This window comes from Papio anubis, chromosome 1 (genome assembly GCF_008728515.1).
Source record: "Papio anubis isolate 15944 chromosome 1, Panubis1.0, whole genome shotgun sequence".
Taxonomy (NCBI): Eukaryota; Metazoa; Chordata; class Mammalia; order Primates; family Cercopithecidae; genus Papio; species Papio anubis.
This window is the reverse complement of record NC_044976.1, coordinates 101,790,257-101,934,435: the sequence shown is the minus strand read 5'-3', so window position 1 is coordinate 101,934,435 and position 144,179 is coordinate 101,790,257. Positions and strand designations below refer to the sequence as shown.

The 144,179-nt window shown below is 35.1% G+C and overlaps 1 long non-coding RNA gene across 1 annotated transcript; it reads left to right on the top strand.

The window, feature by feature from the left end:
• The first annotated feature begins 67,712 nt into the window (after positions 1-67,712).
• LOC110740556 lies at positions 67,713-134,008 on the top strand. Its single transcript, XR_002515318.2, has 3 exons — positions 67,713-67,909; positions 117,058-117,175; positions 132,703-134,008. It is a non-coding gene; the product is annotated as an uncharacterized LOC110740556 (long non-coding RNA).
• The last annotated feature ends 10,171 nt before the right edge of the window (positions 134,009-144,179 follow it).

Genomic DNA, 144,179 nt, shown 5'->3' with positions numbered 1-144,179 from the left:
CTGTATTTTTTATTTGCTTATATATACAATTTACTCTCCAAACTGCACTTTGCTCTGTCACTTCATAAATTAGTTTTCACCCTGTATACCTGTATACTTGCACCCCTTCCGCCAAATTCTATGCTCAAAGTCTGACCAAGAGTTTATTTAGTGTTTTCTCCTCTTCCACTCTCAATTTTGTGTTTCTTATGTGGCAGTAAAAATTTTGGACACAATTTTACTTCTAGTTTCATGACTGTCTGAGACTGAGCATCAAGTTCCACTTTATTTATGTATCACTGCATTCTCCATCCCAATTCCTGATACTGGATTCTAGGCTGCACCTTAGTCTGTGCATTCAGTTAACAAACATTTTTTTGCTTGTTTTCGCTCTGCCAGGCAATGTGACAATCACTAAAGACTGTCACAGATAAAATAACCCCTGATATCCATTGATATAGCTGTAAATCTTGCATTCACCTGGTATGGCTTTACTAGCCAATAAAGTTCCCCTTTTACTTAAACCAATGTCTTAGTCTATCTGGGCTTCTATAATAAAATGTCACAGACTAGGTAGCTTATAAGCAGCTCAAGTCTATTTCTTACAAATCTGGAGACTGGAAAGTCCAAGATTAAGGTGCCAACAAATTCAGTGTCTGGTGAGAGCCTGTTTTCTGGTTTATATGTGACACCTTCTAGCTGTGTCCTCATGTACTGTAAGGATCAACACACCTCCCTGGGGACTACTGGTATCTTTGGATCTTTGTCCTCTCCAAATCTCATGTTGAAATGTGACTCCCAATTTAGGAAATGGGGCCTAATGAGGTGTTGGATTATGAGGGCATATTCTTCTTGAATGGCTTGGTGTTGTCCCCTTGGTAATGAGTGAATTCTCACTCTATTAGTTCATGAGAGAGAGGTTGTTTAAAAAAGCCTGGCACCTCCTTTCTCTCTTGCTCTCTCATAACACCTCTGCTTCCTATTTGCCTTCTACCTGGTTGAAAGCTTCCTGAGGCCCTCACCAGAAACAGCAGCCAGCACTGTGTTTCTTGTACAGTTTACAGAAACATGAGCCAAAATAAATCCTTTTTCTTTATAAATTACCCAGCATCATGTGTTCCTTTGTAGCAATGCAAAATGGACTAAAATAGTCACTAATCCCATTTATGAGGGCCCCACCCTTATGACTTACTCACCTCTCAATGGCCTCAACTCCTAACACCATCACATTGGTGATTAAGTTTCAACATAAGAATTTAGGGGCCGACTGGATGGGACACAAACATTAAAACCATAGCAACTAGTTTGAGTTGTGTTTCTTTCACTTATAACCCTAAATGTCCTGAGTAGTATGAGACCATTTCATCATATACTAAATCCTCATGTGCTCTAGAGTCTTATTCTGTATGATCTATTCTACTGTATTGATTTATTAATTTGTACCAGTCCTTGGACTTGAATTGCATTGTTTTATTATAGTAGCTTTTCAATATATTGTAATGTATTACTGGAAGAGTCTTTACTAATCACACATTCACATTTTGGAGGTAGTATTTTATATGGTGATTTTTCCAAGTGACTTTTAGATTTATTTTGTCTTATTTTATTTATAAAGCATAGAAAAGAAACAAGAACTCAGAGGTATATGTAGGTGTTTTTACTTAGAATACAGTAATTTTATGTGTTAATTTTGAAGGATTGAATCTATACAATATTGAATTTGACAATACAAGAGAACAGTGTATTTTTCATTTATTCAAATCATTTACAATACTTAAGTGAATTTTAATGTTTACTTCCATACAGTTATATTGATTTCTAGATTGATTTACTCAGAAATAAGAAAATTATTTTTTATACTTTCTTTTCTTTTCTTTTCTTTTCTTTTCTTTTTTTTTTTTCTGAGACAGAGACTCGCTCTGTTGCCAGGCTGGATTGCAGTAGCATGGTCACTGTGACCTCCGCCTCCTGGGTTCAAGCAATTCTCCTGCTTCAGCCTCCCGAGTAGCTGAGACTACAGGCGCATGCCAGCATGCCCAGCTAATTTTTGTATTTTTAGTAGAGATGGGGTTTCACCATGTTGGCCAGAATGGTCTTGATCTCTTGACCTTGTGATCTGCCCTCTTCGGCCTCCCAGAGTACTGGGATTACAGGCGTGTGCCACCGTGCCTGGCCCCTTTTGTTATACTTTCTAAATTGTTATTATTTGTGTAAATGAAGGATTTTTATTTTTATAATATGCTATCTTCAGGTATTCTCATTTTAATTTCAATTGTTTTTGTTTCCAAGTATTCAAACTATCACTGCACATAATAAAAAGTTTGCTTCTCACTTAATTTTCTTGTTTAATTACATTGATGTACCTTTCAAACAATTTAAAATAAAGCGGTAACAATTGCCTTACTCTTGACTTTACTAAGAATGCTTATTACACAATTAGGCATAAGGTTTCTGCCTCAAAAAATTATATACGGTTGTTTAACTTTTAAAATGCCTTCTTTGTATTATATGAAGATCTTTATTTGACCGAATTTTATATGATTTTTAATTGATATGAAACCTTTTTTTTTTTTTTTTTTTTTTGCGTTTCTAGAATAAATCTTTTTTGGCTTTGCTATGCTCTTTTAACCTTTATTTGCATTGAAAATAATGAGAAAGAATCACATGTTGTCTCATGCTAGATGTTTTTGAAACTTTTTTTTACCCCTATCTGTAGAATAATTTAAATTACGGAAAAATAACTGTTTTTTCAAATAAATGTACTTTTTGAGAATACCAACAAGAGCTTGTCACCATTCTTTTAGAAAAAATGTACCTACATTACACAGAAAGCCTAAGATCCCAACTAATTTCCTAAAGTATAACTGAAAAATATGAACATTTGTAAGAGTAACAAACTATTTGTTTAGGATTTAATTTGATTAAAACATAACTTCTAATCTCAAAGCAATTGACATGGTTTTTAACAATTACATTCTTTGTATGCAGAAAAACCTTTTCTTCTATTTAAGTCAGTTTTTTCACTTAAATTGCTTTAATTCTCTAAAATTTCCTCCAGTATTTTTCTTAAAAAAATGTGGATACTAATTGCACAGCACTAGTCAAAAAGAAGATCATGCTGAAAGAATGGTAGAGGATAAGACATAATGGTACAGTTGCCTTGTGTATGACACTGTGATGTACTGATCATCAGCCATATCTATGCCTGACTCTGCCAGCCTATCAAGTGCATTTTTATTGCAACTTGAATATTTTCATGCACACCATTTTCATGAAAATGTTTTACAAAGTTTAGGGGATTTAAATGTAATTTTTTCCTATATTACCATTGGCCAAAGCTTTGTACTGAGAAATAAATATATTCTCAGAAATTTGGGTATTGAAAAGCAAGAGGCTTTCTATCAAGAAAAGTTTCCATTTTAAAAACATAGAAATATTTTCTATTCTTGCAAAAACCTATGTGTAATCTTCAAATCTTTTAAAAGTTCACATTCCAAAACAAGTTTTGAAATATTTGTTGCTAGAGTTTCATCTTTCCTAGAGAATTTTCATGTCTACTACTACCACAGATAAATTTTGGAGCACTTATTATTAAGATAAACTTGATAAGACAATTTTTACTTGTTCATGTATTGAAATTGTACAATTTCAAATATACTAGATGTGTCCTCCAAGTTATTTATAACTGGAAAAAATTCAACTTCATATTTAAATATTAAGAAATACTTAAATGCAAGTAATAGAAGGGCAATGACAGTAATAGAATCTTTACTTCTGAGGTAGTTTTAGTCAAAAGTAACAGATGCCAAGAACAAAATGGAACTTATTGAGATAATATTGATGCCTAATGAGATCAGAGACCTTAGGAAAGGTTGACACTAGGACAGTTCCAGAAAACTTTCCAGTAGAGACACTGGGACTTCTTTTTGGAGCCAGAACTTTAATGTGACCCATCTCAAAATAATTCTGTCTCTTTCTCTTTCCATTAAAAACTTTAAGTTCCTGGATAAATAATCTGGATTAGAAGTATCAATTGTCCACTGTTGCTTTGATATTTGATGGCCACTGTGAGATGGTCATCAGATGCAAGTATGGTCACCCTGGACCTATTCCTGTATATCAATGACAATAAGTACAGTAAAGGGCATTTTTAGCTATATTGATGTTTTTCAAAACTATCATATTGCAATTCTAATCTTTCTGGAATTATTCACTATGTTCACTATTCCCAGTAGTGAGCAAAATAATTTTTACCATTTATATTTAATTGTGAGTTGTTTAATTCTATCCTGATCATGGGTGTTTCAGGACAAATATCCTACTTGGGAATTCCTTATATCTTAAGCAGATGAATGAGAAGAATGGAAAATTGGCTGCTGTTTTTTAAATACAAAAATATCTACAAATAATAGAATTAATAACTATAAGTTAAAATTGAATTTTTAAGTCTGCATCTAATATTAAAATGCTATTTTTTGAAGCTATGTGCAAAGTTTCAGTTTGTAGGATTGCATCCTGAGACTGCATCATCCCCATCAACCGAAATCTTTACTTCTAGGAGTTAAAGAGTGTATGTTCTTTATATTGATAATTTACTTTATATTAATAAGTAAGAAAGGCTTAATGACTTGGTAATGGTTACATAATCTGACATGCCTTATATAAGTATCTACATACAAACCTCTTGGAGGTGTCAGACAAAGAAGATCTTGAATCTTTTTTTTTTTTTTGAGACGGAGTCTCACTCTGTCACCCAGGCTGGAGTACAGTGGCCGGATCTCAGCTCACTGCAAGCTCCGCCTCCTGGGTTTATGCCATTCTCCTGTCTCAGCCTCCCAAGTAGCTGGGACTATAGGCGCCCGCCACCTCGCCGGGCTAGCTTTTTGTATTTTTTTTAGTAGAGACGGGGCTTCACCGTGTTAGCCAGGATGGTCTTGATCTCCTGACCTCGTGATCCGCCGTCTCGGCCTCCCAAAGTGCTGGGATTACAGGCTTCAGCCACCGTGCCCGGCCTAGATCTTGAATCTTTACTGATCGCAGTTGAAAGTGAGTTTCTATTTTGTGTGGCATGTATTTAAGATAGTGAACACAGGAGCAATTTGTTGCTGCATAATTATGTTAAACTTTTAAAATTTGACTAGTGTATTTTAATGATAAATTTCTAATAAAATTAAATAACTTTATAGAATTTCAAATTTATTTCTACATTGCAGAAGTTCATTCTATGATGGTTATATTTTAACTTTGAAACATTGACTCTGGTTGAATGTTGATTTTAATTCTCAGGCATTCGACAGTTCACCGAAAAATCTTCCCAGTATACCTCTGTTATAGATAAAATTCTCTTTAAACAGTGATTGTAATAAGGGAATATGGTGACTTGCGTGCTTTTTGGAAAATAGCCATCTTTTATTAGGAGAAGTCTTCCCTTGACTCAGGAGCAGTTTCAGGATACGCATATATAGAGTAACGAGGAAAGGAGAGGATATATTATCTATTCACTAATTCTGGCAATTTGGGATGCTTGAGGTAGATACTAAATTTACTTCTTATTTTTTTGGATTATGGTAGACCTTCGGAATCTACATTCAACATTTGATACTGTGTGTGACTCCTGATGAACACGCTGAAGATACATGATGTCCAGTAATTTTTACTGGGGATAATACCTACAACATACATAAGATGATGTTATTAAAGTACATTTAAAATTACACAAGACATTTTAAAATTATTTAAGATAATGTATATAAAGAGTTTAACACAAATTTCAATTACCTTGGCTTAAGATGATTTAACTGTTTTGTAAGTTAACCAAGACCTACCATTTACTTCCTATTTAGTCTATGGCTGAATTTGGCATTTTTGAAAATCTTTTGATATCCTCTGAGAACTTATTATTATTTGTACTAATTTACTTCCTAATGAAAGCTATTAATAAGATTTACTTTAGGAAGTTTATCTCAGACAGGTTTATGTCCTTATGGAGCTTACAGTGTTAATTTCAAAGATGAAAAGGAAAGTTGTGTGTGAAACAGCACAGAGTACTTTGCAGCTTGTCCCAGGAGTTACAGGGAGTAGCATGGACTGTGGAAACTCACATAAAGTTCTTCAAAATTTACTGTTTCTTTTGCTTCCTGAAAATTGTAATCAGTTCCTCTTTTCCTACTTAACATGAAAAATGAGTCCAATGGAATAGTCCATTCATTAATAAAGTTCTATTATTTTTTCTTCGTGAAATGAATAATTTAACAAATTAAATCCTTCATTTATTAAGGTTTGTCTATTACTTATTTTTCCTCTATTCATTTCTGTACAAACCACAGAGATTTATCTTTAAATTTTCTTAGCACTATCAATGTACCTATTTAAGGATAATTTATAGCACATCTGTTGTATTAGTTGGGATATTTTAAATTAAATTCACAGAACTTTATATTAAGTAGAAATACCAATTTCAGAGAAGGACTCTTAATGTCTTTATTTAGACTATGATATGGTTTGGCTCTGCATCCCCACCCAAATCTCATCACATATTGTAATCCCCACCTGTCGAGGGAGGGACCAGGCGGGATATGATTGGATCGTGAGGGTGGTTTCCCCCATGCTGCCCTCAGGATACTGAGTAACTCAGCAGAGCTGATGGTTTTAAAGTGTGACGCTTCATTCTTGCACTTCTCTCTCCTGCCACTATGTGAAGAAGGTCCTTGCTTTCTCTTTGCCTTCCACTATGATTGTAAGCTTTTTGAATCCTCCCCAGCCATGAGGAACTATGAGCCAGTTAAACCTCTTTCTTTTATAAATGACTCAGTCTTGGTATTTATTTATAACAGTGTGAACATGGACTAATATAGACCATATACATAATGCTTAACAAATTATTGCCAGAAGAATGTGGCATATACCATGATGGGTCTAGATTGGGCTGTTTGCCTGGAGAAGAGGTGCTGGAGGTAGAAGTTGAAGATGTGTGTATAAGACAAAGGAGAAAACTGCTAACAAAGTCTGACATGTAGTTTCCTTAAGAATAAAACTTTGTATTTTATTAATTTTTTTTTTTTTTTTACTGTTCTTGGAAGATAATCTGGTTCAAAACTAATGCTCAGAAAATCATTGTTGAATAAATGAATGAATGGGCAATACTGTTTCCTAACACAGTACATTACACTTCTGAGGAAGTCTGCTAGTTTCTAGGACTGCAATGATTATCTATCCTTAGGTCAACGGTATAATAAAACATTATTAAATATTGTGACTCAGATTTGCATAATACAAATTACTATAATATGAATGAATCCATAATTCTTCAGTATATGGTGGTTTTTCTAACTGCATTGGAAATCCTTTGAGAACAAAGATAACAGGATCTACTTTTTGGTGTCCCAATATAGCAAGTAAATGTTCACGTAGTTAAATTGTGTTTGAATGAAGAGGGTTAAAAATGAGAGTTACTAACCAAATAGAGGATTAATTTGGTAGAATCAGCTCTAGTCTTGGTAAAGCTATATTTTTGTAGAATCTGATATATTCAGTTCTGTTAGTTAAATTAGCTACTTAATTATATTTGTTTATTTTACTTTGTGAGTTATGTCTTCTGTAAAGTCTGAAGATAAGAGAGTGAATTATTATAATATACATCCAAAAATTACATAACACTTACATAAAACTTCTATATCATAGGTGATTCATTTACGTGTGATTAGATATTTAGAAGATTGCAGCATGTAATTTAAAGATAAGGAATTCAAAGTTTTTCATCCACATTTATGTTCTTTGAGAATGAACAACTGTAGACTGTGAGACATGAGTTCCTTTTTCTATACCTTTCTATACTTTGAATGAGTACTCAAATAATTATCTGATTTCTATTTGTGATGTAACCATGAATTAATTACACACGGAGATTCTGTTTTGAATGAATTTTGTTATTCGACATTTTTGTGCCTCCGTAATGTTTTTTTTTTTTCTATTCATACTTTAATATTCTACTTTTTGGAATATATTGCAGTAGTGAAACAAGACATTTATTATTGCTAATTAATGGTCATGTTATATGGTACAGAGATATAATTTTAAATACTTATTTTTATTTAAACTATGGAGTGCTTTGATTAAAAATATTTTTCTAATATTATAAATATTTGATCCTTGAAAAAATTGAAAACCATGTTTATAAATGGAAATCAGAATCTTTGGGCGGGAGGTCTTTGGCAAGGCAACTATTTTACACAAACAACTGAATCTGTTGGAGGGGACCACACGAAGCCTGCATCCCCTTTTGAACCCTCAGTAGCATCCTCCAGGGAAAGTCACTGTGTGAAGATTGTTTAAATGGCAGCAGTAGGGTGCATAGTAACACTGCTCCTCAAAGGAAGCATCACCTTATCTGACCCAGTCTTGGAGTTAATCAGGCGCCTGCTTCAGGCAGTTGACAATAATGTCTCCAACCATTTCCATTTTTTAGCATTCAGGAGCCATCTGAGGACATATTTTGTTTGTATAATAGATCTTCACAGGATATGTTTTGTCAAAACTTAGGATGAACTTGGTCTTTTGCTGGATTTTAACTTCTAACAATATATAAATGTAAGGATTTCTCAAGTTCTACGATGGCATTGATTAAGCATCCTAACAATGATATCAAACAACATGCTCTTACCTACGTGAGCCATTTGGTAGAATAAAAGGTAACATCTTTTGGATTTGCAATAAGTATTTGAAGGGTTGCCCTTTTCATTTAACCTTTTCTGAGACATTAAGTATATGGTTTTCTTCCCCTATAATGAGCTTCTTAATTTAAAGAAGTATAAAGTTCTGTTTGTGAAAAAAGCTATTATGCAGCTTGAAATGTAGGCAGCAGTTACCTTGTTCAGTTTGTGGGAAATGATCCTCTTGGCAAAGCACTTCAAATGTAAAGAGCTGTGGAGAACACAGAGTTGGTTTGATTAATACAGCATGTTCAGTTATGATTCTGTCTATCATAGTCTTGATTAATACAGCATGTTCAATTATGATTCTGTCTATCTCTTCACTGCTTCAGTGGTTAAGCATATGCCGTTAGCTGCCAGAGTCAACACTCATATTTTTCTTTCCATTCTGTGAGAAGAACTTCAAATGTTATTATTCGTAAAGTCCTTTACTGCAGCCTGTTGGTCTGGACTAAGAACACACATTATTCCATGTCATGTTAAGAATTCCAACCTAGAAAGGTCAACTGTTAGGTTTATCACAGTGTTTATGGAGGTGCCGATTATTTACTTACAACTGCAGAGTATTTGAGATATTTTTTAAATTTATAAATTAGAATGAAATATTGCTACAGTAATTAGCAATGTAGCATCATTATAATTTTTCTACTACAGCATTTTTTTTTTCATTATTTGTCACTCCTACTTCTGTACATACAAGCAAACCAGTGATTGTAAAAAACAACAATTAAGTATAAGTTGATAAATGACAGTATTCATTTCCCACTTTTTTTTATTATTATACTTTAAGTTCTAGGGTACATGTGCACAATGTGCAGGTTTGTTACATATGTATACATGTGCCATGTTGGTGTGCTGCACCCATTATTATTATTATTATTATTATTTTGAGACAGAGTTCTACTCATGTTGCCCAGGCTAGAGTGCAATAGTGCAATCTCGGCTCACTGCAACCTCCGCCTCCTGGATTCAAGCAACTCTCCTGTCTCAGCCTCCAGAGTAGCTGAGATTACAGAAATCTGCCACCATGCCTGGCTAATTTTTTGTATTTTTAGTACAGATGGGATTTCACCATATTGGCCAGACTGGTCTTGAACTCCTGACCTCAGGTAATCCACCTGCTTAGGCCTCCAAAAGTGCTGGGTTTGCTGGTGTGAGCCACCGCACCCAGTCCATTTCCCACTTGTTTTTTTCACCTTTGTTTCAAAACATTTGTTTGTGTCATACCGAAAGCAGCTTTCTAGCCAATCAATCAACATTTTAAAAAGAAAGGAAAATGAAAAAACTGATTATTAATCATGAAATTCCTACAATGTCTTATCTAGACTTACCAAAAAAAAGTAATATGGAAGGAAATTGATAATATAAGGTACAGTATGATTTGGAAATACTTGCTTTTTACTTTTGTAAGACAAAAATATTATATCTTTCTTTTCTTTTTATCCAGTAATAAATGAATTTTAAAAGGATAGAGACCCAGGGTAGAGTAATATGCTGTCATAGTATTCAGTGCTAGCCAACCTAGAAAGTCTGAGGGACACAAGGCTTCTGCTTGTGTGATATCAGTTGCAAGGTCAGGACATTGAAAAACCATCTTGTTTGATAATTCACTGGAAATATCCGCAGAGCTTATGGCTACATTTATTACAGAGAAAAGATACAGAAAATCAGCCAAGGGAAGAAATAGTCAAGGCAGACTCTGGGAGAGATCCAAATATGGAGCTTCTGTTTATTCTCTTCCCATGAATTCATGAATGGTGTTATCTCCTCCTTGCCACAGAGTGTAACAATATCTACAAAATATTGCCAGTCAGGGAGGCTCACCTGAACCTAATCACCTTGGAAATAACAAAAAGAACAAGAGAAGACAAATGAAAAAAAGGACTGTGATATCAAGACCGTTGGGCTATAAAATCCTATCTTTATGTTTGTAATGGAATCATTTAAATAAATAAGAGAAATGTGCAATGCTATATTACTGGCCAAAAAAATACATCACACTCAAAAGGAATTAGCATTAGGAAACCTAAGTTGAAGAATGCTTTACCAAAATGTATTAGAGTTAGGAAACCTGAGCTCTTGTTCCAGTCTTATAAAAATATCTACGTAATTATAAGATGTAATTTATAATATATATAATTATAAGATATCCATGTAATTTGTAAGAATATCTATGCAATTTATAAGATTTTCTATGTATTCAAGCTACTCCGAATCCCAGTGATTTTAGGAGGAAAATAAGATAATTTAATTTACTCTTTTGGGATCACAGAGACATTCGTTGATACTCAGTGATGAAGCCATGCACCCTCTCTCTAAGAAAATGGACAAATGCTCTTAATAGTCACAATTGTCATAAATTTTCTGTGCGTTCAAGACATTTGATCCACATCCCTAAACCTAGTTTACGGAAACTCTAAAATTTGGTGACTTCTAAATAATCTCTCAGATTTAAAATTGTAGATTGATTTATAGCATAACATCAAAATCATATGTGAAATTCTATTTTTAAGTGAAATAGACACATATAGCATAAAAAGTGCAATTGTTTTCTAGAATGTCTAATGAAAGTCAGTTGTTCTTTTATTGTTTCCATATTATTCAAGTTTTACTATTGTGTGTATAGTGAGAAATATGTGGGTGTATATTTATATATGTACATGTATATATGTGTATGTACATACACACAGACACACATACACACACATGTTGTTTTGTTTCTCTGGCAAAGCCTAACTAATACAACAGAAAATAATTTGTCATTAGAATTTTAAAAGTATTTCCTCATTCTCCTTCTTAATCCACTGTCATTATTAAGTCCAATGCTTTTCTTGCTCCAGATCCCTTGTATGTCACCTATTTTTGCTCTTTGTAAACTTTCAGATCTTATTTTTTACCCATTTCAAACATTCTAAATTTCATGCTAAACTACTATGATTTGGAAAATTTTTAATCGTATTTGCTGGGTGAAATCAATTTGAAAGTTCATGTACTTTGGTTCTAGAAAATGTCATCACATCATTTGGTAAAAATTTTTTTTCTAATTTTTCTAATCTTTCTGAGACTTCTATTATTGAATACTAAATTTATGAATGGAGCTTTCTAGTTTACATATTTTGGTCTTTATTCAAATTATGGAGTGATTTCATCGGAAAGAAAATAAGATATCTCTTTATTAAAGTTGTTTATGCTAAAAAGTGATACTTTAGTTTCTAAGAGTGCCTTTTCCTCTAAATTTTTCTTTATTAAGGAAAAATTTTTTAGTGCATGAATACCAAATCTTCTATTTTTCTGGATATCAATTTTAGTTGTGCTCAAATTTTATTCTTACCCTTCACTGTTTTAATTTTCTCTAAATTCCTTTATTTTCTTGAAACGTTGATCTCTGTTTAAGCTTCTGTCTTAGCAGCTATCAGTCCATATTTGTGAATAGAGCACCAAAAAACTTATTGATAACTCGTGTGTGTATGTGTGTGTGAGAGAGAGAGAGAAAGAGAGAGAGAGAGAGAGATTTCAGAATGGAATTTATTGAGTGGTAAGCTTTAACGTAAAATGAATGATTGGGAAGGCACTCATCTCTTTCTTTTAGAATGACTATATGTCATTGTTTGAAGATATTTTCTCTTTGGCCAATTTTCCCAGAAAGGAATCTTTCCATGTGCTAGTGTGGCAGTGGGGGCCACATAGAGAGGAGAGCCTGGGGGCTGACTGTCCAATGGCAAACTTTCACCGAGTCCTGCTAGTTTTAGTAGAGGTCCCCAGTATTCATTGAGCCTATTATCTCAGGTTTAAATTACCTCTAGTTCAAACTTACCAGAGAATAAACAACAGGTCTTCTGAAAGGCAGGAGCTTATCCACAGTTATGTGAAGATATAAAGGGAGAGGAGTATTCACATGGCTGTGTAGGACAGGATAGCTGGTTGAGAGTTCTGGCGACATTTTATACAGACTTTTTGCCTATCAGCCTCTTTGTTCTGTTAGAACTGGACCCTGCCTTCAGAACCATCTAGTAATTATCTTCCTGAAATGTTCTTTGCTCTCAACATCAGACTGTGCTTCAACCCCTTCCCTAACCCCCATCCTTAGAGGCAGATAAGTAGCTTCTGGCTTCATCCAGTCCACTCATATGACAACTATTCGTTCCTGAATTTTCTAATTTATAAAACATTGTGATTTCTTGTGTTCTTTCCTATTTTAGTTCAGGTCCTGTGTTTACTTGTCAAATTTTACCAACATTGAATCTATTCTCAAAAGTCAAAATGACCATCATTAGCTCAGATATCATAGAAATATAGTCTGTTTTCTAAATACCAGTAACAATTGAACAACAATGGATGTTAAGTGGAGACTGAATATTTTAGTATTGGTTAGTATGTGTTTTCAAGTGAGCTATGTAATGGAGAAAATAATATAGTTATGGGGCATAAAAGTTTACTCATTTTTATTTAATACTTTAAAAAATAAAATTGAATTGAAACACAGTGACGAAGACTTGGAAGAAAAAGAGACATTACATTATAATCCTTTAAAAGTTAATTAGGCATTGTCTTCCCATAAAACCAAGTGTGCATTTAATAAAATCTGTCATAGCAAAAATAAATCTTATCTTCTAATTTTATGCTTTTCTTATAACTAGATATTTTACTTTTTTATCATTCTTATTCTCCTAGTTTTTTGTTGGAAAAAAATATAGTTTCTAAATTTAACAATGCATATTTTTCACTCCATTTAAAATCTCAGCTACAAGAGGATATCCCTGTAAATTCTGAATTCTCCATAAATTTTTACATATTTAAAGTCTGTTTTATTTAAATTTTTAATTTAAAAAATTCTTTCTTAGATACTGCATGTAATTCTATGCTTTCTTAGAATTGCACCTATATCACTGGCACCCAATCACTACGAAATATTAAGAAATAATTATTTAGCAAACACAGGATATATTTAGGAAACCAAAGTTTTTTGTCTGCATGTTATTAAAATTGATTGCTGAAACTATGATGTAGACACATGAAACATTTTATTAGTATAATACTTTTTAAATTATCAGGAGTATTTTAAGATAAATAACTCATTTTTAATTTTAAATAAGCCAATGTAACAGACTGAGTGGGACATTTATTTACTTTTAGAGTCACTGAAATGGTTCCTACTGGACCTATTGCCATACAACAGTCTGAAGACATGAAATCTTCTGTAATAAATTACAGATAAAGTTATAATGACACTAGTCATTGCATTGAAGATACTAGCACTGACAAACATACCAGCTGAAATTGAAAACATATTTTGCCGTGTTTAAAACCAAATATATCTATGAACAGATTTAGTGTTCTGCTGGTTCAATTTATTGCCAGTTAATAGAAAATTTCTGTTTTTAAAATAGAGTGCTTTGATGTCTGGTGCATATTGTTCTTTCAAAAAGCACATTAAATATTAAAATACTTTTTATAGATGTGATTAAAACTTTTTAATGATCAGGAATAAATATAGAACTCCACGTTGCTAAAATAAAATGGAAGTGGATAACAGCCCAGTGTTTAAAAAAATACAGGATTAGCATGATGTATTTATTATTATTGAATTGCAGCCAGTCTGGTAAAACTTAATTAGAATTTAAAATATATATATATCTCAAAGGTTTTCTGATATTGCTCTGCCAATTTCATTTACCACTGATAAGAAAAGATAAAAGAAAAGACAAAAGATGTTTTTGTCTTTATTTACAGAGGATTTCAGTTATTTTGTGCTAGAGAGGCATTTCATATTGAACTATATTTTTTCTATAAATATAACCAACTTTCTCTAGACAAGAGTTAATTTAAGGGTTAGCTGAAATTCACCAAAATTTGATATATTTTCAAGTTAAGTTATTGATAGAAATAAGAACATTTAACTTTTATTATGTGAGAAAAAAAGGATAGTTATATTTTTCATACTTAGGGTTCAAGTTAATGCATATCATAGTTAGGGTTCAAGTTAGTGCATAAGAATTATAAAAAGCAGCATTAGTAGGTCTAAAGAGCATCAACAACAAAAACCCTGTCTTAAGAAAATTTGATTTATGCTATGCATTTTCATTGATATTTAGCCCAGAGTGGACAACTCTCACCAGATGGCATTAAATTATAGGAAAGAGCTGGACAGACCTGGTTTGAAGAGTCAGACTGCAGGATCTCCAACAGGTTCGCCCTGGTATTTTCACTGCTATACTGCAAGCCATAATATTTTTAAGTTGAATTTTCAGACTTCACTAATGGTGTTATGACAGATTTACATTATACTTTGTTTACAGTTTTTGCCTCTATGTTCATGGATGAAATTACCTTATGATTTTTCTTACCATACTATTGTTTTCATTTACTGGTATTAAGATTTTTCTATGATAATAATGATGGGAAACACTTACAAAGTGTTTAATATATGCCAGACTCTCTTTAAAGCACATTACAAGCACTAAGTTATTTAATCCTCATAATCACTTAATGAGGTGAGTAGTATTATTAATCCTACTTTATAGTTGAGAATACTGACAGGTAAGTAATTTACCCAGACAAGGATAGAAAACAGCAGAGCCTGGAAACGTTTGTGAAAAATGGCAGTTTTATGTTCCTTTTACATTTGGCAGGGTTCAGTTCTAGGGGTTTCTTTCTTTGTGAACAGATTTACTACATAGTCAATAAATATACTGGCCATAGAACTACTCAGGATTTCTATTTATTTTTGAGCAATTTTCTAAAAATCATTTCAATTTTTTGAATATTTTTATTTACACAATTTTATAGTCTTTTCAATTTCCATTTCACCTCTAGTTTTATGCTTCCTTTGTTTTTAATGAGCTTAACTGTAGCATCTCCTTTCTTGATGAAGTTAGATATGTAGCCTAGTTGTTAAGTTTTCCTTTGACACATGAGTTTTATTGAAATATGCTTATTGATTTCCAAATATATTTTTGTTTATTTGTTTTTGTAGTTTTCAGCTCTACCTTGCAAACATATATTGTGAATCTTTTAAAGTATGTTGAAAGTATCTTCTTTGCCAGATTGTTATCAAGTTTTGTAATTTGATTGGTTAAAAACAGAGCTTTGCCTAACTGTTGGGCGCAGGATTCTACATATGTCCACTATTTCAAACTTATTATGTTTTGTTTTTATCTTTTCTATTCTTTTTTTCTATAGAATATACAAGTTATGAAAAGAGATATTTTAACATTTTTCACTTTGACATTGAGTTCAACTATTTCTCCTTATAGTTAGTTCTGTTAAGTTTTGTCCTTATGCATTTCGTGTATATTTTATCTGGTATACATATTCAAGTTTGTAATGTTTGTTTCTACCTGACACATTGAAAACTTCATTGTTATGAAGTTTCCTTTTACATCCATACCAATGCTTTTTACTTTGATGCTCATTTGCCTAATGTTATTAGGTTGATGCAAAAGTAATTGTGGTTTTTGCCATTAAAATTAAAATTAATGGCAAAAACTACAATTAGTTTTGTACCAGCCTAACAGCATAGCTGCACCAGGTTCACTTTTATTAGTATATACCTGGTATATCTTTTTATTGGTTTATCGGTTCTTTACTTTTAAATTTTCAATGTGCTTATGTTTTAGATGTGACTTTCATAAATAGCATATACATGGATTTCGTTTTTTAATTAAATGTGACAAAATTTGACTTTTATTGATAACATCCATTGTGCAGTTTCCATAATCACTGATATTTTTAAATTTATTTCTAGGATTTTGTTTTCTTTTTCAACTATCTCTTTTTTTTGTTGTTCACTGTCCTTCAATATTTCTTGTGAATTGATTAGCTTTTCTCTTTCCACATTGTTTGTTTGCGTGAATAAATGGTCATAGGGTTTTTTTCGGAATGCACTGTGGGAATCATTACTATATATTTACAGGTATTTAAGGATTCCTCCTCACAAGTGCCTGGCTTCTCCTACATTAATGGGATTCTGGGCCTGAGGAAATGGCTCATTTCAGAAGCTGGTATGGGCAAGGTATGATCATTTTACTAGAAACGTTTCCACAGGCTCATGATCATCCATCTGTATTTTCGTCTGCTTGTATAAACGTAGCAGTATCTTTGTTGGCTGCCCATCTACATATCTTGTCTCTAAGAACATCTGTTTACATTCAAACTTTCCTGCTCTTTATAATGAATATGCTTATCATGCTTCTAAATCTTAGTCAATACCACCTGGACTCTACTTTTTCAGGATTCTGTCATTTCTATTGATAACAGGATTCCAAACATTTAACAAGCCTGGCTGTAGATAACAGCTACCACTGAGCTTTGCACTTTCATCATTTTAGTAATTCCAACCACATGCATTTTATTGACTATCACATGCCCACTTCTCCTGGCTTTTTGATCCCTTCTTTTACAATCTACCACAGTAGTTCCAGCATTTCTACATCACTTTTAGTGTGGACTATCACTTTCTCCAGGCTTCCAAGGGTCATGTGAGCAGCGGTTCCCAACATTTTTGGCACCAGGAGCTGGTTTTGGGGAAGACAATTTTTTCACGGACGGAGTGGGGGATGGTTTCGGGATGGAACTATTTCACCTGAGATAATGATGCATTAGTTAGATTCTCTAAGGAGTGCCCAAGAGAGATCCCTCACATATCCAGTTGACAATAGGGTTCACACTCCTATGAGAATTTAATGCCTCCGCTGATGTGACAGGAGGTGGAGCTCAGGTAGTAATGCTCATTTGCCTGCTGCTCACCTTCTACTGTGTGTCTCTGTTCCTAATAGGCCAGGGACTGGTACAAGTCCATGGCCCAGGAGGTTGGGCACCCCTGATCTAAGCAGTGTTTAGCACAGTTCCTGCCAGGGTGATTATCATGTGTCACAGAAAATTGTTCCTATTTTAATAAGCTATGTTTTATTCAACTTTCTATTGTCCTTGATCCAGTACCTTTGGATTCACTGTATACATTGGTTTATTCTCTCCTACCCTTAGCAAGTGCAGCACTTTCTCAGCTGTCTGTCTTAGCCAAAATTTTTGATCTGGTGGGTGAAAGGGAAGTTGAGGACACATGCTCCTGTGTTTCTATATCATCTTTAATAAGGATGACACTAGCCTTTAGCTTAAAGGAGTGGACTACTTCTGCAGGAAGTTTCAAAAGAATCTGGAGACTCAATGTATTCAACAGTATCAACCCAGTTGGTTCAGTCAAGTCTCAGTATTCCACTTTGTCCAGTCAGGGACCTGAACATAGTGTAACGCCCTAGCCATGCAAACTTCTCTTCAACTTTACCATCTTTATAATTAAAATCTAAGCCTCACTCACAATATTTGTCTGCATTCCAACTATAGGAAATAAGAGACTATTTATGTGATGCCAAGAAGACCCTCAATTCTACTGGTGATTAATCACTTTTAGCTTTTCATTGTCTTTCACTAATGCATCAATGTCACTTAGAAATACCAATCTGAATCTGTAGTCCTAGTAGTGACTATTACATCTGCATCTCTCAAACACTCAAGACACTGTATGTGCCAGTGTGTTCCCTTCCTCTGGTATTTCATCCCAATTCACCTATAGTTGAGGTTTCATCAATGGCAGTGACATAGCATAACAGGAGTCATTAATTTTCCATGTAACAACCATTAATGATGTCGTCATTGCTAACTTGCCAATAGTGACACAGGTACAAACCCATTTTTGGGTCTACTTCCCAGAATTACTCCTTATATTGATTCTCTTACAAATTGTCATATCAATTAACTTATTAAAATTCAGGCTCTGAAATGTAGATTAAGTGTGAGAAATGCAGTTTGAGTTATCTATTGCTGCATAACAAAAGATGTGGGCTTAAAAAATTGCTTTATTATATCTCACAATCATGTAGGTCAGAATATAGGTACGGCTTGGCTAAGCGATTATTTTATTCCATATGTAGTTGACTGCCGTCACACGGAGTTATATTCTCTTGGCAGAGGACTGACCTGCAGATCATTCACACATCTGATGTGTTGGGAGAGCTTGCTAGAAAGTCACACTCAGCTGGACTCCTCTCTCTTTCCATATAATTCCAGGACTTCCTAAGGTTCTAACTCCTCTTAAAGATTAAGTCTAAACTGTTATACTGTTCCTTCCACTTCAGTCTGCTTATCAAAGTAGTCATAAGTTAGCCCAAGTTAAAGGGGAAGAAACTTAGATCCGACCCCTGGGTCGGAGGAGTGTCAAAGAATGTGTGGCTATCTTTAATCTGTCACAAGTACCCTCAGGAGCAACACATATTAGGTAATGAGGGAAGTAGGGTGGGGAGAGGGAGAAGTTAAACTGCAGCAGGGACCTAGGGCAATCCCATGGGGTGTTCTGGGATTGGAGTAACTGTTATTGTCTTGAATTATGGCAGGGAGGTCAGGCTTGTGTGTGGCTCCCATAGGCCAGTCATTTAATATGATCTGTCCCAGTGGAGAGATGGCATGAAACTTTGGTTGAGGAAACTCCTTTTCACCCAGGGCAATCCTCAGACAAAAATTAAGCTGTGAGCCACTAGCAGCTAACACTTATGGTAGATTAGCATCTCTGTGTGTGTGGTGCACCACAGCATCCATTATACATCAGACAATAAATTGAGCCTGCAAACACATTATTATTGCCCAAATACATGCATTAAAAATAGCAATACATAGAAATCGGTAACAATAAAAATTAAAATACTGATATGAAAGAAAGAGTTGAGATCAATGCAGTACATGCAACTTAAAAAGGTAAAGATCTCGAAAAGAGATAAACCTGTAAAATATAATCAGTGTCTCTGAAGGGAGAATCCAATCAGTGGAACAAAAGATGATTTATAAGATATATATCAGGAAGAAATTAGGGAGGAAACTACTCTGGAAATGAAAGGAGCACATGGTATGCAAGGAAATTATGTAATTGGCTGCTGAACATAAAGCTAGATTATTTTGAAACTATTGCCTTTCAAAGGTAAAAATAGAATTATTCACTTTTAGTAAATGTTTTCCATTTTCCTTGTAGATGCGTTATAGAAACAATGAGGCAAGTTAAAAAAAAAAAACAAAAAAAACAAAAACACTGCTTCCCTTTCTATTAAAACTAGAAATCAGATATATCCCATGGATTTTCAAAATGTAAACGCTGCTAAAAGCAAATAAAATTGGCACAAAAAAATGAACTAATTGAAAGGTAGTATATGTTTTTGTTGTGTCCCTACCCAAATCTCATCTTGATTTACAATTCCCACAAATCCCACATGTCGTAGGAGGGACCCACTGGGAAGTAACTGAATCAGGGGGGCTGGTCTTTCTTATGCTGTCCTCATGATAGTGAGTAAGTCTCACCCAATCTGATGGTTTTAAAAAGAGGAGTTCCCCTGCACAAGCTCTCTCTTTTTGCCTGCCACCATTCATGTAAGACATGACTTGCTCCTCTTTGCCTCTGACATGATTGTGAGGCCTCCCCAGCCATGTGGGACTGTAAGTCCATTAAACTTTTTCTTCCCAGTCTCAAATATGTCTTTATCAGCAGTGTGAAAACGGACTAATACAGCAAATTGTTGCCAGTAGAGTGGGGTGTTGCTGAAAAAATACCCAAAAATGTGGAAGCAACTTTGGAACTGTGTAACAGACAGAGGTTGGAACAGTTTGGAGGATTCAAAAGTAGACAGAAAATGTAAGAAAGTTTGGAACTTCTTAGAGAATCATTGAATGGCTTTGACCAAAATGCTAACAGTGATAAGAACAATAAGGTCCAGGCTAAGTGGTCTCAGATGGCGTTGAGGAACTTGTTGGGAACTGGAACAAAGATGACGCTTGTTATATTTTAGCAAAGAGAATGGCAGCATTTTACCTCTGCCCCAGAAATTTGTGGAACTTTAAACTTGAGAGAGATGATTTAGGGTATCTCATGGAAGACACTTAAGCAGCAAAGTATTCAAGATGTGACTTGGGTGCTGTGAAAGGCATTCAGTTTTAAAAGGAAAACGGAACATGAAACTATGGAAAATTTGCAGCCTGACAATGTGATAAAAAAGAAAATCGCATTGTCAGAGGAGAAATTCAAGCCAGCTGCAGAAATTTGCATAAGTAACAATGAGTCGAATGACAATCCCCAAGACAATGGGGAAAATATCTCCAGAGAATGTCACAGGTCATTATGGCAGCCTCTCCCATTACAGGCCCAGAGGCCTAGGAGAAAAAAAATAGTTTCATGGGCTGGGTCGAGGGTCCCCATGCTGTGTGCAGTCTGGGGACTTCGTACCCTGCATCTCAGCCTGTGCCCCCATTGTATCTAGGAAATAACTAACTGTTTTTAAGTTTTACAGGCTTATCAGTAGAAGGGACTTGCCTTTTCTCAGATGAGACTTTGCTGTGGACTTCTGGGTTAATACTGAAATGAGTTAAGGCTTTGGGGGACTATTGGAAAGGCGTGATTGGTTTTGAAATGTGAGGACATGAGATTTGGGAAAGGCCAGGAGTGGAATGATATGGATTAGCTGTGCCCCCACCCAAATCTTATCTTGAATTGCAATTCCCACAATTCTTATGAGTCATGGTAGTGACCCAGTGGGAAGTAATGGAATCATTTGATCATGACAGTGGGCGGTTCTTGTGCTTTTCTCATGGTAGTGAATAAATCTCATGAGATCTGATTGTTTTAAAAAGAGGAATTTCCCTGCACAAACTCTCTTTTTGCCTGCTGCTATCCATGTAAGATGTGACTTGCTCCTCATTGCCTTCTGCCATGATTGTGAGGCCTCCCAGTCATGTGGAACTGTAAGTTCATTAAACATCTTTTTCTTCCAAGACTTTGGTCTATCTTTATCAGAAGCATGAAAATGGACTAATGCAATAAGCCACACAGAAGTGAAAGAGCAAAGTGACCCAGGAGCAGCAGATCTCAGGAAAGGCCAATATGAATCAGGGACCATGGGATCTGGAGAGGACAAAACAGAACCTGAAATGACAAATCGGGTAAAATGAATAAAAGAAATGTACAGAGGAGAAAAATTGATGAATGGTGATATATCTTAGAAAACATCAGTGAAACTGCATTTCATAAAGGAAACTCTTACAATATCTAGACAAGAAAAATCTATTTTATTCCATATTAGAAAGCAAAATAAGAGTTAGCCTAACATTAACACAAAAAATACTATAAGAAGTATAATGGGAAAGACTTCCTCAAAGAACAACTCACAAAATGAAAAGGGACAGGAGAATTTTCTAATCAAAAATTTAATCACAAACTAAAAAGTTAGAAAAATCAAATAATAAAATAATCACTTCTATGAGGAAAGACCTAAAAATGGAAACACAAGATTTTAGGGAAAATATGGTAAGGAAACAGGAGATAATGAAATGTATGTTGACAGGACACAGGAAAAAGTAGAAGAAACAAAAAATATCACAGAAATGAAGAAAAAATTGGAATAAGCACAAGGCAACATATACATTGAGAATAACAGAGGAAGAGATCTGGAGTTCAGAATGAGAAAAGTTACCAAAATAAAATGAAAATACAGAGGAGTTGAAAAAATGTAAAGGGAATGGTTAGATACTGAAGAAAGGCAAAGGAAATAAAATAAACATAATTGGAGTTAAGCAAGAAGCAAGCCAAAATAACAGAACAGAGTATAGAAACATATAATTAAAGCAAACAGTTGTGAAATAAAAGAAGGCTTGGATTTCCATTATTGAAAAGGCACATCAGATGCCAGGGCAACTTAAACCGCAATGGTCAATACTGAGGTACATCTTAATAAAGTTATCAATCCTTAAAAATAAAAAAAAGAATGCTTTTCAAAGGTAGGCCTAATATCAAGTCAGTTAGAATAAAACAAATTGATCCATCCTTATGTTTTTCTTGAGCAGTATTCAGCACCACAGGACAATACAGCAATACCTATATGATAGCAGGGTGAAATGTGTAAGCCAATAATTATCTGTTCAGCTAAGTTATACTTCAAGTGAAAATTCAACAGATAAATTGTTTTGAATATATAATTTATTCAGGAGTTATTGCTCCTGTAAGTACTTATTGAGGAAACTGCTGGCTGATGAACCTTAATCAAACAAGGGAAAATCAGAAAAACAATGTAAAAGTTATGAACTTTGAACATATTGTTGCAACTTTTGCACTCCTCTTGTTGTTTGGTGAGAGGGAGGGTTACAGCTCTTTTACTCCCACCACCAGCGAGCACTGGCTTCTTGTCCCACAGTCAAGAAGAATAAGGCATATGAACATAGGAGAGTGGGCAGAGTCAGATTTATTAAGTGACAGAAAAGGTCTCAGCAAAGAGAGGGGACCTGTCCAGGGGACCAGCTGGCTGCAGGGCTAAGTATGGGATATTTGTGGACTGGGAAGGGGAGGAATGTGCTGACGGGTCTGTGGGCCCTCTTGGAGAAAGCACCACTCAGAAAGAGACACAATAATGAAAGAACCAATTGGAGGCAGAGGTGAAGGCTCGACCCCCACATTTTATGCAAATGAAGACCCAGCTGTGGCCAATGACAGAAAGACAGGTATACATAAAATAGGTAAAGGTAAGGACCAGTTGGGAGGAAGCACGTGAAACGAGACAAAGGTGCACAGGAAAAGGAAATGTGTCCAAAACAGGAGTGGGATTTGTTCATCTAGGTTCAGAGAGTAGGCATTTCCATTCAAGGATGCAGGCTCTTTCCTATCTGGAGCTTGCAGGTTGATTTTTAGGCTGTTCTTGCTTTGCAAGAATTTTACTAAGGACTCACCCTAACTGCCTGCCTGACTGGCTTATTCCTTCCTTCTCTCAGTATCTTATTAAGAACCAAGACTAGAGGGAATGTGGAGATGAGGATGACAAACCAAATATAAATTTAATATGCCCTAACAATGGGAAAATATCAACCACTTACAAAGTAGGAAAGGAATAGAGAAAGAACATGGAAAGTAGAGTAAGTTTGTTGATTGCCATATTTGACATATCTGTGAGTCAAAGAATGTCATTCTAAAATTTTAATTATGTAGTATATAAATAAGCATATTAAGTCACACAAAGGAATACTGAATTATCTATTGTCAAACTGATATTACTGCTACTGTCTAAGTCTTGAAACTTTTTTCCAGATTCCTCTTCATTCTGTGGTACCTTGTTAGAAGTGATCAAAGGCAGGAATTCCTGCAAGGTCTAGAGGGCAGAAGGGAAGCCAAGGACATTTCTTTTGGAAGACCATGGAGGTCAGACATGATAATGGTGAAATGCATCTTACCTGGTAGACCTCAGCTATTCTCTGAGTCAAACTATCTCCTGAACACCTGACCTGCTGACCAACACAGACTTAGTGTTCACCACCAGGGCCATGGTTGTGCACAGGCAGAGGCTGCCGTGCCCACACAGGAGGCCATTTTCTCTAATCACTCCATAAATATCCCCAGTGCAGACCACGTTTGTAGACAGATGTGTATGGCTTCTTGGATATTCTGACAAATTCAGACATCACACCCATGCCTGTACTTTAGGCAGTGTAGTAGATGCCTATTTCTCTGAGCCTCCGATTTCCCATTTCCAGAACTTCACTTTTCTAGTTCCTCTCATATTTGTGTAATTTCTAATTAATTTCTAAATTAAGCTTCTTACTGCTATGGTACTTATAGTGGCTTTGGTTTATGACTGACACAAAAAGGGAATGTTAAGCAGGATAATTTTAGTGACTAACAGAAATAAATGATGAAAATACACATTTAAAATAAAAAATAGGAGTGGTGATCTTAATATCAAACAAATAAAATTCAGACCCCAAAGTGTTAAACCAGATGAAGGGAAATTTCTTTTACTAAAGGCTTCTATTTATAATTAAAACATAAATTTATGAATATATATGCACAAAATATCACAATTACACCATTAGCTAAAGACATTGTCACTGAGATCTTGAGTTACTTTTTGTTTTAGTGGCATTGCTTTTAGTATTTTCCTATTAAGCATGATGCTAGATTTGGATGAAAAATATACAATTCTTATGTTAAGGAAGTATTTATCTATGACTAATTATTGTGTAATTTAAAAATCCAAAAGATTGTTGAATTTTATCAAATGCTACATTAGCATCTATGGAGGTAGCCATCATAGGGTATTTTTTTCTTGTAGTTATCACCATGATCAATATTGATTCATCTCTGTATTTCTGAAATAAATCCCACTAGGTTATAATTCTCTTAATATGATGCTGGGGCTTTTAAAAATATTTCAGGAAGAGTGGGCCACCATCTTTCCTGTTTGGAAAACTTAGCCATTTCAGCCTGTTGGCTTAGGAGAGTCCAAACCAGCTGGGGATGGAAGTGGTATGGGAAAGACTGCTTCCTTAAGCAGTTCCCTAATCTATTCCTCCTCACTGGGCTGTACTTCTGAACCAAGGCCTCCAGCCACTCCCATTGATGTTCTTTGGCTAATAGAAATTTGAAAACTTTCTGGGACAGAGTTACTAAAGGGAGAGGTGGACTGCCATCTTTGCTGTTTTGGCAACTTAGTGGTTCCAGCCTCCAGGCTTTGGAAAGCCCAAACCAATGGTGGGTAGAAACAGCACCTCAGCACAGCACAGCTCAGCTGTTCTACAAAAGCAGGGCTGGTCTGCTTATTTAAGTATGTACTTGATTCTGTTCCACCCAGCTGGGTGAGACATCCCAACTGGGCTCTCTGGCCTCCTCCCTCCTGTAGGGGCATTCAGGCTAGCAACAGCTCTGTATTCACCTGGAATGGAACTCCCAGAGGAAGGGTCAAGCTGTCATCTTTGCTGTTTCACAGCTTTTACTGATGACATCTTCAGGCACTAGAAAATCTGAGGTGACTAGGGACTCAAGAGGAACTGCAACAGCACTACAGAAAAGTGGCCAGACTGAAAAAACAAACAAACAAACAAACACCTCAATCTAAAAGTCAGCAACCTCAAAGACTGAAGGTAGATAAGCCCACAAAAATGAGAAAGAATCAGTCCAAAGAACATGAGAAACTCAAAAAGCCAGAATTCCCTCTCTCCACCAAATGACCAAATCCTTCTCCAGCAAGGGTTTGGAATGAGGCTAAGGCTGACATGGCTGAAATAACAGTAGATCTCAGAATATGGATAAAGATGATCTTCACTGAGCTACAGGAGGAAATTCTAACTCAATGCAAGGAAGATAAAAATCATGATAAAACATTGCTGAAGCTGACAAACAAAAGAGTCAGGATAGAGAAGAACATAACCAACCTGATAGAGCTGCAAAACACAATACAAGAATTTAATAATGCAATCACAAGTATTAATAGCAGAATAGACCAAACAGTGGAATCTCAGAGCATGAAGACTGTCTTTCTGAAGTAAGACAGGCAGACAAGAATAGAGAAAAAAGAATAAAAAGGAATGAACAAAACCTCCAAGACATATGGGATCATGTAAAATACCAAATTTACAACTGATTGATGTACCTGAAAGAGCTGAGAAGAGAACCAATTTGGAAAACATATTTCAGGATATTACCTAGTAGAACTTTCCCAACCTTGATAGGCTAACATTCAAACTCAGAATATGCAGAGAACCCCAGTAAGATACTCCATGAGAAGATCATCCCCAAGACACATAATCTTCAGATTCTCCAAAGTTGAATGAAAGAAAAAGTGTTAACAGCATCCAGGGAGAAAGGCCAGGTCACCTAAAAAAGAAGCTCATCACACTAACAACAGACCTCTCAGTGGAAATGCTAAAAGCCAGAAAACATTGGGGGCAAATATTTAACATTCTTAAAGAAAAGCAATTCCAACTCAGAATTTCATATCCAGCCAAACTAAGCTTCGCATGTGAAGGAGAAACAAAATTATCTTCAAATAAGCAAACACTGAGGGAATTTGTTACCACCAGACCTGCCTTACAAGAACTCCTGAAGGAAGAACTAAATATAGAAAGGAAAAGCTACTACCGTTCACTTCAAAAAGACACTGACCATTGACACTATAAAGCAACCACATAAACAAGTCAAAAAATAATTAGGTAGCATCACAAAGACACGATCAAATCCATACATAACAATACTAACCTTAAATGGAAACAGACTAAATGCCCCAATTAAAAGATGCGGAGTGACAAGCTGGATAAAGAACCAAGACTCACTGGTATGCTGTCTTCAAAAGACCCATCTCACATGCAAAGACACACACAGACTCAAAATAAAGGGATGGAGGAAAATTTACCAAGTAAATAGAAGACAGAAAAAAGCATGGGTTGGAATCCTAGTTTCCAACAAAACAGCCTTTAAACCAACAAAGATCAAAAATGACAAAGAAGGGCATTACATAATCATACTAAAATAACATAATGATACAAAAACAACAGAATATACATTTTTCTCACTGCCACATGACACTCTAAAATCGATCACATAATCAGAATTAAAACACTCCTAGGCAAATGCAAAAGAACTGAAATCATAACAAACAGCCTCTCAGACCACAGTGTGATCAAGTTAGAACTCAAGACTAAGAAATTCCCCCAACACCATACAATTATGTGAAAATTGAATAACCTGCTCCTGAATGACTTTTGGGTAAATAATGAAATTAAGGCAGAAACCAAGAAGTTCTCTGAAACTAATAAGAACAGTGATAAAATGCACCAGAATATCTGGGACACAGCTAAGGCAGTGTTTAGGGGGAACTTTATATCACTAAAGGTCCACATGAAAAAGCTAGAAAGAAGTCAAGTTAAAAACCTAACATCACATCTAAAAGAACTAGACAACCAAGAGCAAACAAATTCCAAAGCTAGCAAAAAACAAGAAATAACCAAACTTAGTGCTGAACTGAAGATAGAGATGTGGAAAAACCATTCAAAAGATTACTGAATCTAGGAAGGTTTTTGTTTGTTTGTTTGTTTGTTTTTTTAAAAAAAACTTAATGAAGTAGAACACTAGCTAGACTAGTAAAGAAGAAAACGTAGAATATTCAAATAAACAAAATCAGAAATAATAATGGATATATATCCATAGACCCTACAGAAATACCAACAACCATCAGAGAATATTGTAAACACTTCTATGCACATAAGCTAAAAAATGTGGAAGAAGTGGATAGATTCCTGGATATAAACACCCTGGATACATACAGGACTGAACCAGGAAAATTTGAATCCCTAAGCAGACCAACAATGATCTCTGAAATTGAAGCAGTAATAAATAGCCTACCAACTAAAAAAAGCCCAGGACCAGAAGGATTCACAACTGAATTCTACCAGATGTACAAAGAAGAGCTGGTACCATTCCTACTGAAATAATTTCAGAAATTGAAAAGGTGGGACTCCTTCATAACTCATTCTTTGAGGCAAACATCATCCTAATAACAAAACTTGGCAGAGAGATGACAAAAAAAGAAAACTTCAGGCCAATATCCTTGACAAACACAAATGCAAAAATCCTCAACAAAATACTGGCAAACCAAATCCCACAGTGTATCCAAAAGCTTATCCACCATGATCAAGTAGGCTTCATCTCTGGGATGCACGTTTGGTTCATAGGCAAATCAAAAAATGTGATTCATCACATAAACAGAACTAAAGACAAGGTCAGAGATGGTAGTTTATGCCTGTAATCCCAGCACCCTGGGAGGCTGTGGCTGGCAGATCACATGAGGCTAGGAGTTTGAGACCAGCCCGGCCAACATGGTGAAACCTCATCTCTGCTAAAAGTACAAAAATTAGCCAGATGTTATGGAACACACCTGTAATCCAAGCTACTCGGGTAGCTGAGGCATGAGAATCACTTGTACATGAGAGGTGGAGGTTGCAGTGAGCCAAGATTATGCCACTGCACTCCAGGCTGGGCAATGGAGCAAGGCTCTGTTTCAAAAAAAAAAAAAAAAAGGTACATGATTATCTCAATAGCTGCAGAAAAGGCTTCTGATAAAACACAGAATCCCTTCATGTTAAAAACTCTTAATAAACTAGGTATTTAAGGAACATATCTGAAAATAATGAGCCATATCTGACAAACACACAGCCAGCATCATACTGAACGGGCAAAAGCTGGAAATATTCCTCTTGAAAACTGGCACAACACAAGAATATCTGTTTTCACCACTCCTATTCAATATAACATTGGAAGTTCCGGCCAGAGCAATCAGGCAAGAAAAAGAAATAAAGGACATTCAAATAGTAAGAGAGGAAGTCAAACTATCCCTGTTTGTAGATTACATGATCTAGGACTACAAACCCCATCATCTTACCCCCAAAAGCTTCTTAAGCTGAAAAACAACTTTGGAAAAGTCCCAGGATACAAAATTAATGTGCCAACTAACATTCTTATACACCAACAATTGTCAAGCCAAGAGCTACATCATAAATAAACTCCCATTCACAACTGACACAAAAAGAATAAAATGCCTAGGAATACAGCTAACAAGGGCAGTGAATGATCTCTGTGAAGAGAACTATAAACCATAGCTAAAAGAAATCAGAGCTGACACAAACAAACGGAAAACACTCTATGCTTATGCATAGAGAGAATCAATCTCATGTAAATGGCCATATTGCCCAAAGCAATTTATAGACTCAATGTCATTCCCATTAAACTACCACTGACATTTGTGCAGAACTAGGAAAATCTATTTAAAACTTATATAGAACCTAAAATATGCCCAAATAACCAAGGCAATCCTAAGCAAATAGAACAAAGTTGGAGGAATCACGCTACCTCACTTCAAACTATATTACAGGGCCATAGTAACCAAAACAGCATGATACTGGTATGAGAACAGATACATAGACTAATGGAACATAATAGAGAACCCAGAAATAAGACCATACACCTACAACTATCTGATCTTTGACAAACCTGAAAAAAACAAGCAATAGGGAAAGGATTCCCTATTTAATAAATGGTGCTAGGAGAACTGGCTAGCCATATGCAGAAAACTGAAATTGGAACTCTTCCTTACACCATCTACAAAAATTAACTCTAGATGGATTAAAGACTTAAATTTAAAACTCTAAACTATGAAAACCCTGGAAGACAGTCTAGGCAATACCATTCAGGACACAGGCACAGGCAAAGATTTTATGATGACACCCAAAGCAGTTGCAGCAAAAGCAAAAATTGAAAAATGGGATCTAATTAAACTAAATAGCTTCTGCATAGCAAAAGAAACTATCAACAGAGTAAAGAGACAACCTACTGAATGGTAGAAAATTTTTGCACACTATGAATCTGAAAAAAAGTCTAATATCCAGCATCTATAAGGAACTTAAACAAATTTACAAGAAAAAAATAAACAACCCCATTACAAAGCGGGCTAAAGAACATATTTGTTGTTCTTTGTTTGTTAAGGTGGGAGAGACAGCACATTTGCAGATTGTAAGAAAGGAATTAGATGAGGGAAAATATTTAATGACATAAAAACAATTAGTATTGATGGAGACCACAGGAATAAAGACTGATCTTAGAAAGGAACAGGGCAACCTGCTTTGAGATAGAATTAAGAGTAGAGATGGATGCAATTAAATCTGGTTGTAGAGTATCAGGAAAATTGATGAAATTTTGGAAAAGTGATCTTATTTTCTTTTACAAATTGGGAAATGTAGACATTTGCCAGAGGGAAGAAGTTGGTGCTATAGGCAGTTTGAGAATAATGAAGTTTGAATTGGATTGCAATGAAAATGGGAGTGAGGAAGGTACTTCTCATTTTCCAGTTTGGTACTTCTCAGTTTGGAGATATTAAACTTTTTTTATCGCAAAAATATAGATGTACAATTTTTCTGTAGTGTTGTGTATACAATCAGATAGAGTGTACATTAGTCAAGGATTTGGAGTTTTTAATTAGTGTAAGCAGTGGATTGAAAGACTGGTGGAAACAATACATTATTTTGTCTATATTATATTGGGAGGAAAGAACATCATAGAGCCTGATAGGTTGAGATGAAAATAAGTGGTACAGAAAAAAAGATGTTTCAGTGAAATTGTAAAAGACAACTTAAATAAGAGAGACACAAAGAAAGAAGGTATGATTTTTTTGTAAATAGCCTATTAAGTCTCAAGATTTTAGAGGCTGATCCTTATAGAAGACAAAAGGTTTTCTGGAGTATGAGATTGAAATTGAATGAAAGTGAAGATCACTGAAACTGAGGTTAACAAACTGAAGCTAAAACCAGCGTTGTGTACAAGGTCCCAAATACTGACATCTGCCTCCTGTGTCTGCATTCCTGTCTGGAAAATGTAAGATGAACTAGCATTCTATGAAGGAATTGGAAATCTAGTGGAGAATGTTTAGGGTAGAACGGAATTCTAAAAAGAAAAAGTATAGAGGACTATGAGGAAAGGGTGCAGTGGGATCATGGGTAAGGAGAGAGGAAACATACAGCAATACGAAGTTGAAAATATGTGGAAAGAGAAAACCAGAAGACTTACCAATTGAATAATAGCAAGGGTGATAGGTATGAGCTTACAGCCTAGTGCAGTGTACTCAATGGTCAGATTCCAAATGAAAACTAAAGTAAAAATTGTTTACATGTTGGTGATGGCTGATTCTTTTCCCGGTGATAGAAACTTGGGGATACTAGGACATGATCATGCCACGTATAAGTGATTGAGTCTGAGGATATAGATGTGTTATATACTTTTTCATTTTTAGAGAAATATTAAAATAATTAAATATAAACAAGTAAAATTACATTTCAAATGAAAATATGAATTTCTCAAATGTAAGTTTTATTTAATGACAATCATCTCAAAAGAAAAAAAAACAGAAACAGTATAGAAACTTGCATTTTTGATAGAGTAAAATATTTTCCTGATGTTTAAATTTGCCAGCTCTACTTCGCATAGAATTGGATCTACATTTAAAATCATTGATCATTCCAAAATCTTGGGTATATAAAAGTTACATTTTAATGCTAGAATAATATTTGAGTGAGAAAGTAAATAATTCAAACATTAAAATATGTGCATTTTAGATAGTATTTAAGACTTTTATTTGAAATGCAACCCAAGGCTGACAGATTTTCTTTGTCAGCCTTGAACAACATGTAGGTAGCATGCTGAATGAGACTCATAAACACACTGGAGGCTTGCCCTTTGCTTGCCTGCTGCGTGGGAGGGAGTCTTGATGACTGGCAGCTCCACAGGCATCAGACTGGAAACAATAGACCATCATCTGGATGCGATAGTCACTTATTAAAATCTCAGCTGTTTGCATTCTTCTTAAAAATACCATATTTAAGATATTCATTAGTAATTGAAACAAAGGTTTTTTAAACTTTCCAGAATGATATAAATAAACCTTAGTAATGATTAAATGGTTCGTTTGAAAATTACTTTGTAACTAAGTGGTGACATAAATAAAATAGAATATAGTGTTATTTGTAATAATTTATAAAATATGAATTTAGTACAGTAGTAGAAATTTCAAATGTTAATACTACTGAGTAATATAGCTCCTTAAATTCCACAGATTAGTGTTTACTGACTTCAAAATTGGAAGTTTTTTTTTTTTTTGGTCTAAGGCAGCAAGTATTTGATTTAGGTTTCATTTAAATTGGCATTTTCTGGGCTCACAGGAGCCACCTCATCTTGCACATATTACTGTTCTTTATTGCCACAGTGGAGAACAAAGAGAACCAGGTCCAAGCACAAAGTGACTTGATATTTGGCTCAAAAACAGCAACTCCCAAACACTTACAAAACTTTCCTTAGGCCTTTTCAGAAGGTGTAAGACTATTTGGTCCGTACAATGAGCATTTAGCCAACAAGGGATCATTTCCTCCGTTTATAGAGATCCTAGGACTTTTTCCCAGTAACATAACGCATCTCATAAAGGTCGACAAAGCAGTGGTGATTATCTTGTCAGGAACAAATGAGTATATCCAAAAGAAGGGAAAAAGATCACACCATGGGAAGAAAGAATCATTTAGTTCAGCATTTAATTTGTTTTCATTGTATGGCACATCTAAGAAATTTCCAGAACTCTTTGCAAATATTTCAGATTAAGAAAGAAAGAAGGGATTGTTCCCTTTGGTCGTTTAGCTTTTCTTTAGTCAAATAATTAGTAATACACTCGGACACCTATCCATACCACACCACACGATGTATGTGTCAGCATTATGTGTCTTTCCTTACTGTGGTTCACTCTAACTTTATATTCCACGTGTTGGTTCAAAATGTAACATAGAGGACCAAAGATCCCATGATTCCAAAGATTTCACAAAAGATTTTCAGATGTATTTTCAAATATACATTTCACCAGGACATAGGGCACTATAATCTCTCATTGGGGTATGGCAATAGCTTCCTAATTTGCCTCTCTACTTCCATTCTTTCTCTCCTGTAGTTTGACAGCAGCCAGAGTAAGCTTCTAAAATGTCATCTCGTGTCCCAAAATTCTCAAAATAATTCTCATTTAACTCACAATTCAAGCTCAAATTCTTAAACAGCCTGTAAAGCTCCACACACAGTCTGCCCTCATCTCCTACCTCTTCTCCCTTACTTGCCCTGCTCCGGGCACACTGGCATCCTTGATGTCTTTGGAGGCATTTGCTGCTCCTTTTCTCAGGGACATTTCTTTGCCCTAATGCCTCATATGTGTGCATGGCTTGCTCCCTTATCTCTTCCAGATCTTCACTCTGATCACACCTTTGTAATGAGTTGTTTTCTGAGCACCTTATTTAAAATTACACCTATCACTCTGGAATTATTACCCTATTAAACTTTTCTTCATATTAAGCATCTTCAAACAAGCATCCGGTTGATCTTTTTTTTTTTTTTTTTTAATTATCTGCCTCTTATCTCTGGAAAAAAAGCTTCAACAGGAAAAATGTTTTGTTGTCTGTTCACTGCTGTATCCTCAACATCTAGAACAGTGCTTGGCACATAGATTGTGTCAAAAAACATTTGGGACAGTTGTTGGAATTCAGAGTCCCATTTTCAGGATTATAGATATGAGGAATTTCTCAGATACCAGAAAAATGTTTAGGGATATAGTAAGCAATTTCTGCTTGTTTACATTTTTATATTTTCTACAAAATCAAGATTATTTTAAGAATAATAATGAGATTTAGGTTAGTTTCATAGGAATAGCATTAACCCTATAAAGTAGACTTTAGGTAGTATGGCCATTTTAATAATGTTGATCCCTTCTAGCCATAAGCTTGGGATGTTTTTTCATTAGTTTGTCATTTGTTTGTGTCTTCTCTGGTTTCTTTAAGCAGTGTATTTTAATTCTTATTATAGAGATCTTTCACCTCCCTGGTTGGTGGTATTATTAAGTATTCTATCCTTTTTGTGGCAATCGTAATTGTAATTGTAATTGGGATAGCCTTCCTGATTTGGCTCTTTGGCTTGACTCTTGGTGTATTGGAATGTCAGTGAATTTTGAACATTTATTTTGTATCCTGAAACTGCTGAAATTGTTGATAAGCTGAATGAGATTTGGGGCCGAGACTACAGGGTTTTCTAGATATAGAATCATGTCATCTGCAAACAGGAATAGTTTGACTTTCTCTCTTCCTATTTGGATGCCCTTTATTTCTTTCTTTTGCCTGATTGTTCTGGCTAGGACTTTCAATACTATATTGACTCAAACTATCAATGATAATCTTCACAGAATTAGAAAAAAATCAATTTTAAAATTCATATGGAACCAATAACAGCCTAAATGGCCAAGGCAATCCTAAGAAATAAGAATAGAGCTGGAAGAATCATGTTACTTGACTTCAACCTGTACTTCAGGGCTACAATAACCAAAACAGCATGCCACTGGTACAGGACAGACCTGTAGACCAGTAGAACAGAATAGAGAACCAGAAATAAGTCCACACATATATGACCATCTGATCTTCAACAAAGCTTCCAAAAAAAAAAAAAGAAAAAAGAAAAGAAAAGAAAAGGGGAAAGGATTCCCTTTTAAGTGATGATGAGATAACTGGTTAGCCCACATGCAAAATATTGAAGTTGGACCTCTTCTTTATATCATATACAAAAATCAACTCAAGATAGATTAAAGACTTAAATATAAAACCCCAAACTATAAAAACTCTGGAAGACAACCTAAGCAATACCATCTTGGACATAGAAATGGGCAAAGATTTCATGGCAAAAAATTGCAAAAGCAATATGCAACAAAAGCAAAAATTGGCAGATGGGATCGAATTAAACTAAAGAGCTTCTGCCCAAAGAAACTATCAACAGAGTAAACAGACAACCTAAAGAATGGGAGAAAATATTTACAAACTATGCATCTGAAAAAGGCCTAATATACAGCATCTATAAAGAACTGAAACAAATCTACAACAGAAAAACAATCCTATAAAAATGTGGGCAACAGACATGAACAGACACTTTTCAAAAAAAATTCATGCACTCAACAAGCATATGGAAAAAAAAACTCAATATCATTGGTTATTAGAGAAATGTAAATCACAACCGCAATGAGATACAATCTCACACCAGTCAGAATGTCTATTATTAAAAAGCCCAAAAGTAACAGGTACTGGTGAGGTTGCAGAGAAAATTGAACACTTATACACTGTTGGTGGGACTGTAAATTAGTTCAATATTGTGGAAAGCAGTATGACACTTTCTCAAAGAGCTAAAAGTAGCACTACCATTCAACCCAGCAATCCCATTATTGGGTATGTACCCAGAGGAATATAAAACATTTTATCATAAAGACACACCCATGAAAATATTCATTGCAGCACTATTCACAATAGGAAAGATGTGGAATCAACCTAAATGCCCACCAATGACAGATTGGATTTTTAAAAAGTACATATACAAGATGGAATACCATGTAAAAAAGGAACAAGATCGTGTTCTTTGCAGGGACATGGATGGCCATTATCCTCAGCAAATTACCACAGGAACAGAAAGTCAAGTACAACACATTCACATTTATAAGTGTGAGCTAAATGATGAGAACTCATGAACACAAAGAAGGGAACAACAGATACTGGGATCTACTTGAGGACGGAAGGTTGTAGGAGGGAGAGGAGCAGAAAACGTAACTCTTGGGTTCTGGGCTTAATACTTGGGTGATGAAATAATATGTACCACAGACCTTTACACGTACCCCCATACTTATATGAAAAGTTGGAAAAAAAAAAAAAAGAAGAAAAATAGCAGGGAAAGATAAAACTTTAAAAAAAACACGATATTTTGGTTAGACATGAGGTTATGCATTTGTGTTAACTTTAATTTTAAAAATTTGAATGAGATATTTCAATTATATAGAAAAAGACAAACATATAAAAAGTGCCTGTGGGCTAAATATTAAATTTTATCAGATCCTTAAAATTTTGTAATATTTGTTTCTCACAATTTGGTAGAAAAAAATAAAATAAAATGTTAGAGATACAATTGAAACTTCTTGAAATTTCTATGGATTCCATTTTCCTCTTACCACATCCCTTCATTATGTATTATATTAAAGTTGGTATCTGGCTTTCCCATGAATTTGTATACATAACAATGTATGAGTGTATTCACATACAATATATAATATTATTTTATATGATTTCAAGCTTTATATATGTGATGCTGTAATTTGTTTTATTCTTCACATGCTTTCTCCCTTACTATGATTATGTTGATAGGACATTTATCTACTAATATTTTCAGCTCTAATTAACTAACTGTAATTACTATATAATATTAAATGATACGATAATACTAAAATGTATTGATTCATTCTCTATTGATGAACATTGATGATTGAGCTGTTTCAAATTATTGCTATTGTACATTGTTGTGCTTAGTGTTTTGTACACCTTTTGTGAACATGTGCAAGAGTATCTCTAAGAAGTGTATCTAAAAATAGAATTTTTAAATGAAAGATTATACACATAAGCTTCATCCATGTCCCTACAAAGGACATGAACTCATCCTTTTTTATGGCTGCATAATATTCCATAGTGTATATGTGCCACATTTTCTTAATCCAGTCTATCATTGATGGGCATTTGGGTTGGTTGCAAGTCTTTGCTATTGTGAGTAGTGCTGCAATAAACATATGCGTGCATGTGTCTTTATAGCAGCATGATTTATAATCCTTTGGGTATATCCCCAGTAATGAGATGTCTGGGTCAAATGGTATTTCTAGATCTAGATTCTTGAGGAATCACCACACTGTCTTCCACAATGGCTGAACTAGTAAACCAAATACCACATGTTCTCACTCATAGGTGGGAATTGAACAATGAGAACACTTGGACACAGGGTGGGGAACATCACACACTGGGACCTATCATGGGGGAGGGGAAGGGGAGAGGGATAACATTAGGAGAAATGCCTAATGTAAATGATGAGTTAATGGGTGCAGCACACCAACATGGCACATGTATACATATGTAACAAACCTGCACATCGTGCACATGTACCCTAGAACTTCAAGTATATTTAAAAAAAATAATATGGAAGGCCAGTCGTATCAAACAGATTTGCAAAATTTATCATACTATAGTCATGGCACACTATTTTAAAAAATACCAATAAAACAAATAAAATGTAAAAACAACAGAGATTATACACATTAGATAACAGAATTATCCTTGGAATTGGTTATACCCATGTATACACATAAAAGCAAGGTTGAACTTTTGTTTCTTCAGAATATCTTCAGCATTTGCTATTGTCAGATTTTTTTTTTCCTATTTTAATTGTGTGAAATGGTGTTTAACAGTTAACTGTATTTGCATATCCCTGATTTCTGAGGAGACTGAGTATTTTTTTGTTGTTGATTAGCTGTATATATTTTCTCTTCAATGAATTCTTTGTTCAGTAGTCACTAACCATTATCCTCTAGCATAATTAGTCCTTTTTTGTAGACTTTAAAATATTCTTTATAAAATGTGTACATTAAACTTTAGAAAGTCTTATTTAAGGTGACCATAATCATTTATTTAAACCAAAACATTTTTAAGAATGAAAGGGTACATCCTTAATAACTACGTCCAGATATGAGAAGAAAACTAGAACTACACTGGGCAAACCAAATTGTATAGTTTCCTTAGTTATAAGCGTTGATATCTGAGTTAAACTTTGTTTCCAGTATCTTTTACTAAACAGATTATTTCAATTCTAATGTATTCACATCTAACAATGTATAATGCCACTCACAAAAGAAAAATGCTGTGTGGTTCAATTTATATGAAGTACCTATAGTAATCAAATTCATAGAGAAAGAAAGTAGAATGATGGTTTCCAGGGGCTGGGAGAAGAGGAATGGGGAGTTACTGTTAATAGGTACAGAATTTTAGTTTTCTAAGATGAAATGTGTTCTGGAGATGGATGGTGGTGATAGTCGTCCTACAATGTGAACATACTTAATGCCACAGAAGATTACACCTAAAAATGGTCAAAATGGTGAATTTTATGTATATTTTATTACAATAAAAATATAAAATTATTTGAAAATGCTAGTAGTTCATTGCATTTGGCAAATATCATTCATTTCTTTTTTTAGTGAGTATCTAAAGGTTTTAGAAAACTGTAGTTTTCATTTGTTTGTTTATTGGGAATCTTCATTTTGCCCACACATTTCATGGTTGTTTTTAGCTGGATACAGAATGCTTAGAAGGGCCAGGTGTGGTGACTCATGCCTGTAATCCCAGCACTTTGGGAGGCTGAGGTGGAAGGACTGATTGAGCCCAGGAGTCTGAGACCAGACTGGGCAACATAACAAGACCCTATCTCTACAAAAAATAGAAAATAAATTAGATAGGCATGGTGGCCCACACCTGCAGTCCTAGAAACTTCAGAGTCTGAGTTGGGAGGATCCCTTGACCTCAGGAGTTCAGAGCTGCAGGAAGCTACGATTATGCCACTGCACTCCAGTCAGAGCAACAAAGCAGAGACCCTGCCTCTAAAATTAAAATACAAAATAAATAAAATAAAATAAAATAAGATACTTGGTGGCTTATGTTTTTTCTGGATATTTTGTGTTCAGCATAATAGTTATTTGTGGGAAACACATTTTCTCTTTGATAAACTTATATCTTCCCTTTCATGTTGATTGCAGTTTTATGAACCATTCATTAGTTTATATTCAGCATAATTTAATGTTTTTAGTGATAAAATTTTATTGCAATCTGAGGACTTGGGTATTTTTTGGTTGTGGAAAATATTCTGTCATTATTTCTTTAAAATACAATTGTTTCTCTGTCAAATTTTAATTAAATTTATATTACATAATTTATTTTTTCTTAATCCATCTTACAATTCCCATAGTTGCTCTTTATTTCTCTATGTTGAAAACATGGGTAAATATTTTTAGATTAATTCTTAAATTAAATTTTACCTTGATTATATAAAATTTATTCTAACTATTGAGCTTTTTTCCGAAAATATATTTCATTTTCAATATTTTTGTTGGTTCTTTTTTATATTCACTATTTTGTTTTATATGTACTGCTTATTAAATTGTTTTTAGTATATGTTATTTCTTTACTTCTCTGACCAACCTAGACATGCTTTTGAGAAGTTTCCTTTGGAGTGTTAACCCAGATTCTTTTAATCTGGAATGGGTTTATACTTTGCTAACTTTCTTGGTTACCTTTCTTGGCATTTAATTTTTATACTTCATGAAAATGTTATATTTAGGTTTGGTAATCCATGGGAAATGAAGGGTTTTTAGTTTCATATTTGCTTTCCTTTAACTTTCCTCTATTTCTGTCCATATAGAATTTGAGAGTTTTGTGTTTTCCTCTACTTGTCTCTGTGACCTTACTGAAGTATCAGCTTGTGCAACATTGGTTTGAGTCTCCTGTCTTGTTAAAACATAGAGGAACCCCAAGAAATGGTCATATAAATAGTGAGTAGTTGATTCAGTTCCTGAGTCATGAGTGTGAGTCTTTTTTTGCTCACTACCCTAGGTACAAATATTCCCTTGAAAATCTAGCCCAAGGCAGTGTTTCAGTAGCTTTTTAAAGTCGTGTATGACTGAGAATTCTCATAGTAACTCTTGCCTCAAGCAGTGATTTTTACTCTTGCCTTCCATTTCATATGGAGAATTTAAATCTTAATTACCACATAGTTATCAAATTATTGGGCAACACTGCCTGTTTCCAGCCTTGAAGGCTGTTAGGCCTGTAATTTTCTTTCAGGTTACCATTTCGTGCTTTTACTTCAGATCCATGTTTTATTGCTCTTGCTATGTATTTGGAGTAGAATTAGTATATCTAACCATGCACATAATAGTTTGGCCATAATCATCCATTAAATATAATTGAAAATGAGAAACATGACATTATAGAAAGGACTGGAGATAAAAATTGTTATCTTATTTCTCAAGGCTTAAAAGCTACTATGGAATAGTTTAAGAACAAAATAAGCTTCATGTGAAGATAATCTTTGACACTTTGTCTTGAATTTCCATTATTCTTACCCTTATAGAGTTTTTTTGATAGCCCTATTTTTCTTTCTGAAGCCTTTAATTAAAGTGGGTATTAGGTGATGAGGCTTTAAGAAAGATAGAACTGTCAGTGGACATTTATAAAAAAAAAATTTTGTTCAGCCGGGAATGGTGACTCATGTCTGTAATCCCAGCACTTTGGGAGGTCAAGGCAAGTGGAACACCTGCGGTCATGAGTTCAAGACCAGCCTGGCCAACATGGCAAAACCCCGTCTCTACTAAAAATATAAAAATTAGTTGGGTGTAATGGTACACACCTGTAATCCCAGCTACTCAGGAGGTTGAGGCAGGGAAATTGCTTGAACCTGGGAGGTAGAGATTGCAGTGAGCCAAGATTGTCCCACTGTACTCTAGCTTAGGTAACAGAGTGAGACTCTGTCTCAAAAAATAAATAAATAAATAAATAAATTTAATTTATTGAGATGGCTTTAAGTGTTAGGCCAGATGTTATGTGACTTCTCAAAATACAATGCATTCTGTTTGTACAAAGCTGTCTGAGATATATATTGATTTTGAAACAAAATATTTGTTCATTCCTAAGAGACATTCCAAAATTCCCACAAGATTTAGCTCTTAGGAAATCAAACCACTGTGACAATGAGCCATTCTATTGTTGCTTCGACTGACCCAGTTTTCCTGTGGAAACATGGCTTCATCAGATGGTAAAAATAGATAATGCTGCTTGTCAGTTAAATACAAATTTTAGTAAAATAATGTGAAATATAAAATGGAAAACTGCATAGTCAAAATTTGAAAGGTCACCTGTGAGGCTCTAGTGATCCAATCTTTTTTTTTTTTTTTGAGACAGAGTCTCGCTCTGTCACTCCAGGCTGGAGTGCAGTGGCCGAGCTCACTGCAAGCCTCGGCCCTGGCTTACGCCATTCTCCTGCCTCAGCCTCCTGAGTAGCTGGGACTACAGGCGCCTGCCACCTCGCCTGGCTAGTTTTTGTATTTTAGTAGAGACGGGGTTTCACTGTTAGTTGTGATGGTCTCGATCTCCTGATCTCGTGATCCGCCCGTCTCGGCCTCCCAAAGTGCTGGGATTACAGGATCCAATCTTTTTTAAGTGAATAATAAAATTTTTGGGGCACAGACTGATTGAGAAGTCTGGTATAAGAAATAAGTGACTTCAATTCATAAAGGAGATTAAAGGATAAGTATTTCTAAAGTTGTAATAGTCCACTGACTGCCCAATAGCTTGCAATATTATATAATTCTAGAATAGCTAACATATTAAGTATTTAATAGTAGGCACTGGTAATGCTGTTCATGTCTTATCTTACTTAATCTTCCAAACAATTCAATAAGGTAGGCATGGTATTTATCCATATTTTAGAGTCTGATAGTTAGAGTGGATAGATTACTTATCCATGACTGTGAAGTTAGTGTATTATAGATTCAGCCTTCAACTCAGGCTATTCTAAGCTTAGCAATTATTCTAATTTGTGTCTCAATAGTTTAATAAATTTCAAATAGACAAAAAAATGTGGTGATATGAATTTTTGTAAATCTTTCAATTAGGACCAGATTGCAAAATAAAACTGGAAAGCAGGAAGTTCTCAAAAACTGATGGAAATGCATAAAAAAAATAAATGAGTCTACTTGAAAGGATTTCCTCTAACAAAATATGAAATAATTTGAACATCAAAAATTATAATTACAGCAATGGATTAAAATGTAATGAAAAATTGTTACTGGATCCATTATGTTGCTTAAATAAGAGGGAGGAAGGAGAGAAGAAAAGCTTTTGTTTTTTCTTTTTCTTTACTTTTTTCTTTTTTTGAGGTAAAGTCTTGCTCTGTTGCCCAGACTGGAGTGCAATGGCATGATTATAGCTCACTGTACTCACAGTCTTCCAAGCTCAAGAGATCCTCCAACCTCAGCTTCCAAGGTAGCCTGGACCACAGACACACATCACCATACATAGATAATTTTTAAAATTTTTTTGTGGAGACAGGTTCTCTCTATGTTGCCCAGGATGGTCTCAAGCTTATGAGTTCAAGCGATCTGCCTGCCTCAGCCTCCCAAAATGCTGGAATTATAGGCATGAACCAGCATGCATGGCCAGCTTTTCTTCATAGAAGAATGCCATCTAATAAATGTAGAAAGAATGATAGAGATAGAAAATGATCATTTGCAAGTATCATTGTAATGATTGATTCAGGCAAAGGTTACCAATAAACACTGAAATTACTGGGTTACATATTTTGAGAATAAGATATTCATGCTGGGTCAAAGTGTTACTCCATAGATTTCTTGTTAATCATGAAGATAAGAGGGTTCTTTGCAATGAGATAGTTGATGGACATGACCTTAATCACACGTTCAAAAGTAATGTCATCTAGTATTTAGAGAAAAACTCTCAAACTGTGTTTCTTTTCTGCTCTTATACCACCGCAGCAGTCATCAACACAGAAGACTTACGTGAGCAAATGTCTGGGAATTTTTCCCCACACACCAAGTAGCAGACACCAGCTGGTTGTCTTCCAATTCAATTTCAGCACTATCTGGAGATAGTGTTAGATCCCGCAGGCTGAGAGGGCAGTCCCTAGGACTGTTCACCAAACCCCAGAAATTAGTCTGGACTTCCAGAACTTCTGATCAACTGGCTTCAAGTTGTAGTATGGGAATTCCATGCCCTCCTTGGGTGTGCCACCCTCCAGGAACCTCCTCATTTTCTGCTATCTGGAAGCCCAGGAACCCAGCCTCTTGGGTTTTGGTGGAAGCTGCATGATGTCAGCATTCATTTCCCCAAGACATAGGGAGGGACCTTCTGTGGAAAGGTCTTAAAACCCACAGTCAGGGAGGTTGGGTCAAATTAAAGTCCTGCCTTGAGGCAGGTGAAAAGAAGGCAGAAGATCAGAGTGATTCTATTTCCTTAAGCCTGCCTTGAGGCCTAATACCCAAATTATAACAGAAGGTTATAACAAGGGTTATGAAAGTTATGAGCTAGGAACTATGAAAAAAAACAATGTGTGTGGGTGTGTGTACAAAACTGTCACATTTTCCTATTATTGGTATGATGTTATTACATGTTATATATATATATAATATACATGTATGTATATAATATGTATATGCACATGCATATATGTACATACACATACATGTATATAATATGTATATGTATACATATAACATCATATCAATAATAGGAAGACATGCAAATTTCTATTACTTTGATATGATAAAAAGAAGTATATAATACCTATTATAAAATATTTTTTAAAATGTTTAATAGGTACATAATCAAGGAGAAACAATCAGAAAGTTCTAGAATGTAATATGATCTACTGAATAACTTGGACAGACTTAAAAAAAGGAAAAAACAGAAAAAGGAGTAGGAGGAAGAGAGGAAGAAGGAGGAAAAGAAAAGGAGTTGATAGTTCTAGGAGTGTAAATGGACTTAATAACTTAAATGCAAAGTGATATTATGGATCCCGTATAAATGTTAAAATGACCATAAAGATTATTGAGACAATGGGGAAATTTGAATGTGAACTGTATTATTCAATATTATTCAATGCTAAATGTCGCAGGTGTGATGGTATTACTCATTTGTTGAAAAATGTTCTTATTCTTAACAGATGCATGTTGAAATATTTAGGGTGATTCATTATGATATCTGCATCTTACTTTTAAATGGTTCAAAAACAGGTGCATCTAATAAAGGGTATATGAGTATGTATTGTACTGTCTTACTCAACACTTGTATAGGCTTGACATTTTGCAAAATAAGAAAATGTTGGAAAAAATAAAAATTTTATCAATTTGTATAGTTGATTTCATAAACTTATTTGACTGCATTAATGATCTAATGTAATAATGACTGAGGATATTTGGCAAAAAACTCGAATTAGTAAAAACTCCTCCCCATTAAGTGGTCTGACTCTCCTATGATGATTTTCCTTTTCTATTTTTTCTTTATTTGTTCTTTTTTTTAGGAAGAAATATAGGAATATTCACTGGCTCAAAGCAACATAATTCCAAGCTATGCATCACCATTTCTCTGATGACTGCGGAAATGTTTTCTCTACCTTCCTAGTTAAACTTGGCTGATGGAAGGCAATGTTAAAACTTTGACATTTGGACTTGGCAAATATAGAATTCTCTTAAATATAAACTTAGAAATAACAGATGGAAACTTTATGGTTTCTTAGGTTATTCAAGAAGTAGACCATTTATCACTTACCGTTTAATTTTTTTAAAAGCCACAGTAAGCTACTAAAAGAGTTCTACTTAGGTAAGCATGCATAGTAATTAGAAAACATTTATGTTTTATTGTAGTTTAATGTTTCTGCGTTTCAGGTTCAACAACTTACACTAAAGCAAACACTTTTAAGAACTTTATACATTAGCCATAATATAAAAATTTTCTACCCAATTTAGGTATTTTTCCTACACTTTAAAATGAGAAAACAACTCAGAAATGTTAAGCGTTTTGCCCAGGTCCCTACGACTTGCTTAGTGTTTGAGTTAGGCTTCAAACCAGATCTATCTTGCTGCAAAGCCCTTTCCTTATTTACCACCACAGACTGTTTCCTTTATTGACTATCTTAGTTCATATACTCTATAATGCATAGTTGGCAAAAGTAAAAATTATGTGTTTATGTATGTATACAGATGCTCATAACCTACTATATAGCAAAATCAAATAAGTGAATATTGTTTATTCAAATCCTCTGCTGTTTATTCAAGGTAAATAACTGGAGGGTAATGAAAAGACAAATAAAACATGGCTTCCTCCTTAAATAAAGCTTTCAGATAGAGAACACATTTTATTTTCTACTTTTATTTTAGATTCAGAGAGTACATGTGCACGTTTGTTACAGGGGTATATTGTGTGATGCTGAGGTTTGGGATACAATTGAATTCGTCACCCAGGTAGTGAGCCTGATACCCAAATAATAGTTTTTCAGCCATTGCCCCACTCCCTCCGTTCCTCTCCCTCTTGTAGTCCCCAGTATCCTCTGTTCCCATTTTTATGTCCCTGTGTACCCAATATTTAGCTCCCACTTATAAGGGCATTATATAAGGGCAGTATTTGGTTTTCTGTTCCTCCATTAATTTGCTTAGGGTAATGGCTTCCAGCCACATCCATGTTGCTTCAAAAGACGTGATTTCAGGGAATGAAATTTTTTTAAAGTTCAAAGACATCCATAGCAGAGTTGACTTCCTGACCAACACAATTCATTTTACTCTTTCTATTTCATAGAATTTATATTTTATTCATAGCTCTAGGGGAATTGTCAAAGGAAAATTTTTGTCCAGCAAAATAACTACATTTCTCAGTTCCCTTTACATCGTGGCATTGTCAAGAGTTCTCACCAATAAAAAGCAAATAAAATGGATGTTTTTACTTCCAAGACATAGGCTTTAAAAAGCTAGTGTGTTTTCTCATACCTTATACATTTTCATCTGCTGAAACCTAGATGGTGCTGTCACAAGATGAGATGAGCTACAGTCATGAGTCATTACATGGCGGAAAGCCACGACAGACCAGGAGCACTTGTCTCAGCCTGTTACGAGTTAAAAATAAACTACCAATGAATTAATGTATTTATTTGCTACAACCCTTAGTTTTTTCCCCAAATAATACAGATATTAGTGCCTTGAAGTCAAGTCTTATTATAACAACAACAACAACAAAAATATATGACACTGGCTTAACATTTTGTGTTAAGGAGAAAACAGGTGTTGGAGGTTAGAAATATAGAGATCCTATTATATGAAATCAAAACCTTTGACAAATTACCTTCTGTTTTAACCATCAAGACAAGTCGGGTACCCACAGAGCCTGTACCTCTAAGGAAAGAGATTAGAAAACTCAAAAAAGTTATAGTGTACTGGTTATTTGCTATGTGTAACAAGGTACTAGAAAAAGACATGAGTTAAGCCAGGTATTAAGTGGTTTAAGAGAAGAAATAAAAGAAAATTAATTCAAGAATTTTGTTCTTGTTGGGTTGGAAAAGCCATCTGTTTTTGAACCCCCAAGCAACTGAAAGTAAACTTTTAAAAAGTGTTGTGCTATAAAACCCCTTAAATTGTTCCAGTTCGACGAATAGGTTTATAGTTGAGGTAGGGATCATATTGAGGAGTTTTCTTTCACTCTAAGTCTGTTGTTTCAGATGCCAGTAGCTATAATCAAATTGAAAAGAGGCATTTAGATGGCAAAGCAAGGAAAAAAGTCAGCATGGGAACTATATCCAAGAAATAGTTTTCGGTGAGGTTACTGACAAATGAAAATGACTATAAGAAAATTGATTAGAAGTTCATTAATCTTTGTAATTGTATTGCTGGACAAACTACGAGTCTGACATGAAAAAGGCTTTGACCGAGATTTTTCCAGAGAAAGTAATAGATGGGGAAGAATCACTCAGAAGACATTAAGTTGAACAATGTATAAAATAATTCCTCCCAGAAAGCAGAATATCCATGAGGGCATTGGAAAAGTCCCAAGGAAAGATTTCTCACAATGCCTGACCAGCAGAATTCCATTACTTTTATGAGTCACTCACAGTTAGGTATTCCCACTCTTTCTTTCCAAAAGAGAGTTTTTAATGCAGATAGCCTGCCTCTGCCTCAGCACTTTATTTTGGGTGTGGAGCAGAAGGCAGATAATTTGTCTTTCTAATTTATAATTTACTGGATCATAGACAGTGATACTTGAACCAGAAGGGTGGTACTGAGCATGAGGTTTTGGAGTTTGAGCTAGATAGGATAACTGGATTTACCTTCTGTATTAGTCTATTCTCACATCGCCCTAAAGAACTACTTGAGACTGAGTAATGTATGAAGAAAAGAGGTTTAATTGACTGACAGTTCCATAGGCTGTACAGGAAGCATGGCTAGGAGGCTTCAGGAAACTTAAAATCATGGTGGAAGGTGAAGGGGAAGCAAGCACGTCTGATCATGGTGGAGCAGGAAAGAGAGAGAGCAAAGGGGTATGTGCCACACACTTTCAAACAACCAGATCTCCTGAGAACTCACTCACTATCAGGAGAACAGCAAGGAGGAGTCCAGCCCCATGCTTCATTCACCTCCCCTCAGGGCTCTCCACATACACGTAGGGATTACAATTTGAGGTGAAATTTGGCTGAGGACACAGAGCTAAATCATATCACCTTCCTTGAGGAGAACTGTGTTCCATGTATAAGAGAAAGGTGCAAACGCAGAATTTTGTAAAATTGCCAGCTATGATCTAGATTCTGTGCTCTACTTGCCATGGAACGTTTATCACTGGGAAGACTATTTCTATAAATTTATATTAAAACTAAAAATTGTCAGTCTTTTTAATGTTTGCCAATCTGATGGATGATAAATTTCTCATTATTGCTTTACAAGATGCTTTCCTGATAGTGAACCTGTGCACATAACAATATATGTTTATTGGCCATTTTTGTAGTTATTTTCTGTGAATCTCCTGGTTGTAGAGCAGATACCATTTATGTGCCACTTCATATTCATTTCACCTAACATATTCTAAGACCTTGGACATGTGTGTTGTTCAATATACTACTGGGGTGACCAATTCTGTATGAGCTCTGACTGCGTCATGCGGGAACAATGTGATGATTCCTCAGCTCATGCCTATTCCATGAGCCCCTTAGCTTCTGCCTCACAAGATCTGTTTGGAATCATGCATATATAATCCAGTAGTCCGGGAAAGTTAAAGTCCCCTGGGACACAATTTTCACAAGAGTGAGACAGAATGAAAAATAAATACCAAGAATGACCTTAGAACACAGAAGCTTCAGAATGAGATTTGAAGCTAGATTACTCATCGTTCTAAAGGCAATAGGAACCCCAAGGCAAGTGGCAAATGGAGTGGTTATAATCTTTCTATAATCCTTGGTACACAAGAGATTTTTATCATAAAATAAAATCTTATATGCATCTTATATATAATAAAATCTTATATGCATCTTATATAAAATATATATATTTTATCTTATGATAAAATCTTTCTGTCTCTCTCAAGCCACGCCATTTGGATTATATAATTATATAATCATACATATAATATATAATTATATATATAATATATAATCATACGTATATAATTATATATAATATATAATTATATAAATATATATTTTAATATATAATTATATAAATATATTTTAATATGTAATTATATATAATATATAAATATATATAATCCTGGATTTTATATATATGTATATGAAAACTCTCTCTCTCTCCATAGATATCTATCTCACTCTCTCTCTATATATATATGCATATATATATATATCTCTATGGAGAGAGAGCATGAGAGAGACTGTGTTGAAAATAGCCTTAACATCTAATTGTAGTGCTTCAGAGCCACAAAACAGATTGAATGTGCAACTTCAAAAGTCTCTTATGTGAAAGTCAGACACTGGCAAGACAAGGAAGGCCTGAGATGGGGATGTTTGAATAAAGGGCCTGAGAATATTGAACATATAAATTTCCCTGAAACTTCTAGGTCAGTAAAAATATCTTCCCACTCCCACTTGCCAGAAGAAGCTGACTTTTCCTTGCCTGGAGGTCATGCTGTGGCCTTGCCTGAAAGTGGATGCTTTGTTAGATGATGCTTACACTTCCCAGTCCTTATTATGACAGGATCAGTTCTCATAGTCTGAGTTGGAAAGTACAGTCTAAGCTCCAGAAGAAATAGCTTAAACACAAACAAGTTGAAGGAACTAGTTAATATATGCCAGCAAGGAACAGGGGAAAACATGTGGTCAAGGATATCAAGAAGGTTGAACTAAGAGGGTAGATTTTTAGACTGGAAAAAGGAGAACTTTTTGACGTTGAGATACTCACCTGTGCTTCAGACTTCAATATTTCAGCAAGAATGCTTGGATTAGTCACAATACTATATTGGGATGCTTCCTAAAATGTATGTAATTAGCATAGCTTGAGCATATGCAAGTCACATTCTTCTCACACTCAGTTATCTATGCTACCAAATAAAGTAGGGGTACGTGGGTATTTTATTGTCTCAGCTTTGCTTTCTGGGAAAATCAGGCTAAGTTTAGCTGTTTGATGCTTTGTTACTACTTTGTGGAAACTCCTTATATTGTAAACGTATACTATATGTATATGTAGATTATAATACATGTAACATGTAATACATATAATATGCTGTATTTATGTTTTAATATAATACATATTTACTTTCTGTATGATAGATGTTTTCATCCTTTTCTATATATAGCGAAAATATTTATCTTTATTTTTGTTTTTTGTCTTTTAACTTTATATGTGGTGCCTTTTACCAAATAGACATTTTTAACTTTAATATGTAATTTTAATATATAATTACTAATTCTAATATATAATTAATTTTAATATATAATTATAGACAAATCATATTAATTTTTCTTGAATGAATTCTGCAATGTTATGTTACTTAAGAAGTCTTTCCAACCCTAAGGGGAGAAAAACAAGATTAGAGTTCTGTTTATTTGTTCTTTCTTCTATCCATTTGATGACTGCTAGTTTTCATATGATACATTTTGAGACACTTTCTGCCTTTTGTCTTATTGATGATTACATCAACTGATTTATTACTAGTATTAGTACTCATTTTAAATTCTTCATTTCTTAGGAAAAATACATGTTTATAGTAGAGGATAATTGTATTATTACTGGTTTGAATTAAAATTACTGATTATTGGATTGGATTGAAATTATATTGTTAGGATATTTATATATATCAAGTATAACTGTTCAATGGTGGCACGGTAGGAAAGATCTGCCTTAAGTGTGCATATATGTGTGCATGTGTTTACTGAAATATTTATGCAGTAAGACTGAAGAAACAAGAAGTAGGAAGCTCTGGAGCCAGACTGCCTGGGCTCAAAAATTGAATTTAATACTAATGTTTATATAACTTTACAAAACTAACTTAAATTTTCTCCCTCCATTGTGGCATCTGTAAAACCAAGATAAAAATAACAGCTGCTTTAAATAATTGATTTACTACATTAAAAGTGCTTAAACAGTGCTTTTTTTTTTTTTTTTTTTTTTAAACGGAGTTTTGCTCTTTTTGCCCAGGCTGGAGTGCAATGGCACGATCTTGGCTCACCGCAACCTCTGCCTCCCGGGTTCAAGCAATTCTCCTGCCTCAGCCTCCCGAGTAGCTGGGATTGCAGGCATATGCTACCACGCCCAGCTAATGTTGTATTTTTAGTAGAGATGGGGTTTCTCCATGTTGGTCAGGCTAGTCTCGAACTCCCAACCTCAGATGATCTGCCCTCCTCGGCCTCCCAAAGTGCTGGGATTACAGGTGTGAGCCACTGCGCCCAGCCATACAATGCATTTTATATAGAAGGGTCTCTAAATGTAACCACTTCCCCTCTTCTTTCCTATTACTATTATTGTGGTTTTTATTTACTATTGTTTTTATGTAGGGCTTACACATTCCAGTTGTTCATGGACTCCACTTCTTTGTATTAGAATATGCATGACCTGAGTCAAATATTTGTGTCATATTCCTGGTCTTGATTAGGCATTTGTGTTTGAGACCTTGATCTATTTTTCTTTTTCCTGCCATATTTTCATTGTTGTTTATACGAATGACTTGCTTCATAAATTGAACTGTGTAGTTTTCAAACCTGTTTTTGTCTATTCTAACAAATTTTGTATTTCTAAAAATGCTAATAAAATGAACTGAACTACTGGTCCTGGAGGATTTGGGGTGTTGATGGGTAATTATTTGATAATTTTGTTAGTTCTTATGTGAATGAATTCAGTAATAAATATGTTTCCTGAAAATCAGTATTTTGATATGCATTCGCATAAAATGGTAATTAGTATGCTTCTTTATTTAAAAAGCTCATGAACATAAGTTATAAATTCTGAAACAAGTTGGGATTTCTGGGAGGCAGAGTTTAGTATTTAAAAGTTTATAGAGAGTGCCTTTGACGTAAACACCTGTGGATGGCAGGGGTGGAAGCAGAGTAGGGCAGAAGTCAAGATATTTTAACTGGATTGATAGCCTCAGCTGACCTAATTAGGTGCTTCTGAGCCAGAATGGTCCTTCTGATTATCCCACAGTGCATAGCCATAACTTTACACCTTCACCTAGATCAGTCCTTGGCTGTGAGGAAAGGACATGCTCTTGGGAGAGGAGTCTATGAAGGAGTTGACAACTGAAAGTCATCCTTTGATTGCACCCCCAACGGCAGGATAAAGAGTATTCCCTTGAAGAGTGATGTGATTAATGCATTGCAAAGCCCATCATAGATCCTATTTATAATCATTCTTTTTTCTTTCTTATTACTTTAAGCAAAATAGCAAGAGATTTTGAGAACATTTGTCTATATTATTTTAAAAACTGTGCTTTTATTTGTGCTCTTTTAAAATTTACTAATTTATTTTTTTTCTCATTTTCTTTCTTTTTTCTTTTTTTTTTTTTTTTTTTGAAATGAAATTTCACTTTTGTTGCCCATGCTGAAGTGCAATGTTACAATCTAGGCTCACTACAACCTCCCCCTCTCAGGTTCAAGCCATTCTCCTGCCTCAACCTTCTGAGTAGCTGTGATTACAGGCATGCACCACTAAGCCCGACCAATTCTTTTTTTTTAATTTAATTTTTTAATATTTTCAGTGGAGATAGGGTTTTTCCACGTTGATCAGGCTGGTCTTGAATTCCCGACCTCAGGTGATCCGCCTGCCTCGGTCTCCCAAAATGCTGGGATGATAGGCGTGAACCACCATGTCCAGTCTTTTTCTTCTCATTTTCACACACTCATGATTTCCTTGGGGTTTATTTTTAAATTATTTTTCTAACTAAGTTGAATATTTAGTAAATTTATATTAATTTTTAGTTCCACACCAGAAAGTCTTCAGTCCTCTTATATTTCTCACTTTTTAACAACAAATTTATGAGGTATATGTGCAATTTTTTATATGTACAGATTGGATAATGGTCAGGTCAGGGATTTTTAGGGTATTCATTATCCAAATAATTTATACCATACCCTCTAATTTACCATCATCCATCCCTAGACTCCCCCACCCTTCTGAGTGTCCATTGCCTAACATTCCACTCTCTAAATCTGTGCCTACACATTTTTTAGCACCAACTTACTAGTGAGAACATGAGATATTTGACTTTCCATGCCTAGCTTCTTTCTCTTAAGATAATGTCCTTTAGGTTCATCCATGTTGTTGCAAAAGACATAATCTTATTTTTTTTATAGCAGAATAATATTCCAGTATGTATACATACCACATTTAAAAAATCCAGTCATTCATTGATGGACACTTAGGTTGATTCCACATCTTTGTTATTATGAATAGTACTGCAATAAACATACTACTGATATCTTTTTCATATAATGACTTTCCTTTGAGTGGATACCCAATAGTGGGATTGCTGGATCCAATGACAGTTCTATTTTTAGTTCTTCATGATATCTTAATACTCTTGTCCATAGTTGCTGCACCAATTTACATTCCCACTAACAGTGTATTTAGTTCCCTTTTCTTCACACCCTTACCTGTATCTGTAATTTTTTGTCTTTTTAATAATAACCATTCTGACTGAGGTAAGATTCTATCTCTTTGTGGTTTTAGTTTTCATTTCTCTGATGAGTAGTGATGATGAATATTTTTAATGTGTCTGTTGGCCATTTATGTGTCTTCTTCTAAAAATGTTTGTTCATATCCTTTGCCCACATTTTAATGGTATTGTTTGTGGGTATTTTGTTGTTATTGTTGAGTAGCTTGAGTTCACTGAATTATCTGAATGTTAGTCTCCTGATGGATTAGAGTTTGCAAATATTTTCTCCTGTTCTGCAGGTTGTCTATGCACTCTATTGATTATTGATTTTGCTGTATAGTAGATTTTTAGTTTAATCAAGTCCATTTTGTCTATTTTTGATTTTGTTGTCTGTGCTTTAGAGGTCTTAATTATAAATCATTTGCCTAGATCAATGTCTAAAAGTGTTTTTTCTACATTTTTACTGGTATATTTATAGTTTTGGGTCTTATGTTTAAGTTTTTAATCCATATTAAATTGATTTTTGTATATGGTGAGAGTTAGGGATCCACTTTTATTCTTCTGCATATGGAAATTTAATTTTCCCAATTCCCTTTTTGAAAAGAATGTTTTCCCAGTGTATATTGTTGTTAGCTTTGCCAAAAAGCAGTTGGCTGTAGGTATGCAGCTTTATTTTTGGCTTTTCTCTTTTGTTCCATTGATCTATTTATCTATTTTTATACCAGTACAATACTGTTTTGGTTACTATAGCCTAATTCAGTGAAATATGACACTGATATTTTCATAGTGATCACACTGAATCTATAGATAGTTTTGGGCAATATAGTAATTTTAACAATATTAATTCTTTCAATGTATATGAGCACGGACTGTTTTTCCCTTTGTGTTAGTGTCATCTATGATTTCTTTCATTGGTGTTTTGTAGTTCACCCTGTAGAGATCCTTCACCTCATTGGTTAAATTTATTCCTAGTTATTTTAATTTTTGGAGTTATTGTAAATGAGATTGCCTTCTTGTGTTCCTTCTCAGCTAGATTGTTATTGGTGTAAAGAAATTCTACTGGTTTTTGTATGTTGTCTTTGTATCCTGAAACTACTAAGTTCATTTATCAAATCTAAGTGATTTTTGGCAGAGTATTTAGCTTATTCTGTGTATAAGATCCTATCATCAGCAAACAGGGATAATTTGAGTTTCTGTTTTTCAATTTTTATGTTTTTTTTTTATTTCTCTTGCCTGATTGCCATGGCTGGGATTTCCAGTGCTATGTTGAATGGGATTGGTGAAAGTGGGCATCCTTGTCTTGTTCCAATTCTTAGAGAAAATGCTTTGAATTTTTTCCTATTGGGTATAATGTTAGCTGTGGATGTGTTGTATATGTTCTTTATTATTTTGAGGTATGTTACTTCTAAACTTAGTTCGTTGGGAGGTTTTATCATAAAGGATAATTTTTATGCATTCATTGAGATGATCATATGATTTTGTCCTTGATTCTGTTTTGGTGATGTATCACATTTATTGATTTGTGTCTGTTGAACCATCCTTGCCTCCCTGGTATAAAACCTGCTTGATTATGGTGTATTATCTTTTTTCTTGTGCTGCTAGATTTGATTTGCTAATATTTTGTTGAAAATTTTTGCCTCTATATTTATCAGAAATATTGGTCTTTAGCTTCTTTTTCTGGTTTTGTCTTGTCTGGCTTTGGTATCAGGTAGTACTGACCTCATAAAGCTTGATTTTTTGGAACAGTTTCAATAGGATTACCACTAGTTCTTTGTATATTTGTATATCTGGTAGAATTCAGTTGTGAATTCGTCTAGTCCTGGGCTTTTCTTTCTTGGGAGATGTTTTTATTACTGATTTAATCTCACTACTTGTTGTTGATCTGTTCAGGTATTCTGTTTCTTCCTGGTTCAGTCTTGGGAGGTTGTACGTTTCGGGAATTTATTTCTCTGGGCTTTCTGGTTTGTGCACATATAGTTGTTTATAATAGTCTCTGTAATCTTTTGCATTTCTGTGATATTTGCTGCAATGTCTCCTTTTTATTTCTGATTTTTTGTATTTAGGTCATGGCTCTTCTTTGTTAGCATAGTTAGCAGTTTATCAATTTTCTTTATCTATTTGAAGAACCAAGCTTTTAATTTTGTTGGTCCTTTTTTGGTTTTGTTTTGTTTTGTTTTTTAGTCTGTATTTTATCAAGTTCTGCTCTGATCTTTGTTATTTCTTTTCTCCTGATAATTTGGAATTTGGTTTGTTTTTGCTTTTCTAATTCTTGTGGTGCCTTTTCAGATTGCTAATTTGTAATCTTTCTACTTTTTTGATGTAGGTTTTTAATGTCATAAATTTTCTTCTTACCACTGTTTTTGCTATATCCCACAGGTTTTAGTATGCTGTGTTTCTATTTTCATTTGTTTCAAAACATTTTTAAATTTTCATCTTAATTTCCTTATTAACCCAATGTTCATTCAGGAGCATGTTGTTTAATTTCTATGTATTTTTGTTTGTTTTTGAGTTTCCAAAGTTTCTCTTGGTATTGATTTCCATTGTGGTCAGAAAAGACACTCAATATTATCTCAATTTGTAAAACTTTGTTGAGAATTGTTCTGTGGTCTAACATACATTTTATCATCGGGAATGTTCCATGAGCTTATGAAAAGAATGTATATTCTGCAGTTATTGGGAAGGATGTTCTGTAAATGTCTGTAGGTCCATTTGATTTAAAGTACTATTTTAAGTCCATTGTTGATTTTCTGTCTAGATGATCTGTATAATGCTGTGAGTGGAGTGTTGAAGTCCTCTACTGTTACTATATTGCTGTATTTCTCTCTCTTTAGGTCTAGTAATAATTGTTTTATGAATCTGGGTGCTCCAGTGTTGGGTGAATATATTTAGCATTGTTATATACTCATACTGAATTGATAGCTTTAGCATTATATAATGACTTTTGTCTTTTTTTAAACTGTTTTTGACTTAAAGTCAGATTTATCTAAGAATTGTTACTCTTGCTCACTTTTTCTATAGGCTATTTCATAATAATAATATGGGTTGTTTAATATTACTTAATATTATTGGTTATTTCATGATAATAATTGTTAATAAATCAAATGTATTTGAATATTTACTGGTCTGAAAAGTTTTGAAAGGGTATAAACTTTTAAAAAATATATCTTAGTTGCATTTTCCAACAATATGCTCAAAATGTTTACATTTAATTTCCAAACACATTTTCAAGTAAAATGCCTCTAAATTTAAAGAAATGAATTTTAAATTTTAAAGTCATTTAACATTTTAATTAAATGTTTAAAATTTAAATTTTAAAGGTTTAATTTCTTTAAATAAAAGAACTTATTCATTTATTCTGTAATTAAAGAATACATGATGGCCAGGTACAGTGGCTCATGCCTGTAATACCAGGACTTGGAGACGTCAAGGCTGGTGGATCACCTGAGGGCAGGAGTTCAAGACCAGCCTGGCCAACATGGTAAAACATTGGGTCTACTAAAAATACAAAAATATGTTAGGTGTGGTGGCACGCACATGTAATCCAAGCTACTCGGGAGACGGAGGCAGGAGAATCACTTGAACCCTGGAGGAGGAGTTTGCAGTTAGTAGAGATCATGAGATCATGTCACTGCATTCCAGCTTGGGCAGCAAGAGCGAAATTCTGTCTCAAAAAAAAAAAACAAAGAACAAATTATTATTATTGCAGAATAAATATAATACAAAGAGTCCAAAAAGTTTGATAACTCATGGAAATGGTTCCACTTCAGTTGGAATATTTTTGTGTAGAGCAACTTTAATAATTTAGAGTTCAAGTAAATGGGTGGTTAAGCCCATTATTTCTTATTGTAGGTTGGCTGTGGCTCAACCTTAGTGTTGGTGATACTCTATAATTGTGTTTTTATAGTTTCATAGTTTAGTTTTCTTCCTTAGACACATGTTCTCCCTCTTGTCGAGTGGCTTTAGAATCCTTATTTTCATTTTCTAGGCCAGCAGTAAAGGCTTGAATTTGAATTTCACAACAGTTTTAAGTTAATTGGTGTGCCTTCTTGCTGCCAAGACTGATCCTCCAGAATGTAGAGCAGATGTTGTCAATGGTTCTGTCTTAGTTTCTTTGGGCTGCTACAACAAATACCATAAACTAGGTGGCTTATGAGCAACAGAAATTTAATTTTACAGGTCTGGAGGCTGGGAACTCCAAGATCAAGGAATATATACATTCAGTTTCTGGTGAGGGTCCACTTCCTGGTTCACAGACCATCTTTGTCACATGGCAGATAGAGCAAGGGAATTCTCTGAATCCTTTTAATAAGATCACTAATTCTATTCATGAGCATTCCATCCTCATGATCTAAGCGTGTCTCAAATATCCCACCTAAAAATACCATCTTGAGAACTGGATTTCAACATATGAATTGGAATGTAGTCGGTGGTGAAAATATTCATTCTATAGCAGCTTTTACTCCAAATTCCCAATTCCCAATTGAATAATGAAAAAATTGATGCTATGTTTGGCTTCAAACTACTCATCAATACATAAAAGTGGAAGGTCTAGTTGTTATTATCAGTCTACTGTTTCCCATGATGATGCTCTTATTGGTTATGCCTTTGCCCTACTTTTCAATGATGATCTTGTCATTCTTTTCAACCATATATTCAGATATTCTACTTAAAGAGTTCTTTGCCACGTCATGACAGATGTTTGAGTACTGAGTTTATTCCTTTGAAAGTACATGACAAAATTTAGCATCTCTAAAACAGCAGAAGATATCTTTCCAGCATTACTTCTAAAGCCTTAACATCAATGATCTAAGGGCCAAAAGTAGACACAAAATGTACCTAAATCCAGTTGAACATCACTTAAATGTATCTGAAAACTGAGTATGTGCCAGATAGAAAGGATTTGAAAAGGAGTCAGGAGAGAACTAAGCAGTAAATAGCAAACTCAGAACTAGAAATACCATTTGACCCAACCATCCCATTACTGGGGATATACCCAAAGGATTATAAGTCATGCTGCTATAAAGACACATGCACACATATGTTTACTGCGGCACTATTCACAATAGCAAAGACTTGGAATCAACCCAAATGTCCATCAGTGACAGATTGGATTAAGAAAATGTGGCACATATACACCATGGAATTCATGCAGCCATAAAAAAGGATGAGTTTGTGTCCTTTGTAGGGACATGGATGCAGCTGGAAACCATCATTCTCGGCAAACTATCACAAGAACAGAAAACCAAATACTGCATGTTCTCACTCATAGGTGGGAATTGAACAATGAGATCACTTGGACACAGGAAAGGGAGCATCACACACCGGGTCCTATTGTGGGGAGGGTGTAGAGGGGAGGGATAGCATTAGGAGATATACCTAATGTAAATGATGAGTTAATGGGTGCAGCACACCAACATGGCACATGTATATATATGTAACAAACCTGCACATTGTGCACATGTACCCTAGAACTTAAAGTATAATAATAAATAAATAAATAAATATATATTAAAAAAAAAGAAGTGAAACATCCTGTGTTAAGACTTAAGAATTAAACATTCAACTTAGATAGAGGTGATGTATTTATAACATAAAGCCAGAGGATTTGTTAAATAAATTTAATTAAATAAAAATAGAATTCATGGGATTTATAAATGCAGTTATATTCTTTATAATCGTTTCATTGACTGTGTTTGTAAATGAAAAATGTCAAAGTTTTCCTACAGTTCATCCAATGTTACCATGAAAATAAACTTAAAATGTGCTAGATTAATACAATCTTTAAGCTGGCCTTATATGTCTTTTTTGCTTCTGGAATAACAATTTACCACAAATTCAGTGGCTTAATAAACACAATCGTATCATCTTACAGTTTTCAAAATCAGAATTCTGAAATGTGTCTTAGAGTCTAAAAACAAGGTATTGGGAGGACTTCATTCTTTTTGGAGGCCGTGACGGTTAATATTGAGTGCCAGCCAGATTGGATCGAAGGATTGGATTGAACAATACAAAGTATTGTTCCTGGATTTGTCTGTGAGGGTGTTGCCAAAGAAGATTAACATTTGAGTGAGTAGACTGGGAGAGACAGACCCACCCTCAGTCCGCGTGGGCTCCATCTAATCAGCTGCCAGTATGGCTAGAATAAAGCAAGTAGAAGAAGGTGGAAAGAGCTGGTTCGCTGAGTCTTCTGGCGTTCATCTTTCTCCTGTGCTAGTTACTTCTTGCCCTCGAAAATCAGACTCCAAGTGCTACAGTTTTTGGACTCTTGGTCTTACAACACTGATTTGCCAGAGTCTCTCAGGCCTTTGGCCACAGACTAAAGGCTGTACTTTTGGCTTTTTCACTTTTGATGTTTTGGGACTGCTATTGGCTTCCTTGCTCCTCAACTTGCAAGCAGCTTATTGTGAGACCTCACCTTGTGATCTGATTCAATACTCGTTAATAAACTCCCCTTTATATATATCTTACTATTAGTTCTATCCTTCTAGAGAACTACGACAAATACAGAGGCCCTAGGGGCCCGCCCGTTTCATTGAGTTTTCCAGCTTCTAGAAGTCACCTGCACCTTGGCTCATAGCTGCTGTCCATTTTTCCAGCTAACAGTGCAGCATCCTCAAATCCTTCTCCTTGATTGCAATCCCTGCTTCTGTTATCATATCTCTTTGACTCTTGTCCTCTTGCGCCCTTCTTATAAGAACCTAGTGATCACATTGGGCCCACCAAACGATGCAGGATAGTGTTTTTTTTATTTATTTTAAGATTCTCAATTTAATTACACCTTCAAACACCTTCATTTTGATATGCAATTCCAGAAATATTCACAGGTTCTGGGGATTAGGATATATATACCTTTGGTAAGAAATTATTCAGGTTATCACAGCCTTAAACAGATGAGAAGAAAAGCTTTTTGAATGTAGAATTATAATACTTCTCATATTCATTCTTATAACTCAGTTAACTTTAAATTTTCTTTCTGTGCTCATAAGGCATTCTCAAGGCCACCAAAAAATTTCACTAGGACAGCAGCCCTTAGTTCACCAGACCATTTACCTTTCACTTGGATGATTATCTACTATTATTTTCTTATGCTGCTGCTATTTGTTTATAGTAAGGTTTAGATCCCCTTTCTTGAGTTCTGTGAAACCTGAAGTACAGGATCATCTTTTCCAGCAGTTCATTGATGAGTGAATCATTACTCTTGATGTTCATTGAACCTGACAAAATTTGTAACTTATAGTAGAATTCCAAGGCCTTATAAGCACTGAAATTAATTTTATCCAAATTTTAATTTTATTATTTCACCTCAGTTTTTGGTGAATCTCATAGCATTACCTCGTTTATTTAAGACAAGTGGGGCATCATGAATAAAAACAGACACATTTTATAAAGAAAAACTTTTAAAAACTTGTAAAAAGACTCAATGTCAGTTGTTCTAGAAATAGGGAATTTAAGCCCTTCTATACGTTAAAAGGAGAAAAGTATTGGGATGGTTAATTTTATGTGCTGATTTGACTAGGCTACAGGATGCCCAGATATCTGATTAAACATTATTTCTTGATTTGTCTGTGAAACTGTTTCCAGAAGAGATGAGCACTTGAATTGGTGAATTGACCCAAGCAGATGTCCCTCCCAAAAGTGGGTGTATATCATCCAGTCTGGTGAGGATCTGAATAAAAGGAAAGGCAGAGGATGTTTGAATTCTCTCTCTGCCTGACTGCTTCAGTTGGAACTTCAATTCCCTTCTGTCTTCAGCACTCCTCGTTCTCAGACCTTCAGACTAAAAATGGAATCCACACTATTGGCTCTCCAACTCTCAGGCCTTGGAACTACATCACTAGCTTTCTTGTCTCAGGCTTGCAGATAATGGGGCTTCAGCCTCCATAATCATGTGAGCCAATACCTTATAACAAATCTCCATAGAAAGAGATTTATTAAAAGTATAGAAAAATATGTATATATGTTCCTTATTGGTTCTGTATCTCTAGAGAATCCTCACTAATGCAAGTATATTATGGCTTACTTCTGTAATTTTATTTGACAAATTCTGATTTTTGTGTTCCCTTAATGTTCCTGGTATTTTCTAGTTTTTACTATTTCGAACTGAACTTGCCAACTGATAGCCAGAAAGTAAAACCTATTCCCTTAAAAATTTTACTTATTTATTTATTTCTATGTGTTTATTAATTTTGATGAGGACTCTGGTCTATATATTTCTTCTTGAATTTTTAAATTTCACATTACAAATTCAACATTCTGTCTTCTCTAGATAAACTATGAGAACTGGAAATACCTCGTGTGAAGCTGGAAGATTACTGCTGCTTTGGAGGGGCAGGGGCAGTACAAATTTAACTACAATAAATTTAGCCTTCATCAGACATAATACAAAATTTAATGTGTTCTTGTCTCACCTTCCTGCAAGACATTTCATACTTTGCTATTAAGATAAGATCATAGAGACAATTATTGTAATAACTTTCTAATGTCTTTCCAACACCTTATAATCTGTTCCCTATGTAACGCCAAAGGGATCCTTTGCAAAGCTAATCTAGATCATATTAGTCCCCTGTTTATGATTCTCCACTGGTTTTCCAACTGCCATGGATTAATATCCAAAGTCCTATGTAAATAAATTGTCCAATATTAAGTGGACCCTGGGTAGTTTGCCAATGCCCACATCTTTCACTCTCCCTCTTACTGCGTTTCTCTCACAATGGCCTCCCAGTTCTTCCTTGAATCATGACAAGCTCTCTCTCACCTCAGGTACTTGACACTTTCCAAAATCTCTTCTCTAAGACTTTTAAAAGCCTTATTCCTTCATTTCAGTCAGGTTCCTGCTCTTTAGAAAGGCCTCCTGGAAGCCCCCTATCTAAAATTGCAGCCATGTTTTATTTCATGACCCTCTTTTATGCTTTTCATAGTACTGATCACTATGTGACATTCTTTGGTGTTTAATGCCTCTCTCATCTGACATAATGCACCTCCAGCAAGGGAGGACACAGTGTGCTTTGTTTTCTCTTATTTCCTCTATATTTACAGAGCTCAGCAACTTTGCTGAAGGTTTTTGGATTGGTATTAAATTGTGTTAATTTAATATCTTTAAGTAGTGTCAGTGCTCATCACCAGTACTTTTATTTTGATTTATATTTTTATCATTTGAATTGTATCAGTGATTCTTTTTTTTTTCCAGAAGAATATTTGGCTGCAATATTTTCCAAGTCCTTACAACCTAGGAATGCCTTCTGTTGCTTTAATATTAGAACAATAAATTGGTTGATGTGGAATGTTCAGGTCACACACTTTTTCCATTAAAATTCTGTAGACATTCTGTGTTGTCCTCTGGCATTCAGTTATGTAGAAGAGAAATTTGAGGGCAGCCCAACTTCTATTCTTTTATAGGTAGCTGTTTTTCCTTCTCTCTCTCTGTGTCTGGGTGCTAACACTTCCTATTAAGCCCTTTTCTTTTTGTTATGTTTTCTGGGTTCATGAAGGTAGTTCTTTTGGTTCATAGGCTTGAATAATATTTCAACTCAAGTATTACTTTTCTATTTAAAATTTGGTTATTGCCTGATCTCAGTTATTTAGATTTCTTGCCTGAGTGAAATATGTTCATATTTCTCAGCCCTATTAAATTTAATCTATCCTGTACAGCACCTTTTCTTTCGTAGTCCCCCAAAGGGAGAAAACCACTGATTTAGGTTTCTGCAGTATCAATTCTGCTTTTTTCAGTCTGCATATGAATATTGATTTAGCTATTAACTTTCAAATTCCGTTTCATCTTTCATTATTTTGGCCAATTCCACTTTAACTTTTTGTCTATTTTTTTTTCTTTATTAAACTCAGTATCTCTTTCATGGATGCATATCTTTTGCACATTTTTCAGTGGCCTGAGTAGATATTTTCTATCATATTCATTTTCTATAGGTTACTACAATTTTAAGAAATATATATTTATTTTCAATGTTTAGAATAATGTTCCTTTTCCATTATGCTACAAAATTTTTAGAAATCTTCACTTTTAAAAAAAAATAGACTTAAATAGAAAAAGATATATCCTGAGAAATAAGTTCTAGTATCTGCTCAGTGTAAGAGTGACTTAGACCCTCTTACCATGTCCTTGTTCTAGAAGCTAATATGTGGTTTTCTCTTAGAACCCCAAGTGGACAGCAAGTTGACATCATACATCCCACCTCAATTACGAGTTCATATCGTGGATTTCTCTAGCTGGTTCTTCTACACTGAAAGTTTCTTCCTTCCTTTGCTTCATGTTGAATTCCTTACCTACATTATAACTTAAGATGGAAGAGTAGTTATTTATATGTGTAGTATGTAAAGGTCATAACAAATATTGGTTTGTCCTGACACAAATACATTCCTTCCTAACTCTTCTCATTTCAGTAAATAACAATTGCTTAAGCCAAAACCCAGTAGTTGTCACTGACTCTACCTCACATTCAATCTATTCCCCTTTTGTTCATTCTACCAAAGCTACCTTTGCTCCCTTTCTATTTCTTGACTTTAGAGCCTCAGAGGTGACATGCTTTCCCCCTTGATCTTCACAGATCTGTTTCCTTGTCATTCTGAACTCAGTTTTGTTTTGTATTTTTTATCACCTCCAAGCAACTTCCCCTGATCACTCTAACGAAAGCAATGTTTCCGCCTGAGTCATTCCCTACCTTATTATCTCAATTTCACCATCTTCATTAGAATTATTTAAAAATATGTATTTGTGTATTTATTGTCTGTATTCTCCCAGAAGAAAGTAGGCAAAATCTTATTCAGTGTTATTACCCCAAGTGTCAAGAACTGTGTTTAATATTTAGTAAACACTCTACATTTGTTGAATGTCTATACATTTTTCTCCTTTTGTGTGAAGGCCCCTCCCCTGCCCCAGGGAGGAGAAAATGAAAATACAGTTGATGAGACTTCATGCCACTGATTAGATTACATCTATTAGAGTTCAAGGTTATTTGTGAGTCAAAACATAGACAATCACATGAGAATAGCATTGTCTTCCATATTTTCCTTCTCCGCAGATAGATTAGAGATTGACTCATCCCTGCTGCTCAGTCAAGCTAGCCAAATTGATCTCTTCCTTCTTTTTTATTTTCCAAATCAAGACCACTCCGAGGTTTAGCAACTGGTGCTCAATTTTCTTTTTCTCCTTTTTCTCCTCTTACATGCTATAGTACGCCTATTCTTCCTGGCTTGGTGGCTGACAGGTGGCAAGCTTGGGAATTAGGTGAAGAATTACTTTGCCTGAGATTTGAGCCTGTAGCACACTCCAACCCAATTACTTACCTGTGCCCCCTCCATAATTTGCTATTATTATTTGTGGGTATATTGCTGAGAAAATCTTTGGATTAACCATGATTGCAAAGAGAATGTGTACATTGCTATGTCTCTGGTCATTATCTTAGCTAAAACCCTTTACATCCTCAGATTTTCTCTAATGCTTTTGTCTCCCTGCTTAAAGCATTTTTTTTCTGAGGTTTCTGTGCACCTCAAGATATAAAGAATCTGACCTTTTCACTGACTTTGTACACCCAGAATACGTGCACAAAAAGGGAAGCAGATTCTGATTTGTTCAGAGAAAGCATGGCAACAGTCTCTGATGTCCAGATTCAGGCACATTCTGAGTATGAAGCAAAATCTTTACTTTTTGATAATTGTCTTTCATCTAAGTTTAGAGGATGTGGTGTAGATCTAGACTACATTCCTCAGCCTATCTTTTTTGGTTGATGAACTTGCCCCTGAACTTTGGGATATGGTTTATTCCCTTCAGTCTTTTGAATTTGTGAAATATTAAGAAATATATATATATATTTCTGTCCTTATATATATATATATATATATATATATATATATATATTTCTGTCCTAAGTCTCTGGTAAAGTGCTCTGAAAGCCCTTATAATTTCCTGAGTGAGAGGGTGCTAGGAGAATCCTTTCTTCCAGTATTTGCTCTATTCCCCGGTTTCCAAGACAGAGCTTTTAATGATGCCCTTTTAAGGTACTAGGAGAATCCTTCATTCTAATATTTGGTCTTGGGCCTCAGTTCTTGACACAGAGGTCCTAAGTTCCTTGGAATTTCCTGGGTGATAGGAGTGTCTTTTGTTCTAATGAGGTGACTCTTGGTGGACTGCTGAATGGTGCTGGTCACCACACCGACCAAGTCATGATTGTGAGCTTGGATGTTTCAGCCCCACCTCCCATTCTTTGGGTAGAAAGAGGGGCTGGAAATGGAATTGATCATTAATCATGCCTATGTGATGAAGCCTCCATAAAAATCCCTGAACTATGGAGTTTAGAGAGCTTCTGAGTTTGTGAACACATCAGTATGCTGGATGAATGGCCTGCTATACTTTTACATGGCCAGAAGCTCTTGTACTTTGGATCCTTCCAGATCTTTCCCTATGTATCCCTTTATCTTGCTGTTTATCTATATTCTTTATTAATAAACCAGTAAATGTAAATTGTATTCCCCTAAGTTCTCTGAGCCTCTCCAGAAAGTTAATTGAACCCAAGGGGGAGTATTGGGAAGCCTGATTTATAGCTGGTTGGTCAGAAGTATAGGTGAAAACCTGTTGCTTGCAATTCTATCTGAAGTTGGGGGCAATCTTGTGGGACTGATCCCTTAATATGTGGAATCCGGTTCTATCTCCAGGCCATGTCAGAGTTGAGTTGAATTATAGGATGTCCAGCTGGAGTTGACAGAATAATTACTTGGTGGAAATACCCCTATACAACTAGTGTCAGAAGTGTTATGTTTGCTAGGTGCAGTGGCACATGCCAGTAATGCCAGCAATTTGGGAGGCTGAGGCAGGAGGAATGCTTAAGTCCAGCAGTTTAAGACCAACCTAGACAACATAGCATAAGATTTTTAAAATTTTCTTTACAGAAAAATAAAAAAGGTTGACTGGGTGTGGTGGTACAAACTTGTCCCAGCTACTCAGGAGGCTGAGGTGGGAGAAATGCTTGAAACCCTAAAGTTGAGGATTCAGTGAACTGTGATCCCACCACTGCCCTTCAGCCTGGGTGACAGAGCAAGATCCTGACTCAAAAAAAAAAAAAAAAAAAAAATGTGTTTTGTTGAGTGACTGTATAAGAGAGTAGAGTAGGAGGAACAAACTTTTTCTCTCTCTCATAGGATTGTCTTAAATTGTTTTTGTTCTCTCCACTATATTTTAATGTTAATGTTTAGGATTCAGTTCAAAGACTACATATCAGTACCTATTTTTATTGGCTTGATCTTGCTTTTATCAAGACATTGTAATTGTGTCATTAAAAACAATAATTAACTTAAAATCTGATAGTCAGTTTTGCATTCTGGGGTGCACAATTTCTATCATGATCTCCCTAAAATTTGCTAGCATAGTAAATACAATGTGCTATTATAGAAGAACTCAATCTAGCAAAAATAAATTCTGCTTGATTGCTTTTACACATATGCTTAATAATCTTGCAATTATAAAACTTGACTCTCTTGGTCTCATATTTTTTGATATAATAATTTCACTTAAAAATAATAAGTGAATCCACTAGCTATAAAATGGCTTCTGTGTTGTGAATTCTATTTTCAAATTTATGAGAGAATTTTACTTTACACTCGACTCTGCTGTTGACTATATTAATGAGTATTAACTTGAGAAATGCTATGTCTAACATAATTTCAGAAACAGCTAAGCTTTCATGCTGTATGGTAGTTTCAATACCAAACTGACCAGGCAATTTGCTGCCCATATTATTCTATTCAAATTACTCATCCAACTTTTCCATATCTGCTAAAGCTTTGTAGATGACAGGAAGTGTGGTAAAAATAAAAGGTGCTGTTTTTCCAGCAAATATAGATATGCCAATAAAAGTAAAACTACTGTCTTGCCTCAGAATGTAGATTTTAAGGAATTTTTGTAGCTAAGATATCAAAAACAAAGAAGAATCTGAAACATAAGGTTAGAGAGGAACGGTCACACTTTTATTATTTAATATCTATTAACTTAGCCATATGCAAGGAATAGTAATTAGCAGGCTAATACAGTATCACATACAGTAATTTTCAAGTTAATGAAAGTATAAGACTATGAAACCATATGGTATATATATTATAAGCCACTCTGCTCTATTCTTTTAAGTTGCTATTACTGCTTTTGACACAGCTACAGGAAATAAAAAGGCTACTGGAATGCAGACCAGGGAAATGTATTCTCACAAGACTTTGCGAAATGAAAGTTAGAATCCCTGAGTGGAAACAGATTTCTAAACCATCAGCTTTCTTTAAGTTCTATTCTGAGGATCCATAAAGGAAAAACATAAAATAAAAATAAAAATTAGCTTTCAGTTCTCTATAGCAAAGATGATTTTGTTTAAAAATGAAATACATTTTATGCATTTTATCACACTATTGTAGTTTTTAAAATATGATGGAGAAAAAATATTGGCATAGAAGTCAGGATGCAGTACCTGGAGCTCAATGTGAAAAACAATAGCAACATGACACTGTAACATAGTGGTGGCACTTGAGGTTGAACTGCTTTGTTAGATTGTATATAAGGTTCACCATACTCACTTCTTTCTTGTCATTTTTAAGAAACAGTAAATTCCTAGTTCTGTATATCTATAGCTGCATAACAAATCACCCCAAAATGTAATGGCTTAAAACAATAGTCATTTTATTTACCCATGGTTTTGTGGGTCAGGAATTCAGACATGGCATAGCAGGAAGAGCCTGTCTCTGCCCTGTGAGATATCTGTTAGGGTTAGAAGGTCCAAAGTGACTCTCATGAATATCTTACATATCTTAGCCTCAACCTGGAGGACTTAAAAAGCTGGAGCTCTCTGGAACAATGCATCCAGGGTCATATGTTTAGGCTCTCTACGCTGTCAGCTGAGTTTCTTGGTTCACCTTCATGAAATCTGTTTGCTTGTTTGTTCATTTGTTTGTTTTGTGATGAAGTCTCACTCTGTCACCCAGACTGGAGTGCAGTGGCATGATCTTGGTTCACTGCAAACTTCACTTTCTGGGTTCAAGCGATTCTCCTGCCTCAGCCTCCCAAGCAACTGGAATTACAGGCACCCGCCACCATGGGTAATTTTTTTTTTTTTTTTTTTGTATTTTTAGCACAGATGGGTTTCACCATGTTAGCCTGGCTGGTCTCGAACTCCTGACCTCAAGGAATCCACCTGCCTCAGCCTCCCAAAATGTTGGGATTATAGGCATGAGCCACCATGTTTGACCACTTCATGTAATTTCAAGGCCATGCGCTTTCCACCTGGCTTCTTCAAGATCCATATTGTCTCTCCAGCTGGATGACTGAACTTACATCACAGCTCAGGGTAAGTGCAAAAGCAGAAGCTATAATGTCTAAAGCTTAGGCATGAAACTGGCAAAGTGTTACTTTTACTACATTCTATTGGTTGGAGCAATAGAAAATCATGGAGTCCAGATTCACGGGGAAGGGACTAAACAAAGAATACCATGAAGTGTGTATGTGTGTGTGTGTGTGTGTGTGTTTTTTTTTTTTTAAGGGACCATCACAGGATTAGTCTTCCACAATTCACTTTTTTTTAATGTTAATATTTTATTTACAAAGCTTTTTTGTTGTACAGAAAATAAAAATACTGTTACAATCTTGGTGTAACTGGTAGCCACAGACGGTTGACTCACCAATCACAGCTACACATGCTACAGCAAGAGTCTTACACAAAAACCTAACAATGCTCACAATTTTGTTGGGGTGAAGTCCCATGGTTGGTGGGAAATTACCAGAAGGACTAAATGAAGAAGATTAAGATGAGTATGAGGATGAAGATCAGGAAGAAAGCAGGAAAGGTGAAAAGAGGAAGAGAGAAACAGATGTTGAAGGAGAAAATGAGTAAGACCACAGATGACCTGAAGAAACAGAACTGTTCAGTATTGATTGGACTGCTCATGGATTTGATAGTTGTTGAAAAATTTTTTAAAAAGGTAGCTGTGATACAAACCCCAGGACACCCACACATCCCAAGAACCAAAGAATAGTTCCTGTGATATTCTGCCTTCCATCTCAATTCACTTTTTTGCCCCTAAGAACTCACAACTCAAGCACAACCAAAACATCCTCTCCCAAGATGCCCAAAAACTCATCCAACTTTGGTATCAGACTCAATCTAGTAGTCCAGGATTTCATCATCATAACAGGAACAGGTATAGATAAAAAGCCTTTGGCATATCTTCTCTCATTCTGAAGACCTGTGAATTAAAGAGACAATTTATCTGTCCACTGTACTCTCAATATACAATGAGAAGTTTGGGGCAAGAAAATTGCAATATGGGGCTAGAATTATAATAGAACTAAGACTGTAGTAGATGATATTGAGGCCCCTTTGAAATCCCTTTTACTGATCCAGTGATTCCGTTTTCAAATTACTGTGACTATTGACACAGGTATCAAACACTATTGGACTGGTACCACTAGAAAGTATAATACATATCAGAACCAGTGGATCTCATGGTCGTGTGTTTTGGGGAAATTGTGCTTCCTGTCCCTGCAACTATAGGCTTTGTGGTTTTAAATTTGGTTACTGAAAGAGGGACACTTCTTTTTACCAAGGTACAGAGAAAGAGTGTCACTACACTTAAAACTATGGCTTCTACCTGTTCACTTTGGGCTCCTGGCACAGATAGAATAGAAGAGACAGAAAAGGAACTATTACTAGCAGGAGTAATCGTACTTGATTATCATGAGAAGGTAAGATTCCTGCAACATAATGGGTGCAGGGAGAAATACATTTGATACTCAGATGATCCATCCAGCATCTCTTCCTAGTTTTAACCTTAAATAAATGAATATAGCAACCAAGCTCTGATAAGGGTACCTGGGGCCTCAGATCCCTCAGAAAGAAGGGTACCTGTGCCACTGAAGTTGGTGTTATTGTCTCTCCCACATCCTGCCTCCCTCATTTCCTCTTCTCCTGTGTGTGCCCTAAGTAAAGCACTTCTATAAGAGTCCTGTTCTCAGGCTCTCAGTTTTATTAGTTATTAGTTAGATAATCTTGTATAACTCACCGGATAGCCTTAAGCCTGTATTATCTTCCTCAGTTTATGAGAGTAATTTTGCAATACAATTTTTGGAAGAGTAAATACATTCATTCAAAGAATTTTGCCAGGCAATGGTACAACTGGAACAATGGCATGCAGATTAAGTATTCACAAATTTTACTTAATTTTACTATTATTCCCTTTTCTTCTCCTTTGACATTCCTTGGGCCATGCTTCTTTTAGGGATTACACATCAAACATTAACTTCACATAGAACCGTTTCTTCAAGGAAATGTGCTAAAGCTGATTTTATTTCACCACCCAACCAAAACACTATTCAACAAATAGAAATTAGATAAATGTATTCTAAAGAAATACAATTATATTCTTGTTATTGGTATATACATCTGTCTCTTTCATCAGGCTGTATTGAGGGAAGAACCATTTCTTTTTATCATTTTAGCTCTAACATATTTGTTGAAATAAAATGCTTCACATCTGTCATATTTAGCCTTTTGATTTTGATTTTCATGCATGTCTCCCCAGACATATATTTTTATATGGTTGAAGATTTTATAGTTTAGTTTACTTATTAAATAATATAATTACATTTTCTATTATTTTATCATAATTTTAGCTGTCTCAGCTTGAATTAATCTAATATATCTGTCAAAGAGGGCTTATACATTTAAATCTCAACTGACTTATTATTATTGAAATACTTGACAGTAATGATTTGACATGTGTCCCATATGAGGTATTATGACTTAGTAGGTAACTTTTGGCAATAAATAGTTTTACAGCTCACTGTGAAATCAGGCAAATAATAAAAACATAATTTTTTAGCTAAATAATGGAAACATGACATACTATTCAGTTCATACCTACCACAAGGCAGAATCTGGACAGATTTTTATGTTAATTAATTTAGGCTCTACTCCTCCATTCCAGTTTAAACAAAATATTTTTAAAAGAAATAGGTAACTCTTGTATACTATGGTATGCTGAGTGAATCACAGGCCATTAAAACTACCTACTTTCAAATACACTAGTTTATATAGAATGGTCAGTTTTTCCAATTGGCTCGGCCAATTCTTGGGAGTGTCACTGGGTTCTTTTGGAAGCTACAGTAGACTTAATATTAAATCATCACTTCACTGTAGCAAATGGTATTACTGTGGAAAAGTTCTTTTAAAAATTATTATTAATTACCTCAAAATGGTTTCTAACAAACCAGAAGAAATTGCTTAACAGTTAATATGTATTGATTAAATATAATGTACAGTGTTAGATCCAGTATATGGTCTTTGATTACAGTTAATTTGTGAATAAATACATATGAATACAATTAAGTAAAACTTTATATATTGTAAACTAAATATATATTTTGACAATTTGAAGATAATGGAATATTCAAACTAAGATTGAAGGAATTGTTATAGTGAAATGAGGATCCCACAAATCCATCAAAAAATAGAAAATGAGCAAAGTACATATATGAACATGTAATACAGAAGAGTAAAGTTAATGTGTAGTCAGCAGAAAGATGTTTTAGTTTTTAGGGAAATGCAAATTAGAATACAGTGACACCACAAAACATGAAATTAAAAGGACAAATTATCTATGGCTAGATAATTTTTACAAAAATGGGTACTCTTATACATTACTCATAAGATTATGAATTGCTTTATTCTTTAGGAAAGTAAACTGGCAGTATCTATTAACATTAAAATTTCTGGGCTTCCGCTCTGAGCTGACATGATAATTGGTACATGACTAGACTCCCACCATAAACTGTAAACTGAATAATCTATGTTAAGCAACTATTTATAGACATTGGAAAACAGACAACCTAGTATTTTGATCTTTTAGAGAAGAAAAAGACACAGACAACGTATATATGATTTCTGTCTGGAAATAATTTTTTAAACCATGATACATGGAGGTGGAGCCCAAGTAGGGGACAGAGGTCTCACTGAGGCAGAGATTGTATTCAGAGCTGCTGAGCAACTGGAATTTGTGAGATAACAGAGGAGAGATCTCCAAAGACAAAAGCATACAATGCATCCTGGAATGGCTGAATACTGAAAGTCACAATGATAGAGATGTTGGAATTAACACACAAGGACTTGAAAACAATTATACAACACTGCTTAAGGATTTAGGGGAAAGGTGGAAATATGAGTGAAAAAGATGAGGAATATCAGCAAATAAATGGAATCTACAAAAGAATCCGGGGGAAATTTTGGAACTGAAAGCAAAACAATACCTAAAATGAAACAAAACAAAACTAAACTAAACTAAAAAACACCAAGAAAAAACAATAAGTGAGCTAAAAACACACTGGACAGTACAAAAATGAAAATGAAAACTAAAACAAAAAGCATAAAGAAAATGCAGTGAAAACTGTCCAAGGTGGAGGAAAAAAATAGACTTTAAAATAAGTAAAGCCATGATGGCCTGGGACAAATATTAGGTGACCTAAGTTACATGTAGTTGGAGTCCCAGAAGAAGAGGTGGAAATAACCTAGTATAGGCCATTTGTCATTACTTTAGAAACCTAACATGAAAATTGATTGTAATGTTTTTGTGTTCTAGAAGAAAAAGGAATAAATCATCTCTTGGCTATGTGAAAAATAAAATAGTTTATGAAACTGTACCAAGGCCTCTAATCATACAAAATGCTTGTGGTTTCAAAACACCCCAACCATTTTTTATTTCTTTGTACTGCTGAACATTATCCTCTCAGAGAAATTTACTTGTATTTTAAGACAATTGTAAATACTGAAAAAATTAATGGTTGAAAATTCAGCATGTTTTACTAATTATATTATTGAGATAAAATTTGCTAAAAATATAACCGTCCAAAACGAACACTAATTGGCATTTACGTAAATGAAACTATTGCACATGGTCATGAACACAGGATCTTTGGAAAGGTACAAAAAGTGTCTGTAGGGGAAGCCATGAGTCCCTCGAGGTATTTACCTCTAAATTTTAAAAGTCAGCATACCTGAATTATTTACTTGTTTTACTGAGGGTTAATTAATCACTTGGTTGGAATGAAGAAAGAAAAATAGAGAATGATAAACAAAATAAAGTTAAATTTAGGGAAAAGACCCCAGACTAATATTTCCATTTCCTTTTTTTGAATAACAAATAATTATAAACCAATTCAAGTGTCACACACATATATTCAAAGAAGAAACCCCTTTTAAGATGTTACTTCAGGTTTTAAAGTAATTTGATAACACACATCTGAATTTGTCCATCTTTTTAGGAGAAAATTTGTTCAGAATTTTGTAGAATTGTTATACCACAGCATATGACATCCCTCCCTATTCTACAAAAATTCCAAAATATTGTCAACAAATGAATTTTTGCAAGAAAGAAATACCTGGCCCAGTTTAAAGTCTCAAAACCATATATTTAAATGAATGAATTATGAATTCAACTGTCAGTTTCAACTCTCTCAATTGCTGCTTTTAGCCTTGTCTGGGAGTGTGCTAACCATGATGTTTATTTTCATATGGAGGGCAAGCTAAATATTCAAACTACTATCATTTCCCAGAAAAAAAATGAATATGAAATTGTGAATAATGAATAAGAGTCTAAATGCAGTAAACCTTTGGACAGAAAGATTTGCACTCCACAAATAAAGACTGTAAATGTGGTAGAATATGTATACATGGTACAACAGTTCTTTCAAAGTTTGCATAGCTCTTTCTCTAATTCCATGAATAGCTCCATTCATTTCAGTTTGACCTGTTTGTATGTGTGCATGTGTGTGTGGGTTCTTAAAAGCTAGTCTGGGCTACATGAGTCCAGCTGCATGTAGCAAATGTTTGGAGATGGCTAAATTTGTATGATTCCATTTAGGACTTGTAATGAAATAATTCAGCCCAATTTGTGAAAACAGGAATAGAGGTTGAAAAAAAAGAGAAAAATAAACTATGATAGGAATCATACTCAAAGTAAAATATAAAATAATATAAAATAGCAAGTAGGAGACACATTAAGCTTAATGTTTTATTTTCATTTTAATAAAATAAATAAAGTATCACACCCATTTCAATACTTCAGACCAGAAAGATCTGTGGGGAAGTGAGCAGAGAAACCATATATTTTTCAGGTCAGATATTTTATCATGAGACTTAAAGCTCACGTTTAAGCAACTTTATTTGTTTCTTCTTTACAATGTGTTATATTAGCCATCATTATTAAACTTTGAAATTCCATTTTAATTTTATAATTATATTTGAAAAGAGTAAACAGTATGAAGAGTAATATAAATACAATAGATTAGATAAATTATGAATCATATTTTAGTTATTTAGACTTTTGGTATTTTTATTAGGTTTATATGATAATAATCTTCAAAATTACAATGTATTAGTAAAAAGAATTTTAAATTAAGTATCAGAATTTTTGAAGCTTAATGGATAGAAGTAAAGGTCAGGACATCAATGTTCTAGTTTTGATAGCTACATATAAATTTTCGGTTTTTGGTGAGGTACTTCTTATGATTGGAACTCAGGTTTTCATTTGTAAATTGAAGCTACTGAACCAAATTACTTCAATATTCTTTCTTGGTTGCTATTTTATATATCAGGATTTATTTCTAATTATTTTAAATGAAATATGCAAGAATTTTATTGGAAAATAGATTTTCAAAAGAAATAGTCAAAGTTTCATATATTTGGTTTATTTAAATTGTTATGTGCACAGTATTTTAATCCTTTTTTCTTTTGTTTTTTGCTTTTACCAAGATCTGAAAGATAATTCTATTCTGCCTGGTGTTCCAAATTATTCAATAGAAATATCGATGTTTAATTTGGAAGCTAATTTAAGAGAGCAGAAACACAGAACCGAATGGATGAGGCAAATTAGAAAATATATATAGCATTAGATTGAAGTTTGATGCCTTAACAGATATTCTCATTAAAATTTATACACTCATGGCTGTGTAAGTGCAGTTATATATGTAGATCCCAAATTTCATGAAGAATAGCTAACATACAATTGTGTCTGAGTTTATTCTAAGGGAAGAGAAACTAGGGTCAGAAAGGACTTTTTCACTTGAATTTGAATCCACAGAAAGAAATATATTTTATACTATGATATAGAATACACTTGTTATGTGTGTGTTTATGTTTGTGTGTATGTTTATGTCTTTATATGGCTATATATAAAATACTATATTTTGCTGATTATGCTATGTACTTAAAAAAACATTTAACAGTTCTGAAATCAGGATATTCTTTACAGAATAGATCACATTGCGATTGTGAAATTGTTGTGATTGCCAAAGAATGAGTATCAAAGCTTGCAGAATGTATATCAGTGGCTTGGAGGAGCATCCTAGGGACAGTAGTGGAGGATTCATTATGTAATGTTGCATCAACAATGTTCCTGAAGACACAGAGGATGATGTTCTTATGGGAAAATTGAGGCACCCATGACTCAGTTGAAAACTAATTGAAAAGATGAGGACTTTGCAATAGAATATTATTCAGCCATAAAAAGAAATGAAGTATTAGTACATGCAACAATGTGAATGATCCTCAGAAACATTTTGCCATGTAAAAGAAGCCAGTCTCAAAGCCAGTCTCCAAAGTCACATATTGTAGATAAATCCATAGAGGTGGAAAGCAAGAACATGAGGGTGGTGGGAATGGATAGTGACTGTTAAATGGGTTTGGGTGCTATCTTAGGCATGAAGACAGTGTTTTGGGACTTGACAGAGGTGAGGATTGTATAACATGGTGAAAGTACAAAATGTAAACTATAAATTGTTAATTTTAATTTTATGTTATTTGAATTTCACCTCAACTTAAAAAACAAAATGCAAAGAGTGGGACTTCAAAAGTCTTAGAAATACCTTAACCGATGAATTTTGTTTTTCACATTTATTTTATCTAGGCACAAGTGAAATACATGATAAAAATCTACAACTAAAGTTCAAAAGCTTCTATGAATAATTATTTAAAATATTTTACGTAATAAAAGATTATTGTGTCATTGTTCAGTTGGCAGTGTGTCTTAGAATGAATGACATCTTAGATTGACTCAATAAAGTAGTAATTGCTGGCTGTTTGTGGTGGAGAAAGATTGGGCAGGCAACAGGGAGTAATGATTTTGGAGCTTCGCAGAGGGATCTCCATTCCTTCAGATCTATACCACATTATCGGCATTAAACATCTTTGATGAGCAGGTCTAATAAGACTAGCTATAATTTATTAAGCATATATTGTCAGTCACTGTTGTAAGCAATTTCAATTCATCATCTCACTTAATCTTTACCACAACTTGTTTATGGAGAAGTCTTTTTATCTGAACATTGCAGATGAGAAAACTCAGAACTAGGTTAAACACTTGATCTGAAAGGCCATACAGTTTCAAAGCAGTAAAGGTGTGTGTTGTACTAGTGCGATTTGACTCCAGAGCCTACGCTTGTTATCATGTTATACTGCCAACCAGATGCATGCAGAAACTTTTTTTTAAAAGAAAAATAGAAGAGCATAGAAGAAATGAGAAAGAAAAATGTGGCAGTTGATAATTTTAATGAGTTATCCCCAGGGGCTTCCAGAAATCGCCTGAGGAAAAATTTTCCAAATTTCAGGTTGAGGTAAAGTGTCAAAAATATAAATTTGTATTGTGTAATATTCCTGGGAATTTTAACCATTCCATAACTTTCAGTGATATTTGATGTGCTAAACAAACAAACAAGTAATTCACATATATAATAAATAGTAATAGATGACTATAAAATACTTTATAAGTTATGCATTTCAATGTAATTTCTAATCAAGGCTCATTCTGCTGGAATGTTGGAAAAATAAATTCAGTCATTGTAAGTGTTAGCCATATCAATCTTGCAAATCGCCCCAATTACAAAACTTGTGCTAAGGTTCAAGTAGAGAAGATAATGCCTTATGATTTTGTGTTATGAGGATAGTGGACGTAGCTGGTCTTTGATTGACATAGAGAAGCTGAGAGACTTTCCTGTTCCTTACCTAATAGGCCCTTTCACTTTTAGAAGTTCCATTGGCTTCTCTTGGGCTATGAACTGAGAACACAGGGATCTTTTTCCAATGTCTACATTCCTTCATACAAATCTATTTACAATCCCATCTACAATGATTCCCTCTCTAGGGCTGTGCTGCCTCTCGGGAACTCTGCTTGGGAAGGTCTTTTATTCTTGGAGGAAATTCAGCTCTCTTATCCTCCTTCTGCCAAACTTATAACCTTCTCCCAAACTTATAACCTTTAGTAAATCCTTCTCCCAAACTTATAACCTTTAGTAAATCTAAAGGTTTAGGCCTAAACTGTTTGACTGAGTAGTCACTAGCTCATGTCTTTCAAATGTGGCTAATACGAATTAAGATGTTCCGAAATCTGAAACACCAGATTTCAAAGACTTAGTATTTAAAAAAAGAATGTAAAATATCTCATTGATTTTTAAAATATGATTTTATGTTGAAATGCTAATGATAATATTATATATATTTGAATTACATAAATATATTATTAAAATTAATTTCACCTGCTTTTACTTGTTTAAATGTGACTACAATATATTTATTTTTAATTTATTTGATAAATTATAATTGTATATTTATGGGATACAATGTGATGTTCTGATGTTTCGACCTATGTATACATTGTAGAAAGATCCAACAAAGCTAATTAACATATCCATCACCTCAACAACTTATTTTTAGTGGTGAGAACATTTAAATTACATACATGGCTAGCATTGCATTAGTTTTGGGTGGTGTTTGCTCATAGGTTTTGATCACAACAGTCAGGGGGGATTATGGGCTATCTGTACTTTTCAATAGGTCTGGTCTTCCCCAGAGTTGACAAGTATAGGTGAGAATCTTTTGTGGAGAAAAGAACAGAAAAAAAAAATAGTTTAATTATCTCAAAGTCATTATTCACCTCTACTGTTCACACATTGATAGGTATCCAATGCTAACATGACACTTGCTACTCAAAAAGTAGGTCTATGTAGAGAGGTTGAACAAAGGTAGAAGGAGTCTAGAATCTTGGAGGGCTGTACTAATTTATAAAAGCTGATACTGGAAATTAATGACAAACTTAAATAGGCAAATCAACAAATAGCATGCAAATAAATAGAATTGAATAAGTGTTATGGGTCTTGGGAGCTACCTGGCCCCACTGGGTTGCAGATGTTTAGACATGAAATAGTATTCAAAATTAGCACATTTACTAAATAATTCTTGCCCTAACGAAGTACTGATAAATGAATAATTCTGACAAAATAAGTTCCCAGATAGTTCTAAATTACTACATTTTAGAAGCAGTTTCAACATGGAATGAAATGGATTCCAGAAAAAAAAAAAATGATACAAATAGTTATTTCAGAGGAAATGTACATTTTATGTTTTAGGAAAACAGCACCTTCAAAACAGATACCCTACAGTATTTTGTGAGTGTGTTCATGTCATGATACATGTCTAGTCAATGGCAAAAAACACATTTGTGCAACATAGATGCACAGTTAAGATAAATTTAGTTGTTTATTTTTACTAGTGTGTTATAATCATGAAATATAATAGAACTGTATAGAAAGTATCAACAGAGGACAGGAGAGAGAGATCCACAAATCCACACTTTCATTTACGAAACCCGTGCCTTATTCTCTGAAAATCTAAATGCATGATTAAATATAATGATTATTTTAATGCAACTTTGGCTTGGAATGACATATTTTCTAGTGTGCATGGAAGTTTGTAAAACATTCATTTAGTGGAGCTATTGCATTTATTGATGAAATCACTTCTACCATAATGTATTTCTCTATTTTACATTTCCTTAAAACTTTTCTTTGTAAGAAATGCGAAGTCTTCTACTTTTCTTACCATTAAAATAAGAAAGCCTTCTTCTATGTTTACAAGTGTCAGTTGCCCTAAATCAGATAAATATGCAATATATCTATAGAAGAAGACATTATTTAAACAAACTGACAAACTGTTATAATAGTATAGTTATGTCTAATGAAGATTTGAATATATCTTGCTATCTGTAATCTCTTCACTAAATTATGATGTTCAGTGTAATTTGTATTATAATAAATGTCAAATAACACCTAGTTAAATGAAAAGTAAATAATCATCGTTAAACAATCATTTAACTAATGTATTAGGAGATTTAGTTTACTGCCTAAAAGTTTTGAAATAAATAAAACTCTGAGCACACAAATATTCATAACTGTTAGTAAATAAATTACTGAACCTGAAGAAGATAGCTTTTTAACTGTGATCTAAGTTTACCACAGTAAATTTATAGTCTATCAGACTTAAGTTGTAAATGGACATCTAGACCACTGAAAATGAAGAGTAACTTATTTTATAAACTGGTTAAAATCCAAAGGCTATTTTCAGAAAATCAGGAGTATTGAATGATAGAAAAAAATTAATTTCAAACAATATAAGCAACATAAACTGATTTTCACACCTAATAATTAGTCTTTTTTTCTAACTCACTAACTTCATTTATATAACCTCTGTTAAAGGCAATGCCAAAGTTTTACTCAAGTATTTCAGTCATATATATATATATATATATATATCAGTCTACCATAAACTTACAGTGATGGAAATACTCTCTTCAATTGCCATTTCATTTGCACTCTATCATGAGCCAGTTTTATACACACACAAAAAGTCATTTTAGGTATTCTCTACTTAGAATTAAAAGATGTATTAGAAAACCTGAATGTATGTCTGTTTCATTCCTCATAGGGAAGCTGTGTGACTTAACGGAGAAAAACTATGTCAGGTCAGGCGCAGTGGCTCATGCCTGTAATCCCAGCACTTTGGGTGGCTGAGGAGTTCGAGACCAGCCTGACCAACATGGTGAAACCCCGTCTCTACTAAAAAAACAAAACTTAGCCGGGCGCAGCAGCGGGAGCCTGTAATCCCAGCTACTCCAGAGGCTGAGGCGGGAGAATGGCGTGAACCCAGGAGGCAGAGGTTGCAGTGAACCAAGATTGTGCCACTGTACTCCAGCCTGAGTGACAGAACAAGATTCTGTCTCAAAAAGTAAATAAATAAATAAATAATAAATAAATAATAACAAAAACAGAAAAACAAACAACAACAACAACAAAACTGTCAAAGAGATGAGCACACTTCTTGAAGCTCTGGCGTGTGGTCAAATGTCTTCCCTTTTTTACTTTATTCAATATCCCTACACCAGTTAATAGTTTACTATACCTGGTATTATGTTAGACTTTGTTAATGCAGGATGACTTGGCATAAGCTCCAAAATATCAAAGACCTTTTTTCATTTTCCCCCTTTATTATCTCTATAGTCTCAGAATGAGCTCAATAATAATGTATTAAATTATTAAGCAAATAAACAAACAAATGAATGCAGGAAATTTAGAAGAATATTAGCAATATGATATAATATCAAATGAGATAATCTACTTAGAATAATTAGAAGAGAGCGTGGGCATAGTATAAATACTTTATCGTCGTTAACAATTGTTTTGTTCTCACTTTTCTTCTTTTTTGCAAATGGGTTCTCTTCATGCTTTGAATACCTTTTATTTACTGCTTAGCTTCTGTTTATGTTTTTTTTCCTGGTTTGCCGTAACTCCTCCTGCCTCCTGCACCCTTTGTGTGCATCCTTGCAGCCCTAGCTATTATAGTGATTTGTGTTCATCTGTTTTTATTTTTTAATTAAATTTCTGAAAAAGAGTTGATTAGTGGCTAGACTGTTTGGCCAGAGACATCTCCATTATATGCCATCTGAAATTTATTTACTTTAGAGTGCCCATAAGACAGATTTCCACCTGGTCTAGTCAGTAGAGATCATGGGGTTGTATGTGTGGTTTGACAGGAAATACTCAACCTCTATCCTGTTTGCAGTGTCCTCTGTGTCAGTTACATTGTCATGTATCCATGTAGCTGTAGAAATACTCCTTGAAAATTCTGGGCTTTCACAATCCTTTAGCCTCAAATAATTTACAGCTTGTGGTACTAGTGCATGAAAACCTTTTGTCTCATACTTACAACTGAAATCTTAGGAAAAGCTTGAGTGAGTAATCTTGACCCACTGCCCATTCCTGAATCAATAAGTAATTGAGACCAGAGTGTGAAACAGGATGGAGTGCCCCAATTAGAGAGACCTAGATCTTGTACTCAACCTGTGAGCCAAGAGATTGGGTCAAATTTACTTGAACCATGTAGGCTGGAGTAGAATGAGAGTTGTCCTTCCATAAACAGTAGGCAAAATTAATACTTGACTTAGTAAATTTCACATTAAAAAGTATGAAATATTGTTTATCATAGTCAAAACATAATCCTATTAACACCTAGTTTACCAGTCTTTGATATAGTTTAAAAAATAATTCCTCCATTATTTATCATAGCAAACAGGCCCTCCTGAGGTAATTTAAATTAAACAAACTTTTAGGGACACTCTACTAAATGAATGTCTGTGTCTCCTGTTGTGAGGGATACAAACTGAATAGTATATAATCCCTGACACTGAATAGTTTACAGACTAAAGGGAAATACAGAATGACAAGATAAATTCAACACAGTTCTATGAATTCAATGACAGCAATACATTTTGCAGGGGCAGAGGTGGTGGGGGAAGGTAATGGTGTGATGTAATGCAGGGAGTAGATATAGAGACAGGTCTTTCTGATAGGTGGAAGGATTAGGTTGGGGTTAGGGAAGGGCCCATGATAAGAAGACCCTTAAGGTGAGTGAGATTTGAAACATAAACGGAAGTTGGTTAAGGAAAAAAAACGAATTTGGATGAAGAAAAGCATGAGATGAGAATCAGAGGGTTGTTTTTCAGCTCTGAAGTGTGCTTCATAAGTGAAGAGATGAAGCTATTGAGGCAGACATGACTTGGTGATGTACCCTGTACAAAAATGCTGTGCTTTATTTATATAGGTAAATTGGAATACGTAAAAGTTTTTTTTTTTTTTTTATTACTGGATAATATAATTTCTTTACCTCAATCGAGCTGAAAAACAACTCTGATATTTCAAGAAAGTTCAAGTTTTACGCGGCTTGTGGCGGAATCTTGATAAAATGCTTTTCTCATAGTAAAATATAATATATCAGTTATAGACTATTAGACTCTTTAGTGTCATATGAATTTAGTGTGATAAAGAGAATGAAATACAGTATACAGTATTTCTAAGGTATTAGCAGAGTCCTCAGTACTTTTCAATTTACAATTTTTTTTTATAATAAATGCCCAGGTACTAAGCTCAGAAGAATATGTTCTTTGAAGTAAAATAGATGAGTGCTTTGAATCTCAGTTGTTACTTTCATGATGGCTTCCAAGGCCCCGCGTTTTAATTTTTTTAATATGTGAAACATTAATGACAGATCAAGCTAACAAAACAAGATCAGATTGTTTTCTTTGATCAGGATTCAAGTAAAAGGCTATAAAACCATTAATTTGGCATATGTTTGTGGCAGAAAAGTTGTCAAATGCAAACTATGAAAACCACAGACATACTGCAACTGATAACAGTTTGAACTTCATTAAATCATTGTGTTATATTCACTGTAATCACTAGACTAATGCATTTTTCTTGATAAATCAGGGAAAATTTTGCTCCCATTAAATAGAACATTAAAATTTAATATTTTATATTAAGGAATTTAATATTTTGTCATAATGCATTATTTTCTATATCTGCCAATAGGATTCTTCAAAATATTTTTCTGAAATATGAAGAAGGTGGTTTTTAAATTTTTGGAAGGAGGTGGAGCAAGATGGCAAAATAGAAGGCTCCACCCATTGTTATCCCTGGCAAGGACAACAAGTAAACAATCCTCTACAAAGGAAAAAAAAAAAAAAAAAAAAAGCACCCTCATAAGAACCAAAAATCAGGGGAGCACTCAAAGTACCTAGTTTTAACTTCATATTGCTGAAATAGGTAATGGGTAGAAAAAACAGTCCTGAATCATCAACAACACTCATCTCCCACCCGCCCCCAGCAGCCACCTGATGCAGAGAGCAAATCTGGGCCCTGGGGGAGGGAGAACACAGCAATAGTGAGGCATTGAACACGGTGCTGTTCTGTTAAGAGCAGACAGGAAAACCTGACCAAACTCACCTGCTCATAGAGGTATCATCTAAACCAGTCCTAGCCAGAGAATTGCAGATCTCAGCATCCAAATTGAGAGGCCTGCAAACCTCACCACCGAGAGCTACAGCACTCTGTCTCCAAGTAAAATTGAAGGGCAGTCTAGGCCGTAAGGATTGAAACTCTTAGGCGAGTCCCAGTGCTGAATTAGGTCCAGAGACAATGGGCAGGACTGACAGGGGAACAGGAGAGCAACATACTGAGACACCAGCTGGCATCACCCTCCCCTAGTCCCAGACTAGACAGCTCATGGTTCCAAAAGACACCATTCCTTCCACTTGAGAGGAGAGGAAAAGTGGAGAAGACTTTGTCTTGCATCTAGGATATAGCTCAGCCACAGGAGTATGGGCACCAGTCAGAGTCATGAGGCCCCCGTTCTAGGCTCTAGTTCAGGGACATTTCTAGAAACACCCTGGGTCAGAAGGGAACCTGCTGCCTTGAAGGAAAGGATCCAGTCCTGGCAGCATTCACGTTTTGATAAATTAAGAACCCTTGGGCTCTGAATAACCTGTGGCAACACTGGTACTACATTGAGGTCCTTGGGTAAGCCTCTGAGACTCGCTGGCTTCAAGTGAGACTCAGCACATTATCAGCTATTGTGGCTACAGGGCAAATTTTCTTCTGCTTGAGTAAACAAAGGGAAAAGCGAAGAAGATTTGTCTTGCATGTTAGGTACCAGCATGGCCACAGGAGATTAGAGCACCAAGTGGGTTCTTGTGGTCCCCAATTCCACTACTTGACCCTTGGACAACATTACCAGACCTGCCCTGGGCCAGAGGGAACCCCAGCGCTCTGAAGGGTGAGCCCAGGCCTGGTAACATTCTTAAGAAGCTGATTTAAGAGTGTGTGGGCCTTAAGGGCACATCAGCAGCAGTCTGGCACTACTCCTCACTGCCTGGGAAGGTGGTGACTATGGGGTAAGCCTCGTCTGCCTTTGGAAAGGGGAAGTAAGAGTGGGAAGGACTATGCCTTGTGGTTTAAGTGCCAGCTCAGCAACAATACAATAGAACACCAGGTAGATTTCTAAGGTTTTGGATTCCAGATCTTGACTCTCTGATGGCATCTTTGGACCTATCCGGGGCCTGGGGGGCCTTGCCACATTGAAGGAAAGGACATCAGCCTTACTGGCTTTGCCACCTGCTAATTGTAGAGCCCCAGGGCCTTGAGCAAACATAAGCATTAGTCAAGGACAGGTGACAGCAGTCCTTGGGCAAAACCCAGAGCCGTGTTGGCTTCATGTCTTATAACCCAGATAATTCTGTTTTATCTTCTCTAAGACCACTTAGGCAGTAACTCTACAAATCTGCCAGAAGCATAGCGTTACTGGACTTGGGATGCCCCCTAAAGCAGATACAGCTTAGATCACAATACCCAGGTCCTTTCAAATATCTGGAAAGCCTTTCCAAGAAGGATGGCTATAAATAAAGCCAGACACTGAAGACTATAATAAATACTTAACTCATCAATGCCCAGAAACCAAAGAACACCTACTAGCATCAACATCTTCCAGGAAAACATGACTTCACCAAATGAACTAAGTAAGCCACCAGAGACCAGTCCTGGAGAAAGAGAGATATGTGTCCTTTCAGACAAAGAATTCATAGTGATTGTGTTGAGGAAACCCAAGAAATTCAAGATAACACAGAGAAAGAATGCAGAATTCTATCAGATAAATTTAACTAAGAGATTGAAATAATTAAAAAGAACCAAATAATTAAAAAGAACCAACAAGCAGATATTCTGGAGGTGAAAAATGCAATTGGCATACTGAAGAATGCATCAGAGTCCTTTAATAGAAGAATGGATCAAGCAGAAGAAAGAGTTGGTGAACTTGAAGACAGCCTATCTGAAAATACACGGTCAGAGGAGACAAAAGAAAAAAAGAATAAAAAACAAAAAGCATGCCCACAGGATCTAGAAAATAGCCTCAAAGGGGCAAATCTGAGTTACTGATCTTAAAGAGGAGGTAGAGAAAGGGATGGGGTGAAAGTTTATTCAAAGGGATAATAACAGAGAACTCCCCAAACCTAGAGAAAGATATCAACATCCAAGTACAGGAAGGTTATAGAACACCAAGCAGATTTAATCCAAAGACTACCTCAAGACATTTAATAACAAAACTCCCAAAAGTCAAGAATAAAGAAGGGATCCTAAAATCAACAAGAGATAAGAAACAAATAACATACAATGGAAGTCCAGTACGTCTGGCAGCAGACTTTTCAGTGGAAACCTGATAGTCTAGGTGACAGTGGCCTAACATATTTAAAGTGCTGAAGGAAAAAAAAATTTCCTAAGAATAGTATATCCAGCAAAATTATTCCATGAAAGAGAAGTAAGGGCAAGCACAGTGACTCACGCCTGTAATCCCAGCACTTTGGGAGGCCAAGGTGGGCTGATCACGAGGTCAGGAGATGGAGACCATTCTGGTTAACATGGTGAAACCCCGTCTCTACTAAAAATACAATACAATTAGATAAAATTAGCCAGGCGTGGTGGATGGCTCCTGTAGTCGGAGCTACTAGGGAGGCTGAGGCAGGAGAATGGCGTGAACCCAGGAGGTGGAGCCTGCAGTGAGCCGAGATCGCGACCCTGCACTCCAGCCTCGGTGACAAGAGTGAGACTCTGTCTCAAAAAAAAAAAAAAAAAAAGAAAACTTTCCCAGAAACAAAAGCTGAGGAACTTCATCAATACCAGACTCATCCTAAAAAACATGCTAAAGGGAGTATTTCAGTCAGAAACAAAAGGATATTAATGAGCAATAAATAATTACCTGAAGGTACAAAACTTATTGCTAATTAAATTATGCAAAATTGTAGGACTGTAACTGTGGTGTGTAAACTACTCTTTTTTTTTTTTTTGAGACGGAGTCTGGCTCTGTCGCCCAGGCTGGAGTGCAGTGGCCAGATCTCAGCTCACTGCAAGCTCCGCCTCCCGGGTTTACACCATTCTCCTGCCTCAGCCTCCCGAGTAGCTGGGACTATAGACGCCCGCCACCTCGCCCGGCTAGTTTTTTGTATTTTTTAGTAGAGACGGGATTTCACCGTGTTAGCCAGGATGGTCTCGATCTCCCAACCTCGTGATCCGCCCGTCTCGGCCTCCCAAAGTGCTGGGATTACAGGCTTGAGCCACCGCACCCGGCCTAAACTACTCTTATACTGAGTAGAAAGAATAAATGATGAATCTATCCAAAATAATGACAACAACTTTTCAAAATGTAGTGAGTACAATAAAATATAAATAGAAACAACAAAAAGTTTAAAAAGTCGGGGGATGAAGTTAAAGTTAAAAAGTAAGTTTTAGTTAAAAGGTAAGAAACTAAATCATACCCCCAGAGAAAATTACCTTCACTAGAGGAAGACAGGAAGGAAAACATATAAGAAGATAAGACTGCAAAACATTAGAAAACAAAGAACAAAATGGAAGATTTCAAGACAAAAATTGTAAGAGGAAACAAAGAAGGTCACTAATGATAAAGGGATCAATTCAGCAAGAGGTTATAACAATTTTAAATATATATGCACACAACACTGGAGGACACAAATACATAAAGGAAATATTACTAGAGATAAAGAGAGATAATAGCTGGAGACTTCAATACCCCACTTTCAGCATTGGACAGATATTCCAGACAGAAAATTAACAAAGAAACAATAGACTTAATCTGCACTCTAGAACAAATGCACCTAATATTTATTTACAAAACATTTCACCCAAAGGCTCCAGAATACCCATTCTTCTCTTTAGCACGTGGATAATTCTCAAGAATAGACTATGTGCTAGGTCACAAACAAATCTTAAAACATTCACAAAAATTGATATCATATCAAGCATCTTCTCTGACCAAAATAGAATAAAACTAGAAATTAATAACAAAAGGATTTTTGGAAACTATACAAATACATGGAAATTAAACAATATGCTCCTTAATGACCACTGGTAAATGAAGAGATTAAGAAAGAAATGAAAACATTTCTTGAAACAGATGATAATGTAAACACAACATACCAAAACCTATGGGATATAGCAAAAGAAGTAATAAGAGGAAAGTTTATAGCTATGAGTGTCTACATCAAAAAAGAGAAAAAACTTCCACTAACAATCTAATGATGTGTCTTAAAGAATTAGAAAAGCAAGCGTAAACTAAACCCAAAATTAGTAAAAGAAAAGCAACATAACGATCAGAGTAGAAATACATGAAATTAAAATTAAAAGATACAAAATATCAATGAAACAAAAAGTTTTTTTTAAACAAAGCTAAACAAAATTGACAAACCTTTGGCCAGACTAAGAAAAAACGAGAAAAGATCCAAATAAATACAATAAGAAAGGAAGACATTACAACTGATACTGTAGAAATTCAAAGGACCATTAGAAGTTACTATGAACAATCTGTATGCCAATAAATTGGAAAATTTCAAAAATTGGACAAGTTCCTAGATACAGGCAACCTACCAAGATTGAACAAAGAATAAATCTAAAAGCTGAACAGACCAATAACAAGTAACAAGATTGAAACAGTAACAAAAAGTCTTCTAGTAAAGAAAAACCCAGAACCCGATGCGTTCGCTGCTGAATTGTACCAAGCACTTAGCGAAGAACTAATACCAGTCCTACTAAAACTATTCTGAAAGATAGAGGAGGAGAAAAGGCTTCCAAATTCATTCGAAGAACGTATCGATGTACACATCAATATACACCAGATATTGTGTTGTAGGCCATACCTCAACATAATAAAATCCATATATGACAGACCTACAGTTAGTATCATACTTAATGAAGAAAAACTGAAAGCCTTTCCTCTGAGATCTGGAACACAAGAAGAATGACCATTGTCACCACTGTTATTCAACATGGTACTGGAAGTCCTATCTGGAGCAATCAGATAAGAGAAAGAAATGAGAGCCATTCACATCGAAAAGGAAGAAGTCAAATTATCCTTATTTACAAATAAAATGATCTCATATTTGGAAAAAAACCCTAAAGACTCCACAAGAAAACTATTAGAACTAATAAATAAATTCAGTAAAGTTGCAGAACACAAAATCAATGCACAAAATCAGAAGCATTTCTATATGACAACGGTGAGCAACGTGAAAAATAAAAAAGTAACCCCATTTACAATAGCCACACATAAAATTAAATACCTAAAAACTGACTAAAAAAGTAAAAGTTCACTATAACAAAAAATATAAAAACTGATGAAAGAAATTGAAGAGGATAGCAAACTATATTTAAAAATTCCACATACATGGATTGCAAGAAGCAGCATTATTAGGCAATCTACGGATTCAATGCAATTTCTATCAAAACATCATGACATTCTTAATTCCAAAATTTATGTAGAATCACAAAAGACTTAGAATAGCTAAAGCTGTCCTGAACAAGAAGAACAAAACTGGAGGAATCACATTACCTGACTTCAAATTATACTACAGTGCTATAGTAACTGAAACAACATGGTATTGGCATAAAAATAGGCACACAGACCAATGGAACAGAATGGAGAACGTGGAAACAAACATACACAACTACAGTGAACTTATTTTTGCTAAAGGTGCCAAGAACATACACTGGGGAGAAAATAGTCTTTTTAATAAATGGTACTGGGAAAATGGGATATCCATATGCAAAAGAATGAAATTAGACCCTTGTCTCTCTCAATATACAAAAATCAAATCAAAATGGATTAAAAACTTAAGTCTAAGACCTCAGTCCATTAAACCACTGCAAGAAAAGGTTAGGGAAACTCTCCAGGACATTGGCCCGGGCAAAAATTTATTGAGCAACACCCCACAGCAAAGGCATCCAAATCAAAAATGGACAAATGAGATCACATCAAGTTAAAACTTCTGTACAGCAATGAATATGATCAACAATGTGAAGATAAAACCTACATAATGGGAGAAAATATTTGCAAAGTACTCATCTGTCAAGGAATTAATAACCAGAATATAAAAGGTGCTCAAACAACTCTATAGAAAAAAATCTAATAATCTGATCAAAAAATGGTGGAAAGATTTGAAAAGACATTTCACAAAAGAAGACACACAAATGGCACACAGGCATATAAAAAGGTTCTCCACATCACTGATCATCAAAGAAATGAAAATGAAAACAGCAACAAGACATCATTTCACCCCAGTTAAAATGACTTATATCCAAAAGACAGGTAATAACAAATGCTGGTGAGGATGTGGAGAAAAGGGAACCCTTGTTCACTATTGGTGGTAATGGAAATTAGTACAATCACTATGGAAAACAGTTTGGAGGTTCCTCAAAAAACTAAAAGTAGAGCTACCATATGATCCAGCAAACCAACTTCTGGCTATATATCCAAAACAAAGGACATCAGTATACTGAAGAGATATCTACCTTTCTATGAGCACTGTTTACAATAGTTAAGATTGGAAACAACCTAAATGTCTATCAACAGATGAATGGATATAGAAAATGTAGTGCATGTACACAATGGAGTACTATACAGCAGAAAAATTAAGGAGATCCAGTCATTTGCAACAACATGGATGGAACTGGAGAGCATTATGTTAAGTGAAGTAAGCCAGGCACAGAAAGACAAACATCACATGTTCTCCCTTATTTGTGGGATCTAAAACTCAAAACAAGTGAACTCATGGACATAGAGAATAGAAGGATGGTTACAATCGGCCGGAAAGGATAGTGGGGCATTGGGGAGGAGCTGGCAATGGTTAGTGGGTACAAAAAATAGAAAGAATGAATAAGGCATACTATTTGATAGCACAAAAGAGTGACTATAGTCAATAATAACTTAAATTTTACATTTTAAAATAAAGAGTATAACTCAAAGGATAAATGCTTGAGGGGATGGATACTCTCTTCTCCATGGTATGCTTATTTCACTTTACATGGCTGTGTCAAAACAACTCATGTATCCCATAAATATATACACCTAATATTTACCCACAAAAATAAAAAATAAAAATAAAAAAAGGAAAAAAACTCATAGTAGATAAAATCATTTTAGGGAACTTTCAGCAAAGGATGTCATCAATTTGTAGAACAGACGTGGTTTTGTCAATACATAGACTAACAAACTGTAACTGAAATATTTATCTATCAAGAATTGCAACAGGAGAAGTATGGAAATACCTATGTGGTCAAACTGAAGCAAGAATTAGAGACTGGCTTTACAAATAGTATTGTGGAAAACACATTTATACACACACACACACACACACACACACACACACACACACCCCGCAAAGTACACATGTAACTCATCTTCAGGTGGAGCTTATAAGAGGAAGAATGTTTTGATTATAGACTATTTTCAACTGTTGTAGACACATAAACACAGGCACACACACACACACACATATATATGTAATTTATGGTAATATCCTACTAAGATTAATAACTCATCATTTAAAGTTTTGATGCCCCCCAATTGCAAAATGAAGGATTTCCTGGCTCCATTCCAGCTTATTCTCATGGGCTATATAAGTGATCTCAGGCTAGTCTTTTCATGTTCTTTTATTCTGGCCTGCTCTCAAAAACACTGAACATGGTACCTCATGATCGTAGCTATTGACAACGAAATCACAATATCACTGACCATCCCAAGGGTTCTGTCTCCTGATAATGTTGAACAGAGCAAACTGTTAAAGTGCCAAAGAAGCACTATGAGTGAGGAACTTTGGATGTACCAAAGCCTAGCTGTTTTTGACAAAAAAAAAAAAAAAAGAAAAGAAAAAAGGAAAAAAAAAAGAATGGTGGTTCCTCTTTCTCATGTTGTGCCACTTTTCTATGCATCTTGCTTATGTTCTCATGACCACCGAACAACATGAAATTAGCACACTTTGCATCTTCTTGTGGCCTTTTTCTCCACACTCACAGACATGAGTACCTGGGTATACTGTGGGATTCTAAATTTAGATAAAACCATATTATGTATTATTTCTTTCTTTCCTTCTTCCCACCAAGAACTCAAAAACTAGAGCAAAATAAAAATTCCCCAAAAAACAGATAAAATCCATTCTCATATTCGTTAGGCAACTCCCAAGACTCTCTCAGAAATTGATTCCTTTTGTCTCTTTGTAGCAGTTCTATTAAAATGCCCAAACATCCTAAATTATAGAACCAAACTGCAACTTCTGCTATATCCATAATTCCTGAACAAAACTGTAGACAAAACTTTTTCAGTATCTGTGTAAAACTTGTCTCCCCAGCAGAACCATAACCTCTTTGAAAGCAGATTTCTTATTTATTTTAACATTCTCAGTTCTTAGAAAATGATCAAGAATATAGTAGCCATTCAATAAATAAGTAATGAATTCAATATAGAGTTCATTATATACTAAGATATAATGAGAAAGTAGAAGATATGGTGATTGATTCACATTTCTAGTTTGTCTGACAGTACAGGCAATTGCTATATGACTGAGCTAATTAAAGAATAAAGATGACTTGTAAAATCAAATACACTTTAGTTAGTTAGCAACTCAATGACCAAACCAGGCAGATTGTTTGGTTATCAGACGTTTGTGATGCACTTGACTTTTGTGATGGTTAAATTCACAAATGGTTTACTTAACAACAGCCTAAGTAATTAATATTATTTGAACAACCATAGGTATACAGTGGATTCTAGGTTCTAATGCTTCTAAATCAAACATGTATGATATTTCATGTATCTGACACATTAACACTTCGATCAGTAAGAATATCCTTCTTTGTACTGAAAATTATAATTTTTCAAAAATGGCTACCTTGGAATCCAGATGGATTTTGAGGCAAAAAGCCTTTCACTTTTGGTATTTTAAACTGATTTTTTAATTTTTAGTTTTGACATAAATTACAGTTAAATTGCAGGAAGAGTGCAAAGAACATTGTTTTTTTAATCCGGAATTATTTGAGTATAAATTGCTGACACGATGCTCATCACTACAATCGTTTTATACATAGTTTAAGAATAAGGAAGCTCTCGATTTTAAAAAAGCTATATCAGAAAATTAGCATGAATATCAGCAAATTAAGATTACTATAATTTAATCCACAAATGTCATTCAATTTTATTAGCTGTTCCAATAACTCCATTATTTCTTCTATATCTATTAGTTGGCATTCTTCCACAAGACAAAGCTTTCAATGCTTTCTCTTCTCATTGCCCGCCCACCTCCCTCTCTATATATAATAATCTAATAACCTATCATCTGTATTAGCACGTTTTAGCATAGTTTTACTTAAAAGGCTATATCCTGTTACTATCATGAATTATGCAAATGCTTAAATTGTCTCAGATTTTGGCCAATAGAAGCACTTTCAAGGTGGCATTTGTGTCCTTTTGACATGCCCCTCATTATATGAGCATTTCCTTTTGGCCTGACACCAATTTTGTGACTTACCTTATACTGTATCTGCCATCCCTATGGAATCAGCCACTTATCCAAGGAGCCTTGGTTCCTTTTAATGGAGAAAAATGTTTAGAAACTAAGATATAGACACTAATTGTGTTTGTTACTATGACAATTTAGTAGCTCTCAGACCCTCTTAATGCTAGAAAAATATATGAATATATGCTCACACACACACCATACATCTACATCTATATTTCTACATCTATGTCTGTGCATTAAAAACTATGAGTTTACAATAGTATACTAATGTCTGTCCAATAGCAACACAGTATATTGTAGTTATTTCCTCTTTCTTATTTGTAACTTCTTTTTCCAACATGGTATACCTAGCTTTCTATTTTTACAACATGCACATGTGATCAAGCCTGACTATGTGCAACCAAACTTCCATTGCCATCATTGCCACTCCATTCTCCCACCCTCACCACCCCCATTTGTTTGTGCTCTGAAGCTCTTTCAGGCTCTGACATTCCATGACAGGCTGCCAACAAGAACTCATTCTGGTGAACCCCTTCCACTGCCCCTCCCTTCACAGATGTCTACCTTGTTCAGATTTAATTAATGGCATTTGGATTAAATTATTATGTAAGAAGAGAAAGAAGAAAGAAAGGAAATAGAGAAGACAAGGGGAAGGGAGAAAAGAAGAAATGAATAAATTAATAATTACAGAATCATTGAACTATGATTTTATATCCATTTCAAAACATGCATTCAGAAAGACTATGCATTGGATGCTTGCTTTTTTCTTATTCTTTTTGAATTGTAGGTCAAATACTTGATTTTAAAGATAAGAATAAAATAATACGAAATACTAAAATTATTACATTATGGGATATGCAAATATAAATGTAAGCAAACACTAGTAATGTTTAGTTTTAAGTTGATCTTCTGTTTACCAAAATGTTCTGTATAAATTACTATAATTACAGAACATTTCTTACTTTCTCTTTTGCTGCAGAAATAATTTGAAAGTAAAGCTTAAGAATATATAAAAAGATTGGGAGAAATGCAATACTTTAATTTTTGCAATTTGGCATTTCTAGAAAGCCAAACTAAATTCGATCTTTTCCAACAAAAGTGATCATTTTTCATCATATCCCAACCACAACAAGCTATCTGTATACAGACAATTATATTTGATCTTCTTGATCTTCCTTACAAAAACAGTACACAACATTTTAAACCAAAGTTTTATTGGATTGTCCTCTCAAGAAACCTATACAGAGCTGCTACCATCTTAAAACAGCTCATTGGAGTAGTGACTTTTAAGAAAATACTTAAGGCATGTTTCATGGCTTCTAGGAGTGTACATTCTAGAAAAGACAATAATTGTGATAGAAGGCAGAATATGCTGTGGAGTACAGGCAACAAATGATTAAGCAGTTTAGAGAAAAGACAGACCACCAGTGATTTCAATGATGTGGAAGTCTTTCAGTAAATGTGGTATTAAAGCCTGGTCAAAATTGTTTTCTTTCTTTAAGTAATACATGTAATAGAAATAAATATATATTTTTAAATGAGACAAATAAAAGCTAAGAGACTATAAATTAAAGCACTCACCTTGAGAGGCTTAGGTGGGAGGATGGCTTGAGCCCAGGAGATTGAGACTAGCCTGGGCAACATAATGAGACCCCCATCTCTACAAAAAATAAAATAAAATAAAATAAAATAAAATAAAAGGATCATTCAAAATTATTCAAACTGTGTATAAATACTGCTTGTTTTATTCTTTGTAAAAAGTTGCTAACATAATTTGCTAGAAAAAATATGTTTTTCAAATTATATATATTTATATTTATAATTAAACATATATATACACATATATATGTGGGCCATATATAGTCCATTTAAACAAATATGCCTGAGATTCCTTATTAAATTTTAACTATTGGTTTTCTGCCCAAACTGATAAACTACAGTCTGTTAGTGCTTGGTCATAACACCCAGAGAGTGATCCACTGGGATAAATACTCTCTCAACCTGTGGATCCAGAAGGACAATGAGGTCTGGATGAATAATTACTATAGTATGATTCATGAAAATATACAGGATTATCAACAAATGTCTGTCCTGTGTACAGGGCTGGCTTCATGAATGTATGCGTGACTTGTGCAGTCACACAGAGCTCCTGCTCAGAAAAGTCCCAAGCTTGGTTTAAAGTACCACTGCTGCCAGAAATTCTTAATAGCTTTTGCACAAAGGATCCTAATTTTTATTTTAAAGTGGAGCCCACAAATTATGTAGCTTATTTTGCCTATATGTCTATTAAAAATTGTCATTTTATTGCTACTTCCTTTGAATTTATAAAACAATAATTTTTAACCTGTGCTATGTGTCCTTATGCTATTATCTTTTCTTCCTCTCCCTCCCTTCCTTTCTCTCTCCATCCCTCTTTCTCCTTTCATCTCTCTCTCTATCTCTCCCTCTCTCTTTCCCCTTTTAAACTGTTAGCTCATAAGCTCCTGAGGATAAGGGTGATTGCTTGTAAGAAGTGATTGTCTTCGGCCGGGTGCGGTGGCTCAAGCCTGTAATCCCAGCACTTTGGGAGGCTGAGACGGGCGGATCACGAGGTCAGAAGATCGAGACCATCGTGGCTAACACGGTAAAACCCCGTCTCTACTAAAAAATACAAAAAACTAGCCGGGTGTGGTGGCGGGCGCCTGTGTAGTCCCAGCTACTCGGGAGGCTGAGGCAGGAGAATGGCGTGAACCCGGGAGGCAGAGCTTGCAGTGAGCTGAGATCCGGCCACTGCACTCCAGCCTGGGTGGCAGAGCGAGACTCCGTATCAAAAAAATAAAAATAAAAAAAATAAACAAAAATAAAAAAGAAGTGATTGTCTTCAATAAGAATGAAAATAGATGCACTGAAAGAAATAGTAGCGGACATTTTTTATGCATAAGGTAATATATATAACATGACAATTTAGGTAGCATATTTACATATTAGTGTTGGGCAGCTAATGGTACATCTCAAAAGCATAATTACTTTCTTTAGATATTCTGAGAACTTTCCTAAGAAGATTAACTTCATATTACAAATAAGTCAAAGTGAAACTGGCCCTTTTTAGCAAATTTAATTACTTAAGCAACTTTTCTGATCTTCATAATCTTTTGAACTTCACTGATAATAAAAAATGTTGTTTATTATATGACCAAACCTTATTCTGACATCTGATTATGATAATGGTATATTAAAATTTTCTTTTTAAATCCCCGTAGTTATTTTTAATTGTTACAGTGTTTTTATCTCCTGTCACCCTTTTAAATGTGCTCCAGTAATAACCATAACCAACTTTATTTTCTGACATTAAAATAATGGCCATTTTGGTTCTTTTTCTCTTTTGTGGCATGGATTAATCCTATTTTTCAGTCAGTATTTCAGAGGCATACAAAATGATTAGCTGCAGTATCATGCTTCCACAAATGTGTGTTTGTGCAATATTTTTGTTTGAAGTCTATATGCAATATTTTTACTGGTAGAAAAGACAGATCAAATAAATAGAGAATGATTTGAACAGAATAGAAGGGAGAAAGAATGGCAAAAGAAAGAAGGAAGATTGACTTTATCCGTTTAGTGGGTAATCCATATTTTTTCATTAATATATCCATTCATATTGATGATATTAATTTAGTATAAGAAATTACAACATTTATTTCATAGTATAGGGCAATGATTTTTATAATATACCATTTTAGATAATACAATCATGAGATTTTTATAAAAAGATTTTATAAATAAGTCTCAAAAAGTTACGGAGGTGATCTTATTATTGTCTACATTAAAGATGAATAGAAATGTAATGTTTGATCTTTTTATAAGGCATGCAATTGAATTTAGTAAAAAATTATTTTAGTGTTACATAAAGAGCTGTATTGATCTAACAGTTTTTTAAATAGATAAAACTGCCATTGTTAATGTACTCAATATTCATCTAAAAGGGAAAAGATTTGACAATTATCTTGAAGCTTATTGCTAGAAGAATCTTTAGTTTTACAAACCGAGTTGTTAAATTGAATTTTGGGTTACTCCTTTATTTTCATTCTGACTAAAAAAATTATTTCTGTTTCAGCTTCAGTGGGTCTTCTAGTCACATTTGACCCAAATACAAAAGACAACTCTATTTCTACTATTAAAGAGCAACATACAAAATAGGAAACTCATTATCTGAAGCTCAAAACTGACTTCAAACTCTACATACCTTGGTTTGATTAAGAATCATCATATGTCCAATCACTCTTTTTATTTTTAAAGTTAAATTTCAGCCTAAATAAATATATGTTAAGTGTTATGTAACCTACATCCCATGATTTTAAGAAAACGCAGACAGAAATATGACGACTACTTATTTGAGTATGAGTCAGCACCTAACAGTGACAACAAGAAAATGCTACTCAGTGTTCTTTGGATTATTGTTGAGGTAGACATATGCTTGGTTATTTTAATCAAAATGTATTAATTCCAATATTGAATTTGAAATAAAATATATAATGTCTACCACCTCATTAAAAAGATGGGAATTTGATGAGTTTGTTATCATTTATTCAGGGATAAACAACTATTTTCTTTAAACCGTCATCTTCCCATACTGTTTCTGATGCTTTCAAAACAAGCAAACTACACTGTAGCTAATCTTTGGATTAGGAAGGGAATCCAAGAGGTGTAGGTACAGATCTTACTTGTTGCCTATCAACTGTGTGTCTTTGTGTAAGGTGGCTTCTTTTCTTTCTTTCCCTTTCCTTCATTTCCTTCTTTTCTTCCATCCTTCCTATGGCACATCCTGGAGAGCTGTTTACTGAGCCTGTTGAAATGTAGTTAAAGTGATGTGTTCCACATCAAGGAGTGTCATGAAAACTGTCCTCATGCTCTTCCCCACAGAAGCCACTTGATGAGGATGGTAGGAACTAGATGAAAAATGCCTGTGCTCTTGAATTACCTCTAGGAAGAGGCTCTCGCTGATCAAGAACATCCATTTGGGACTTTTTACATGAGAGAAAAATAGACTTCTTTCTATTGTGTAAGCTACTGAGATTTTGAAATTTATCTGTTTTTTAGTAACTACCATTACCCTTATTAGTAAATATCCTACTTGCCTTTTTTTCGTTCCTTCCTCCTTTCTTTTCTTTCTCCTTTCTTTTCTTTCTCCTTTCTTTTCTTCCTCTTGTTTTTCCTTTCCATTCCTTTTTTATCTTTAGGGTTTTTTTTTTTTGCTTGTTTCCCTTTTGCTTCATTTCATAAATATTTATTCACCAGCTCCTAAGTATTGAAAAGATAGACATTAACATAAATGTGCTTCCCCTCTTTTTGTGCTTCAGTTTTTGTTTTCCAAAATGGGAATTAAATCTTTTCTCTAGATTAGCTTGAGAACATATATTTTTAATGTAGCTTTTACTTTTGAAGGAAATGAATTTATTTCATATTTCAAATCCATGCTTACCGAATCATACAAACAAAACAAAAATAAAATGAAACATTCATAATCTGTTACTGTTGCGAGAAGTCAGGGACCCCGAACGGAGGGACCCGCTGAAGCCTCCGCAGAAGAACATAAATTGTGAAGATTTCATGGACATTTGTTAGTTCCCCAAATTAATACTTGTATAATTTCTTACGCTTGTCTTTACTGTAATCTCTGAACATAAATTCTGAAGATTTCATGGACACTTATTACTTCCTCAGTGAATATCCTTGTGATTTCCTATGCCTGTCTTTAATCTCTTAATCCCGTCATCTTCTTTGTAAACTGAGGAGGATGAATGTCGCCTCAGGACCCTGTGATTGTATCAACTGCACAAATTGTTTGTAGAGTATGTGTGTTTGAACAATATGAAATCCGGGTATCTTAAAAAAGAACAAGATAACAGCGATGTTCAGGGAACAAGAGAGGTAACTTTGAACTGGCCCCTGGTGATCCGGACCGAACAGAGCTATATTTCTCCTCTTTCATAAGCAAATAGGAGAAATATCGCTGAATTCTTTTTCTCAGCAAGGAACATCCCTGAGAAAGAGAATGCGCCCTGAAGGTAGGCCTATAGAAGGCCCCTTTCTAAGGTGTCCACTCTTTTATGGTCTAAGCGGAAGGGAGGAAATAAGCCCCGTCTCCCATAGCTCCCAGGCTTATTAGGAGGAGGAAATTTTCTGCCTAATAAATTGTAGTCAGACAGGTTATCTGCTCTCAAACGCTCTTTCCTGATAAGATGTTATCAATGACAATGCCTGCCCCCAAACTTCATTAGCAATTTTAATTTCACCTCATCAGGTGGTCCTGTGATCTCGCCCTGCCTCCATTTGCTTTGTGATATTTTATTACCTTGTGAAGTTTGTGATCTCTGTGACCCACACCCTATTCCTGCACTCCCTCCCCTTTCGAAAATCACTAATAAATACTTGCTGGTTTTACCACTAGGGTACATCACGGATCCTGCCGACATGTGATGTCTCCCACGGACACCCAGCTTTAAACTTCTCTCTCTCGTGCTCTTTCCCTTTATTTCTCAACCAAGCTGAGTCACTTAAGAAATAGAAAAGAACCCACGTTAAACATCGGCAGCGGGTTCTCCCGATAAGTTACCTATCATCAACGATGGCAGTTGATCTCAACATTAGGTTGCATTTTTAAGAATTATCTAAATATGAATGTAAGTACACTAAGAAGTAGTCATTTTAGGCTGCATGGAAGGAAAGACATTTGAAATATTATCACCAAATAAAAAACCTGCGACCCCCTTTTTTAAAAAACTATGTTACTAGGATACAGTTTTGTCTGCTTTTGTTTTAAGTTCAGGGGTACATGTGCAGGTTTGTTATACAGGTACATCGCATGTCATAGGAGTTTGGTGTACAGATTATTTTGTCACCCAGGCAATAAACACAGTACGTGACAGGTGGTTTTTCTATCCTCTCTCTCTCCTAGCTCCACCTTCAAATACACATGTACTCAATGTTTAGCTCCCATTTATAAGTGAGAATATGTAGTATTTGTTTTTCTATTCCTGCATTAGTTCACTTAAGATAATGGCCTTCAGCTTCATCCTTGTTGCTATAAAATACATGATCTCATTCAACTGGGCTCATATAATATTTTATATATTAATCAAGTGACATAAAGATTAATTTCCATTATTTGAACAGTAATAATTCATCAATAGAGTTAAAATTGCAAAATTTGAAGTGATAAGACTACTGAAAATGTTTTGTTTTATCTTAAGAATAAGAGAAAACTGCAAGATTTTAGGTTAACAAATAATTATATTAGTACAGTGTTTAAGATATCGAGATATGATGGTTCCAGTAGGAAATATAATGGTAAATGTTAGAAATCTCATTGTTATGGAAATATTTATTCAAGGAAGCTCACAGATTGTTAGATACTGGTCATGAAAATTTAAAAAAAAAAATCACAGACAGGAATATGATTTCCATGAAGATACAATGTTCAGTGAATTAGAAAATTTCAAGGAATAGCTAAGCGTCTTTTTGTTTCATCATCATGTTAAACTTCTTACCATATCATTTCTGTCGTTAATTAAGAATTTTTTTTTTTGCGTGTACAGCTTGTGTCTCCAATAAGACTACAGGTTCCTTGGAGATTTTGACTTATACTTCTTTCTATTGTGCTTACTCATAGAAGTGGCTTAACTTTTCTTTTTTTTTTTTATTATTATTATACTTTAAGTTCTGGGATACATGTGCAGAACATGCAGGTTTGTCATACAGGTATACACATGCCATGGTGGTTTGCTGCACACATCAACCTGTCATCTACATTAGGTATTTCTCCTAATGCTATCCCTCCCCTACCCACAACAGACCCCAGTGTATGATGTTCCCCTCCCTGTGTCCATGTGTTCTCATTGTTCAACTCCCACTTTTGAGTGAGAACATGCAGTGTTTGCTTTTCTGTTCCTGTGTTAGTTTGCTGGGAATGATGGATTCCAGTTTCATCCCCGTCCCTGCAGAGGACATGAACTCATCCTTTTTTAAGGCTGCATAGTATTCCATGATGTATATGTGCCACATTTTCTTTATCCAGTCTATCATTGATGGGCATTTGGGTTGCTTCCAAATCTATGCTATTGTGAATAGTGCTGCAATAAACATACATGTGCATGTATCTTTATAGTAGAATGATTTATAACCTTTTGGGTATATACCCAGTAATGGGATTGCTGGATCAAATGGTATTTCTGGTTCTGGATCCTTAAGGAATCACTACACTGTCTTCCACAATGGTTGAACTAATTTATACTCCCATTAACCGTGAAAAAATGTCCCTATTTCTCCACATCCTCTCTAGCATCTGGTGTTTCCTGATTTTTTTAATGATTATCATTCTAACTGGTGTGAGAGGGTATCTCATTGTGGCTTTGATTTGCATTTCTGTAATGACCAGTGATGATGAGCTCTTTTTCATACATTTGTTGGCTGCGTAAATGTCTTCTTTTGAGAAGTGTCTGTTCATATCCTTTGCCCACATTTTTTAACTGAATAAATTGCACAAGATAAGTTATATAGCATGTATGAAGCTTAGATTTATTATTTTGAAATATTATGGGTTATTAGATGAAATATGGATGTTAGATGTCATCTAGTCAATCTTCTACATAATGATGGGTTCACTGTAAAACATTCCTAATAGACCATTTTCATCTTTGGCTTAAACACCTTTATAAGTATGAGAAACAGACTAAATGAAAACCAATTATAATCATTAATATTATTAAATTATCATTTAGCAATTCAATTCTGGGGATGTGTGCTGGGGATATAACAACATGTAAGACATAGACCACTCTGTGAAAGAATGTTTAATTTATTTAGATATACAAAACATAAATAAAAAATAAAATTGACAGTATAAAGTAACAATTTGTTAGGTGCCACGTAAGTGGGCAATAGAAGGAATAACCTTCAACAAGTCAGAGGATAAAAATATTTTTGATGTCTGGCATTCTTAGAAAAGTTCAGTAAGAATTGACACTTGAAGTAGTCTTGAAAGAATTAATGTTATTTAAATCATTTGATAGATTATCCAAGTTTGCAGATTTTGCGGGTATGGGGTGAAGGGGAACAGAGAATGGCATATTGACCAGTTTGACTAGAATGGAGGATTGTTTTAGGTGAGCAGGCAAATTTCTCTTCTCAGGATAAAGAATATGGATGTATTCAAATTGTATTCAAAATGTTCATTGTGGACATTAGGGAACAACTGAAGTGTTTTGAGCAAGGACATTGTAGATTTCGGAAGATTGGTTTATCAGTATTGTACAGAATGAAACAAGGAGAAGAAAATTTTGAGGCAGAAAGACTCACTGAGATATTATTGCAAAAATCCTAAATTGAGATGATGAAGAATGAATTTACTAGAAACATTGGTGGCAGATTGGAAATTGCAGGAGATGAGGATAAATTTATAGAAGGAAGGCCCCAAAATACTGAAAACTGGTTTTCTGAGAGATCATGTTATGATTAGTAAAAAAATACAGAACAAAAACTCTTTGAGGTACTATGTCTTTGACCTTCTGTGTTTGAAAACTTATTTAAGCCACACACTGAGCAGCTTCCATATTATGCTTTATATATTTACAGACTACTGCACACTATTGTGACAATTCACTTTGAAGTTACTCTCAGTGGTGAATGGATTGATGAAAGAAAGTTCTGTAATCTTTCTGAGCAGGTCTGGGACATGGTAAAGCAAAGAGGAATCATGGGGAATAGTCCTGATCAGGTCTTCAAAAGGCCTTTTCTCTCCCTGCTAAAAAGTGTTCATTCTTAGTTACCACCTCTCAGAAAAAACTGTGACCCTCAGGAGTTTTATTTGGAACAACATGAATGGTTTTACTTTCAATAGTCACAAGGAAAATGACAGGTTACATTTAATTTTTTATATCTTTATTTACATAGACTTTAGTGATATCCCTGCTTGCTGTATAATTTGATTTATTTTGGGGCATCAAAAAGAATCCATTGAAGTTCCACATGGCAACTGCCTACTTGCACAGCAAAACATGTAGTGCATAACAGATAATATTTAGTTAAAAAATCACAGATTACTTTAAAAAAGGAATTGTGGGATTATACTTATAAAAGTATACTTTATCTAAATGTAAGAATGCTAGTTGAAGAAAAAACAAGTCTGTGTTTGGGAATATATTGCCTTCTAATTTATATATAAGGCTGAACAAAGGAGCGTTGGATTTAAGTTTCTTTTTTTTTTTTTTTTTTGGGGGGGGTTTCCCTTTTTCCCCCGGGGGGGGGGGGCGGGGCCGGCTCCGCTCCCCGCAAGCTCCGCCTCCCAGGTTCACGCCATTCTCCTGCCTCAGCCTCCCGAGTAGCTGAGACTACAGGCGCCCGCCACCGCGCCCGGCTAGTTTTTTGTATTTTTAAAGTAGAGACGGGGTTTCACCGTGTTAGCCAGGATGGTCTCGATCTCCTGAACTCGTGATCCGCCCGTCTCGGCCTCCCAAAGTGCTGGGATTACAGGCTTGAGCCACCGCGCCCGGCCTGGATTTAAGTTTCTTAAAGCTTCTGATGATAGAGAAATGTGTAAACATAGGGTAAATCATACAAATTATTGTAGATAAAAACACAGACTTAAAATATCAAATATTATCTTTTGTTTTCCTGTATTTCCTATCTTTTCATGTCTTTCTTAATTATATCAGGCAGTGTATTTATGATTTGTACCCTTTTCTGTATAATGTTATATTTCAGTAAAATATTTTTTAAAACTCAGAAAGAATAAAGATTATAACACTACTAAGAACACTTATTAAATATAGCAGTTAATGCATAGATTCTGGATTTCAAGTTTGGTATTGAACTTTTCAACTATATGACCATAGGGAAATTATTTCCTGTCCATGCTATAATTTCTTCAACTGCAAAATGAAAATAATAATAGTTCCCAATTCACAGAGTTGTTGTGATGCTTGGTGTCTTAGTATGTGTAAAAAACTCTTAGATGAGGGTTTAGCATATAGTTAGTGCTATGTGTATACTATTAATGTCTATCTGTTGCTATTGTTTCTGTAAGAATTACGTAAGAAAATTAATATAAACACCTTAGATGTAACTTGGAATATTCTAAGTGCCCAATAATTAATTATCTTTTTTTCTGATATGGCATTATAACTCAAATTGATCACTTTAAGTAATAGAAATTAATATATCTAATAATTAATTAAGAAGAAATTATTGTCATTGATGATTAAAACAAATAATAATTATTATTATTAATATTTTTTCGAGACAGAGTCTCACTCTGTTTCCCAGGCTGAAGTGCAGTGGCGCTATCTCTGCTCACTGCAACCTCTGCCTCCTGGGTTCAACCAATTCTCCTGCTTCAGCCTCACGAGTAGCTGGGACTACAGGCATCCACCACCATGCCCGGCTAATTTTTGTATTTTTAGTAGAGACAGGGTTTCACCATGTTATCCAGGATGGTCTCGATCTCCTGATCTCGTGATCCACGCGCCTCGGCCTCCCAAAGGGCTGGGATTACAGGTGTTAAAACAGATAATTATTTTATTTTAAGTTACTTTTATTATTATTTCCATAGACAGCATTCTTAATTTTAACAATTACTACAGTCTGCTTTTTATTGTTTTTCAAAAAAAAATTATAACCAAAAATAACCTATAATTGGTGATTTGTGGTCAAACTCATGGCTATTGTGCGCCATTGTCATTTATACATGCAATTTCAAAACAAAATAAAATGTTAATTTCCTCCAAATCTCTGATGAAAAGAATTTTAAGATTAAATATCCAAATGTAAACACTTAGATCCTCAATTTTATTTTGTTTCTTAACCAAGTTACCTGTAGTAGTCATCCACAGCAGTAGTATTAGAGTAGTCTAAATAATTAAAGCTAGCAATAATAAAAATGAGGGCAAGGTCATGGTACTTCTTTAGAAACAGAGGAGGATTGCATTTCAAATTCCAATTTTATTTAACACAGTCACGAAGTGACTTATATGTATTCAAATGGTCAGTTAATGCAAGCAATGCAAAATGAGTAACAGACTAATGATTTAAGCAACTTAGAATGATTTGAATTTGCAAGAGAATGTAAAATGAGGTTAAGTAAATGTAGTAAGGGAGGGAAACGTTCAGTGAACATCACAATAGTAAATTATTCTAAATGGTTGAAGTTGGGGAAAAATGAAGTGGCATTAAGATAGGATTTGAGTGATTGTCAGAAATTTGACAGGTGGAGATGGAGAAGGAATGATTTTATGCTAGTAACTGAGGGCAACTTTGGGCAGAGTAAATGGTTTATTTGTTTGGATTTTTAAAATTTTACTTTAAATTCTGGGATACATGTGCTGAACGTGAAGGTTTTGTTACAAGGTATGCTTGTTTGGATATTAAGGAACCCTCTTTGAAGCTATGGTCAATATGGTAGGAAATACACATTGAGACCATTTTTAAGAACTAACAGAGTAGTATTTTTTCCATTTTGTAGGTACTTTCTTTTTTCTTCTCATCCTTAAAAACTCTTTAAAACCCCAACTATTCTTCTCAAAAGCTTTGAAACCACTTCTTCACTCTTTTTAAAATTACATTATTGGTTCAGTTAATGTACTTACATGGTTTAATAAGTCAAATTGTAGCTAAAATATTGTAATGAAAATCAGAGCACGTTGCCCTGGCCACTGCCCAACCCCAAGTTGCAATCCACAAAAACTGCTTTTAACTTTTAGCTAGAAACTAGTCTCCATCTACTGATTCTAAATAAATATATTTTGCTGCTATTTCTTAATACTTAAATTGGTGACATCTACAGATTTCCTATTGTAAAGATGAGTAGTTAGCTCTCCAGTACAATCTGATGATGTTTTTAAAACACGCTTTCTCTCTCTCTCTGTAATACATGGGTGCATGCATGCTCACACACACACACACACACACACACACTTCCCCTCCACTATACTCCCAATATAATGTATCAATTTTGTGCTGAAATAAGTATTCAGTGTTTATGTAACTGTATGTAAATATTATGAAAACTAAACCAGATGATGAACAATAGTGACATTTTTTCTTTAAGTAGCTTTTAGTTTTCCTAGAATTAGTAATTCCTTCATTATTGTATTTGCTTAAGTGTCTTTGTTACTAACTGGTAATTTTCTTCCAACTCTAAAAGAATCATAAAACTCATCACCAAATGGTCAAACACATTACATAATCTCTCAGTGTATCTATCTATCTATCTATCTATCTATCTATCTATCTATCTATCTATCTATCTATCTATCATCTATTTATCTATATGTATCTACTTTTCTTTAATTTACATTATCATCACTTCTAGAAACTATCTCTCCTGATTTCACCTGGACTGATCTCTAAAACTAGGCACAACTATTGTCCTTGTATTTTCATTCATCATCATTCTGAGAATCCTGCCTAATGTTTCCTGTGATAAAGTTCTTTTTCTTTAATTACTTGTCTGCTGTTTTTTTTTTTTTTTTTTTTTGCATTCTATTTGCCTTTTTATTAACAACTTTTTATTCCTCTATAATAATTTTAGTGAATTTTCATATGGAAGAGATATTATATTTCTGTGTTCCATCCACTGTGTTTAACTGACAGTCTCTCCAACTTATAATAAATGATATTTTAGCTCACAGTGAAAAGAGATGACTTTAGACTTAAGCTTGATGAAATAGTTGCTTCCATGTCTTTAAGGTTCATCTATATTGGTGTCAAATCTCTTTTCAATCCAGATTTGGAGGATGGCTAATTCCCTTCTTGATTCTCTGCCTTCCCATATCTAGCTGTTACCCCATTGTCTTTGCTTTACGGTAATGCTTACTGAGAACTTGTGTACGTTTGTTGGCTATGTCTCCTCAATTCTCATCTTCAATTCATGTCAACGAAGTTTTAACTCTACTAACTTCCTGAAATGGTTTGTGTCAGTGTCACTCATGGTCTGTTTTAAAACATTCTGGGGTGGTTTTTTTCTCCATGCATAATATCTTTGATGATAGATTTTGTGATAGGAGCTGGGTTTTTTCATTTTCCTTTTCTAGCTTGTGACTGGAATGATAAAATGTGAAACAATAAAAACTAAGGAAATAATGGGAATAGATTGTGTGTGTACTGATCTATATTATCTAAGTTATGAATCTCATCTGTGACTCCCCACACATTTTTAGGTTGTGCTATAGTTTGGAAAAGCTCATAAAATATTCCCTTTGCTGACTTAACTGATAGATTTCATATAAACCACCAGGAATTGCTTTTACTCCAGGAGAGTCTTATGAGCTCTAATATTTTGAAGTGAACTGAATTCTGAACCCTATTCTTTGCCCTGTGGTAAACTGGTGTCCAGTGGGTTCAAATAAATAGCCCAAATGGATTGGAATATACTAAAGAAATTATCAAAAAATAGCTGAATATTTGGGGGACTCTGGTTCATTTAATGAACCCCAACAGCACAACAAATTACATCAACATAGGAAAATGTTTTTGTTGATAATTTCTGTTTTATTATTGTTGTTGTTTAATAAGAGGTTTATTTTTAATGGTGAAATAATAGATGGGAAATTGCCCCAAAGCTGATTTTTTTCTTAAGAATAAGTCACAACTGATTGACCACATTTTGTTGTTGCATTCACTTATAATGGATGTAATGTATGATGACTTTCACTGCATTGTTTTCAATAATTGGCTTTAATTCTATTTTCAGAGGACATGTGTATATCAAATTGAAGATTTTTTCATAACATTTACTTTAATAAGAGAAGTCTATTGCCATTTATGATCTATTATTACTCTTCTGCAAGTCTATATTATTTACTCCTTAATTCATAAGTTATTTGAAAATGACCCTTTATTTTTCATAACTAAAGATCCCTTCCCTTCCTTTTCTATATAATCCTCAGGCATTTTGCATGGTCGAATGTATTTTTGGTGTGTAAAAAGGGGGGCCCTCCTGTGCTAATTATTCTGTTGCTTAGGCTAGAGATTTGTACATTAAATTGTTAGTTACTAAATATTAAGTCTGGAACAAGATATGACACTTCAGATATAGCAAAGGTAAATTATGGCATGTGGCACTATTATAAGGTGTGCTACTATTTTTATAGTAACTTTACCCACTCTATAACCACAAATAAGTATTTGTCTAGTATGTGTGTAGTTTTAAGGAAATTATGTTGCAGCTTGTAATTACTTGCACTGAAATCCATCTGCTCGAACTTAGACCTTACACTGCTTCAAATGCACTTGCCGGTTGGGGGGAAGTTGGGTATGTTTTCTTAGTTGATTAAAGCCATGGTATTTACTTTAGTCCTTTAAGAATAAATTTGCTTTACTGTGGAATCAATAAGTCTAGCTGTGTTTCCTTAAAAGTGAAGTACTAATGATGTGTCAATTTAGAGAAAGACAGAAGAGAAAGAAAATTTCAGCAAGGTCTTGGATTTCTCCTCGAGATGCTTCCATATATACAATGACAATATTTGACAAAAAAAAAAAAGACATTTGTAAGGTAGAACTAGCTGCCTGAACTGCTAGGAGGATTTTTTTTTTTTCACCAATTACTTTTTTAATTAAAATGAGACTTCCGAGTAAATTAACTTGACTTACGATAATATTGAAACTGTATTTTTGCACATACTCTTCATTTTTTTCTGTGTATTCTACATGCATTTCTGTCTCTGAGTTATTTGCTCTTTCATAGAACCAACCATACATTTCTGCTTGGAGTCTCCTTAAAATTTTTCCTATTAATGAAAATTTTGTTTATCTCTCGTTTATATATCATCTACTCTATAAAACAATCTCTAATGTCTCACAAAATATTAATCTATGTTTTCTCCTGATTTCATGTATTTTGTGGAGTTTCTTTTATAATATTTGTTAGAGTTGGTCCCTCATAATTATTAAATGTCTTCTTGTCTGTACTTCTATCTGGACTGTGAAATTCATAAACTGCTTTCCAGTAAGGATCATGCCTTATTTGTGGGTCTGGAATGCTCACAGCATTAGCAGGTACCTGACACCCTGTACTTAACATGTGCTTATTAATCATGGATTTCTGCTGTCATTGCTTTGAGAATGCTCTTATCTTGACTCTCTGTTTATCCAAAGCAGACATCCAAAGCAGATATATTGTGTATTGTCTGTCCTTCAGGAGTTAGCTTAAGACCCAGCTCTTACTTTCTTTCTTTCTTTCTTTTTTTTTTTTTTTTTTTGAGACGGAGTCTCGCTCTGTCGCCCAGGCTGGAGTGCAGTGGCACAATCTCTGCTCACTGCAAGCTCCGCCTCCCGGATTCACGCCATTCTCCTGCCTCAGCCTCCTGAGTAGCTGGGACTAACCGCGCCCGGCTAATTTATGTATTTTTAGTAGAGAAGGGGTTTCACCGTGTTAGCTAGGATGGTCTCGATCTCCTGACGTCGTGATCCACCCGTCTCGGCCTCCCAAAGTGCTGGGATTACAGGCATGAGCCCCCACGCCCAGCCAGATCCAGCTCTTTCTTAAGGTCATTTTTGGCGAACCCTACCCTCATTGGTTTCTCTTTTTAATAATCTGACAGCTATTTGTATGTTCAAAAGAGCTAATACACAAGAAAGTGCCTGGCACAGAGTGAGCACTGTCAGAGGATTAGCCATCTAAAAGTCACTTACAGTCTGTCATGGACAGAGAAGTGACATGTTCAAGAATATTCAGGGGATCGGTGGCAAAGTGGAGACTTGGAACTTCTGGCTCTGTCAGGGCTTGAGATGCCCTCTAAGTCATTGAATCTGCCCTAGGATCTGTGGCCGTGGCTGTCTTAGTAAGGAAATATGCAGAAAAGGGACACTCTGGAAGATGGACCATTCTTTATCAGCTAGAGCATTACATTGTGCTTTGAGAAATAATTTTGACTTTCTAGACTCAAGTCTAAACTAAAAAAGTATGGGCATGTTTCTTAGACCTTTATAGTATCCCTAACCTAATTCTCAGATGTCTTTTAAAGGCAGAGGCACATCCTATAAGGATTGAGCTTATGTAAAACATCTCATATTGTAAGCATAATGTGGGAAGGATGTGAATATTATTTTCAGTTAATGATTGCCTATTATTTACCAGACACTTACAAATATTTCCATTGCGTACCACAATGATGTGTAAGAGGGATTAGTATCCCTGCTTAACTGGTGAGAGAAAAAAAGCTCATAGAATGCAAATGACTGACCCAAAGGCAAAGCAAGTCACTAAAGGCCACATAGCCGGGTATTAAAAATTTTTGGCTCTGGCCTCAGGTAATATGAGTGCAAATTCTGAGCTTATCACCTATCACTTAAGTGACTTTGGGAAATTTGTTTCAGTACTTTAATTAATTAATTAATTACATATTTTAATTCCCTCATGTGTAAAATGAGATGATAATATTATCCACTGTATGATGTTGCTACATACAATGTTTTATTTAGTATTGACCAAATAAAGCATTGTGAAATGATCAAAAATATATTTAAATGAGAAGTAAGATAATTTGGCTCCAAATTATTTATGCCTTATCTTCTGTAGGCATTCTGCCATATTCACTTATTTAATTCCAAAAATATGTATTGAGTATCTGTTCCAGGTTCTGGGAACAAGTTAGTGAACAAAACAGACAAGGACTTCTGCCTGTATGGAGCTGATATTTTAGATCAAGCAGAGACAGTCAATAAATAGAATAAACAAATGGATCATTTAGCATTGCTAAATGCTAAATGCATTAGATAAAGAAAGTGACAAGTGCTATGGAAAAATAGAATGTACAGCAAAAATTGATTGAAAACATCTGAGGGCGCAATTGTAAATGGATCAGCAGAGCATGGTTTATTTTTAAAAAACTATAATTAAGCAAAGACTTGAAAACAGTCAGAGAGGTGGGAAGCTTTCCAGGCAAAGAGAAGAGCCAGAATAAAGTTCCTAAGGTGGGCTATTAACTGACATGTTTGAGCAGCAGCAGAAAGGACACTGTGAAAAGGGGGACAGTAAAGAGCAAGAGAGGTCAGAGAGGTAGCAGGACTTGTAGAGCATTGTAGACCCTCATGGAGACTATGACTTATGCTGACCAGAGAAATGACATTGCTAGGCATGTTGTAAAAGGATAACTCTGGCTACTGTCTTAAGAAGAGATTGTAAAGGAACGGGACAGAAGCATAATGCTCAGTTAGGAGGTGACTTCAGTAGCACGTGAGAGATGTGATAAAAACCAAAGAGTGGTGAGAGCGAGAAGTAATCAGTCTGAAGATAATTCAAAGGTGGATCTAACAGGATTTCTTTTCAGATTAAATGTACGTATGAGAGAATTAATGGACTTGAAGACAGACCTAAGAGTTTTGGTATGAGCAAAGGAATGATGAGTAGCCAGTAATTGAGGTGGCAAAAGTGGCAATAAGGGCAGATTTTGTTGGGGGTGGGGGCCTTACAGGAAAGATCAGAAATTCTGTTTTACACATCCTGAGTGTGCCACGTTAATGGGAAAGTTTGAAAAGTTGCCAGTCTTTATCTCAGCTGTTTCAGCTTGTATACTTGCCAAGCAAGCAACCCAGTGCCTTTCCTTCAGCTTAGCATTGCCTCCTTAATTCTGCCATTTACTTTCTATTACTAGATTTTGAACTCTGATAAAGAGATTTTATTATATACTTACTCCGAATTCCTTGTAATGCTGAGAAAAACATAACTAGGGCTTAAGAAATACTTGTTTCCTAATTGATTGAGTCTTCCCAGATAATGAAATATTGAGTGCAATTTTGCACTGAAGAAAAGACAAGAAAGATAATAGTGCTGAGAAATAACGAAGGTATATTTATCGCCAGTCTTTTATTGGCAAAATTTAATTCTATGAATAAGGAAATCTGCCTTTGCATAAAAGATATATTTATATATAATTTTAGTATTATGAATTTTTGCTATGTATATATAAGCAGAAGCCTTTCTTTATACATATTTTTCTTCATTGATAATCTATTCTAGGATATATGGTCGTGTCCTACATAACAACATTTTGGTCAATGATGGACCGCATGTATTATGGTGATCCTATAACATTAGAATACTGTATTTGTGCTGTGTCTTTTTCTGTTTAGATATTGATACAGTTTGAATGCTTGTCCCTCCAAATATCATGTTGAAATGTGATTCCCAATGTTGAAGGTGGGGCTTGGTGGGAGGTGATTGGATCACGGGGGCAGATCCCTCAAGAACGATTTAGTACCATTCCTTTGGTAGTAAGTTAGTTCTCTTAGTTCACACAAGATCTGGTTCAGTCTTCTCTCTCTGTTGCTCCCGCTGTCACCATGTGACATGCTGGCTCCCCATTGCTTCTGTCACGACTGGAAGATTCCTGAGGCCTCACCAAAGCAAATGCCAACACAATGCTTCCTGGAAAGCCTGCAGAACCAAGAGTCAGTTAATCCTATTATTATTATTATTATTATTATTATTATTATTATCATTTGTAAATTACTCAGCTTCAGGTATTCCTTTACAGCAAAGCAAGAACAGACTCTTTTTTTGAGATGGAATCTCGTACTGTTGCCTAGGCTGGAGTGCAATGGCGCAATCTCAGCTCACTGCAGCCTCTGCCTCCCAGGTTCAAGAGATTCTCCTGCCTCAGCCTCCCAAGTAGCTGGGATTATAGGGGTCTGCCACCAGGCCCAGCTAATTTTGTGTATTTTCTGTTGAGACGGGGTTTCACCATGTTGGCCAGGATGGTCTGGAACTCCTGAACTTGTGATTTGCCAGCCTTGGCCTCCCAAAGTGCTGGGATTACACGCATGAGCCACCATGCGTGCCCAGACATGTTTAACTACACAAATACTTACCATTGTGTTATAATTGCCTACAGTTTTCAGTACAGTAACATGCTGTACAGGTTTGTAGCCTAAGAACAATAGGTTATGCAGTATAGCCTGGGTGTATAGTAGACTACACTATCTATGTTTGTTTAAGTACACTCTATAATGTTCACAGAGACAAAATCACCTAATGATGCACTTCTCAGAATGGTATCTTTGTCCTTATGCAACATGTATGCACACACACACACAAAATTTCAAGCAAATGATTTACTTAAGCAAAAAAGTAGAGAATTAGTTAAAAGAATACCAGTATTAAAAAAAAAAATAAAAGATCAACTCCTGAAAATAACAGCCAGTTATTTTTGTCAAAAATGTAGACTTTGGTTTCACTTTTTAAAGAAAGTATCAAATGAAGTGTACCATATGTACTGATGATGCCAATTACTCAAGCATTCATTTTCCTGCTCTTGATTCTGGGGTTTCATTCCCTGGAATTCTAATGGAAAAGACAAGACACAAATGAAGACATGGCCCTCTTTGGAAATGCCAAAACTCCCCAAAGAGGGAATATACTATTACCATTCCAGTAGTAATTTGTGGGCCTGTAAGAGAACACATGTCAAAGAAAGACTTGCTATGGATTCAGAGGAAGATTACAATATAAAATAAATGTAATGACATAGTTTAGCATCTGCACATGCCCACAGAAGTATGACATGTACTTGGAAAGATGAGAAAGAAATTAAAAAAAAAAATCTCAACAGATGTTTGCCTTTTTAAAAATAGGCAAATATGTATTTTTCATAAATAATAAGATTGTAGCTTTCTAGGAAGCTATTTTCTTTCTTTTTTTTTTCTATTTTCCTAATTAGTTTTTAAAGTAAGAAATTTAGTTTTTGTAAATTCTTTTGCAAAGCAAGTGTCGTGGATTTTTTAGTTGTCAGGCAAGCATCTCTACCCAAATTATTTAAGTCCAAAGGGAATGTGTTGTCTCATGTTCTGAAAATATGGAAGGAGACTTGAATTCGGGTCTCAAAGGATGTCATCAGGAACCAGGCTCAATCCATTATTCGCATTACCTTTTATTGGCTTGCCTTCATTTTTACCAACCACACCATACTAACTGCTGGTGAATCAATAGAAAAAGTACTTTGCTTCCCAACTGTTTGAGCAAAATCTCATTTTGTAACATTGCCTCCAACTGGGTCATGTTTGCTCTGAATTAATCACTGGGCCTGAGGAAATGCAGTGCTTTCCTTGGAAGACTGGTGATCTGTCCTTATAGCTGGGGGAGGGGTCAGGTAAGGATGAAGGAGCAGTGGTTTCCCAAAGAAAAATGTACTTGCTGTTACCAGGTAAACGGTGAATGATGTAGAATGACAATTGCCAAGTTCAGGAATATTTAATGTTTTGAAAACAGAGCACATCATTCCTTCTCAAGAAACTGTAACAAATTTACTTCTCCATTTGATTTTTTCTCGTTTTGGTTATAGTATGTACCACCATTCTCTCAGAGCCAAAACCTCAAGATAGTTTTCACATATTCCTCTCACTTGGCCCAATCATCAAGTTCTGTCAATTTATCTTCCATAATGTCTTTTGCATCTGCACTTTACTTTCCATTTTCACTGCCATCATTCAAATTTCAACTGTTATGAATTCTTGCCTAGGTAGTTGGTTAAGCCTCCTAACTGATCCTCCAGCCTTCAGTTGTTCTAATCTTTACTCATACACATCAAATTTTATTTGTGTTTCTCATTCACATTTCTATGATTGTTCAAAATTTTAATTTTGCTAATCAATGCTACAACATAAAGACGCTGACATAATTTTTGTCTAGTATCCAGGACTTTAAATAAAATCAGTTTGTTAGCTTATTAAGTGTTAGCCTGACTCATGAGTAAAAGTTATCCCAAATTGAGTTGAATTTAGTGCAAACACTTTAAGCATCCCTATAGCTCTAAATTTCTGTAAGTAAATAAACATTATTATTTTAAAATTTTAGAGCCATAGATTTCTTTTTCTTAAGAGAAATGATATAGTACAAAAATTGTTTTAGAAAAATTAGTGTGACTGGTGTTAGATTGAAGGGAACACTGGAAACAAAAAGACCAATTACAAGACTAATGCCTTAAAACAAGCATAATGAGATAAGATCTGGAGCACAGGGGAAAGGGCATAGTAGAAATAAGGAGGACAACGGCAGATTGAAAAGGAGAACTTGACCTCTCCATTTCACTATGAGGCCTTTAAGATTTAGAATTGTCTCGTAATGTTTCTCTCTGTATTGAATAATCACTACTAGCCAGGTCAGAGCAAACCTTGAGTAAAGTCTATGAATGTTGTTGAACCAAATTTTGGGACTGATGGTATTAAGCAAGGTTTTTCGTTTGAGTAATTTGAGGCTGTATGGAAATTAATAGTCCAAATGCCATCTTACTTTATTTGTTTTTTCCCTTTTGTGATGTTATGTTTTGTTTTGCAAAAGATAGAAATTGTTTATATGCTTCCTGGATATTGCTGTTTTCAAGGAAATCCCTGTGGCAGCTGATATATTGATGCCCTAAAGATATTTCTAACTGTTAAGATAATTTGCCTAATAGCATTTACAAAAATAATGGTGAGAAACCATCTGCTTCTTCCTGTTTCCATATGAATGATTCACCTGTCTTAAAAATAAAGCTGGATGCTACCAAGATTTAAGGCTCCAAACTTGTCACGGAAACTAAACCTAAGTTTTGTTTACTAAAATATAGGATAGAAGACTCTAGGTTCTTGCCTAATTCTTAGTTGACCTTTTTGTACTTACTGGTAATATAAAAACATTGTAGATGAACGGGTCTGACAGAAGTTTTAATATCCTATGTAAGTGGCATTTAATATTTACAAGCTAAACTTCATAATTTGTAAAGCAATTTTGATGATATTATCATATGTAATACTTGAAAAAATTTTGTTAAATGAATGTAATAAATGTTTTGGACTGAGTTTTATTAATTAGGAAACTAAAGCTCAGATGACATAGAAATGTATCATTTGCTTTGCTCAGTTTACTTTTTTTTTTTTTTGCGATCTGACCTTTTTACTTCGGGAGAATTATGCTTTACCCTTTCTAACCATATTATCCAAATACAAACTGCTCTAATATTACATGACCTCACCTTAATGGCCACAGGTATCTCTCTAAGATGGTTGCACATCTGTGTAAATGCAATAACTCTTCCTCTGGCCACAATAATTATAGAAGAGTTAAGGTTTTTTTTTTTTTTTAAATCAAATCTAGTCAAATAAAGTTCTTTCTTTACTGCCATTTAAAACCAAACCATGAGCAAATGTGGGTGAAATTGTGAGGCTTAAAATCAAGAGCTGATAGAGGCAACATTGCCTACTACTATATGGAAGGAAGTGAATCTGGCACACAAAGAGGAGATGATAGAGAAAAAGAATTGCTCGTTCGTACTGGTTAGTATCAGAGCCTTGATTCCTCTGATCCTTAAGGCAAAACTCTACCCTTAGCTAAGGCGGTGATTTAACTATATGAACAGACAAATTTTCATTTATTTGGCTAAAATGGGCTCATGTTGGCTTTCTATCATGCTGGCTAACATCAGAAGAAACCTGAGAATATAATCTAATGTCCAATATTGCTCAGTTAATTAGTGACAAATGCCGAAATTGATCCTGATTGTCTGGTATGTAAAGTGTGTTTTTAAATACTTGACAATACTTGGTTACTTCTATAAAAACTCCACCCATATACTCTAGTATCCCTTGGCTATTTTCATGCACACAGGCTCCCAGTGGGTTTTTCTTCCCACCAGTTAGCGTTAGTGTCTCATTTTTAAAGACTATCCTTAGGATGTTAGAACCACCACTATCTATGCTCCCTGATAGCCATCAGTGACCGGGAATTATTGTCCCCTAGAGACAGCACTTAAAAAACAACTGACAGATAGGAGATCTTAATATTCTATCTTCTGGTAAGGACAACTCTGAGGTGTGATTGATCTATGGTGTTTGCAGAGTTCCACTGCAGGATTGAGCCAAAGATATCTTCCATAGGACTTACTATTAGTGCACTGCTACATGGTCTCATTTTCTTCTCATTTCCCTAGTAGGTAGACAGATAGAGAGAGAGATAGAGATATAGATAGATGATAGATAGATAGATAGATAGATAGATAGATAGATAGATAGATAATAGATAGATACAGATTTTTTTCATATGGAATTCTGTCAGAGTGTGCAGGAGGGAATCCAGTCTAAGACAATGGACTACCGTATTATACAGGAATTCAAGGATTAAGAATGAGAGGCCTCAGGCTAAGAACCTAGGTTTATGATGTAAAAGGCAGGTGGAAGGAGGTGTTTGGAAGAGGTACATGAAAAAGCAGGTGCTGAGATAAACCACTACACTTTTGTTATTCCTTACCTGGAAATGAGAATTCATCAGAAAATAATCTAAAAGTGTTATTCAGCTATACTTCCAGTAAATTAAAAGTATACACCTTCTTCACATGAGCCAAACATTACAGAGCGGTATTTTAAATGGATGTGTATTTTGGCTTAGATTTTAAAGTTATAATTTATTCTTCTTGGGTTGTTTCCCAGTATTCACAGCAATGTCCAACATACCTGACTGAAGAGTATTGTTAGTCAGAATCTTAGTAAGAAATCTTTACTGAAACCGTTATAAAAAGGTTAGAATCATTTCCAAAAGTTCAAGATTAAAATTACTAAGCAGCTGATTTGTTGGTTCTCTGAGAAGTGTTCAACCTCTGCCTTCCAAAACAAATACCCAAACAAAAATCTTTTCTGCAAGCACAGGCAAACACCTACCCAAGCTGTCCTTTACAGCTTCATTCAAGTTATTAGAGACTCAAAAACATGGATAATTCACCAAGATAAAAATTATCAGAATTCTGAGACCTAAACCAGAAAAATGAAGTTAAGGAAAATAGCCTTTGATTTGATGATTTAGGCATTTCAATGATTTATTTGGTTTCCAAAATACTTCTGAAGATGTGTTCAAAATTTTTCCAGTACATTCACAAAATTTATTAGAAGGAGAAATACTTATTCAGCATTATTTAATTATACTTGTATATTTTATTTTGTCTTCCAGATATCACATATTTTATAGAACTGATCTAAGCCATTGAGAAGACTTAAAAGTCCCATGGACGTGAGCTTTTGTCTCTACAGTCCTTTTCTTGCTTTTGGAACATACATCCATACTGAAGGTGGGCTTAGGAGTGGTACGTTTGTCCATGTGTATGCTTGTGTATTATTAACTCTTACTGCTCTTTTAATGGCATTTACCTTGCCTCTAGTCCTAACAGAATTGCCTCTAGTCCTAATAGAATTGCCTCTCGTCCTGATAGTCCTTAGAACAATCCTCTACTTAAAAGGGAATTATAGGTAGTAGTCAGAGAAACATCTTACAAATAATACATTTATTAACTGTTTTTTTTCTGAGAGACTGTGAGCTACTTGGTGGCAGGAACCATGACTTTATATTAATCTTTGTATTTGCTGGTTAGAATGTGGGCATATAGAAAATGCTCAATAAATATTTGCAGAATGAATGAATGAATGAATAAAAAGCCTATGTGTAGAAGGTTCAAATAGCTAGTATTTCTCCCACAACCCATAACACTCCCAGGAGAAAGAAAGCTGAATTAAGATAGTGGGTTCTAAGACATCAGCTTCTCAATGTTGGACTTGTCTCCTTCCTGAGAATATTAGCAATATTATCTTAGAGGAAAATATACAGAAAAAATGTGTCTTTTTCTCCCTCTTTTTTGACTATAGAGCACACTTTTTCCAATATAAAATGTGACATAATAACTTTTTAAGATATTACCTTTTTTATTTATTTATTTATTTATTTATTTTTTTTTTTTTTTGAGACGGAGTCTCGCGCTGTGTCACCCAGGCTGGAGTGCAGTGGCGCGATCTCGGCTCACTGCAAGCTCCGCCTCCCAGGTTCACGCCATTCTCCTGCCTCAGCCTCCGAGTAGCTGGGACTACAGGCGCCCGCCACCACGCCCGGCTAGTTTTTTGTATTTTTAGTAGAGACGGGGTTTCACCATGTTAGCCCGGATGGTCTCGATCTCCTGACCTCGTGATCCACCCGCCTCGGCCTCCCAAAGTGCTGGGATTACAGGCTTGAGCCACCGCGCCCGGCCCTACCTTTTTTATTTTTTATTCCTCTTAATAGTCTTCTGAGTAATTACAAAGTTATTGCTATTATTTATGCTTCATGTTGTAAAGGGTTGTTTTATTTTTCATAGAAAGGACCTGTATAAATGAAATAAGTTACTAAACCTAATAAGTTAATGAAATCAACATAAAACTGCAATAATATAATAGTCATCATTTGCAGAGAGTTTTAGATAACATAAAGTGTGTGCATTCAAAAATGTTTTCTAACTGATGCTCTAAATAACTTGTACAAATAATGCAGATATATTCTCCATCATACAGATGAGAAAATGAGGTTGAGAGATTTAAAGTGACTGTGAAAGGTTAAAAAAAACAGTCTAGGAAAGCTTTAAATACAGAGTTTCCGACTTACAATTCTGTGATCTTCTCAATAACCCTATACCCTATTTGCTTCATATTTTGTGAATTAACCGCAGCAAAACAGATGATATGTGCTTTATGCCAATTCTGCAATTAAATTTGTAAGAAACTGTAATATATAAATTTTGGGGTTTACACAGTTCTCAAAAAAGTCATATAGTAACAATAGCAGTATGAAAGATGTATAGATTAAATAATTTTAATGCATACAACAATACCAATATTCACTGGTTAAATGAAGGAACGATTATTATGGTTATGTAATCTATATTTTTGGTAAAACAATACCATAGGCATCATCATAATAAATATGTGGAAATATTTTTAGATTAAGAGAAAGATTCTATCCTAAAATTACTAATTTACAAAAATGGAAGCCTAAATAGAGCCATTTTAGATCTATTGAAATCTATACTGTTTTTCTTCCTGTGTTTTAAGAAGACAAATTTAACTAGAAATTAGAAAAATGTACAAAAGGTCTAACATCTAATATACTGTATTAAGAGATTTCTTGACTCTTATCTCCTCACGTTCTGAGTGCAAAATCCATGCTTTCTTTACTAATATATTTCTAGTTCTCAAATATTGTCTGACACCTAACAGAAGCTCAATAGGTATTTGTTGAATGAATTAAGTGTAATATATAATTTTGATTACAAGTGCTGCATTATATATAGCCATACAATATAATTTTGCTCTCTGAACAAATAACATTGAATAGAAAATTATGAGTTCAAATCATGAAGGCAAAATCTGGAGACATGAAATGTGCTGTTTTTCTATTTGTTTTGAATTGCTAAAGAATATCTAACAAAAATTAACTTAGCACTGTCCATGTGTGTACCTCTGTGCTCAGTGTTGGGTGGGCAGTCAGAGGAAGGATATAAAGTGAGAGCAGATTCCAACCTGTTTGAAGTAACTTATCGTTATCTCTTATCAAATGTTGTTTATTATCAATATGACATTCACTAAAGGTAATTTTCAATTATGTAGCTACATTAAAGAGAAATATATGAAGTTTCTCAGGTGCCATAAATTATAAAGCTAATCCTAAAATGAAGTTTAGAAAATTCCCTTTCATATAAAACTAAAATATTTATAAGTAAATATGAAATGCTTCAATTAAGCAGAAACAATATCATAAATCAGAAATTTTCAATACAACAAAATATGTCATTTATCATATTGAGGATCTTGATGAGGCCCAGAAAACTGTACATAATTATATAAATATTTGTTCTGCTTAGAGATTTAGAGAATAGTTGTCCATCTGGTTGCATATATAGCTTAATTAATTAATTCTTGTACACCACGAATCAAGGAACTTTATAGAGAGCTTAAACAGATTCATAATGCTTTAGCAATTTTTAGTTTCCAACTTTCCTGAAATTCTGCTTATTCACAATACTTGCGTCCAAAATCATTTCAGGTTTAGTTTAATTTCAAGATATTTTCTCATCTGAAAAAGAAATGATGCCAACTAAAGGCTTTTTGTTTTTCAAAAGGAGTCTTAAGTAAATTGATGAAAGTAGCTATGTTACTCATACTTTTCAAATTGTAATAATATCTAGTACCTGACCCCTAAGCTTCTCATATGCCACCAGTCCTACCTTCAGGAATGTTTGAACCTAAGTGTTCATCAAATTTTCAGTTTATTCTTCCTCATTCCTATTCATAAGTAAAACAAAAACAAAAACAAAAACAAACAAAAAAAACCTTCTCCTTGTTGCTGTACCATGAAATGTCGATGTACACCTTAGGGCTCAGTTCTCCAGGACACATGTTAGTGTTCATTTGAACAATTTTCCTGTCCATGCTTATTCTGTAGTCTGACTCATATCGCTTCTTCTCTCTTTTCAAAATATAAAAAAACAGGTTTTTTTTTTCCCCTCCTTTTATTATGCACCTCTTTGGTTTGATTAGGGAAACTTTATGCCAAAATCAAGATTATTTTCTCTTTTGATACATTTTTTTTGCTTTAGAATTGCGTGCACAATGACAGATTCATGAGCTCCCTCTTTAAATTTTCTTCTTTAAAGTGTGCTAACAAGTATGAAGATTCTATTTCTTGAAGAAGACAGGCACAAGAATAGGTTAAAAATACATTTTATCTTATTGTTGTTAATGATCCCCCAAAGGTGTCAATAATAAAAATTACATACAAAATATAACATAATACATTGAAAACAGGTTTCAAGGTGCTTCTCTGGAAAAATAAAAATCTACAAATTATAAATGATATAGGAAATTAGATAATTGATTTAGTTATAAAAACTTTTTCATATTGGATTTAGGGATACAGTATGGTGTATACTTAAAAACTTATGGGAGGATCAAATTCTATTCTAGCTATATGCTAGCTATTCAATCTTAGTGTAGTGGCCCTCTGTTAATTAGTCTTTCATCTCATTTCCTCTTCTTTTTAGTCTAGGACCTTGCTGTGGTCTGAACGTTTTCAAAATTCATGTGTTAAATCCTAATCCCTAATGTGATGGTATTAAGAGATGAAGCATTTGGGAGGCTCTGCCCTCATGAATGGGATTAGAGCCTTTAAAAAGAAAAACGCTCAAATAAATTTGTTCCTCTCTTCCACCATGTGAAGATACAGCAACAAGGCACCATCTATGAGAAAGTGGGTGTTCATCAGACTCCGGGTCTGCTGGTGCCTTGATCTTGAACTTCTCAGCCTCTAGAACTGTGAAAAATACATTTATGCTATTTATAAGATACTCAGTTTATGGTATTTTGCTATATTAGCCCCAAAGGACTAAACAACTTCAACTTTACTTTGTTTTTTTGTCTCTCCCTTGCTGTCTTCCCACACACTTGAATTATGTACCCTGTCTCTGGCTCAGAGTAAATGCACATGCCCAAAGTTAACTGTTCCACCATGATGCTTCAGATTCCAACATTTGGCTCAGGCATGGGCATGAGACATAATCAAGGCAAGTAAGGGCGATGATGTTTTTCTTGAAATGCTAGAGCAGAAGTGGTGTCCCATCTCCAGGCTCTTCCTGAGAGATTCCACATTTGGTGGGGCAGCAGCAACCCCGTTGCCACAATGCCATTTGACACTGAAACCTGTTCAGAGAAGACATGGCTGGAAGGAAGTGTAAAAGTGAGTGCTAATGATGTTATTTGTGCCTAATGTTCATCTATGCCAGAGGAAGGCTCTATATTTAGTATTATCAGTTATATAAATCAATAAATTTCTTTTTCACTTAAGCAGTTTGAGGTTGGTTTTTATATTCAGTACTGCTAATAATTTTGATGTCAGAATATGGAAATGTTAGGAGTAATAGTCTCTAAAATTTTGAAATTGAATTAGTAGAAATAGTGTATACAGTGGCTAAGTGCCCCGTATACTGGACTGGGAGACTGGCAAGTCTTATTCACAGTAGAAAAGCAGTTAAACAGAATATTGTCTGATGGGTTGTGGCATTTAGACAATGAGTTGAGTGAGGTTAGAGGATCTAGGACTTCATAGAAAAAAATCAGAATGCTGAAATACGTTGGCTGTATTTTTCACTTAGTAAGAATCTACAGGAAACAGAAAAGCTTCGTTGCAACTAGCCTATCTGGAAGAAGGGAGACAAGAAAATATATTTTTTCTTAAAAAGTCGATTTTGGTTAGGCCTGCTATTTATGATGGTTGAGGGACTGGAAATCTGAGGCTTTGTGGGATGGCAATGCTACTATTCAAACTAACAATCAGAGGAAAGGTGGCAGGTAATAATCAAGGACCTCATGGTATATACTTCCTTCATCACAAGCAGACAATTGCTTCTGCAGAATTGTGGCCAGAAAAGAGAAGATTATATAGGGTTTTGTGTACCCAGGTTTTCAAATTACCCACTGAGCTTAAAAAAGGAAGATGTGAATTCCAGAGCTAATATAGCATTATATTGCTCAGTGAAGCCAGGCTGAAGATGAACGACAAGAGGCTTAGTTTTCTTCATTTTCTGTTGGTGTTTCTGATACTTGCAATCTAAAGTATCTTTACATTTTATGTGACATTTAATCTCAGAGACCCTTGCTTTCTTATACAGGATTATATAGAATGTTATATAGGAATGACAGTAACTTTCTTTCAAGGTGGTGTTAATGATTAAATTAGACCATACAAGTAAAAGATCTAGCACAATGCCTGGTTCATAGTTGAGATTTTATATGGCAACAAATATTAATACAGATAGTTCAAACCTTGAGAAAAGAAAGTTTAGGATAATTAAAAGTGTGGTAATTTATATAGTGAACATTAAACTTATGGCATGCATTATTTGAACAGACAGTACTGATGATGTATTAGTCCATTTTCACATTGATATAAGGAAATGCCAGAGACTGGATAATTTATAAGGAAAAGAGGTTTAATTGGCTCACAGTTCTTCAGGCTATACAGGAAGCATGATGCTGGCTATCTGCTCAGCTTCTGGGGAGGCCTCAGGAAACTTACAATCATGGTAGAAGGCAAAGGGAAGCAGGATAGTATTACATGGCTGAAGCAGGAGCGAGAGAGAGAGAGAGAGAGAGAGAGAGAGGGAGAGAGAGAGAGCGAGCAGGGAGGTGCCACACACTTCTAAACGATGAGATCTCATACGAACTCACTTACTATCGTCAGAACAGCACCAAGGAGATAGTGCTAAATCATGAACAAACTGTCCCCATAATACAATCACCTCCCACCAGGCCACACTTTGAATGTGAAGTAGATAATGACAATACAAAATATAAAGTGTTATGATAGTGGGAGCACAGATAATAGGCACAGAAACTATTAATATATTGGGAAGAGGTAGGGAGAACTTAGAAAGTATTCCGAACTGAGTTCTTGAAGGAAGGGTCAGCCAGGTCTGATGGAGTTGTGAGTGGGGTTGTGGTGGGAATTTGGAAATCATTCTCAACAAAGAAGCTGCAATTAGTAAAGGCCTATAGTAAAGAAGGAGAGCACAGGACATTAGAGAATTACAGGTAATTTAGTGTGACTGGAGTCAGATAAGGAGAAAGATGGGACTGGAGATATCACCAGTGGCCGAATTATGAAAAGCCTCACATACCTGCTAAGGTTTGGACTTCATTTTAAGGCTACTAGGAGTCATTGAATTACTTTATGAAGGTGAATATCACAAAATCCTCTTTGCTTTTTAAAAGAATCCATCTGGGAATATGGAAAATGTATATAAAAGGGCCAAGAGTCTGGGTGCAGTGGCTCATGCCTGTAATCCCAGCACTTTGGGAGGCTGAGGTGGGCGAATCACCTGACATCAGGAGTTCGAGACCAGCCTGGCCAATATGGTGAAACCCCCGTCTCTACTAAAAAAAATAGAAAAATTATCCAGGCATGGTGGCACACCCCTGTAGCCCCAGCTATTCGGGAGGCTGAGGCAGGAGAATAGTATGAACCTGGGAGGGCGAGGTTGCAGTGTGCCAAGATTGTGCCACTGCATTCCAGCCTGGGTAACAGAGCGAGAATCTGTCTAACAACAACAACAACAACAACAACAACAACAACAAACAGCCAAGGTGAAAAGCAGGAAACCAATTTGGCAAAGAGTAGTAATCCAACCAAGAGAGAATATTTGCCTACACCAAGTGAATGACAGGCATGAAAAGAAGTGGACAGACTGAAAAATTATTAACAACCTAGAATCTTCACAATTTTTTGTCTGATTGAATTTGGGTGGTGATGTACAAATTTTATGTCAGTAAATGAGAAAATGCAGGTGTCACATATTGAGATAGAGGACATACAGAGAAATCAAGGTATAACACAAAGGGTTCATTTGACAGGCTTTTGGGACACTCAGGCAAAAATGTCAGATAAGCAATTAAAGTTATTAGAAAAGTAGGATTAGGACTATTTTAGTTTTTTTTTTTTTTTTTGGATGACTGGGTTAGGGTAGACTATGTACCATGTTTTTATCAGTTAAATGTAATAGGAATTGTGCTAGGGCCCTCTGGGAAAGATTTTATCCCTTGATCAAAAGAGTTTCCTATGGATAAGTCTTGGTCCTTCCTTCATTTTGAACACTGACCTGTAGGGTCCTGATGCTTGGAACCGCAGAAAGCTTCTTATGCCTGTGAAACAAAAGCAAGGAGAAACACAGAGAAGTGGAACCAGAGTCCTGATATTTCTAGGTCACCAGATTTACCAGTTCTGGAACCATCCAACTGTAGGCTTATTTCAGATGAGGTAATAAAGACCTTTATTGTTAGATTAACTTTTCTATTTTTTTTTTTCTTTTTGGTAGCTGAATGCATTCCAACCTGACGGTTGAGAAGTGACTTAAAGATAACTCAGTGGAGTGATTCTAGGTGACTCTTCTAAAATGTTGTACTGTGAGGAAGATAAAATTAGCTATTATTTAGATGGAGATGTGGCATCAAGGAAAGGTTCTTTTTTAACTGGAAGACACATAACAATATCAAGTTAATAATAATTATTTTTCAGAAAAATTAATACTAACATTAGAGAGGAAATTATAATTGAGAGAGAAATGTTAAGGTTATAGGCAAGAGAATATGGACTTGATCGATCAGGAGAAGCCTTTGGAGAAAGAAGACCACTTCTTTTCTGATAGGAGGCAAGTTGGCAAAGGTGGATGAATGTAATGTTTAAGTCATAGGTAGAGTTCATGGCTCTTATTCAGTTCTCTCTCCAACTCTTTACTGTATTTATTTTGTTCAGCAACCAAAACAGAATGTTATGCTTTGAATCATCATTGAGTGACAATATCAAGGATTTCTCTCAATAGTCAGAAAAAAATGCCCAGCAGAAAAAAATAAAAGTATCCTCAATATGTAAATGTCCAGATGAGGGACAGTCTGCATATTTTAAACAGAAAAATAGCAGCTGATTAGGTCAGTAAATTGTCAAAAATCAGACTTGTGGCCGGCTGGCTTATCGAAGCACATAATGTTCTGGAGAACCCAGGAGTCAAATTGGTACCAGCTGAGGAGAGAGATATTGGGCAGAATGCCAAACTAAATAAAAAAGATATAAGGAAAGGAAAAATTCTGAGTAGAAAATAAAAAATGGAACATACCAAAGAGTTATTTGATAGTTGTTTTTAAAGATACAACTGAAGAGGTTTTCATTTGAAGCCTCAAAGCTCAAAAAGTGTTCTCTCATTACACTCAAGGGAGGAATGGAAACATTTCAACTGGCTACAGTAGGAACATACCAGGAAACCTCAGTCTGTTATGTACATGAATTCCATAAACTGACATTCTGCATTTAGCTCTTTCTTAACTGGATGGTACCAAGAAATGAAATCCAAGATCCATCACTGTAATTAACTTGATTATGCAATTTCAATACTTTCCTCCCCCAAAGTTACAATGGATATTAAATTGTTACTGAACATTGAAAACTTAGAATTGATTCTTAAATGGAACAGCAATAGATTAAATGTATGCTTTCTCATTTGAAAATATACCTCTCTTATAAGATTCTGCATACAAAAATTCATGCCTCTAACATTGTTTCCAGATGTACTTCTGGCAAACTTTTAATTTTTGATTTAGCTAAACCTACTTTTTAAACCATGTGACTGATTATATATTATAGAATAGAACCATTTTTAAGGCTGAAAGTCAAAATAGGAGATACTAGTGATTGCATATTTAAGTGATTTCCCATTCCAGGATGATATGGAGTGCAAGAATAATAATGATCCCACCCATAGCTTAATCTCTTGATATGCATGCCAAAAAAATTAAGAATTGAATTATTCTTTCCCTGATTTATGTATTCCAAGGGCAATGGGAAAGCATTAATGAAACCCTACATCTTTCAAAAAGTGATTAATCAGGTACAGAAGAATTGACAAGTGCTCAAAAAAAAATCTTATTTAGTTTTTGGGCCAAAATTGTAAATTATTTTCAAATTATTTTCAGCAGACACTTCAATGCTCCAATGCACTAAGAAGAATTCTATTTTTTCAGCTGGAAGATGTTCCTCTTGGCATAATATCAAATCTACAAAAGCTCAAGCAAAAAAAAAAAAAAATGAGAGAAAGTAAAACATTTAAAATATTGTCAGTGTGAGGCTCTAATATCATAATGGCAGAGTACATTTTTACAAAGAATTAAAATTCTTTTCTTTATGTTTCTGAGAACACTATTCAAGTTAGTTAATTAGCTAAATATTTGAAGAGTATTTGATTTTGTTTAAGTGAGAGATGAGTACTTATACATCGGAAATGCCTTTTCTACCACTTCTATTTTCCCCTTTCCCCTGTATCTCTATTTTTATAACCTAAAGATAGGTTAAATAAACTGGCATTAATAAATCAATGACACCAGGCTCTAAAATAAATAAATAAATAAACAAAAACTTATGCAATACATTTTTGGCATTAAAAGGAAAGCATTTGTAAATCATTTCTTCATATTCTCATTGTTTAAAAATTATAAATATTAAAGAAAAAATGCAAAATGAAGAATCAAATAATGAAAAGTACATAAACCATCTTCCAATACCTCATTACCTAAAGATAACCAACAAAAATATTACTTTTTCTGGCCTGTAACTTGATGAACAGTCTTTAAAGAATTTAGACTTTTAGAGTAATATTTTAAATGCAATGTGTATCATAGTATTTTTATAAAAAATATATTAAATTTTATGTACAGAGAGAGGTAAATATTTTAAAAGAGATATATATGGGTATATATATGTGTATATGTATATACCTATGTATGCATATATATATATACACACACACCTCTTTTGAATGATTATGTAATAGTCTGTTGAGTGAATATCTGGATTGATTATAATCTTTCATTATTATAAGTAAAGTTGAAGATTGTTTTTTAATAGTGGCACATTATTTGTAATACTTGTCACAAATTACTGAAACAAATACTGCTGAACAGCTGTTTTGTGCTAATTACACTGCTGGAACACAGTAACACATAGGTAAATAAGACACAATTCCTGCGTTAAGAAGAGTAAAGGAGTGGAGTAAACTCCAAAATAAACAGATAGTTTATATAAGATTTTGAAAGACTGATATGATATGATAGTGAGCTAAGGCATTCATGATGTCAAGAAACTCAGACTACTGTACAACTAGGGCCTCCTTTATAGAGAATTTTGCACCAGGGAAGAGGTCTGCATCTTGGAATTTCACTTATTATAAGATAAATTTTACTCTTGTGTAAAACCCTGCTTTTTCTATTATCTAAGAAGAAGTTAGGTTAGTGTAAATAGGCAGAGGCTCACAGATTCTTGGAAGTATTCAGTCAAAACTTTTGAAGGAGTTTCTTCAAAAAGAGAGCTATGCTGGAGAAGTGAGGTTGTACTGCTAGGCATTTAATCTATGACACTGGGTGGCACTGATGATCCTGTAGGACTATGAACTTGGGGCATTTTCCTAATTTACAATCTATTAGTAAAATATACGATTTAGGAGAGCAATAATGGCTATTAACAACCTCGAACAACTCCTGGTGCAAAAATATTTAATAAATATATGCTGATTCAGTATGAAAAAAAAATCAGTCTCTTTTCAAATAAACCATTTCAGACATTCAATCTCTGGGGTTTTGACTTGCATCTGTCTTTCAGTATTGCATAGAGGACATACAATATAATAGCTTAAATATAACGACACTACAAATACAGGAACTTATATGAGTGAAGGAAGAGAAAGTAAGTAAAAGTATGTTTAAATAGACTAGTCTCTTCCCGACTGGCTCCAAGATTAGTATATTGTGTAGGATTCTATTTATAAGTCTTCCCCCAGTTTCCCAGAACACCAGGGTAGCCAAACGAATGATGATTCCAGGTGTTCTGCCCATTCTCCCAAAAAGCTGCTGCCTCTGCACAGTGGCTGTCCTTTTCTTTCCCAAGTCCCCTTCATGTTGCTATTATAAAAGGACCACAAATCCTCATAAGGATTTAGGATAACAAAGAATTAAATTGTCAGTTAAATAGAATGCTAGGTGACTAGAATATTTACCTGAGGGAAAATTCTGGGGATCAGAATTTTCAGGTAATTTTTGTATTTTTAGTAGAGATGAGGTTTAGCCATATTGGCCAGGCTTGTCTCAAACTTCTGGCCTCAGATTATCCACCTGCCTTGGCCTCCCAGAGGGCTGTGATTACAGGCATGAGCCACCATGCCTGGCCTAAATAACACTTTTTTTAAAGACTTCTTTATCTCCCATCTAGAAATAATTCCCTATTTCATGTTCTAAAAGGTAGCTCTTTTAAAATATTTTTGTCATTGTGTTATAATTATTTGTCTGAAACCCTAGTTGGAGCATAGGTACTGCAAGAACAAATACCTCTAGAAAGTCACTGAATGAAAATATTCCAACAGTCTGCAAGTCTAAAGCCTGATGTTTTGAATATGTATTGGTATATTAATAACTCTAGACTTCAATTTGCTCATATACTGGGCAAGAAGAACAGGGCTGGAGGCATCATGCTACCTGACTTTAAACTATACTACAAGGCTATAGTAACCAAAACAGCATGGTACTGGTACCAACACAGATATATAGACCAATGGAACAGAACAGAGGCCCCAGAAATAACATGACACATCTACAACCATCTGATCTTTGACAAACCTGACACAAACAAGCAATGGGAAAAGATTCCCTATTTAATAAATGGTGTTGGAAACACTGGCTAGCCGTATGCAGAAAACTGAAACTGGACCCCTTCCTTATACCTTATACAAAAATCAACTCAAGATGGATCAAAGACTTAAACTTAAGACCTAGGACCGTAAAAATCCTAGAAGAAAACCTGGGCAATACCATTCAGGACATAGGCATGGGCAAAGACTTCATGTCTAAAACACCAAAAGCAATGGCAACAAAAGCCAAAATTCACAAATGGAATCTAATTAAACCAAAGAACTTCTGCACAGCAAAGGAAACTATCATCAGAGTGAGCAGGCAACCTAAAGAATGGGAGACAATTTTTGGAATCTATCCATCTGACAAAGGGCTAATATCCAGAATCTACAAATAACTTAAACAAATTTACAAGAAAAAAAATCAAAAAGGTGGCAAAAGATATGAACAGACACTTCCCAAAGAAGACATTTATGCAACCAACAGCCATATGAAAAAAATGCTCATCATCACTGGTCATTAGAGAAATGCAAATCGAAATCACAGTAAGATACCATCTCATGCCACTTTAGAATGTCGATCATTAAAAAATCAGGAAACAACAGATGCTGGAGAGGATATGGAGAAATAGGGATGCTTTTACACTGTTAATTAGAGTGTAAATTAGTTCAACCATTGTGGAAGACAGTGTGACAATTCCTCAAGGATCTAGAACTAGAAATACCATTTGACCCAGCCATCCCATTACTGGGTATATACTCAAAGGATTATAAATCATTCTACTATAAAGACACATGCACACGTACATTTACTGTGGCACTATTCACAATAGCAAAGACTTGGAACCAATTCAAATGTCCATCAATAATAGACTGGATAAAGAAAATGTGGCACATATACACTATGAGATACTATGCAGCCATAATAAAGGATGAGTTCATGTCCTTTGCAGGGACATGGATGAAGTTGGAAACCATCATTCTCAGCAAACCAGCACAAGAACAGAAAACCAAACACCACATGTTCTCACTCATAAGTGGGAGATGCACAATGAGAACATGGACATAGGGAGGGGGACATCACACACCAGGGCCTGTTGGGGGACTAGGGAAGGGATAACATTAGGAGAAATACCTAATGTAGGTGATAGGTTGATGGGTACAGCAAACCACCATGGCACTTGTGTACCTAAGCAGCAAAACTGCACATTCTGCACATGTACCCCAGAACTTAAAGTAGAATAAAAAAATAAAAAAGGTACATTGCAACTCTACTAGTTTATGTGTACATAATGTATCTCTCATAGGTTAAAACAAGTCACCCATTACTTTGAATTAACAGAAGTCATGCTACCAGTTAATCTCTGATAAACCTTTATACTATATTTGAAATAGGAAAAGATGTTATTTTGCTTTTCTTTGATGTTGACTCTATTTGTAAATCATGCTTTTCATTGAATTCTGCTTAAACTTTACTTTTTAGTTTTGTTATTTTTCTAGGTAAATTTCTGAATTTATATCAAAATTTGATCAGATATTTTCATTTACTATCATTAATTATCCTGCACCTACTACTCTTCTTTGAATGGAATTAAATTACTTTATTTAAGACTTGGAAAATGTTATTGTTCTCATAGTTCTACTTCCTTACCTTGGTTCCAAAGAAATCTTTTCGTTTTCCAAAGACCTTAGTATATATGGAAGCTAGAGGAGCTTGTCTTTAAGGATTTTTGTTAGGCCTGATGTTTTACTCAAAATATTTCTGAAAACTCATTTTCCTGACATTGCCTTAAGTTCTGCAAGTCTAAATCTTAAAGAAAGCAAATACAGCTAAAAGCAACTGTATTTGTAGAATAACGTTGAACTGTTTAAGATGTTAACCTATTGGACATATGTAAATTGCCACAGCAGTTGATACTTAAGTAAAGCATTAATAGTAAATTAGAGCAGTTAGACTTATATATAATATGGGGAAATTAGTAACCGATAATTACTAAATAAAATCCATGAAAAACAAACTTGATTATATTTTTCTACAGGAACAAAACAGGATGCATTCTAAAATACCATGGAAATTTTAGCATGGGTGCCATGAAACTGATGAATTTGGCCTGGCATGGTGGTTCATGCCTGTCATCCCAGCATTTTGGGAGGTCAGGAGATCAAGACTAGCTTGGCCAACATGGTGAAACCTGTCTCTACTAAAAATACAAAAAAAAAAAAAAAGAAAAAAAAAAATTAGCCAGGCGTGGTGGCGCGTGCTTTTAGTCCCAGATACTCTGAAGGCTGAGGCAGGTGAATCCGGGAGGCAGAGGTTGCAGTGAGACAAGATCGAGCCATTGCACTCCAGCCTGGGTGACAGAGTAAGACTCGGAAAAAAAAGAAAGAGAGAAAGAAAAAGAAAAGGAAGGAAGGAGAAGGAAGGAAGGAAGGAAGAAGGAAGAAGAGGAAGGAAGAAGGAAGAAAGAAGAGGAAGGAAGGAAGGATGGTTTCATGTCGCCTGCAAAATAGATGGTTCAACAATTAATTTTGCAAGGTGTATTGACAACATGGCTAGTGGATAAAATTAATTTAAAAATAAAAGTAAAAACAAGTAATAAATAGATAATAAATAATCTATTATGAATAATCCACATATTCTCTCCCTTTAAAGAAAGAAAAGAGAGTGACTGCTTTGAAAATGTTAAATACTAAAATTATTTTTTCTAGGCTTCTGTCTGGCATTTGCTATGTATCCACTTACTAATTTTTTTTAAGTTTTTAAAAATTAAATTATTATGTCCAGTGGAAGGACTTTAAATAGCACAACATTTTCACGCTTCCTAGAATGTTTTTATTTTAGTGTAAGCCTTAACGACTTCTCCCTTAATATATACTTTGAACATAATGCCTCTGAAAATATTCTTCAAGAATAATTAAACATAGTTTTATAAATTTATGGATTAAAATTAAGCCAGTAATTTCATATGCTAGATATGTGGTAACAGTCTCTTCTGAAAGGTGGAACAAATATAGAAATGAAATAAGAAAATTCAGTGCTATTTTTGAACAAACTGAAACCTTTTAACATTTATTTGCTGCATGAAAATAGCCAAGTTAATCCCCCTGAACTTCTGTTTTCCCATCTTGATATAGGAAATACAATTGTAATTACTCCCTAGGGTTCTTGTGAAGATTAAATGAATTAACTCTATTAATTTTCCTAGTCAAAATGTATCTGAGTATAGAGAGAAGCTTATGAGTTTTTGAGATAAAAGGAGAGGGGCCTCAGAATCAGGGACTATTCTAGTTTTTGTTAGTTCTTGTTCTATCTTCTGCATTCTCATTGGCTTAGTGGTTAAAGACTGTCGTTCTAGCATCTGATGTTGAAATCTGAGTTGGTGAAATTGTGTTCTGTGAAGAAGAAACTCTTACCAGTAAACTTGGCCTTACCTTGGGTTTTGATCGTGTGGCAGGTACTCTGAATCCAGTTTTATTTCCTGTTGACTTAGCTGTTTCTATTATAAGTTAACCTTATCTGTCAATATAGAGGTTCGATGGTGGGCCAATTGTTTCTCAATCTCAGACATCTCTGTGTTTTACAGTGGGACACATGAGGAATTCTGGATTGCTGCTATGTCATACACAAGTAGTGGAGAACTAAGGTTTGGAATATCATCTTTCTCATGCCCTACAAAAAACCTGATGAAGAACAGTACGTGAAATATTATATATATCTATACAGTAACAATATATTTACTGTATATGAACAGTAAGTGAAAATATATATAAAAATGTATATATGTATATATGTTACATTATATATAAATTATATCATATATTATGTATATATTTAGGATGTAATTTATACAGATGTGTGTGCATGGCAGCTAATTTTATATATATATATATACACACACACACACTTGGCAGCTAATAATTAATTTAACCATCATGATGAAGTGAAGAAAACTCTCTAATTGATATTTTTCATTAGAAACCAAGTTTAAGAAATAGTTTAAATTGACTGAATCTGTAGCCAAAATAGATTGACATAAAAATAACAAGACACAGCTTATTGAATATACATTTAGTTTCATTGTTAGTCCACATTGTTTTTTTCAGGTTTATTATTTTAGGGTTAGTCATTGTATTCTCCAAATGCTCTAAATTATTTTAAATGCTAATAATTATGTGAGATGTAACCGTAAAATCTTCTCTACCTCACTTTTTTCCATAATGGTAAAGAAACTAAAAGCCTTGGGCAGCATTAAACATTTGTTAAATGAACACTTTGTTCAATGACTATTAGGATTTCCCTGGGTCTTGTTCATTACTTGCATAGTATTACAGGCTGAAAGATTTGTTTCCCCCCAAAATTCATATGCTGAAACCCTAACCCTCAATGTGACTATAATTGGAGACTGGGCCTTTACAGAAGTAATTAAGGTTAAGCGAGGTCATGACGGTGGGTCACTGACCCAATAGTATTAGTGTTGTAAAAAGAGACACCAGAGAGCTTGCTCTGTCTCTGTCTGTCTTTGTGAGCACAGAGGAAAGGCTTTATGAGGATAGCCAGAAGATGGCTATTTATAAGCCAAGAAAATTATAGGCAAGTGTAATGTTGTCTATCATACACAAAGATTCACACTTGAAAAATGTTATTGTAGGTGGTTGGTCATAGATATATATACCTAAACTCTTGCTGTACTTTATCTACTAGTTTAAAGTTTTTTTCTTTCTTTTCCTCATCCTTAAATTGTCCTAGGCTAAAACATGCCTTAGGATTGTATGGGTATTTCTGCTGTACTTGGTGGCTCATGCCACTAATCCCAGACAGGCTGAGGTTGGAGGATCACTTGAGCCTAGGAGTTCAAGACTAGCCTGGGCAACATAGTGAAACCTGGTCTCTACAAAAGATTAAACCAAATTAGGTGGGTGTGGTGACTTTCTCCTGTAGTTCTAGCTGCTCAGGAGGTTAAAATGGGAGAATTGCTTGAGCCCGGCAGGTCAAGGGTACAGTGAATCATGAAAGCACTCTAATTAGCTTCTGGAAATCCTGGAATTTGTACTTTATTAAAAAGGATACTACAATTATATGTATAAAAGGTAAAAGCAATATTTTAACAGTTTCATTTCTAATACTTTCATCTATTTTTTAGTTGCCTGTTCTTATTTTTTGAGATAATAATATGCATCTCAAATATAAAACTTAAAACATTTGTTTTTCCAAATATTCCTTATAATATTCCTTTCTCCATCAGGGTTTAAATGTCCTCCATCCTGGCCTTTCATTTTCAGGATTTTAGTTTTATCAAGAGGCTCTTAATCCTTAGTTGATTATTGACATGTTTACCTAATGAATGAATGATGTTGCTCAGAATAGGACATTTTTTGTGTTTCCTATGTAGTTGTACCTATCAGTCACCTCTTGCTTACTGGCTTTCTTATCATTTATTGTATGCATTGATCCCATTCTTGCTCCAGATATATTGCTCTAGCAGTTCCCTTTGACTAGAAAGTAATCCCTCTGCATGGCTCGCCTCTTTCCTTTAGTCTTCTGTTCAATATCACCACCTCAAGAGGCTTTTCCTGACCTCACTGTTTATCACTACAACACTATTTCATCTGTAGGCCCTCTCTCCTGCTTTATTTGTCTTTCTCTCACTTGCCTATATGTAATTAGAGTATATCATTGGCTATACTTGTTCAATACAATTTTCCTACTAGGATGTAAAAGGTAAGGTCCTTGAGGGCAGAAACTTTGCATTATCCACTATCATATTTCAAGTATCTAGAAATCTGATATGGTAGACACTTAACAAATATTTGTTTATTGAATAAGTTACAAATACATGTCCCTCTCCAACACACACACACACACACACACACACACACACACACACACACACACACAGAATGAGAAGGCTGAACTCTGAACTTTTTTAAGTATGAGTATTATAAATAGGTAAGCTTTTCTTTCCGACTTTGTTTAGGGAAAGGGCAGACTCACTCACAGTCACACTTATTTGAAAATAAGGAGGAAGGAGGGCATTGTTAGAATTCTCCTATGTCTTTCCTTTTTTCAGCACCCTTTGTGGTACTTTAGAATTACCTCAAAATCCAAATTCCTTATATCTGTCCCTTTCTCTAGCGACAGGAAAATCTTTGAAAGAAAGGGGTTGTCTTATCTGTTTAGTAAACAACTGCATTAGTCAGGGTTCAATAGAGGAACAGAACTAATGGAATATATATATATACACACACACACACACATATATATATGTACACACACACAAGCACACACACAAACACACAAATATATATAAAGGGGAGTTTATTAAGTATTAACTCACATGATCACAAGGTCCCACAACAGACTGCATGCAGGCTAAGGAGAAGGAGAGTCAGTTTGAGTTCGAAAACTGAAGAACTTGGAGTCTGATGTTCAAGGGCAGGAAGCATACAGCGCGGAAGACAGATGTAGGCTGGGAGACTAGGCCAGTCTCTCTTTCCATATTTTTCTGCCTGCTTACATTCTAGCTGGGCTGACAGCTGATTAGATTGAGCCCACCATACTAAGGGTGTATCTGCCTTTCCCAAATGTTAATCTCCTTTGGCAATACCCTCACAGACATACCCAGGAACAATACTTTGTATCCTTCAACTCAGTATTAACCACCACAAGTCCACCCTTGTCAACTTGAACCCATACACATCTCCTGAGATCATATATAATCTTTAAATAAAGACAATAATAAGGCCCTAATTACATCTAACATAATGTAACTATCTTTCCTATAACTGCGAATATGCCAATCCCCAACCCAAATACTATTACATAAAGTTAACAATACTTAAATGCTGATATGAACTCAATAAATCTTACATCACATGAAAAAGGCAAAAGGATATAAAACGAAGATATTTTCTTGGTACAAGTGTATATATGCTTGTGCATGTTTTTAACGAAAGAAGGATGAAATACTCATGACAATTACAGTCCTCGATTCTACAGCTGGTCATGTGGTCATAGCTGGTATTGATGACTACTTTCTACTACCCATTCTGTATTCCCTTTGCCTTTAGCAAGCACCTCAGCAAGTTGTGGGATTTTTTTTCTGGTGGAATAACCCAATCATTCATTACTGCAGAGTCTGGGCCATTTGTAATCGTGCCTGGATTGGGCTGTTGTAGTTTCCCATTGACCTTAATCTCAGGGCATGGTAATACTAAGGAATGCCCTAATGGATCTCCTGTACTCCATGCATACTCTTCCTTACCTTGGTTGTGCAGTAGTAAACTGATTTAATATTGATAGTCTGGATCAGTCACCCCAATCAACACTGTAATTCCCTTCTTAGCCTGTTGACTTAAAGGTAGGAAGAGCCTAAAGTGTCCAGGTGACAATCTTAACTTCCAGTTTAATGGAATCGTTGTTGTGTCTCCTGGTGGCATCATTCCACCCTCTGGAACTAAGAGCTTTAGGCCAGCAGAATGTAATGTCACGGGAACAGGAAGCAAAAATGTTGCTAGTTGATCACTCAGGGTGATGGTGAGTGGTGCCACTTTCACTTTTACCCCTTGATTCTTGGACCCATGAATCTTGGCTATGGGAGAAACAGTACCATATATTGCATGCTGATTCAGAGCATACATGGCCTTCTGGAGAACTTTGGCCCAGCCCTGTGAAGTATTGTCACCTAGTTGGCATTGCGATTGTGACTTCAAAAGGCCATTCCACCATTCTATCAATCCAGATGCTTCAGGATGGTGAGGAACATGGTAAGACCAGTGAATTCCATGCACTTATTTAGCCATAAAGTGAGTACCTTGGTCAGAGACAATGCTGTGTGGAATACCATGATGGTGGATAAGGCATTCCGTGAATCCACAGATGATGGTCTTGGCAGAAGCATTGTGTGCAGGATAGGCAACCCCATATAAGTTGTAAGTGTCTATTCCAGAGAGGAAAAACCTCTGCTCTTTCCATGATGAAAGAGGTCCAATATAATCAACCTGCCTCCAGGTAGTTGTCTGATCACCCCGAGGAATGGTGCCATATCTAGGGCTCAATGTTGGTCTTTGCTGCTGGAAAATTGGGTACTCAACAGTGGCCATAGCTAGGTCAGCCTTGGTGAGTGGAAGCCCATGTTACTGAGTCCATGCATAACTTCCATCCCTGCCACCATGGCCACTGTGTTCATGGGCCCATTGGGCAATGACAGGGGTGTCTGGGGAAAGTGGCTGAGTGGTGTCCACAGAACAGGTCATTCTATCCACTTGATTATTAAATCCTCTTCTGCTGAGGTCACCCATTCATGAGCACTCACATGGGATACAAATATCTTCACAGTTTTTTACCACTCAGAGAGGTCCATCCACACACTTCTTCCCCAAATTTATTTGTTACCAATTTTCCAATCATGCTTCTTTCAAGTCCCTGAACATCAGCCAAACCATTGGCTACAGCCCATTAATCAGCATGTAATCACACACCTGGCCATTTCTCCTTCCATGCAAAATGCACAACCAGGTGCACTGCTCAAAATTCTGCCCACTGGGAAGATTTCCCTTTACCACTGTCATTAAGGCATGTCCTAGAAAGGGGCTGTAGTACTGCAACTGTCCACTATCAGGTGGTGTCTGAATATCATGCAGAATCATCTGTGAACCAGGCCCTAGTCTTCTCTTGCCCTGTCAATTGATCATAGAGAATTCCCCAAGAGGCCATTTGTGCAGGCTGGAGTTGGAGAGAGGAGGCAGATTGGCAGGAAAGAAGACAATGGACATTTGAACCACTTCCTCATGTAACTTACTTGTGCCTTCAGGACCTGCTTGAGCCTGATCACTTATATACCACTTCCATTTGATGATGGAATGCTGCTGTGCACGACCCACTTTATGGTTAAATGGGTCATAAAGCTCCCAGTTCATGACAGGCAGTTCAGGTTGCATGGTGACTGGATGACCCATAGTCAAACATAAGTTTCCATCAAAACTGAGTAACAGGCCAAGAGCTGTCTCTCAAAAGGAGAGTAGTTATCTGCAGAAGATGACAGGGGCTGTTCCAAAATCCTAGAGGTCAAAATCCTGTGGGGGCCTGCAAAAGGCTCCAAACAACATCCTTATCTGCCACTGACACCTCAAAACCATTGGATCTGCTGGGTCATATGGCCCAAGTGGCAGAGCAGCTTGCAGAGCAGCCTGGACCTATTGCAGAGCCTTCTCTTATTCTGGACCCTACTCAAAACTGGCAGCTTTTTGGGTCATCGATAAATAGGCTGGAGTAACACACCCAAATGAGGAATGTGTTACCTCCAAAATCCAAATAGGCCCACTAGGAGTTGTGCCTCTTTCTTGGTTGTAGGAGGACCCAAATGCAGTAACTTATTCTTCACCTTAGAAGGAATATCTCGACACTGGCCACACCACTGGACCCCTACGAATTTTACTGAGGTAGAAGGTCCTTGAATTTTAGTCAGATTTATTTCCCATCCTCTGGCATGCAAAGGTCTCACCAATAAGTCCAGTGTGTTTGCTACTTCTTGCTTACTGGATCCAATCAGCATAATGTCATCAATGTAATTGACCAATGTGATATCTTGTGGAAGTGAAAACTAATCAAGGTCTCTCCGAATAAGATTATGACACGAAGCCACAGAGCTGATCTACCCCTGAGGTAGGACAGTAAAAGTATATTTCTGGCCTTGTGAGCTGAAGGCAAATTGCTTCTGGTGGGTCTTATGGACAGGAATTGAGAAAAAAATCATTTGTCAAGTATCTGGCTGCACACCAGGTACTAGGAGATGTGTTAATTTGCTCAAGCAATGAGACCACATCCGGTACAGCAGCTGCAGTTGGAGTAACCACTTGGTTAGGCTTATGATAATCCACTGTAATTCTCCAAGATCCATCTGTCTTCTGCACAGGCCAAATGAGAGAGTTTAACAGAGAAGTGGCTGGAATTACCACTCATGTGTCTTACAAGTCCTTGATGGTAACACTAATCTCTGCAATCTCTCCAGGGATGTGATATTGTTTTTGGTTTAATATTTTTCTAGGTAGAGGCAGTCCTATGGGCTTCCATTTGGCGTTTCCCACCATAATATCCCTCACCCTTCCAGTTGGGGAGCCAATGTGGGTGTTCTGCCAGCTGCTAATTATATCTATGCCAATTATGCATTCTGGCACTGAAGAAGTGATCACAGGATGAGTCCAGGGACCCACTGGACCCACTGTATGTCAGACCTGAGCTAAAACTCCATTAATTACCTGACCTCCATAAGCCCCTACTTTAACCACAGTGATGTTTTGGGTCCCCTGGAATAAACATCAGCTCAGAGCCAGTGTCCAGTAGTCCCCAAAATGTCTGGTCATTTCTCTTTCCTCATTGCATAGTTTCCCTGGTAAAAGGCCGAGAGCTTCTTGGGGAAGATTTGGAGAAAGATTCACTGAGTAAATTGTCTGTAATATAGTGGGGTCCTTCCTCAAGGAGACCTCGCCTCCCCTTTAGTCAAGAGGTTCTGGGCCTGTAAACTGTCTCAAGTCTGGAAATTGATTGAGGGGCTGTGATTCTCTGGTTTTATAATTCAAATTAGTCTTTTGTTCATACAACCTAGAAATTTTCTGCTTATATAAATTAATTAGGAATGCAGTAGGCTTCCTATAAATTTCGCTTCTAGGAACACCATGATTAGCCAATGCCAGAGTTCTACAAGAGTCAGACTATTCTGATTGCTGCTTTGACTCTGCTGTCCACTACAGTAGCTATACCACCTTGCCTTTGATGGTTGATTGCTGCCACTTGGCACCTGCCACTGCAGGATTCAATTATTCCCATTGTATTTAAATTTTGTAGTTGAGTGACTGTTGTTATATCTGACATACAGAAAAGAACAATTACACGGCTCTTCAAAGACGCAGGTGCTGCTCTCACAAATCTATTTTGCAAGGCATTGGTCAAGGATATACCTTCTGGACCCTCCCAGCTAGGATGAGTAGGTCTAAAGTGACTAATACCCTCCACCCTCCCAATCTCCATAAGCCTCTGAATCTCTTCCTCTACATTAAACCAAGGGAGATCAGGCATTTTCAGCTCACTCACAGTGAGCCATCTTTTAATCCATATTTCAGCTAACTAAGCATATAAACTATGAGAACCCCCCCCCTTTTTTTTTTTAACTCTCATGCTTCAACATTAAATGCAGAGTCCCTACTTAGTGGGCCCAAATCAATAAATTCTGCCTGATCCAACACTACGTTCCTTCCAGCATTATCCCGCACCCTTAATGTCCATTCCCATGCTTGTTCTCCAGATTTCTGTTTATGTGAATTAGAAAACTCAAGCAATTCTTTTTGAGTGTAGAACACCTCCTCATGGGTCACACTCTCAACCTCACCACTAGCGGCTCACTGAGACGTTAGCCTAGTTGTAGGTCTAGAAGCAAACAGGGGTGTTGGGCATGGCTCCTGAGGAGAATCGACATTATCTTGCCTGGCAACTGCCTCGGCAGAGGCCATCACTGTTGTCTCAGGCAGTGCAAGGTTTGACTCCCCTGGCAAAGGTGGAAAGGCTGATGGCAGCGTGGGTCGGGGAGGGGATGTTGCCACTACCGGGGATGGGGAAGCTGTTTCTTCTGGCAAAAAAGGTTATCAGAGTTTACCAACTCAGTGTTCCCAGCTTCATCAGAGTCCTCCCACACATCCCCCATTCCAAGTTGCAGGATCCTATTATTTTCCAGTCAATGCCCTCACTTTAACAGTAGGGACGTGGCAAGGCTGTGCACGCACCTTTTGTTGCAGCTCAGCCACTCACATGATAAGAGCTTGTGTCTCTTTTTCCATAATTTCAGCTCTTTCTCTACAGGAGATAAGACTCTCACTCACAGCAATCTTAGCAGATTTGAGGCTCAGTATCTGCTTCTGCAACTGGGAGATAAAATCCCTTAATTCATCATTTTCTTTCATCACTTTGTCCACTGAACTTGGGAGCAAACAACCAGCTTCATTATGTTCCTTGTTTCTCCATATATGGTCAAAGGTATTATGTGTAGACTCACTGAACTGCTTGCTTCTCATGAGCAATGACTCAGGAGTGTCAAATGCATTTATTTTCCATAACAATTTGAACAGTTCACACCAGTGATTAGACTATCAGTGTTCTCCATACTATTAGAAGCAGAGTCCTTAGCATTTTTTGGTCTAATCATGTTAAGCAGCCAACTCCAGAAACCCCAAAACCAACTAAAGAACTTCATCCTTAATATTCTGTTCCTCTGAAATAACTGACTCAAATGTTAATGTTTGCCAAAACCCTGACAGACACACCCAATATCAATACTTTGTATCTTTCAATCCAATCAAATTGACACTCATTATTAACCATGAAAACAACCCTTTAATGAATTACCCTTAATAAGGGATCAGTACTCGTTTCTTTTATCCACACCAGCCAGCTCTGTGAATTCCCCTCCTGGCCTTCAAGAGAGAGGGGTTCCCCTGCAGCTTTCTCCTGTCTATGCTTTGAGAAAAATATAATAATGAAAGGAATGATCCTCAATAATTTTTGTTTCAATGTACATGTATTAGCATTTTATAGGGCTTTAGGGAGGGAGGGAAAATATTTATGTCAATTGTACCATCTTGTTCTTGAAATAATTCATTGAGGAGACTCTTGACAACTTATTTTTATATATATTTTTTCCTATGGATAATCCGTACTATTTCAGAGTACTAAATTAATAGCATTATTGAGGATTCTTTATGTATTATTTTTTCCATTCTTCCCGTATAAGGTTACCAAAACATGGAATGCAGGAAAAATGCAAGTTAACCTCAAAAATGAAATTGTGTCTTGTATAAAAAAGGCAACATTCAACCAAAGGAGAATGAAAGCAAGCAGTACTCAGAACTCTTAAATGTCTCCAGAATTCTGCCTCTCTCCAATAAGCCAAACCCCAACAAGCACATTTCTGAGGTACAAAAACTTTCCAAAGCTCTTTATATACCCCATCCATAAAGCCTAGGAAACTTTTCTGCAGTCATAAATATGATAAAATTATGAACCATTCTATCAAGCAGAGGGCAACAGTGTATTTTGTCCCATCTACTCCATGTTGAAATATGCTATTTTCCTTTCTTTAATGATGTAATTAATCCTACAAATTTAATAGTTCAACATTAAGTGGACTAAATTGTTCAAATTACCTTTGTTTACTTCTATTTCTGGTAAAGCTTTCTTCCCTCCATTGGAATGCTGCGGTCATTGAGGAAGTCAGGATAAGTGCAAGTGTGGAAAGACAAAGTACCAACAAACAAAAATTCCAGTGATTATTCTAGATAAAGGAGTACCCACATGCCAAAGCCTTCCTTCCAATAGAGGGAAAGCAGAGTGTAGCCACTTTTCAAGTGCACCATACAATGGGACCCACTCCCCTGGGGGTGGGCTTCAAATGACCCAACCCTTGTGGGTGGACGATGAGTAATGTGGCATTTGCCCTGTTTTTTGGCTTCTGCTGAAAAGTAAGTGGTGTTCAGTTGATATGTTCTGTGTTAGGCTCTTTTTAAAATTCTCTTTTCTACCTTAAATATTTTTTTCCTCCTAGGAGAAAATAAAACTGGAAAAATATCAACATTTAAGATGTCAGGAGCTAACAGCTGGAAAGTCAGTCACATAATTCTTACTGGCAATAAGCAGCAAAATGTCTGTTTTTAGGCTTCTTCAATACTATTTTCATAATTCAAAAAGAAGATAAGAAATGGCATAGAGGACTACATGTTATTTAAAAAGTTGACATATTTTTATGACACAACCAGAACTTAAGAACCTTCAACCCAAAACTAATGTCGGACATAAGCTGGACTAGACGGATTATAACTAAATAGCAGGCAGTGTAATATGGTTCACCAAATTAGGAAGATAAAAGGTAAATGGGTGCCTCCTGCAGCAAGATATTTTCACTGTGAAACAAAATGACCAAATCATTAAAATACATCTCAAATGCAGGTTTTGGAGTTTGATAGACCTGAGTGTGATTTCCAAGATAATCATTTTCTGAGGTGTGTCATCTCTAGATGTTAATTTTCTCTTCTTAAAAAAATAAGAATAAGAAGACCTACCTCACAGAATATTATTGGGGTTAAATAAGGTAATGTAGGTAGATTGTGCCATCTTAGCTAAAATGTCTATTTTATAAGGTCAGAGGTCACAAGTTAGTCTCAGAAGACCTGGGTTCAAGTATTAACTCCCCATATTTTGGCCTTTTTAAAATTTATTTACCCTCATTTTAAATATTTTTCAATTTGTAAAATTAAACCTAAGGCTTCAGTTACTTTAATGATTAGTTAATAAATGAAATTCATTCATTTAAACAATTGTTATTGTCCTCTACTCTTTGCCAAGCCCTCTTTTGTGCTCTTGGGATAAAACAGTGAACCCAACAGACAACAGTTCTTGCCCACATGAAGCTGAGACTCTAGTAGTCTGACCAAAGCTTTGCATGCAGAAGTAATTTATGAATAAAGATCAAAACTACCCAAAGATAGAATTATGGCTCTTCTAATTTACTCTCTAAAAGAACAATATTAAAAAGAGAAAGATCCAAAAGAATCTTTTTTCTAGTTCCAAGGCTTGTCTTAAGCTATGAAACAGGATTGCATATTTTACAAAAAAAGTTTTTTAAAGAAGTAATGGGAAAAGACAAAATAAATTATACAATATTAAAAATACATGAAATAAATTTAACTTGTTGGGACTATTTTGGTTGTTTCAGCATGCCAATTATTTCCCAAAAGAAATCACTATGGGAAAATATGACTAAGCCTCAAAATGATTAATTATTTTTATTTATTTAAGTTTTCTGAAGCAGGTTTGGAAAGTTTGTTTAAGTTTGTTTCTTGTTTTCTTTCTTTCTGCAGGTCTAATTGCAGTGCTTGAGACTGTTGTAGAAAAAGAAAAAAAGACATTTTAATTAGCCATATTGTAACTTCTTTCTTTCACTGATACAATGATAATGTATTTGTAGTTTTTACAATGATAACATATTTGTAGCTTTTATCTTCTTAAAATAAAATAAACACA